Source organism: Callionymus lyra, chromosome 4, assembly GCF_982586985.1.
Source record: "Callionymus lyra chromosome 4, fCalLyr1.hap1.1, whole genome shotgun sequence".
NCBI lineage: Eukaryota > Metazoa > Chordata > Actinopteri > Syngnathiformes > Callionymidae > Callionymus > Callionymus lyra.
Genome location: NC_141821.1, coordinates 17,783,030 through 17,901,451, shown reverse-complemented (window position 1 = coordinate 17,901,451; position 118,422 = coordinate 17,783,030). Strand labels below are relative to the sequence as shown.

The following is a 118,422-nucleotide window of genomic DNA, read 5'->3' as shown; positions in this document are numbered from 1 at the left end:
AAAGTCTTCCTCTCCAAGATGCAGTAAATCCCTCATCATGACAATGTTTTGAACTTATTACTTTATAAAGTTCTCCCCCGTCTGAAATCTGGGTGAACGAGAGTCCATTATCACGTAATAATGGCTTCACTCCTCCTCCAGCAAGCTGTAATCACACCCCGCTTTGTTTATACCACGAGTCCCTTAAAGGTGGAGACTTCCGGGATTGATGACAGGAGGGGACAAACCTCAATGTTGGACAAATCACAGCAGAGTGGGTGTGGTTATGTTAACAAGATTTAATCTCCAGAAAAAGTGTTTTCAGTGGGCGGGGCTTAAGATCATTATCTAATGTAAATATTTAAATTAAAAGAGAGTTTTGTACAAACAAACACATACTGATGATAAAATAGAGTCCAAGATATATTTAAGACACACTTGAATCAACACAAAAGTTCCCCTTTAAATAGTTTAATCAATTTATGTTCTATATTGTGAAATTGTTTGTATAAAAATAAGTTAATCATTATGCAGATGAAATTAGTTTTCTCTCTAATCTATGCAATATAAATAATCAACATAATTATCACAGTTTTAGTTCATACATGTTTCAATATCATGGTTTGATGACACCTTTTTCAAGATGATTTAACAGTGCCTATAAAAATCTTCCACCCCTGCTTTAAAGAAAAGTGTCTGATGACAAGTAGTGGGATATTATCGTGCGGTATAAGGTGGTTTACAAACCCTAAATACTAGTATGTGTGGTACAGAAAAACAACGGATAATTACCAAGAGAATTTTCCGTAATTACATGCTGGATTTATGATGGACTTGCCTTCACACACTGCTTTTACACCATCAGGAAGTCTCATTGAATTCATCAACTCTTAGAGAAGTAGATTTCCAGCATGATATAGTCAGAGAATGACATGAGAAAGCCAGAGCTGATTACAGATGATTTAATTACAGGATGTTTCCATCCAGGCATACATCTCCATATTTGATGAAACTCATGCTTGAACCCCAAAATCAACCAAGTGTTTTTTTTTTTTCAAATCATGTTTGTTATCCCCCATTTAACCCTCTCAATTATCTTGGACTATGGAAGAAACTGGAGTTGAGAAGCAAATACACACCTATAGGTCCAAGATCAGGTAATTCAAAATGGGCTCCGTAGACCTCCAAGATGTATCCTCTGGTCTCTCCGAACACGTCCACGCTGAAGCGCATCCCTTGCTGCAGATACAATGAAAATAATTCATTTAAAATAAATGCTCAATTTTTCTTTTATATCATAATTTGACTGAACATATTCCTCAGACTGCATACTTTTCTACTTCCACAATGAATTATCCTGCAGCTTTATCCAGTTAAAACTGTTAAGATTCCAGCTACTACACAGAGGATCACAAAGTGTTTGTCTAAATCTGTAACTTTCAGACAGAACAGAGGAAGAAAAGCGTATATATATCGCACCTGAATGACACATATCTCATTTGGTTCCACTTTCATCTTCCCAAACTCCGTGGTAATCAAGAGCTCACCCTGCTGGGGAACTGAAGGGAAACACACACAAACAGATGGTGCGACTCAGAATTGAGCAATCACCCTTCTGATGGTAGATGACATTGAAAACATGGAAAGCCCTTTTCCTCACCAATCAGAAAGTCTCCATCTGAGTTGTTGAAGCACCTGAAACAAGGAGGAAATCACAGAGAGATGGAAAATGAAGGATGATGGCGTCTCATGATGTATGAACATCTATTTGTTACACGATTTGAACACAAATACATGCTCACTTGTCCACCATGGAGCTGTTGCACGTGTACATGTGAATTCCGATCCCGTTGCGTGACTTTGAATCGCCGGCACCACAGACGGTGTGAAGACCCTGAAGGTCAGGATCAGATGATGAAACCGCTTTGATCAGGGTTATGAAATGCCATGAGCTTATTGGACTTACAGCGACAAAATCGACTTTCTTGTCTTTGGGAATGGAGAAGGGATGCCATCGCAGCTGAAAGAGACGGATTTTGTATAAAGTAGATTCATTTAATTTTTCTAAAATCAATCAATGCAGGTTGTTCTTGGTGGCGAAGATAACTTGGGAACTGTGTGAGACAGTTGCTTCTACATATTCTAGCCATTATATTTAAAATATTTATTACATGTCACACTGTCACAACAAGATCTGTAGCTTATAATCCATGCGTGTGTGTCTTCTCATTTGGACTATTGTAGAAGTTGATTTCTGTGTCTAAACAAGAAGGATCTGTCTCGCCTGCAGTTGATATAAAACTCTACATCGAGAATTCTGACTCGCTCTAGTAGAAGAACTCACATTTCCACGATCCTTAAAACTCTTCACTGGCTGCCAGTTTCTTTCAGGATCCATTTTAAAATTCTGGTTCTTACTTTCAGATCTATTCATGGTCAGACCTTATATCATTGATCTGATCCAGCCTTACACCCCAGCTCGGGCTCTGAGGTCTGTGGATCAGAATCTGCTGATGGTTCCTGGACACGCTTCAGGACCAGAGGAGAGAAATCCTTCCGACTGTTGCTCCTAAGCTTTGGAACGATCTTCCTCTCCCTCTGTGTTTGATGGATCTACTGACTCCTTCAAGAAACATCTTAAGACATTTTTATTTGTGCAGGCTTTTCCTTAATTTTCTAGGACTCCTGTGTTTGTCTTTTGTTGTCCTGGCCTTTTAGGGTTTTCAAATTTGTAGGTATTTTTAACTGGGTATTGCTTTTGATTGTCCAAGCGCTCTGTGACCCTGGTCTAGAAAGGCGCTTTACAAATAACTTTAACTTACTTACTAACTTATTTCTCTCTGTTTTCAATTGGCAAAAGAAAAGGAACAGCTTCTACTCGCAGAAAAGTTAAAAATATATTTTATTATTTAATATAATTTGCATTTCATTAAATTGTAACAGGTATCAAAACCCTTTTTATTTCTCTCACCTGGTTAGGATCTGGCTCAACTTCGTTCCAGCTCTCTGTCAGATTCCCACAGGGAAGTGAGGAAAAAGGCTTGTGCTTGACAGACGGCAGAATACGGTACAGCCAGCTGGAGGCGAGAAAAGAAATCAAAATGTCCAACATCCGCAGAGTCAGACAGAATGAGAAAGTGATGGATACCTCCTTTTATTGGTGGATCGTGGACAGGTGAAGGCCGAGCCGGAGAGCTGCTCAGAATAGAGGCCGTAGGGACAGACCTGTGGGTTGTTCTGTGAAGGTAAAATGTATGTGTTAATAAGCCATTGTAGAAACATTACACACGTATGTGTATACGTTTGAAAACTGGAACAAAATGATCTCTAAGTGTTTCTGTTCATGAGCGTTTGTACCAGATTGGGCCCTGGGGGTGTGAGTTTGACATCTATGCGTTTAAGTAAATTGATTTCATTAGACAAAAGAACAACGTAAAGAACCAGGGGCCACTTAATATGACTAATTGGTCCATTTAGGGCCTCTTTTCCTTGAGTCTGACATCCTTGACGGATATGATTCAACGGGTATAATATCCATGTTGGTCTGATGTGATCCCAGGAACCACAAACTAGCTGAAAAATGTAATAGCCAAACAGATACCTGACCCTCCGGCAAGGACCCCGGACACCGAGGATCTTCAGATGAGAACTCGTTGCCAAAGCCACTCAAGTACTGGAGGGGAAAGAAATGCACAAGTGCAGTTAAAAAACAAACCCCTCTCAGGGTAAACACCATGCAGCTTCATTGTAATGCAAGATAAATGTGTTCACGCTGGTTATAATTAAATTTGAAGGCTTGTCATTAGGACTTGTCTTTTTCCTAATTGTTGTCATATTGATTCACATTAGACTTATGATAAAAACAAACCACAGTTATGCTAAATTTCCCCCTGACAGCTAAGCCATTATTTGGTGTTATTGTGGGACTAATTACAGCAGGACCCTCTGGAGAACGACTCGATCGATATTTAATTCATGAGATTTTCACCTTGAGCTGTCTATCAGACAAATACACATGGACCATCATTTCTGCTGAGTCATGGTTAGTCTGTGGAACATTCTTTTTCCTTATGTGAATGGTTTCCAGATGTGCGTTGTCACGCACCGAACAAGTCTTTGACAAGTAGATCTACATTTTTAATATTGTTTTAGTGTTTAAGGTGAGTTTTGTCACATTTACATATTTACATGTACAATTAATACAGATTAAACATTGAGATTATAGAAGTTATAATGTTAATATTTTCACACACAACCTGGGCAGGATGAATTGAACGATTGAAAGAAGAAAGAAAAAAACTATTAGATACAAAATTAGTTCACATCTGGGCAGCTGCTGAATGCAGCCTTCTCATTGGTCAGCGCACCAACCGCCCTTCTAAAAGCACTTTCTTATATAAACGTTGCCTGCTTTTGCATTCAAAATGTTTTCATGCTTGATGTTTTATCTGACAGTATCTGAGCTGATGTACACAAGCTGAACCAGAGTCACTTTAAAAGTCTGTACGTTGTCAAATGCAGGATCATCAAAGTTAAGAAATGTCGCTCACCTCAAGTCCTGCCATCCTGAGAAGTTGACTTTCCTCGGAGATTTTCCCAGAGATTAAAGACTAACTTCTAGTAACTAAACTTCTCCAGCTCCCTCTGACCAAAATCCACGGCGTGCCGGTGAAGAGGCTGCAGACAAGGGGGCTGGAGTTTGAAACCCTGCTCTTTCTCAACCTGGGTTTCATTAACCGTGACGCAACAACCGCTGGCAGCCGAACTGGGCAAATACAGATCGCAGCTTCAAAGACAAATCACAATGAAGCATATTCTAGAAACAGCCTGAAGGATGAATCAAGTATCATAACTAGACTTATTAGTAATGTTTAGTAGTAGTAGTATTTACGTTTTCCACTATAGCTATTCAAAAGCTCTGTTATTTACCATAAAAGTCAAAAGCAAGATGAGGTGCAGAAGAACATCTGTCCATTCCTTCTTTCTATTCTAGTAGACAATATAGTATTTGGAAAAAAAACAACAAGCAATAATTAGATTTGAAACTGGTACTCATTGTCAACTGATGTAATACATTTGCAATTAGTATGTTTAATATTTACTAGTTTGCATTCTCAACCTTTTTCTAATTAAATGCACTTTGATTATCTTGATCCTTTTTGTTTTGTTTTATGATTAAAGAGAAACATTTTGTGTTTGTGTTAATAAATCTTGCTTTAGGTTTCCATAGTATGTACATGAAAGAGTTAAACGTCTTGCTTAGAGATACAGTTACATGAACCAGAAGTTATTAATTGGACAAAATCATTATGTTTTACAAAAATAAGGTTTATATATACTGTATATATAACGTATTATACTCTATTTTTGTATTTATGTATGTAAACTTGTTTTTTGTTTATCTAAGACAAATTGATTATGTTATACTACTTTTTATTATATACCATTATTACATTTGGAAGCTGCACGTATTCCTAAATTATCATTTAACCGAAAGCATTCTACATTAAACATGATATATTCCTTGTTCCATATTTACTTGTCTAATTAAATTTTGTTTTTTTATGTCTTTTCCACTGGATGATATCGGGACCATTGGATGCTGACATCAACAACAACATCCAGGCCTCTGTGTAAGCTGCCTATATGTTTCTTCACGCCAAATTTATTCTGCTCATTTTAAAAATTGATGGTCAACCGAGGGAAAGCTCGGGCATGTAAGCTAGAAAAAAAAAATGGAATCAATTTCGCTTTTCTTGCCTCGCTTCCTTTCTTGTCTATTGCTTCTTCTTTTTTTTGCCATTCTGGAAGGGTAAATGATGGCAATTCTCATAGCGAAGCACAAATAAACTCGCCACAGCAGAAGTAACCATTCTCCGGCGAGGCGTGCGAACAGGCCTCGGCCCCCCGCTGGCTGCCAGTCAGGGTGCGCCGCCTAAGACGAGAAAACCCAATGGCAGGAAAATATCACGTCCCGGTCTCAGGAAATTGATCTACTCCTTGTATGGGGAAAGAAAATGAGACATTTTAATTTCATCCCAGAGTCTGATGATAGAATACTATTCGAGTATCGCGGTCCAATCAGAACGACGCCCGCGTGGAAGGAGTATTGAGACGCAGGAGAAAAACTGTTGTTGTCTACCGACGGTTATATGTATGCATGAGTGAGTGAGCCATAAATGCTTTGTTATCAGCTACCTGCTGGACTCAATGGATGGATGGTAAATAGTGCACTTATCCGACACTGTCTGTTCCAAATATGTATAAACAACCCAAATTGACCGAGCCTCGCCCCAACCAACACAGATACGATTGTATATAGCGCAGTCAAATGGTGTCACTTGGTGTCACACTTAATCCTCCTCAATTCCTTTCAGGTGTTCGACCAAAATTAACTTAAATTGATGAGGACAATATTATTTACTTATGCTGCAAAATACTTTCATTAATATGGTTTCTATTAGGGCCTTTAACAGTATCAGAATAGAACAGAAATTTAATTTGAGTGTGTTCAAAAGATGTTATTGTTGTTGTTTTTTTTTAGTTTCATATAGTTCTTACAATGCTGGAACAATGTGTATTGTTTTATTGTCAAGGGGTGTTTGTGTCCTTTACCCTTTGGTCAAGTTAAATTACAAAAAAATATACATATAAGTGACAGAACAATTGGCTTAAATTGTGTTGTTGTGCATGCAGATGTGATCAGATCAATCACATCCATGAACAAACAAGCGTCTTTGAATAATCTCTGTATGGCTTCTTATTTGAAATCTGAGAAGAGCAGGAAGGCAGAAGTAATAAATAAAACGCCACGTCTTAATTTTGCAGGAAAACAGAACAATACTTTGACACGTGCCCCCCTGGGTACTTACCACAAATACACACAAGTATGACAAAGTGTGTTGTTAAAAATAAAAAATAAAATAACCCCGCAACCTTTTAAAAACATCATAGTTTCTCGTACTGGAAAATATATTCAGTACACACGTCTCGGGAATTGATGGCTTTTTCATGTGCCTCACCGGTGGTTAGACGTGGACGTATCAGGAAATAGTCCGAATTCATTTATTTTGTAATTGCAGCCCTGTTACACTCGGCTGAAGATTAAATGTTAAATTACTCCTGACACGGGCATCTATTGCTACACACACACCAAGACCTAGTTGACAGCTCCATTTAACGCTGATTAGATTTGGAAGGACATGTGGTATACCCTCTCTCGGTCTCCTCTGATCAGTCGGAGTCTGTCGAGAATCCCCTGAATCCTATCTCTTGCACTAATGTTATGCAAATGGTTTAATATGAAGATAAAAGACTATTGCAGCGTGCTGCGCTCTCCTGGTTCAAAGACTCGTGTTTCCAGGACGATAGCTCTAACAAGAAGGGCACAATTTGGGAGTCATTAAATGATGGCCTTTCTGACATGCACCCGCTCACCAGCGCTACTATCCACCCTGCGTTAGCCATTAAAGTGACTCACACCCACACCAAGACACACACTGCAGATGCCTTTTAGTGCCGGCTCCCAGTTTCTTACACATCACAGTGTCACAGAATAGAAAATTACACTCTCCTCCCACAGAGAAAATTGCTTTGGAATTGCTTGGTTATAAAGATGTGCTTTAAAGAGAGGGGGTGCTTGCAATAAAAAAAGGACGCACACAAACACAATTACTTAAGCACTCTGAGGACAATTCTCACAAGTTAATCAGAGGATTTACCAATTATTGATGTCAAAGGGATTTCGTGTACCTGTGTTTGCTCTGTGCTTAAAAGATGCATCTGTTTGTCAGCATTGATCGTATGCATCTGTGCATATGCAGGAGATAATGACGGTAATCAGTCAATACGTCTCTGAACAAGATATCTGCCCGGGATAGCATGTGCTGGTAAACTGATCAACAAGAGAAGAAAATGGCCACAATCTGTGGTTGGAAAGCATTGGAAATCGTCATGGCGGAGGCAAGAGTGGAGAATTGAGAACAACAAGGTGAAAGGTGTCTCAACATCAAGAGACAAGAGAGGCATAAGAGTGATGAAAGGGAGACAACACAAAGTGGAAAATAGCAGAGAAGACAGAGGGGAAAGGGAGAAAAGATGGCCGTATAACAGTCAGAGTGGACAATGAAGAAGTGTTTGAGTGATACATGACGGAAGATGTTGGCTTTCTACAATTGAATCCCAGGCTTTGGTCAACACCTAAGTCCTCTCTCTTCGTACACATGCACTCCGTCCCCATATTCAATTGCATATAATCCAGCCTTTAAAATCGAGATAAAACATTATTTAATGAATAGCGGTTTCTTGGTATTGATCATCGGACGAAAAACAAGCAGTTCTAGCTGTCATTATTAAGGTCACTTTATCTTTGAATTCACCTCTGCGACATGCCCCCCCCTTTCAGTCTCTGTGAGCAGGTAATGATTCACGCTGCCTCACATCCATTCCAGCAACACATCAGATGCCCCATTGCAAATAGAATTATCTTCCTGGTGAGTGGAAAACTGCCCGGAGGTGAACATCCAGCTGGAGGAGTAATAACATTGGTGTGCTGCTGGTGCTTTGGTACAAGGCCAAATAGTTGGACCGGTCGATCTTGAGAGTTTAGTGGAGCTCGTCGTCAGGCAGGAAGAGAAACTGTATCTTAAAATCGAAGTGGCTGCTTATTGTGATTTCTAGTGAGGGGGACAAGGTTGCGTAGTGGTTGGCTCACATCAAGGAAGTTCCAGATTGTGAAAACCTGTGTTCTTTCTCTACAAAGCTTACAGTTTGTTTTTTTATCCAGGCACCCTTTTTTTCTTCTACAGTCCAAAAAAATAGGTTTGTTAGAAACTACAATGGTTGTGTGTCATTGTGTGTCCTACCGTACAGAAGCTGGGTTAGGCTCCAGCGACCCCCATAAGGGAATAAGCAGCAAAAAATGAATGAATGATTTGCTGCATTCAAAGACACCTCAAGAAAGGCAACATCATTACTTGTCAAACATGAGCATAATTCCACATTTCGAGGACATGTTTTTTGCTTTTTCCCCAAAACTCTTCCGCCATTTGTGACCAGAAGCAACAGACTGAATCTTCACTTCTGGAACCTCACATCTTCTCTCCCACTAGCCAAGGTTGGTGCTGATGCTAAAACCTGTAACACATCACCAACCACGGTGAGAGATCTGTAAGTGTAGAGTGAACTTTCCAAGCATCATTTGTTTGTCAACAAATAAGTGGCTTGTGGAATGTGTTTCTGGAGTTGTGGGAGTAACGTAATATCTCTCTAAGCAGGACTGGTTCTTCTGTGCAGCCCAGTTCAATCATTAGGTCATAGGCAGTCCTGGGTTGGGGGTGTATCTTGGCCTCCTCTGTAGTCCCCTCGAGCCAATTTAGTGGGAGAAAAGCTCTTCGATCCCGACCTGCAAGTCTGAGGATCCGCAGCGGGAGTCAGCCCAGCTCTGCAATCTTTATTGGATTTAGTCTTTTCCCATCTACAGGCCCCAAGCACCCCATCGAGAGGAAGTCTGGACTGCACTCTCAGGTCTCTAAGACAATATATTACAGTACACACATGAGTGCACGTAATCGTATAAACACACACGGGAACACAAACCTGGACTATCTTCGAGGCACACTCCCTCACAGCAAGGAAGTTATAACAGCACACTTTCTCGCACTGTTGGATTCCTGTTGGGGTCAAAGTGTGCTGAGATTTGGTCGAGACGGTGAGACAGAGAGGTGGCCAGCGAGAGGGGTAGGACCTTCTATGGAGAAGCCATATTTGATATTGTTCTGATATGTAAAGGACGTTGAGGAAAAATATTTTTTTTGATCACATCAAAGTGTGCGCAAGCATTTACATAAATCCCAGACAAGGTCAGGAAAAATACAAGCTTCTTAATTTAGTCTAATCAACTGTCATTTGCATCGCGCCATTTGCGTAAGGTATTGCCACTAACTAAATAAATGGACTTCTTCAGACTCGAGGGGGGGCACTCTGGTTTTGATAAGCTGGCAACATAACTGATTTGCATATATTACTTTGATTATCTCATTACAAGGATGATTCTCACAGAAAAAAAAATTGACACTCGCGCAATTGAATTAAAATGAAGGCATGCAATCAATAAAAGGGCAACAAAGGCTGTGAAAACACACATCAACCAGGGCTTGTGTGGTCAACCAGCGCTGATGACAACGATGTTATGAGTAATGGTGCTTTAGGTTGATGATGTGGCAGTAACTGATGATGGCCTTTTTGGCTCACCAGCTGCAGGACACTGTGGTGGACAATGAGAGTATTTGACATAGAGGTGTTCAGTTGAGAAGAGTCCTCACTTGTGGATGACCTGTGCACCTGCAAGGATGTAAAGATTACAGATTATTCGCTTCAACAATCAATAGGCGAGCGATTTCTTACAATTCAAACTATCATGGAAATTTTTTTTTAAAAACACTATCACCTTTATGCTGTGGCCACAATAACCCAGCGGGAGCAGCACAAAGGTTTTCCTTCAACGGAGATGTTAAAATGCGATTTTACTCTTTTTGTAGAATTTTATTCTGTAGCAACATTAACTTTCTTAGTTTCCTTTGACAAATGTGTACATGGAGAAGGTTTCATGAAATACATTTTAATAACTTTACATTTATAAATCTTTGAATGCAAAAATATTTTCACACCGCAAAAATAAGTCGCAATTATAATTTTCCTGGTGTCCTTTGTCATAGAGCAACATTCTTTTTACCGTAGAAAAAGTAATTGGCAAAAGATTTGAGCGTAAACAATGCGCAAACAAAACAAAAATTTCTTAACGTTTGTCATAAAAATGACCTGGTTGTATTATAAAAAAAAAGGTTCTTTATTCAGTTGGATTTTTTTGTATTATTCAGGTAGGTTAGTACAGTGTTAAACATTAGCTAGGCTAGCAAGTATACCATTCAATTGTTGTTGTTTTTTTTCATTTTATTTACAGAAAACCCATTAAAAGAAGCCGTAACTACCATGTCCAGGATGCGAAGGTCCATGATGTTCATTCATGGTATATAAATAATAAGGACTTGGAAACAGATTTTTATGTGACCTTCAATTGACGTCATCAAATTGCCCACCAATACTTTGTGGATGCATTAAGTCATTTATTACTTTTGTTGCATAAGGGCAAATTATTGAGTCTGATGAGCAAAATTAGAACCCTTTGTTTCTGATCAGATATTAACGCATTACAACAGGATATTTTGGATGATGGCTTTGTGTGCCTGCCATTGTTGTTCCGATCATCGCCTGTCGCTGCGAACTAACTAACAAAGTCATTAAATTGACTCCCTCTCGCTCTCATTACGAAGGCTGTTAATAACCGCTAATTAACTTTGCTTACGCGCCTTAAAAGCCTCCCCCTTGACTCACTGCCTCCCCCATCCTTCCCTCCTTTTCATGCAGAGCAAGTGTCCAATTATGTCAAAGATAGAGGACGACTGTTGCCAAGCTTGCTGTTAAATTGACCGGTGTGACAGATTTATAAATCTAATGGATCCCGGGTATTTGAATACACGACTCATTTTCACATTTCACTTTTGAAAAACGTTTTTGAAGCCTTTCAAGCATTTGAAAGAATAACCTTTAGTTATTATGCAATAAAGAAAAGTTCATTAAATGTATTATTTTCACTGAATAAACCAGGTTACTTCTCCTCAGGATTGTCAAGTCCCTTCAACTATGCAGCGACTCAATTATTTCAGCAGAGAAAAACTAGAGCAAAAATTTAGCATAGTGTGGATTTTACTACTATTCCAGTGAACTTTGTCATACATATAGAGGAGACTCCTCACACTCTTTTGGAAACATCTATCAGACTACAGAACACGTGCACACATATGATTGTGTACAATCATATACTTTTGTAGAGCTATGTACTGTTTTGTCTGTGTCCCTTCCAAAGCTTCAATTCTTGAGCTCTGAAACATGGATAAACAGAGGGCAAGTCATTTAAAAGAAGCCTGACTTTTTGTCAACACTCACAGCAAAATTTCCCATACAAACTACCAAGCAGCTCGCTGTAGAATAGACCACCCTTTCACCTCCAACAGTATGTTAAAAGACATTTTTAAGAAACAGAAACGCTATTTTTTTAAGATCATTTAGCACTTTATAATCTATCTTGTTGCCTCAAGTTTGGAAGTTGAACCCTTTTTTAACGAAATGGTAAATAGTTAGTGTTATTATATGAATGTATATTATAGATACTGCCACCTGTTGTTTAAGACGCGCCTCAGACCGTTTGCTTTTAAATAATTAATAGTGTCACCGGCAGATGGCGCCAACTGGATGACGTGCACAGGTAACTATTTACCTGTGTAGTAATGATGTCACAAATGCTTTTTATTTATATATATACAGTATAAATATATATATATATTGAGAGAGAGAAACGTATAGATAAATCCCTCCAACGACATATTTTCATGTTGTACACTTTGGTATATGAAAACAGGTGCAGGGAGGCTGAAGGTTTCCATGCAAGTCATTAGACGGGAAATTGGAAATGTGAAGATTGCTCTGCCCTCTTCCATTTACGAGTGCAATTAGTAGATTTAAACAAAGCACTGATGTCCTGCTGGCGAGAATAGCGGCTGACATCTCTTTTCCACAGGGTTAATAGCAGTGTGCGGATAAATGAATCATGTGGTCCACAAATTACAGAGCCGCCACCAGAACCGCCTGTTATTGTGGCCAGCGCTACGTTTTATATCACTATTGTTGTTGCGCTGATTTGCACGCAAATAAACACGCTTATGACGCGATAAAAGAGAAAGATCTCACTTGAAAATAAATCTAATTTTATTTAGCTAGAATATCGGCTAATTTATTTGTTGTTGACAAACACCATTTTTTTTTTTTTTAAGTATATCATTTTTTTTTCCCCCATAGAGACGCCGTGTGCGCTCGTGAGTGAGTGAAGTTAAGAAGCGAGGACGTGCACTTTAATCACATGTCTCTGAAGTTTTGGGATTGAATTCTGAAAATGATCCTTTTAACAGTGATGGGCTCCACGGCGATGATGGGGGTCAGGTCTTTCACAGCGGGTTAAAGAGTTTCATTTAAAATTACATTCTAGATCCATCTCTCCTGTCGCTCAGACCCCCCGCCCAGACACATCACCCAACCCCACCCACCTCACAGGCCCCTCATATGGGGCACCCATGGGTTTCCACTTTTTCCAGAGCAAGTCAATTAACGAAAACAACCCAACGAATGACTCATATTCTCGTCTGAGGTTCATTGCTCTAGATGTATTTCAGTGTTGTTGTTTTCTTAATCAAAATAATGTATCTCAAAGGATAGATGACGATTTATGCACCAGATATTTTACTCCTGAAAAAGTGGGCCCAAAACCTGTAAAAATACAATATACTACAATAATAATAAATACAAATACATCGAAGTTTTTAATGTCTTGTATATAACACTCTAAATCAAATGGACAAAAGATACCTCAACTTTAACAATGTGTGACCGATAAAATACTCAATATTGGAAATTCAAATCAATAATGATATATATCAATTTAAAAACATTTTGTAAAGTTAACACAATTACACGTTTCAAAATGTAATTTGCACGAGGAATATTAAATGTAAAAAGTTGCAAAATAAAAATGACCTGCAGTGTATTCGTGTTATATTATGTTTTATTATTGTTATTATTATTATTTTATCGTTTTGTTATTTTATTATTAACAAAACCTAAAAAAAAAGATGATTGAATGCGTTAAAAGGTTTAATTATTCTAAACATCAATGTCAAAATGCCAAAATGTTGGCCAGTCATTTACATTACAATGAAAAAGAAGAAAATCCTGAAAGCAAATATACTATTTTTTACATGCATTGTTAATTATTTATTTGTTAATAAAAATAAAACTTGAAATAATGAAAAAGATAGGCAAGATATATGTGAGTTATTTTAAGAATTAACTCAAAGTAATAATTTCAACATGCAATGCCTATACAGAACTGGATTTTTTTTGGAATTGTAATTTAAAAGTATTTAAAATAAAATAGGTATGCACCTGAAGTACACAGTGACCTAGAAACAAATAATGTAGTAAAGGAAAAAAAAAACATAATACGTTTCAATTTTAAAAAAACTGAAATAAAAGCTCATTTATGCCCAACCCTGTTGTAAAATGACATAAATAAAATAAATAAAACGCTTCGAAAATCAGATAAATAATCTTTATTTCTACTAAATGACACAGTTATAGTGGAATAATAAATACAGTTAATTCGGATAATAATTCGGGTTTAATCTTTGCACCAATGGAAAAATATCGAGCCAGTCACATCAGCGTCAAGAAACGGTAGAAAACGAAAGAACCCCAAAAAAAACACGCTCAAGTCAATGGAATTTTGAGCGAAAAACCAACTTATCCAAAGTTCATTCCTCGGATCCCTTCCTCCATGCCTGGTTTTTGTTTCCTCCTCGGAATACCTTTATTGAAAAATATATAAAGGCTCGCGACGTCTCTCTCCGCGCACACGCACCTGCGAGCCAATCAGCAGCAGCAGCAGTACGAGCGCGCGGAGCAGAAGGGGAGACACGAGCGAGGGCGCGAGACACACGCGCACGCACGAGTGGAAGGACCCAGAGCCACACTGACTGACAGGCGTCACCAACTCAACTTCGTGAAGCCGCAGAAGCGTCGACCATGAGCGGACACTTTGAGGAGGACCTTCACGAGAGGAAGAGCAGCAAGTCCCCCACGCTGCTCTCCTCCTACTGCATCGACAGCATTCTGGGCCGCAGGAGCCCCTGCAAGGTCCGCCTCATAGACGCGCAAAGTTTGGACAAGCAGGCCGTCGGTGAGTGCGCGTAAAAGCCGGTTAAAGTACTTTAGAAATAAACTTTACCGGGACGATATTTGACGAGTGTATTCTCTCTCTCTCTCCAGGCCTCGCCGCAGACATGCACCTGCCCCCGAAACTCCGCCGCCTCTACGGCCCGGGAGGAAAGTACCTCCACGAGCACCCGGAGAAGCTGGACAGGGACCGGCTTCTCCTGGAGCAAGTGGGCGACGGTCTGAAGATCAGCCAGGCGCCGCAGGTGAGCATCAGCCGCAGCAAGTCGTACCGGGAGAACGCCACGCTGACGCGGGGAGAGGGCGAGCAGAGACCCGGGGAGGAAGGCTCGGAGGACGGCGGTATGGGACTGGTGGTGGAGCTGGGCCCGCTCAAGTTCGCCGAGGACGCCGGGAAGGAGGAGGAAGCGGCGGCGGCGGCGGCGGCGGGGGACGCGGCCGCCCTGTCGCCCAAAGACGAGGAGAGGGAGGGCATGAACGCCGGGGAGGGTGACGTGCGGGACGGGGAGGACAGCGTGTGTCTGTCGGCGGGCAGCGACACGGAGGAAGGGATGATGAAGAGGAAGCAGAGAAGATACAGGACTACCTTCACCAGCTACCAGCTGGAGGAGCTGGAGAGGGCTTTCCAAAAGACGCACTACCCGGACGTCTTCACCAGGTCAGATTGTACTACATTTTTTTTTTAATTGAATGATCCGATTGCATATTTTAAAATTCCTTCATGACAAATACATGAATTAATTAAAATAAAGAATTCACAAATCGACGTGTGCGTTAATACGACCCTTAAAATATATCAAATGTTTCACCTTGAACGAATTTTTTTTTTTAACAAATACTAATAAAATAAATACAATAAAAAAAGTAGAACACGATTATAATAAGTAAAATAAATAACCCCATTTCGATAACGACAATTATGTTTAAAAAATATATATAATAATAGTGAACATTATTTTTAAATAATGTGTTTTACTTCAGTAAATATATTCACTACAGTATTCACGCTCTACGCGTTAAACAATTGCTTGATGATAATAACAATATTATTATTTAGCCGTATATACATTTTATTATTTTATTTTTCGCAATATAAACCATTAAATTAAAAAAATAAGTAATATTTGTAGAGCGCTTTTCTAGACCAGGTTCACAAAGCGCAATGACAATCAAAACAATAGCCAATTAAATATATACTTAAAAGGTCAAGACACCACCGAGGCCAACATAAAAACACAACAAATCTAGGATACATGCTGAGGGTGATAATTCATTTAAATCTTTTCAAATAAACACTCGTGACATTTTCAGAAAATAAGACACGGTAATTCCACGCGTGTGGAATCGACACCGTCACGAGACACTTGTTCAGGCTCACACCTCGTAAAACTCTCGCACCACAGTTGTGTCTCCTACAAATTGAATGAACAATAGTTTTGTTCGTGTGTATGACCTGTGGGGGGGTGTGGGGGGGAGTCACCTGATTCCACAATGGAGAAAGTTAAAAAAGGTGTCTCGAGTTCCGCGAGGAAACTAAATATGGAACCCGGAGGAAACAAACCCAACTTGAGGTTACAAGAAAAAATCGAATATTATTTTCTACTTAAAAAAAAAAAAGTCATTCGTTTGAAAATCGAAGAAACAATTGCCCTTTCAATTGTGATTATTTATATTTTCTAAATCGATTTAGTCTACAGCGTGTATGTCTAATTTGCAGCCATCTCGCAGCGTGGATTGCTTGTGTGGCAGTTTAGATGTTATTATGTCGTTACAGTGACAGGCCAGAGAATCCTGCAGCCTTATTCCCTGACAGGGAAAATTGAATACGGTGCTATAGTGTCTCTGCAAAGAAAAAAAAATAATCACTGTCTTTTGTTGACAGTGCACAACAAGCGCACACACAAAATTCTTTGCTTCCAGGCGTCGGCCTTTAACTTTAAAATCTTTTTCTTTTCTTTTTTTTCTGCAGAGAAGAGCTCGCTATGCGGCTGGATCTGACCGAGGCTCGAGTGCAGGTGAGAATCTGATCGCACACGTTTTCACAAAAAGAAAAAAACATCTCTTTTGTATCTCGAGGTGCGAAGCTGTCAAGCCTTTGCCCATCGCCCGCCCGATTGAAATACGCTTTTAAAATGGTGTTTTTCAATCTGGATTTTCTGCTTCTGTTTCCTTCTTAAATTGTTTACTTCGCAAACCCAGAATCCAACTGGAGAATTTCAGAAACATATAAAAACGTCAATTCGAAATTTGATTGAATATTATTCGGAAATACAGCCTTGTCCAAATCACTCATGAATCCATTTGTTTGAACTAAACCTCAAGATCTCAATTAAGAAAAGTAAATTTAACAATATGATTATTTATTTTATTTAAATAGACATATTAAGCAACATTAAAATAATAACATCGACCAAAGTAAATTAATATTTTAGCCAAGTCATGACCCCCCCCCCCCATAGTGTGTATTATGTTTAAGATTACTAAGAATATTATACATTTTGCTTTAAGGAATTGAGTCATGAGCGACACCTTCCATATTTTAAAAAAAAACAGCTGATGTTCAAGCAGCTACCTCTGGCATCATATTTAAACATTTAAAGCGATACTAATGGATTCAGAGAATTGTTCCTGAACGCAGCATCAGATCTGCTGGTGGGGAAAAAAACACATCTATCTGCCAAGTGCTTTGCAATAATAAACATCCTCTCTCTCTATATATATATATATATAAAAAACGTCTCTGTGGATAATAACAGTAACATGCGTCACAGACTGAGCGTCAGGACAATTTGCCTCGGTAATTGACGACGGTTAAAAGTGTAAACCGCGCACCGTCTTTCCTGTTATTGAACGTTATTATGCGGCGTTTTAGTGGCGATTAGAGAGACGCTGGCGATTGACGGTGATTCTCTTAGTGCCCGAGCAAACAGTGCGTGTACTCCCGGGAGGACACTGTTTGGTTTCCCATCAGGGAGGGGGTTGCTGTGGTGGTGAGGGGGGGGGGGGGGGTAATGCTATTTGATTTCCTATTATGCGATTGCAATAGACCTGCATTGATCCGACGCTTTGCACTTGGAGACCATTAAAGGTGTTTGCTCCGAGCCTCTCCTCCGTCGCTTTTTTTTTTTTTTTTCCACCCAAGCCCCTGCGTGTCCAAACGCCAGACTCATAACCAGAGAGACAGTTCAAACACGCGTGGAAACAACAGATGTCTCTTCAGGGGCCGTAGGTGAACAAATCACTTAACGGGCGCCATCAGGAGGTGATAAAAACTCATAAATTCCCGAGGGGCTGTGTAATGCTAAACAGTCCTCTGGGACCAGTGTGTGTGTGTGTGTGTGTGTGTGTGTGTGTACAGTCCCCTGTCGGTCAAGCTCTCTGGTTCAATCACTTTTTTCTCATGTTGACATTTTGCTCATTGTGAGCTCCTAGAGTAGAGCAAACTGTCCACCAGTGTCTTCGTGGGAAAGTTAAATACTCGGTCGCCGCAGAAGTCACTTGTTCCTCGACTCTTAAGAATTTCATTTAAAAGGCATTAATTGTTTTTGGAGCTGGTTCAGCGGTCACTTACTCGGCCCCCCTTTGTGTGTCCACGGCCCCTTAATTATCTCTCCCCTGCACCCCGAGAACTTAAGTCCAGTGTTTAGTCTGACAAGGGTGTCTATTGCGCATGTCTGCAGGGGTGACTTTCAGCATTGCTGAAATCAACTGAGACAAGTGAATTGGAATCCATCATCATCGATGCCACCTTGACAATAAAAATGAACACAAATAATGACCGATAATAAATGAGGCCCTGATGTTTTCCCGCAGGTTTGGTTCCAGAACCGCAGAGCTAAGTGGAGGAAGCGTGAGAAGGCGGGAGTGCAGGCCCACCCACCTGGCCTGCCTTTCCATGGCTCCCTGGCAGCAGGCCACCCTCTCAGCCACTACCTAGAAGGAGGACCCTTCCCTCCTCACCCTCACCCAGCTCTGGAGTCGGCCTGGACGGCTGCCGCGGCCGCCGCCGCCGCCTTCCCGGGTCTCGCCCCGCCGCCCCACAATGGCTCGGCACCACCACTCGCCACCCCGCTTGGCCTAGGCACTTTTCTGGGCACGGCCGCCATGTTTCGTCACCCCGCTTTCATCGGACCCACCTTTGGCAGGTGAAGATGTTTTCCCACATTCATTCCCCCTAATATAAGTGGAACTTTACGTACCTGGAATACAGAAATCCTTTTGAGTACTCGGGAAAGCTCTGTAATTATTGTCAGCTGTCTTAATAAAAGCAGCAAATGTGTGATGCTGTCAGACAAGCTGTGAAAGAGAGCGACACTCGATGATACAATTAGCCGTCTGTTTATTTTGATATCGTCGTGGAACACAGAGTTGGTGTTTATCTACAGTACAGTGGCCAGCATGAGCCGCCTGGTGAGATGCTATACTAGCATGCTAGCTAAACACACACACACACATTATTAACAATAACCTGATCCGCCCCGAAAATACATTTCATTAAATCAACTATATTCAACATTAGTACAGTCAACAGTATGTTGGATTAAATCACAGTATGTTCATGTTGACATCGTAACTTATAAAGGTGTTTAATATAAGATAAGGATATTATTGATGTCAACAAATAAACAGAGGAATTTGCTTGGTGAGTGTTTGACAAACACTCAGATTGTTAATGCTTGTGTGGTCTCTGGGTCGAGGTGACCCCCTGGGCCTTAAAAATAAAACCGTTACCTTGACCCTGAGGCAACACAAGGGATACCTCAAACACATTTGTTTTCGAGCCTTTTCGGGTCACCTTGACCCAGAGACAACACAAGATATATTGAGCTTTCATAAATAAAAAATAATATCACAATCAGGCTCATTGTTGCAGACAGCTTGGTAAAAATAAGCTACTTAGACGCTAAAGAATTTCGGCCCCTTATTGTGATTGAGTTTTGACACCCCCGATCTAATCCTCCAGGCTTTTCTCAAGTATCGGCCCTCTGACCAGCGCTTCCACGGCTGCAGCCCTCCTTCGTCAGCCTGCTCCCCCAGGAGACAGCCCCCACGCAGGCCCCGTCCTCCCGGACCCTTCCTCGCCCTCATCCTCGGCTGCAGCAGATCGCAGGGCCTCTAGTATTGCGGCGCTACGCCTAAAGGCCAAGGAACATTCAGCTCAGCTCACCCAGCTCAACATCCTGCCCACAGGCGCCGCAGGGAAGGAGGTGTGCTGAACACTCTGCAGCGGTAACACACCTCCTTGTCCCGTTCCATCTACCCCCAAACTACCCCCCAAAAACATACCGTCTTTCAAGAGGCTGACACTCCTGTAGCCCACTTCTTGACAACAAAACAGCAAGACCAAATTCAACAGAGCACTGAAAAGCATCCGCGTGTGTTTGGGTTGATCTCAGCTAGAGAATTACAGGTTTCTTCCAGCAGCAATCTTTCAAATAAGCGGAAAAGAGAAAGAGGAAAAGATATTTTGACAACGCTTAAGTTATGACGTGAATGCCTCAATGAGCCGGATGTTTTTTTTCTTCAAAAATGATGATTCAACCTCACCCTAACCCTCACCACAGAACCAAAGGAAACCGTCCAATGACCTTCCGTAACAACCCGACACGTCAACACTGCTTACCTGGACACAATCAGAAACACCTTACAATCTTTTTTTTTAACGACACAACAGTTGGCATACACATTTTAGAAAGTCTACCCAGTTATGTTACAGTTGAAAGTTTCATAGCGAATAATGATTGACTTATTTCCTGTGCTTAGAAAATAGAAAAATGATCTAAAGAAAAAAATAGCATAGCGATCACTGACCACTGCGATGGTCTCGACTACAGGCAAAATATCTCACCTTATTTCAACAAGCACTTCCCTACTGTATCATTCATGATTGATTGATTTTTAAGATTGTACATCATTATTATGAGTTAATCAATAGAAGTTAAATATAGGTCATCTTTTTTGTACCTGCACCTAAATTATTCTTATGTGGATAAGGTGAAGCAGCCCATGTCACAAAACAATATTATTATTAATTGCATATTTAAGCTTTTGTGCCGGCAAAAGTGTTTACCTTGACACCATCAGGTCCACTTTCATGGCTCAGATTCCGTGGTGTTTCTGGTTCAGTGACAGAGCAGTAGACGTGTCCACAAAGACCTGAAAGAAACTGTACATACTGTGTAAAATAATTAAAAAAAATACAACGAAAAATAACGATTTTCAAAACAAAGGTTGTATATTTCAGAAGGCCACGTTTTGATCATTTGCACTGGATGTAGTGTCTAACATGAATGTGGGTTACACCTGTGTTACTGGATTTTTATTATTAGCTTTATAGAGAATTATTTATGTCAATACATTTTCCCTTGATAAGACACTAAAGATTTTTTTTTTCTTTTTAAGTGATTGTAAAGATTCAGTTTTAATTATTTGAATAAAATGGGTAAATTGAGATTATTCTAAACTTCTTTTATGGCGAAATAAAAAAATGTGAAATAGGATAATAAAGACATATTAATAAAAAAAAAAGGTGTTATGAACAGATTGTGCACGCTGTTGTTGATTGATCAGGATGGAAATGTTTAACTTGAGAGCCATGTTCTCTATTGACAAAATAGGGTCCATATATTCATGAGTTTAATCCTCCACATGAGACATGCACGACAAAAGCGAGTGGGTTTTCAATTAGATCGCCCACTTTATCTGCGGGGGTTTCCACAAAAACTTCTCTTACAAAAAGACTTAAAGGCGCTAAATTGGTCTTAACATGTGTAATCCAGTGTCGGTGGAAGCGAATCCTCTTTGTCATTAATGAAGTAACAAACCACTTCATCAGTGGCCTTTCAACACACACACACACACACACACCTCGGATCAAGTTAATTCCCTCAAATCCCCCCTTCATGGACCCCCAGGACTGACTATTACAGCAATCAATGCGTATTCTCCTGCGTTTGACCCATCTATGGAGTCTGAGCAAACTGCGTGAAATTACACGGCGGATTAATTTACTTTCTTTTATTTATTGTCTCTGTTAGTGAAAGACCTTCCTCTTGTTCCAGCAGTGGTCTTCTCCCGAACTGGTCGAACACCTGTTAATAGCGCAATTTTTTACACGTTTCTTAGGAGATGCCACTTATAAACGGATAATCCACAACTTTTGAATACGTTCTTTGAATTAACTTGTGGTTATTTTAAAGTCTCTGATCCCATTTGGTCTGTCACTTGGATAAAAGTGGTTTCCTAGTAAATAAAATATAAGAAAAATTCCACATGAATTACATAATTTTCTTTAAATAATTATTATATTTAAAAATAAAAGAACAAATGGCATACTGAGCATTAGCTATGACAGTTAGCATGATAATGTTAGCTTGTTTCTAGCAAATAAAACCACAAATAAAATACTTTAAATAAAATTATTAAAATAGCATGCATCATCATTAGGTAGTGTAGAGATAACACACACACACACACACATATATACATATATATATATATATATATATATATGTATAAATATATGTGTGTGTGAACAAAAATGCTAGCACATGCTAACCCAATAGTGTTCAGACTCAATCCTATTTGCTACAGAAAGTTTTTGAACATTAACAGTTACAACAGTTGCGAGAACAATAAAACCACACGTACCTTCAAGCGTGTCCACCGGGCTCTTTGTTTTTGTGAAATGGTTCATCAAAAAAGAAGTTGTTATGGAAGAGCTGGTACGTCATCTTTCAAACGTAGCGCCCGAATGCTAACGCTAGCATGCACGAGATAGCATGTATATGTGGTGCAAAACAGAGAATTTATGATTATTGTTAATAACATTAAACTATTGACCAGGTCAACTTGACAGAGTTGATCATTTTCCATTTATTTAGATGTTATATTTATACCTTTTGTTCAAAAGCTAACAGCAGCCATTGTACATCATGCTCAAGCATAGCTAACAACAGGAAGGCACCATCAGCAGGAGACACAGATTAGAACCAGCAACTTTTCTTGTTTCTAACTAAGATATTAAGGGGGTAACTTCATGCTAAGATGAAGTATTTGGAAGATTACTTAGAAAAGGCATTTTGACTGAATGAAAATCTAATAAATATTTAACCGCTGACCAAGTTCATGATCTGCTTGAACTACATTTGAAATCTTAATAAAAAACAAAACATGGGTCAATAAGTGAAAACAAGAATTCAAAGTGTAAGTGCTCTGCATATTTCATATTTTGTTCTTATTTTTATTTTTATGAATTATCGTCTGTACTGCTGTGTATTGCTATTCGGAAAAACAATTTCCCCAAAGAGACCTCCTGAGGGATCAATAAAGTTCTATCCATCTATATATTTGGGATGGGTCGGACTAACAACGTTCATTGATCAGTAAAACCATCTGTAATCGAATCAGAGCGCGAGGAAAAACAAACACGACGGCGACGGCGTCTAAAGGTTCAGGCGTCTCGGCCTCCGACCACCTCCTTCCTCCTCCTCCTCAGCCCCGTCTCTGCTCCTCCTCGACGCTTTGACTTGATTTGGCCCGTGATTCGGTTTCTCAGGCCTCATTTCTCTCCCCACGACCCCGGCCTCAAAGAATAGACCCAATCACTCCAGAGCCGGATCAGTCCCTACGCGGTCCCTGGGAGAGGAGCTCTGAAAAAAAAAAAAAAAAAGCCGCTTTGATGAGCCCCCCACCCTCTCTACCTCCACCTCCTCCATCTGAAAGACCTGAATAGCAGGACCACGGCACTCTGCTCCCTCTCACATCTCCCCCTTAATTTGCCGTCTCTCTCTCGCTCTCATCCAATTAGCTCAGTGTATTAAGCGGTTTATCGTCTCATAGCCGCCCATTCAGCCCGGACAAGGGAGACACTTTGCAATGGGACCCGCTCTCCTTTTGACACCCTCGCCGCTGTTCTCCGCCATGAATAACCCGGGACCAAATGGAAAACTAATTCCCTCATCAAAGCCTACCTTGTCTGTGGATGGTCAAAACGACAAGCAATAAAGCTTAACATCACAATACAAAGAGACTTGTTCGACCTTATTAGCTTAGCGGGCTTGATTTAATGCGAGAGAGGGGGGACTCACTTTGGACCGGGCCTCACTTCAGGAGGACCGTCCTTGCGGAAATGTCTAATCCGGTAAATATGTAAAGTTATGACCAACAGTCCGAGACACCTTCTCGCTCTCACAGCACGCCGCATCCGGCGAATCACGGTGAAGTGTCGGAGCCACTCGAAGGTTGCCGTCGCCGGATCGCTCGTACGTGACCCGTGTGACGGACGTTTTTTTTTTTTTAAATCACTCTTGTAGAAAACACTTGATATGAATCGATAAAACTTAAAATAACTTTACTTATAACAAGCGAGGGAACCAGAAGTACTCAGGGTAAACATCTTGAGCGGTTCAGTGTATATCGCCTGTTACTCTTCAAACGTCCGAAGAATACTTCTTGTCGAGGCTTCGATACAAGATTGACTTTACAGACGAGCAGTATGGAGGTATTTGGATGTTTTAAGTGTCTTTTTGGGACGAAAATGAACTTTAAAATGCTCCTCCCCAGATGCAACACTAATAGACTCAGGGACTCATGCATTTCTCGTGCTATTAGGCTGTATAATTCTGAGTTTGGGGGCAGGATTGGATTGAAAAGACGATTGGATTCCTTGTTAATCTTTGTATCCTTTTTCTTTGATCTATGTTCTTTATTTATAGATTTACGTAGATTGTGTCATCTTGCACTTTGTTCTTGTTCTATGAATCTATCGTCTGTGTTGCTGTGAGCTGGCTGGAAAAACAATTTTCCAAAGGAGACCTCCAGAGGGATGAATAAAGTTTATCTAATCTAATGAACATACATTTTTGTCTACAACTCTAAAAAGGAACAAGTTCATCTGAAAATAATCCCAACACTAATTCAACTGTTGTTAAATCCATACAGTGCTGTTTAAAATAAATATTAAATATTGCAATGTTTAAGTGTAGCGATATTTTCTAACACCAAAAAAAAACAAGTTTCAGTGACGGGTAAATGAGGTTTCATGATACAGTTTCATACTGTTCAGAGCTCAGTAGGTGGCGCTCTCAGTTTAAAAATGACGGTTTCATTGAATTAGTTGTTCAGCATCAAAGATTGATAAAGCAGAAGGTGCCATCTAGTGGCCTTTGAAGAGAAGGCACTGTATAATGAAACTAAAAATGTATGAGGGGGCAGCCACAAATCTTGAGGGGGCATTGTGCTGTTACTTACTTACTTACATGTAAGTTTGAGGGGGCACAACATTTATTTGAGGGGGCCAGACCCCTTCTTTCCCCTGCCTAGACCCGGCCCTGTACAATGATATTATGAGGTCTGTGGATCAGAATCTACTTATGGTTCCACGCACACGGCTCAGGACCAGAGGAGAGAAATCTTTTCAGGCTGTTGCTCCTAAGCTTTGGAACGATCTTCTTCTCTCTTTGCACTTGATGGATCTACTGACTCCTTTAAGAAACATCTTAAGACGTTTCTATTTCTTTAGGCTTTTCCTTGAATTTCTCGAACTCCTGTGTTGTTCTCAGTATTATCTTGATCTTTAAAGTATGTACTTTTTTGAGTATTGTTTTGATTGTTTAAGCGCTTTGTGACCCTGGTCTCGAAAAGCGCTATATAAATAAATATTACTTACTTACTATTATAATTCCAATAATTTATTTTTTATTCATAGCCTTTTAAATTAAATATAAAAAGGTCAGCTTTTCACCAGACAATACTAAACGAGCCAATCACGGTGGCTCTTTCAAAACAACATTTTTAACCTTGGTGTTATCTCTGGGTCAATATAACAAACCTCCCTGGCTTTCGTGAATACATATGCATGGAGGTCGTTGACCTTGACCAAAAAAGGGATACCACAAACACATTTGTTTTCAGGCCTCTGGGTCACCTTGACCCTGAGAGAACACAAGGGTTAATATTGAATTTAAGGAGGAAAGTATAAGTACATCGATTCAAAAATGTTTTGGAGATCCAAAATATTACCTTCACATCACATATAGTAGTCGCAAATACTTTTCACGCTCAAGGAAAATATGTAAAATATATTTAAAATTGAAAATAAAAGGAGTTAATCTTGAATAACGCAGGATATATTCAGTGAAATACTGAGGGTTTCCATCATATGAGGGGCTTTTTGACTCTTAAACAAGGCACATAAAAGAACCCAAAACAAATTATTTTAACAAATTTAAAAGGTTTATTACACTTTTATTATGCTTCAGTATTAAAACAGTCGACAACTCGGTAGAAAGAAGGACACACTGGGGGGTAAAGAGGAGTTTAAAACGAGAGCGGAGGAGGAGGAGACGAGTGAATGAGACCACATCAGTTAAACAGAGACGCTGAGGGAGAAGACAGATTAGCTTGTTCGATACCGACACAAAAGATGGAGGGAGCGGTGTGTGTGTGTGTGTGTCGCCTGCCTCATCCTCCCCGTCACACACACACATAAGACACACAGGAATGAATGGAGGTAATCAGAGCAAGTGTCCGATCCACGCCGGCCATGATGGCTCGGGTCACCATCATTAGCAAATTAGCAACTTTTGCGCAGAATCACGGCTGCTCGATGGACGAGTCATTTTCACCCTCGCACAATCACCGCGCGCACACACACACACACACACACACACACACACACACACACACACACACCTGCAGACGCTTGGCTCGCACACAGACGCACAAGAGACATTTAGGTTGTGATTGCCGCCGCTCTTTGCCATGCAGCCAGAATGACCGTGGTCGAGTCGAGGGTGTGTGAAGACAGTGAAGGAGAGATGGTGTGATTGAGTTTCAAGTCTCATAACAAGAGCGTTTAGCTTCAGAGATGTGGAGGTCAAAGACTCCTAACCAGCCCTGAGGAGTTCAGAATCCAAAAGCAGGTGTGGATAAACAGGAAAATCACACGGTCTGGCTACATGGTTTCATCGGTGCGTCTCGGGGACTCGTTACTTGAGCGAGGACAAGGACTGGAAGAGCTTGGCCAGGTTGATCTCCGAGTAGCCGCTGGTGGAGAGAGCTTTGTCCAAAACTTCCCTCAGCTTCCGATAGACCTCCTTTTCCTTGTTCCAGCGCCCCACACGAGCTGAAGGGACAGATAGAATATAAACAACTATGAAAACTATGATGATATTAACACAGAAATGGTCATTTTGATCTCATTCTCCGCCGTGGCTGCGATCACAGCGCTGGGCTGATTGACGCCACGGCGAGCGGCGGCCGGACCGCGAGATCGATGGACGAGAGATGAGATCGGGTCTGTCATCACCTCAGGTGGTCGAGCAGAGAGACGGGAGAGACGGCAGATGCTACAATCTCAATCTAATGTTGAGAACATACGAGTATCACGGTTACACACTTTTAAAGACGGACGGCAGCACGAGTCATTATTCATTTTAGCATTACATCTTCTTTTTTTTTTGGTTTTCTTTTATATAAACTCGGATTCATGTCCCTAAAGTGAAACTCTCAGGGGCGAAACGGACTACAGGGACACAAATAGAATCTGACATTTAAAGAAAGATCACCTCCTTTGTAAAGTTACATTAAAACCCAGAAGAATGTCTTGAACCAACATGGCCACCTCGTCCATTCTCAAGATGGTCAAAGCATCTGGCCATCATAACTTTGTCTTGGTGATGAGTTGAGGAGGCCTCGTGATACAGCATAGTCGTGAAGACACTGTATCATGATACAGTCTTTTCATTTTGAATGGCCAATCATAGCAGACCTGGCATCATTTTCAAACTTAGACTAGTGGATCTAGTGACCTTTCAAAATCAAGACACTATCATGAAATGATTTCTTCACCACTGTGCTGCATCTTTAGGGCCTGATCAACTCATCACTAATATGTTTCCAAACTGTTTGCCGGATTGCTTGATTATCCAAAAGTCTGATCTTTTTCTTCCTGGTGATTCCAACAAACATTTGAGCATCTTTAACTCTGACACAAAAGACAAGTCGGCAAAGTGAATAGTGTCAGAGCTGTTTTTTTCCCTTCCAAAACTACACGCTACAGTTCCAATGGTTATACAAACATATACTGTAGATAGATATTTATTTTCAATATTCAAAAGCAGAGTGGAAGGTTGTCCAACAAACGACAAGTGTTTAGCTCAAAAAACACAATGTCTTCCCCAATAACATGAATGAATAAAACTAAACTTATCTTGATAAAGATACACAAATATCTCGAAAAATCATGACTGGTGCTGTGTCTCAAATCGCATACTAGCGTACTAAAAGTTAGTATTTTTAGTGCGTTAGTGCGTCTCAATTCTTAGTATGCGAAATTTAGTGCGCCATGCACACTAAATTGGCGTACTAAAACACCCACAAAACAGAGTATGGTTCGATGGACACTAACCACCCTAAACAGCGGCCATCTTAGTGACTTTTTAAACGGAAGTTACGTCATATATAAATGCATATATATGCATATACTTACAGTTGCATTTTCCGCAGCAGTAGGAGGATAAACACGTCTTCGCTGCTGATACCAGCTTAAATATCTCGCGATTATTTAGATTCTCATTTTTTTTTCTTTATTTCTTTTTCCAAAGTTGCAAAACGTGCTGCCAGCAGGTGTCGGCGCTAGCGTTCAAATATCTGGTTGAAACATCGTTAAATAAAAGTAGAAGAAGAAGCTGTCATGTGATTTCCGGTTAGTGTGTAGCAGCAGTGTTTGATTTGAGACATACTATATGTGGAGAATTTGCGTACTAGTTAGTATGTACACTAAACTGATGCATACTAACTTCTAGCATACTAAGAGTAGTATGTGATTTGAGACACAGTAAATGAGGTTGGAACAAAATCGACTTCACCAGTAGCGTCTCTTCTGTCAGAAGTTAGAACGGAAAACAAAACCTGCATGTCCAAAAAGAGACGTAATAAATGATCGAATCATCCAAGTGGTTAGAGGACATTAAAAGATGCGGGTGGAGATTTTTATTATAACAAATCACAACACTTGCCGGTGTCTTTTAAACGACGACGCAACTCTTTTTGAAGTTAATTTTGCGATAATATATACATTAGCTGCTTTGAATACATTTGATAAACTTCTTTATAAGCCCAAATTACCTCGGTTATCATAATATCTCCTAGTGGTTGTACCAGATAAGTGCCTGTATGGCCAACATTAACTGAAACAATCTAGTGGTTATTAATCACTAGTTAAGCACATGTTAATCACGTGACCAATACAAATAATAGAAGGTAACTTAAAACCTACATGTAAAAAATACATCTAATTTCATTGAGAGCTTACAGAGAGATCACTTTAACTCACACCACGTTGAATCATTATTTTACTTTTCACGACTCTGGTGATGGATTTGCTGGTTAACTTTAACACCAGCTCTTCCTTTGTAATCACGGAGGTGGCGCGGGAAGAACGAGTCAAACTTGTCTATTTACCCGGTAAAAGAAGAGGAGTGATGATGCATGATCAAGCGAAAGCAATCATGTCATCATCTCCAAAGGGTAGAAGAAAATCACCCCCCTTTCTCTGTTCTGATCTTCCATTCCTCAATCCTTTTCTCTTTTCAAAGTCTCAATCACGGCGGCGAACAGATAAAAGGCTGATTTAAGAGTCACATAGAAGGAGCGAAAGACCTCGCTGTAAGTCACAGAACAAAGGGACGAGTAGTTCAAATAAGTGGCCTCCCTTACACAATCAATGGCTGAGGACCAACGGCGGTTTGGAGCCTCAATAGAACACGAGTCAGCCCAAGATCTTTTCCCTTTGCCAAAAACTACTGCCTGGATTCATACTTTAAATAGCGAGACAAATGAAATAGAAAGAAGCCACATCCAAGCATTTAGAAAGGGAATTCATTTAAATGATCCAGAGACAATTATTGTCCAGATTATTAAAATGTGTAAAGTAGTGACGCTAACATTTGTACTTTACACCACTACTAAAATACATGTTGAGGCCTCATAAAACCAACCATTTCCCATTTCCATATTCTCTCGCTTGATACACTCTCAAAAACATCATTGTATTAGCATGTACGTATCCAACAGGTAAAATGGACCAACTTTAACATTACATTTGCTCACCCAACAGTGCATAGGAGCTGCCATCCTTCTCCACAACCCTTTGCAGTGACCAGAACTCTCGTAATGCTTTGCCGCCCAGCCAACCAATGACAGCCGTCAATCACTTTCGACACAGTAACATGGACGAAGCATGTAAAGACGGTGTAGGTACAATTTTGGTCCCCCCCACAATTTCGGTCCCCCCACTTACTACGTGATGACGTCACGCGCTGCAAATGCGAACATCTCTTTAAAATATTTTTTATGGTTTAAAGAAGCGTCAACAGAACGTTTACATGATACTTTTTACCACACATAAAACTATTATATTGACAAAAAGACTTTGTTAACCTAATCACTTTCCGTTCTTTCATTTCCCGTCCCAGTATGACTTTGACACCACAGGAAGTGCCCGCGCTACATGTGACGAAGCCGCTGATGGACTGAAACTGTTAATAACGCACAACTGTACAATGCAATACAAATATTCGAGTTCAGAAATAATTCGCTTTTCAAATAAAACAAATGTTAGAATATTCCTCTTTCTATAACTCATTCTACCTTGTCTGTAGATCGGATCATAAACACCTCAGTAATTATTTAGTTTTCATTTAAATCAATTACTAAATGTATATAAGCAAATTATTTTGGAACTCGAATGTTTGTATTTCATTGTGCAGCGTTATTATTAGAAAAACAGCTTCAGCCAATCAGCGGCGTCGTCACATGTAGCGCGAACACTTCAGTTGGTGTCAAAGTCACATGTATCGTCAGAGCAGGAAATGAAAGAACAGAAAGTGATTATGTTGACGTAGATCGGCTTTTTGTCAATATAAATGTTTTATGTGGTAAAAAGTATCATGTAAACGTTCTGTTGACGTTTCTTTAACCCATAAAAATATTTGAAAGAGACGTTCGCTTATGCGGCGTGTGACGTCATAACGTAAGAAGTGGGGGGACCGCAATTGTACCTACATCAGCATTGTAGCGATAAATCAGCCTTACCTAAATAGAGCAGTGTGTAGAAAGGCATCATGGGAGTTCACCGTTTGTTGGAACCATATGTAAGGCGGGTGCCTCCCAACAACTTATGTGGTTGTGTTGAAGTTTATTAGCTTTTCAAATAAAGCAATTGTTTGTAAGAGAGTGAACGAAGACAAAGTTATTTTTAAGAATATGGAGGACCCCATCTAAAAAAAACCCTGCCGGGATCGCAGGTGTAAAAAGGGAAAACCCGTTGTATATTATAAGCTTTTAAAAAAATGGTTTGATTATAAACGCACCAAAAAGTTTTGTCTAAACGATCACAAGCTGCTCACGCGGGAAAATCATTTGCAAACTTTGTTAGCGAACGCAACTATTAAACAAACATACACTAAGACAAGGAAAGATTGAAGCTCAGCACCTGCTGAACAAGTCAAATCTATGGAGAGAGAACGAGGAAAAGACAACAGACTTCAATCACAATGACAGACGGCTGACGGGCGAGTCCGACCGAGTATGTGCATTTATCCATGTTCCAGGTATTGTCACGCGCACTCCAGCGGTGGTGGTGGGCAGGAGTAGATCAGGGCTCTGCACGCTCTAACTAGGTGTAAATACAATAACAAGCCTGTAATTAAGTGAGCATGATGAAGTTAATGGAGATCGGCCATTCTGTCGGCCGCCTCCATGAATATTCTATTAGTCTGGTGGCGACGGGCAGCTGGAATAGCAGTTAATCTAATCACCACTCGGAGCACGGGAAACTTCTTTGTGTGAGTGTAATTGCACAGAATGAATAATTGATTTGACAATCGCACCCGCAGATTTCGCCACCCCGCTTTGTATCGCCGCGGAAAAGGAAGGTGAGAGAGAAAGAGAGAGAGAGGTAACTGAAGGTGGAGAGGGAAGAAGGAACGGAGGAGAAGAGAAGTGGGAGGAGAGAAGAGGAGCAGAGTGCCAGGAGGTGGAAGAGAAGCTGCCGGTAAATGGATCATTAGAAAAAAAGCGCAGCTCAAGGACAATTTATATTTTATCAATGCGGTAAAATTACATTATTGCTCATACACGCAATCATTCAGCCCACACTCCAGACTGAGACCCGGAGAGGAGGATGATGGAGGAGGGGTGCGGAGGGGGGGCTACAGATAGACAGAAGCAGTGAGGCGGGTGGTGGTGGATGGTTTAAGAAAAGAGAGCAGGGGAGATGAAGAGAAGCAAAATGATATGAAATGATTTGAAAGTAATTGATACGGGATGTTCCTAGCTAAGGGATGGACAGCATGTTTTCTCCGCGCCCGTGTATGTGTGTGTATAATCTATTAGAGAGGTCCAACTGTGGAGAAAATTACCTCCATGTTTTACTCAGTCGCAGCAATCGGACAGAGAAAAAAAAAGAAGCAATATACATGTTGATGGGGCTGATGCGCTCTTGTACACAGAAGCTCAGCGGCGTCCTGGAGCCACGATCAATCAGGTTGAATACTAAATGTTGTCTTAACGCGCTGGACACTCTATAATCGAGAAATTGTTACAGCCGAAAACATCACAAAACATCCCACAACTTAAGAAGCATCAAGTCATCTGCATGAACAGTGTATTTGCAGGGCAGAGAAGGATCCAAATATAAGAATACATTTAGAAATCTGAGATAAATGTTTCATCGTTTAATGAAATTTCAACCTGTCGGGCCCCGTTTTGCGTCACAAACGTGTTAACCTCACGTCACGTGACGCATTTCTAATTACTCGCTGTGAGGACGAAAATAAGTTTGACCATATTCAACTCTTGGGAAGGCGTTTCTGGTTTCGGTTTTCGTATAAATGGCTTAAGGAAGTTGCATCTTCTTCTGCAACCCGGGAAAGTTTAAGTAGTTTGGATCCGCACACAAACGCACACACACACACAGAGAGTCAAAAACGACAAAGAAGAGTACACACAATCGTTTGTCGCATCTCTGTAATCTAAGAAATGTTGCCCCTGGGTGTACAATGGAGTAATATGGGGTATTACTGGCCAGGGAAAGAGTGCTAACTCTGTCAACTGGCACTTTGAACAGCAGGACTACATATATACATGCGTTATGCCCCGTCGGAGAGCTGTCAGATACTTATCTTTCTGCAAATCACTGGTTTCAAAACCATTAAAGAAAAGACAAAGATAGTCACGTCATGCTGCTCAACATGCATCTGTGGATTTTGTCCAAAAAAAAAATCATACCAGAATTGTAGTTGCCATACTTTAGGTGGTTGTTTATGGTATACAATTGTTCTATGACTTTTAAAATCAGAAGGTAAATACAAAAAACATTAAACATATGTATTGGATTATTATTAACGATTCAAAAACTACTGGATTTTTTTCCTGTAGAGTTTCATGGATCTTATAGATGACAATGTCAAGACTAAATCCATTAACAAAAGGTCCCTCACTGGAAAAAAAATTATATATATATATATATATAAATAAATGGTTAAAATTTACAGATAAAAGAAGAATGGTGTGGATTACTTTTGAAACCTCACACCATCGCACATATAAGCACATCCAATATGATTTTCAGTTTATTCGGTTTATTTAGTGTGCTCGGTGCTTCAGATGAACGCAAAATATCCAGGAAAATGTGGTTTACAATCACGATTAACGCCTATGCAAGTCCATTACGATCTGAAATACAAGCGCTCATCAACTTGTAGCTATTACAGCAATTAACTGCAGCTTTTCCTCTCCATAGTTTTCAGTCAATAATTGATTTGGGTGAAAAGAACCAATGTTACACTCTCAATAATCTAGTCATATTAAGACCAATTTGGCAACCGTTTCCCCCGTGGTTAGAGTGCGTTGGACCAATCTTGTATGGATCTCTTTTGATAATAGAGCCCTACAGGAACTTTGATCATCAGAACATGTGTCTCAAGGTCAGGGGGGGGGGGCAAAAATAGTGGACAGAGATCATTAAAAACAATAGATCAAGTCTCCAAACTTCCCTGAAAAGTAAACTAACAGTATGTCCTACAGTAAAAGGAAATCAGAAATGTTCCGCCTTGATCTAAACTACTTGAAAGCAAAGGAATTATCCAAAAGTTTTTACCGTTTATATTTAAACCTTATTTTACGAAGTTCCAAACACAGGCTTAATAGTGTACAGTCGGTGTGTGTTTGAAATTCAACCAGCCGGAATCGACTTAAAGGGGGGGGGGGGGTGTAGAATTGATTGGCAATGATTTCTTGGACTCGGAGAAAAGACTGAAATGAAAGAGTGCTGGAAAGGAGGCTATAATCATGTTAGTACTTCCATCCTTACTCCACATCGGACCCGTCCCTCCGTCTGCCGAGTGGTCATCTGTTGATTGCACGTTATATTTACCTCTCGCACTTTGCCGCCGTTCCCCCGGGCCCCGGAGTTGTTACTCAAGGCACACGTATTTAATATACATAAATAAATATTAAATCAAATAAATAAATCACTCGGCCTCGCAACCTTTTCTAATCAAGTGACATCAATCAGGAAGATCTAGCGGTGAAGGGGGCCTGGAGGCTGATGCGTATGGAGCGCCACAGAAGCGTCTGTTTTAGTCCAAGGGGGAAATATACGCTCCATGTCCCATTATAGGAGAAGGGCTATCCTTTCGTCAGCGCGCCCATTACTTCCCCTATCATTTCCCCAAATCTAAAACCTGTTTTCAATCAACACAGCCAAACGAGTGCCTGTCCAAGAGAGAGCGAGCGAGCAGCAGAGGTGGACGGGCGAGGGCTGGTGTCGGGGAGACGATGGAGGGCTCTTTCCTTCTTTCTTCCAGTGATTGGAGCGTTTTGCATTTTGTATGTGTGTGATTGAATCTGGCTCCTAAATTAGGGTTGTCGACTCGAGGAGCTGAATATCTACAAGTCCCTCCCTTTATCCACGCTGCTTTTTTTTTATGTTGCGTTTATGTGTGTGTAGATATTTTAAGTGCTGCCTCGGTAACAGGTTTACATTGTGCCATTGATTGATACTGTTACGCTGCATATGCATTTGTAAGAAAGCTCTGAGAGAGATATGAAAAATCAAAACTTCCATTCCCGTTCTCAAACAACGATTTCAATTGTTGGGGCATTACCGCAGACAATAGCAACAGGGACTCCCGGCAGACATAACATTTTTAGAAGGGAAAATGTATTGGACAGAACCTTTTAAATCAATGCCAGATAGAAAAGGGGCTACGTGCCATAGAACCCAACCAATGGTAGATTAAACCTCATAATTGTGTTCATTCTAAGCTATATCGAATGAAAAAACAAGAGCATTTACAAGCAATCTTCACCCATTACAATGCAATTTTACAAATGAACTTGCTATAGAAATATATATATATAGCATCACCTAACCATGTGACTCCAACTGTGCCCCATCAGTAAAGCACTATGGTCAGAATCCTGGACACCGATTGGCTCACAATAAGGCGAAAAAAGGCTTATGTGTATCAAAATAAATAAGGTTACGTTCAACAACTGGTAATGGAGAGACTTCTACATTTGACTAACTGCAAAGCAACAAGAGCAAGGTCTTATCTTTACTTGTCTTGGTATCAATCTAAGCCAAGTTTATTAGTGCTCCAGTCATGCACAGGTACTTCCTAAGCAGGACTTTCTGTTTGGGCACATTTGTCCTCCACTTTGCTACACAGGTCAGCAAGTACCTAGTCTTTCTTTCTTCTGGTATTCTTTAACTACAAAATGTAACGATTTCACATTACGAGGAGACAATAAAAGCAGCGTACGTGTCCGACCGCAAGTCACACTATTAATAAACAAGTTTATAATAATACATAAGGTAAATTTTGTTATACTGCATGACTGATAGTTGCCGTGCGGCTTTATAGTATTTCCGGGAGCCCCCCGTGTACGAAGTTTTGAAGAGTAATACTAGAGAGCCGCAACATAAAATCGGTTATTGGTCAGTAGGTCTAACCAGAATGACTTCTTAATGCGCACCGGTATTGTAAGACACACCGTCGATTTTCCAGAAAACGTATAGTGGGCCCCATAGTCAGAAATATACGGTAATTGACAGGAAAAGCTTAAGTATAAAGATCGATAAGGTTTTAAATAATCTCTTGGTTTTCTATTGGAAAATGAGAAAAGTCCTGGTTTGCATCTTACTTCTCTCATCGGGTTGCAGAACTTTGGCGACGGCATGATCCCAGTCAAAGATGAATCTGTAGAAGCAGATCTGGTTGTAGAGCGCCTTCTCCGAATACTGTAAGGAAAACACACATTGGACACATTAACGGCACATACTTCATGAAGGAGACAGTAGTGCATTAACATTAAGCAAGCAGGGGTAATTGGAGTTTAACTGGACAATAAAAGCGGCGAATGAATTGGCTGAGGGAATAAAAGTGAGTAATAAACTGCAGCAAAGTGAATTCACATTAGAGCAATAATCCAAAAGGCTTAGTAACCATCAAGATAATGCTGGACACCCGACTCTAATTTTTAAGGAAGAATCTGCCAGTGCACTTAATGGACGTGAATAAATATTTGGTTGAACATACGACGTCTTGTCTATTCAATTTGAATTAATGTTTTTACAACATAAAGTGGCAATTAATGCATTGCTGCAGCTGCTGTTGTGCTCAGTCCAGTGACCAATGGATTTTACCAGAGTCAGGGTTTATTGAGCTTAACAAGTTTAGGCAACTTAGATGTGAGCTTGGATTTAAACATTTCATGACTTTTTTCAGGTGTCGTGCATTATGTCATCAGAGGTAACTGAAAGTAATGTTAAAGTAAGTTTAGTAAAGTAAAGTAGTGCTGTTCAAATTATTTAAACTTAATTATTAGGATAATAATTCAACTATATTTGACTTTAAAATATATTTTTCATGGTCTAACATGTGTAGCACAGTCTATAGGCAAGCCAATATTCTTGCACTATTTTTATATAGAAACTTTGTTCTTGTTCTTATTTATATTTTAATGAATCCATCGTCTGTGTTGCTGTGTGCCAATTGGAAAAACAATTCCATGAAGGAGATTATCTATCTATCTATAAACATGTATTCAAATGTTATTTTACATTATATGCCAATAGGCGTAACATTTCTATTTTCCATGACCAGTCAATAATTCCTAAACTAAAAGTAAAATTCAGCTTCATTGCAGTTCTGTTTTTATATGTCCGATGGACAAGATTCACTTTAACAGTTTCTTCTTTGATACAATTCCAATTTCAAGCAAATTTTAGATTCATTTCCGCAACAGTTTACAGTTCAGATTTAAAACCCTAGACATTACATTTATCAGATGGCAGAAACAACAGAGAGCATTTTTTCAATTTAGCCAATTACAGATCCATGTTGGTAGAGTTTTTACCGTGTTAGGAAGTTGACAAGTTCACTTGTTCTTATTAAACTTAAACTGTCATAGCAGAATCGGAAAAAAAAAAAAATTCTTGTGAAAAAAGGATTTAAGCATATTCTCATTAATAATTTTTATTTTAACTTTACAGAAGTAAGAATTTAAATAAACCAGATTTATATGTAATTGTCATTGAAAATACATTAAGTTCTGCAAACAATGAAAACAATTATGTTTTGCTCCATTCCATTGTTGACCTTATAAAAAAAAAGTAAAAATATTGCAAATGGCATCTTTTAGATGATGAGAAACGGAAAGGTGGAAACATGTTACTTATTGATCCCTTGGAACTTTTGGAAATAAGCAGAATACGCGAAGAACCGACCAACTGAAAGGCCCTTTAGAATTTGCGTGAGCGTCTGTCTATCAAATTCTTAAGGTTACGTAAACCTTTCTTCTTTTACTTTCTATATCAATACGCTACTAGCTGCACCTTTTATGTGAGTGTAATGATAGGTAATAACAATGGCAAGATGCTACAGCAATAACAAAAACAATTGTGTCATTTTTCAAAACACCAACTAAATGAGGTATTCAATCCTACACTAAATCCATTAAAAGTGATGAAAACGCATCAATTATTCAGCATAAAGACTCTTACACACATTAGCATTATGACTAATTGTAGTGTCAGGTACTCCAGGAAAGCGGTGACTGACAGTTCAGAAGAACCCAAAATGTGTTTTGAGGTAGAAAGTGCAAGGGAGTCGCTTCTTCATGAAACATTCCCCCCTCCTATGTGACAGCAAGAAAACAAATTTGCTTGCTTTGTTAATCTCTTCTGCAATTAACCAGAGCCTCCGAAACAGCGGTGGGAGCGACGAGAGAAACCGGGAGAGAAGAGGAAAAAAAAGAAAAGGACAAATGAAGAACGAGAAAAGGTTACAAACACAAGAGGAAGCGAGATGGAGAGAAAGACAAAATGGAAAAAAAAGGGGATCAAGCCTGAAATACCCTCCCTGATAATAGTTTGTTGTGATAAGCCATTGTGAGAGAGGCATGCGAACAGTCGAGGCTGTCAATTTGATTAGCCATTATACTGCATGTTTAATTGCAGTTATTGGCTCGTCATTTTCCTGCTACACTGCAGAGGGCACGCCAAGCCTCGACCCCACACTGCCATCAGGTGTGCGCTGAGTGCTTTATTATTACCACAGGAAGGATCTACCGTCAGTGTGTGTGTGTGTGTGTGTGTGTGTGTGTGTGTGTGTTTTTGTGTGTGTGTGTGCCCATTATACCTGCCAATCGTCGGCCCGTAATTGTAATTTCAGATTAAACTGCTGTGGCATAATCAAGTGGAAAGAGTGTCTAATGTAGCTAAATGCAAACTATTTGTTGTGCGTGCGTGTGCGTTCAGAGTTGTCGTCGTCGTCTACAGCAGCTCGCGGCAGGCACAGCTGTTGACCACTGATGCACTGCCTAGTCAACAACCAAGCCATGTAGAGCCCATAATGGAGCCCCGGTTACCGTTGCCAGGGTTGAACAAGCTCAGTTGGCACAAACATCGCTCGTCACTCTTAAAAAAAACAAAAAAAAACAAACAACGCACCCGGACCCGACATCACTCACGCGCCGACAATATAAAGCCGATTATGGGTGGGCCAGCCACAGCATTTTCATTGATTGACAGGTGTCGTAAAGGCGGGGCTTAAATGTTACAGGGTTGTTATTGAATTTGCAGGCCCTCAACCCCACCTCTCTTTTCTCACACACACACACACACACACCAAATGCCTACCTTGTCATTCAGCTGGGCGCTTTGTTCCTGCACTGACACCATTTCAATTTGCTCCTCAAATCTGCAGCATTTTCAGCCTGACTGCCTAAGGAGCAAACCAGCTGTGAAATTGCCTCTCTCCCGGGAGCACGGGACCCCCCTAACCCCAACCCCTTATCCCTCCGCTTCACCCCTAACTCCCTTTCCTCCCCTTCCCCTTTTCTGATTCAATTTTCACTCTAAACACACATATACATGCGTGACAAAAGATAAGCAAGTAAGATAAAAGACAATTTTCGTGGTCATTTTAAGATCCTGTATTGATCAAAGGAAACGGATGGAAAAATAAGAATGACCATGTGAAGATGCTGAAGCGCAAAATAATATTACACACCGTATTGAAATGACCCTTTAGAACACTTAATTTATCTCCAAAAAAGAAAGGTAACGCTAGAAAAAAAACCAGCAAATCAGCATACCAAGCCAGAGTTTATTTCTAATATATACAGTATTAATATATATATATATATATATATATATATATATATATTTAAAGAAAATGAATGAAGTAACAAGAACGAAATAGAAAATAAGGTCAATAAATCGAGCCATGGCATAAAGTTATTATTAGATTATTATTAGATTATCTAACATAATAATAATAATAATAATAATAATAATAACCCTTGTGTTGACCCAGAGGCCTGAAAACAAATATGCTTGAGGTATCCCTTCTGTGATCTCAGGGTCAAGGTGACCCAGAGGCCTGAAAACAAATGTGCTTGAGGTATCCCTTGTGTTGTCTCTGGGTCAAAGGTGAAAGACCTCCCTGGCCATCATTAATACATATGCAGTTGTGGAGGTTGTTCACCTTGACACAGAGGCAACAAAAGGGATACCACAAACACATTTGTTTTCGGGGCTCTGGGTCTCCCTGACCCTGAGATAACAGTAGGGTTTACATGATGGATAAGCTTAAATATTTTTTCAGGAAACCCAAAACAGCATGAATGCCTGAACCAAACAAAAATAAGGAATAATGAGTTAAAAGATGAGTTACAAATAAACGTCTTGGTTAGCCAACAGAAAAATGTCAACATAACCAGTCTTATAGTTTCACTCTGATGTCATAACAGTTGACGACACACTTATTCTCAGACTGATTTAGGGGCTAAAATGTTCCAAAAATGGGAACTATAGATGACAAAGTCTCCATTAGCAATCAGAGAAGACTTGATAATGACTGGTTGTCTTTTCAATATCTTGTAAGTTTAGAGATCTATAATAAGTAGAAGTATATGATTACGTACTTTGACGATGCTTCTCATCAGTCAGAAACAATCCCACCTTTACCTCGACCTCTGGCCGAACATGTGACAATGACCATGCTATAGAGTTTTCACAGTTTACAGGTTTAATGGAGGCAGTAAGTGTGGAGCCTGCAGTGTAAAGTTGCAGCTGCTGGACGGGCAGAGAGGGAGGAAGGGTGATTTCTCTCAGCTGTAGGACACTAAGTTGAGCGTTTAAGATGCAATAAGCCTTCTTGCCAGTTGTGGTAGTCACGCCTTAAAGCTTCACAAGACACCATAATGAGTCAATATATGTAAATCTTTACTAGGCAAACACGGCGGGAAACAAAGGCATTTAACTGGTGCTCTCGCCCGCAAGCCTCCAACGATTCAGCGCCGGTAATTTCTCCCCATTGAAAGGCATAATTGCCTGCTATTTGAAGATATTCATGCTCAATTTTTGAAATTAATTTCAATTGGGGGAAAATGTAGAAATGTCAGCTCCAGTGAAAGGGATTTGATTTCAATTATCCTCGCTCAAAGGACTGTGATTTCCAAATACACTTAAGCAAAATTATGACAAGAATTTTTGTTCGGCAAAATTCAGTGTTTAAAGAGCGATTAGGCGATAATGGGGCAGCTTTGAGCCGGCAGTGAATGCAGCCGTCTCCCTCTGAAAGGCACTCAATTATCTCTGATTGCTCCCGCTATAATGTATCAAATAGAGATACCTGCTATTGCCGTAATTTGTGTGAAAATTAACATGGTGCAATTTCCACTAGAGGGAAAAGGGAGCTCTAATGGGCGCCTGAGCGTACATCAATAAAGCGAGGGGAGAGAAAAAAAAAGAGAGACACAGGAAGAGCAAGTTAGGAGAGGAGAGAGAATGGGAGCTCGGCGAGGGAGGAAAAGAAGAAAGAACGGGGGGAAGGCATTGAATAAAATGGGAGTTATTTGTGACAGGGTAAGAATGACTCATGGTGGAGGAGAGAGAGAGAGAGGGAAGAGAGGAAGAGAAGAAATTAAATTTACTGAAAATATTACAAATTGCACCTGTGCATAACTCCCCCAAATTACCAACCAATCAAGCCAGAGTGCCTATTACTCCCCCATTACATGGAGATCAGATCATGCTCTCAATCCGTGTCCGGCTGGGGAATGGAGAGACGACCAATCGTGACGGAGGTCCAACAAACGCTTTGGAAAAAAACAACAAGTTCGCTGCAGTGAAATATTGTCGTTTTTTTAACATCTGACCCGTCGATGTTCGGTTATCTTTAATAAAGTATCAGGAATAGAAGGAAACGCGTCTAATCATTTGGCAGCTGCACTGAACAAGATTTCGCTGCTAAATTGAACCGTTATTGACTCCCTGGGGGAGACAAATAGATCGCACTATTTGCAACATCTGATTAATCATTCATTGCTTTTCCCCCTGTAGTTTTAGGAAGGAGTCGACGCCGTTACCCGCAACTCACATTTCACAATAAAAGCATTTCGAAACAATGACGCTGGAAAAGTAAAGACGGCTCACGAGACAGCAGAGCTAAATTGATCACGCGCTCAAACAGGTTGAAGCACGAAACCAACACTGGAGTCTCATTTCCGTCCCTCGTCGGAGCGAGGATCTGCAGATCAGGAGCTGAAACTGCCATGAATGGCCACTTGAGCTCTTGTCATAATTGGCAGCAATTTAACACAAAAGCTGCTGGGCCATTAATCTCCTGCCACCGCCACCATTCACAACGCTGTGTTACCCAATAATAAAAGTCGGTATTCACAGGAAAATGATTTTCATATTACTTAACATGTGGAGCATCTACTGAAGCTGCTGAAGAGGTTTTTTTTTTGCCAACGGTAAACGCTTTGTGAATGAATCAAGATCAAAGAAAAGAGAAAAAGCGTCAACAGGTAAAGGTTCGTCAATGAGCAGATTCTGAGTCTTACATTTTCAATTTTTGTTACTGTTGGGAAAAAAGTTTGCCTATTTCAATGTGTTGTTATCCGTCTAAATAAATAACCTTTAACATATAGGAGTATCAGAAAGAAGTGCTTGTTTATGACCTGGAAGTTAATTTTGTACAAAAAGTTTACTCACAGAATACAAAGGGAATGTTAAAAATAAAAATTTGACTGCAGTCAAATGGCAAAAGTAGACATTTTGAAGTAAAAAATAAGGCTTTAGAGTTGGTGAAGGTGCATTTACAGTAGTTGGTGAGTCAGCCTCACGTTAACAAAGGGATTTGATACATTATGTGACCAACCTGGTTACCGTGACCCCGAGTCTCTGCTCCCTCACATTTATTTTCGAGGCATTGTCCATTAGTGGGGGCGTGACATTATTTCATTTTCTGTGATTATTAGACACTGTAAAACTAATAATGCAAGATAAACTCCAGCGTGCAATCTAGTGAGCGGAGGTGGCTAAAATGGAGAGATGAAAAGTTTGGGGGCAGTGAAAAGGGTGGAGAAAAGGGGCACCGCAAGTTAAATATTTTATTCAGCCTGAAGTTTAAAGTGCTACAGCCTTCAGGCACAGCAGTGGCGTCCTAAATGGCTTCAGTGACAGCAGAGATTGGGCTTCTGGTTTACAAGCTGTCGCCACAGAACTGGGCACAGCAAAGCGTCTGAAGGTGGGGGTGAGATCAGCACAGCAAGGAAGACAGAAACAGATAATATAAGAATGTGGTCGACACAGATTGAGCAGTCACACCGAAACAGAGTTTCTTTGAGGCACAGAGGTCCAGCCAACAAAGATGTCCCCCATTCAGGAACAAGAGCAAACAGATGCTTTTAAAGGCAGAGTCCGGACTAGAGTGTGAGCTTTTTCTCTCAATGAATTTTACACAGCCGTGACCTCAGCTCCACAGCACCATCATCTGGACACAGCGCTAAATCAAACGTCATCGCTGCCGTCTATGGTTTTGCGACTACGTTCAGTCGAGTGTCCTACCTCGGGTCTCAGCGTGGCCCGGGTGCAGCTGGGGCAGATGGGTCCATGGCGGGAGAAGGCGATCGGCAAACGTCGGGTTCGGTTCTGACAGGCTTGGTCCTCACAAACCAGCCAACCCTAGGAAAAAAAAAAAGAAGAAAAATCACATTTAGATTAAAGAACAAAGTTCAAGAGTAGATTTGGTTTGAGGCAGTGAACAAAAAAAAAAAAAACAGTCATTCCACAGATTAAAATTACAGGAAATACAATGTTTTACTTCTCCAACTCTCAGCACACACGAAATGTATACCCCAAAATAAAACTGAAAATACTCTAGCGAAAAAAATAAACCCTTTCCTTTAACCATTAATGCTCATTATTATTAATTTAGAATACAAAATTGCAAGTGTTGTGGAAACCTAGCTCACAGTAGCATTAAGCCTGGATTAGCATTTAGCCGTTATACCACTCAACCTTTTTTTTTACGAAAAACAAAAGCAACAATTCAACTTTAACGGCATCAGGGCAAGTATTATCCAAGAATAAAATCTCAGATTTGTTTCAAACTTAATTTGATTTATATATATTTTTGTGTGCAAAACAGTGTCTTTTATGTTAGGAAATAATACGAATAAAACATTACCATAATTGTAAAAACAACACAGGATTTTTTTGTGCTTCAGATCTATTATAAGTTGTTCTGACTAAATCCATTGTGATGGAGAAAGACATCACTTCCTTCTGGTAAGACTCTGCCCGGGTTCTCAATCTTATCAATGTATCGCCGACAACATCGGTAAAATCTCTGTACACATCATCAACCAAATTACTAACAAAAAGTTATTTTGCGATATATAAAGTTATTTCTTTAAGGCTCATCCAGAAGTGAAACCCAACATTCAAAATGGATCATGTGATTCTAGACGTCTTTCAATTTGTGCTTCCGACACCAGACAGTTGATCAGAAAAAAAAAACGCGGCTCTGAAAGAAAAGACCAGCAAAAGACGGGCAATAATGGAATTAAGTGAGGGCGAGTCCCTCATTCATGCTCTAATGTTTCTTGTAGGTCTGGGCCCTCCTTTTAATACTGGCCCAACCATAACAGCAGTAGTCAAGACCCCCTGTGGAGAGCTAGTGACCTTGGGCAGGTGCAGTGGTCTCACCCAACTCTATTCTCTCAAACCTCTCCTCCCCCCCAGCTTCGTATGCCATGTCATTACTTGGGAGGGGGGATTCAGAGAGGAGGGGGCTAATACCCAACTAATGACGGAGCGCAAGCAGAATTGCCACCAATACATTAACTGCTTTCTTCCTCCTATCCATCGCTGCCAAAATGAATGCTTCTAAAACACTGCAGCTGCCCTTCTTCTCCATATTCAACAATCTGTGCACACACACCTGTTCCTGCTCTACGTTTTTTCAATCTATTTTATAGTTTTTGTATTTACTTACGATAATGGCGCTTGGGTCCCAAAAAGGTATCGATCAATTCAAAGTGGGTTGACGTTGAATAGATGTTATTGTTGTCAATTATTGAGTTAAGCCAACTCTTTAAAAATGGAGATGAAATATTTGAGTATAACCGGTTTTTTTTTAGGGTCTTTTTTCTCTCGCTGCATCATTTTTGAAAACGGTTAACAGCACAAGCCAGAACAATTGCTCAGAGCTGGCCAACAACGTTTCTCTTCAATATCAAAAGCCTACAGGTATTTCAACATTGAAATAAAAAAAATGGGAATAACTTTTTGAAACATACCCAAGACTGATCAACACAAAAAGTTACCAAGTTACATCAAATTGACATAAGAAACTTGGACTTTCACTTAATGTGAAGGTCTTTACATTAAATACATGATGAACACATTCGTAAGACGTTATAGTGCATTTATGAGGCTGCATAGAAGAAGTTATGATAGAAACTAATAAACACATTTATGAATCATTCTAAGTGGCGGACGATACGACCTTTAAGTCTGAACACTTGCATGGTAATTACAAATAAAACAGTAAATATGGTGCCATTTGCAATTACAATGTAATGTAAGGACATTGTTCCAACTAACTTAAAGCTCCCAACATCCACCACTTAATTTAGTTCAAAAAGCTTTTTAAAAGCTCCCAAGATGCAACACTAATAGAATCAGGGACTCATTCATTCCTCGTGCTATTAGACCGTTTAATTCTGAGTTTGGGGGCAGGAGTGGAGCGAAAAGGTGATTCTATTCTGTGTTAATCTTTGTATCCTTTTCTTTGTGTTATTTTTCTTTGATCCATGTTCTTTATACTTAGATACTTGTTATTTGACTTCTTATTGCACTTGGTTCTTGTTTTCATGAAGCTATCATCTGTGTTGCTGTGTGCTGGAAAACAATTTCCCAAAGGAGATCTCAGGAGGGATCCATCCATTCATCGTCATCCCAACGTCTTATACATGCACTATAATCACATTTCTCCGATCCTTAAAACTCTTCACTGGCTTCCAGTTTCTTTCAGGATCAACTTTAAAATTCTGGTTCTTACTTTCAGATCTATTCATTGTCAGGCTCCTCCTTACATCACTGATCTGATCTGATCCAGCCTTACACCCCAGCTCGGGCTCTGAGGTCTGTGGATCAGAATCTACTTATGGTTCCACGCACACAACTCAGGACCACAGGAGAGAAATCTTTTCAGGCTGTTGCTCCTAAGCTTTGGAACGATCTTCCTCTCTCTTTGCGCTTGATGGATCTACTGACTCCTTTAAGAAACATCTTAAGACGTTTCTATTTGTTCAGGCTTTTCCTTGATTTTCTGGAACTCCTGTTGTGTTATCAGTATTATCTTGATCTTTAAAGTATATACTTTTTTGAGTATTGTTTTGATTGTTTAAGCGCTTTGTGACCCTGGTCTAGAAAAGCGCTATATAAATAAATATTACTTACTTACTTACTATAATGTCTTGTGTATAATGCATAACTGAAGCTTTCATTAAACCCTCTTTAAAAGTGTTACCCAAACTTATTTTGGCAAGTTGTTTAGAATATATACAGTAAATATGAACATTCATTTTTAAATGCATTTGTTGCATGAACTGTACTCGCTCCCCAACACATGATGAATTAACATTTGATAGATGACGGACATGAGCTGAACGCTTTCATGTAATGGCAGAAATCATATCCGGGGAAAAGTACCATTGGAATCCTACCACTGCACACACCAGAAACACAAAGGCGCCCTCACGGGTTTATTGTGCAGCAGCAGTCAACATTTCCATCTTTAAAGTGAAAAGGCCCTAAAAATCGATCAACTTCACAACCACGCACGCACACTTAATCTCACACACATCATGAATAGAGCTCAAACGGGCCCACTTTGTACCTCCTCCGCTTAATCAAGGCTTTTCTATTCAGCAATTTGACCTTTTGTTCAAAACAGGATTATCACCTTCTCTGGTCTTCTTTCAGCCTTTCTCCTCTTTCCCATTTCTTCTCCTGCCCCTCAGCCTGTTTCCAGGGGCGACCCACATGACGAGGGTAATTGCAATAATTTGTTAAATGCCATGGCAACGGTGGTTAGATGGGAGGAGTCAAATAAAGGGATAAAGGGAAAAAAGTATGAATCAGGAAACATGCAAATGATTGGGAAGGACAAGGCGAAGAAAGAAGTGCGTGTGGCTGTTTGCTCATTCTCAGGGTATATTAATAACAGCAATGATGAGGGTGGCGAGAGGGCGGGAGGTAAATTCACTAATGATTAATGTCTCAGCTTCTGCTGCTGGATGGTAACACACCTAGTTGTGTACGTACACACAGACACACACAAAGCCTCCGCTCTATCTGGCCGAGTAAACAGGTCTATTTGAACTTTTCCCCGGCCTGAAAGGAATCTTAATTACACAATATTACCCCTCTTCATAGCCCCACTGTGTGTGCCGTGTCCACTGGTGTTCCAGCGGTGTGTGTCTGTGTGTAAGTATTCAGTGGCAGCAGCTGTTTCACACATCATGACAAAAGGGTTTGAGGGGAACTCTCACTCTCCACACATTTGCTGCACTAATTGATTTCTGTTCAACACTGTGGGAGAGCAGCAGCACACACACATGGGCAAACACACACATAGGCAAATACACACTTGCACGACGCAGTGTGTTCCTCATACTGAAGTGCATCAAAGAAAATAAGCTAAATAGCTGCTTTGTTGAACATTGGCACATCAACTTTCTATACTTTTACAAACCCCCATTTCCCTTTAACTAAATTCACTTTAACTTTAATCCAAAACTTAACAGGAATATCTTCAAGATTCAAAATATGAACCCAAAAAACACAAACAATCCTTCGTTAAAGTACATACACATTGGGGGGAGAAGTTGCTTAACTCACACAGCTGCTGCAATGAGTTCACAAAGAGGGGTTGAGACAAAGAACCGAGTTGGAGAAAGTTTTTTCACGACTTTTAAATGCAAGTCTCACTTTCGCGCCAAACTAGATGCAGCAAGTTATGGTGAGAAGACGCGTCACGACCAAGAATATGAGCAGATCGAAGAAATAAGAAAAAAAACGAAGCAGTTAACTTTGCTGTTCTGTAGAGTCGAGAGAAACTTTCAGTCGATGCATGAAAGTCAATGTTAATGTCGACTTCATCGTTGAATCCGCTTTGATCCAATGAATAGAGAGTTTGTGTTAAATACTGGTAAAAAAAAGGCTGATAGCGCAGAGTTTTGTGTGTGTGACGTAAGTGCTAAATTTGAATTCCACAAACTTCAGGACGATCGATGATGACACAAATATACATTTAACAAGTTTAGTTTAGTCATAACACAGTTGAATGTTTTACACTTACTTGCTTTTTGTCAAACATGTCAAATCAGATCAATTTTTCTTTTTTACAAAAAGTAATAAATATAATAACTTTGAATTGAATTAAAATGTTATTTAAATGGTTAAATATATATATACACTTTTTTTTTCTTTCTAATTTTTAGAGTTAAACAACTTAACACTGACAGATACTGGATATTGTTGCTCCAGGTTGTTTGAGATGATAATGTACTTGATTGTTTATCGTTAATGTAAGTTTACATTTTTGTTAATATTTTGAGAAGCACCTTCACATTTGATTAGAGAAAGTATTTACTCATTTCTTTGTTGTAAAAGCCAGTAAAAGTGTTTCTTTAATGTGCATTTTTAAAAGAAACAATATATCGTTGTTACTGCATTACCGCAATATATCACATCGTCGCCCATGTATTGCGATACGCATCGTATCGCCAGATTCTTGCCAAGACACAGCCCTATTAAATATGTAGAATATCAGTTCAAAGTTTAATTTATTATAATTACAAGCTTATCTATCTCTTCAAATAAAGAAAGTTGACTTTCCATGGCAACAATGTCTCATGAGGGATCATTTAAGGTAATACACTGTGTTCAGGAAAGGAAGAGACATTTAAGTACCTCTTCGGATCATGCTCTTGCAAATTTGTCTGCAGCCCTTTTCTTTTTGAAGGAATAATGTGCTCTTTGGATGGAAATGTCAACAGAGTGTCCTGCTGAGGTTCCCCTTTATTTTTCATTTGACATATTTTACGATGCCGCCACCGTGTTAAATACAGTCCAAATATGCTCTCTGATGCTGTTCAGAAGGTCAATTTCCTCAAGTTGTGACACTTTTAAAATCGTCTTGTTCAATTTTTTACTGACAGAAGTGTGTTTTGTCAGCTAATGCATCTGGTCTTTTATTTTAGGAAATCTGCTAACAGCTTGAGAAGGAAATTAAATCGCTCATTTATTTTCACCCACTTGGCTGTCACTGCTTTGCCGGAGCAACATGAGCCGCAGACTTCCTGTTCTCCATCTCATCAGCCAAATCCTCAGAGGAGATCCTGGGACATTTCTTAGCCCAAGAAAGAAGTCTCGTGATGAATGAGACGTGAAAAATGATTCTTTAGGACTTGGCTGTGAACAGAACTTGGCGTCTTCATCTCCCCACTCAGCCTGGTCAAGTAAAACCCTGTGACGTTGTGATATTCTTCCTTATGACCCATTTAATCACCTTCAACTCACTTTTGTTTGAATAGCTGATAAAGATGCGGAAAACACAAACAGCAAGTTCAACTCAATCACACCTTTGTTGACAAAAATGCAAAACAGAGGGAATAGAGCGAGTGAGCGGTGGATACGCGAGACTAACAACTTGCAGCTGAATGGAAACTAAATGAAATCCATTTGTAGCTCTGCAGGTGGTGAAGTAGGAAATGTATGAATGTTTGTGCGCTGGTGTTTTTTTGAGTGCCACGGAAAACAGAGTTGCATCAGAAGAATCTGTAGTATTATTCAAATGTAATCATATTAATCACATGTGTACTGGCAAACAAACACAAAAATACTTACAGAGTAGTATTTCCTGATGTGGCGACGGATGTCAAGCAGCAGTTTATTGCTGATGTTGACGCCGTAGTCGATGGGGCGGCTACCACAGGGGACGTGACAGCACTGCATCAAGCTGGGCTCCAGCTTCAAACCCTGGAAGAGAATATGCATCAGATCAAATTAAACCCACAAACCATGCCAAGCGTAAAGTCATTTCACAACTCACTGTTTGATTCAGGTTTTACTTGTGGATTGTCAATAAGATTAGTTCATAGTGTCAACTTTATAGAGCAGAACATTGTTGAACAGCTTTTTAATAGTCGGCCAGCGGCTCCTGTAGAACAACGACTTTGCATTTAAAAGTTTATAAACATGTAGTGGAAGCAAAACAAGGACCTAATGTTACATTAAAATCCAATTTGAAGACAGTATATGCTCACATACTTCCTCAAGACTAATTGGCCGAATGTCCGTTCTAAGCCAACAGTGCACGGATTCATTCAATTTCTTTTAAGAAAGAAAGAGAAATGAAAAGCTTGTCAAGCCTGAGGGTTGGAGTTTATTGTCTGCCAGATATTATGAAGCCGCTTTTATCACAACGGATGACAACAACTGTTGAATCCAGTAAACAAAACCTGGTACCGCTTACCCGAGTGTAAACTTTAAAGGTTAAAGGTTAAAAGTTTAACTAAATGGAGCCGTTTGCTGCCAAATAAGTGGGTAAAATAAAGTTTCAATCTAGTACATCAGCTAGTAAACAAACACAGTGTGGTTTTTACCGTCATATTTCTAGAGAAAACGTTTTATCTTTCTCCGACAGGATTTCACTGTTCTAGAGAATGATCCATTCAAGCAACTGCGGATTTAGAACCGAGCAAGTCAAAAGAGCACCTTGGCGTCCGTTTAAACCATGACCAGAAGCTATAAATTAGACACGACTACATGTAGTCCACTGATCCCGTCATTGAACATTCCAATTCCAGAAATAATTAGAATGTTTATAAACTGGAGATCAAACAGCTAAATGACAAAACTAGACTAAACAATTATATTCTGACTTCTTAATGTCAGGCTTTTGTCATAGTTTGGATTTTAAAAAAAAGTTTCTGACATAACAATAACTGTGATGATTCAGAAAATATGGCATATGTAATGCAATGCACAAAAGCGGTCAACACGGGCTCCTTCACTAGAACTTGTACCTATGACATCCAACTCAATAGCAAACACTGAGTGAGCTAAACTTCATTGCAAAGTTCAGGATTAATTCTCAGTCGACTCAAAGGGCGATGAGCTGCTGCAGCGGGCTTGTCCAGAAATCCTTTCATCTAAAGAAATCTAAATAAGAAAGAGACGACGGAGAATGTTTATCGAGCTAAAGCTAAATCAGTTGAATATCGTTCCATACTCTTGTTAGACGGGCCTCACCGTGTCGTCAGCTCGAATGATGGGAGTACGAAATTAAATTGGACTGGGAACAATAAGATTTAACACACGCTCAATGTTAAAATAAAGCACGTTGAAAGCCAAGTTAAGGTTTTTAACTTCACATCTCCCACGAAGCCCTTTTCTAGCTCACGTCAGTCCTTCTCAAAATCACTGCGAGCACGTCAGTCACTTAAGGCTCCTGAAATGAAGCTTAATTCATAAATGCTTCTCTGCTTTGTGCTTCCTTTTATTGCCTGCTTGGTTTCCTTTGTCCTCGTAAGAAAGTCTTAAACCTTTGCTCACAAAAGTACACTTCCTTATATACATTTTGATAAACAATGATTGAAGTTGCATGCGTGCCAGTTACTGAATGAGCGAGCAATTAAATCTATAAGTACAAGTCCTTTTTTTTTTTTTACTTCCCAAGAGTAAAAGAATTAAAGGATTGGGTTGGCAGGTGGTTTGTAGCAATTTCCCAAGAAACTAACTGTTTAACATTCATCCGTCCTCCGGATGCTTATTACATTATCATCCTATAGAATCAGCTCTGAAGAGCATCACTGAGATCCTGCGTCTCTCCTCTCATCACGTTTGAGGACACACAGCTTGAAGTATACCGACGACAACTCACTTAAAACTCCCTGCGAGCACCAAATTAGTATAGTCTGCTCTCCTTTCCAGCTCTGTGTCTGCTCCCTCATCCGTCGCACCCTCCCTTCCTTCCTTCCATCTTGTGAATGGAGGAGTCAAGGCCCGTCTGTCCTCCCCTCTCACTGAGCTGTTAGGCCATGTTCAACGCACTAATTAACTTACGCTCTTATCACTTCGCCTGTGTGTTCCTGCATACCAGGACACAACACGCTGGAGGGATAAAACCTGGGACCTTGTCACGTTTCAAGATATACTCACAACAAATGAGGGTTGAAAAACGCTGCTGAAAGACTGAGGGTGACTCTTTTGAATCATTTGTTGGACGAGTTGGATTTATAATAAACTTTTCTGACCAAAGTCATCGTGGAAGAATAGATTACCGGCTTAAGAAATGTTGATGCTTTGATATGAAGATGAACATCGTTTTGTCTCACTCTTCAATGATTCTCTTTGCTAGTTTGTTTGCTTTAATCCAAAATGTTGGTTGTGACTCCAGCCGTTGCCGCTTTCTACATTTGTATAACTTTTTAATTATTTAGAAAAAATTCTGTTTGTTTTGTTGCTTCCATCAATTTTCAAGGGAAAAGCAGTCATATCTTGGGGTTTATTAATGAAGTAAAAATAACTTTTTACAAAAATGTTTTTGCTTCCCCATTTGACTTGTAAAAAAGAAAGAACCTTTCCTTAATGGATAAAACTCACATGATTTAAAAGTAAGATTAACAGCTTTCTTTCGAGGGCCCTTTCAAGATTCCGAGCAGCGCTTGTAGCGCTCCAGCAAAAAGGGAGTAGTCTGGTTTATTACGGACTCCTAGACAAGAAAAATCTGTGCACAGTGCTCCTCGTTAGAAGATGACACACAGACACTCAGCCTTGGCCCTTACGAATGGAAGAAGATCTGTGAGTGTGTGTGTGTGTGTGTGTGTGTGTGTGTGTGTGTGTGTGTGTGTGTGTGTGTGTGTGTGTGTGTGTGTGTGTCAGAGAGCAGCAGGGGTTGAGAGAAAGCTTTCAACTTGTGGAGCCCAAACCATGCCAATGAAAACAGATTCCGTGTTGGAGCCAGGCAGCTGTCTAAAAATATAGACAGACACAATATACTAAACCGTGAACCCACTCCGCAGGAAGTCCGACTCGAAGGGCCTTGAAACGCCATTTTAAAACTATTTGATTTATGAATCGGACCAAACAGGAAGATTATTGAGTGAGCCGCTGTAGGTCTTTACGATCTATGACACTAAACACTTGCTTTTGGATGAAAATCTGAGAACATTCCATTAATTTGATGCACGGTTCTTGAAACAAATACTATGTTATAAGAGAAAGTTGGACCATCTTATACACTCAAGGACATCAACACTGTCGTCCGAATTCCTCATCCGTCCATTTCTACACCTATAGACACGGTTTTAAAGCATTTAGTCTACTTTTCACATTTCAATACAGTATTCAGCATTTATACAGTAAATATACAGTATTTATAGCATACATGGGTTATTACATTGTTCTAGAAAATATCATTTTAGTTTCATAGTTTGTAAAAATGTGAAAAAGTGTGAAAAATATGACATTTTTAATGCCGAATGTTGTGACAAGCATCGTGTATAATTTGACTAGCACACGATATTAGGCCTTGTGTTATCTCAGGGTCAAAGTGACCTGAGGCTTGAAAACAAATGTATTTGTAGTATCCCTTGTGTTGTCTTTAGGCCACGGTGAACGACCTCGCTGGCTTTCAGGAATACTAACCGGTGGTGGAGGGTGATACCACAAACATTTCTTTTTCAGGACTCCGGGTCACCTTGACCCAGAGATAACACGAGGGCCAAGCTTCAATTGTTAAACTAAATAAAAATGTATGAGCACAATCTATTGTTGGGGAGTTCTAGATGTCAGTATTTTTTTTACTCAAATTAAATCATGATTAAAAAACTTTTACTTGTAGGTTGTTAACAATTAAAAGCGCATCAATTGTTGCAGTACATTCTGGGACCTCTAGTTTTAAAGACATTAAACATTCACAATAGAAATTAATTGTGTTTCAGTACATATGCAATTCATTTGAGGCCCTGGTTTTGCCCACAAACCACATGTTTATCATATATTAAGTTGTGTTCAACCCTGATGTTTTAATCACACTTCTCTCAGCAAATGTTCAAGTGTCAGACTACTCACAGCTCCTTCGAAAACATTGTCGTAGACGTTGTCGGTGTTGCACTGCGGGCAGGTGAACGTGAACCTCTCGCAGTCTTTGTAGCGCTCCTCGTCGGTCAGCTGGACCGGGGCCCCGAGCAAACCGTCCGCCTCGTCCTCCCGCTGGTACTGCTGCTGGGAGCGGAACTGACTGGGATCAAGTCCTGCAATCATCCAAAGATTTCTCTAAATGACAGCCTTTTAGATAAATATGTGAACCCAACACGTATATATCTCAGCTCCTTACCGAGCCAGGTTGCGATCAGCACACTGTCGATACCCTCGATGGGGTCACAGATTCGGGACACCACCGGGTGGACCTGGTGAGCCAGGTAGTACTGGGTGTCCAACTCCAGACCTTCTTGCTTCTGGAGCTGCTCCATAGCATACGCTCGTTGACTGGCAGCCAGTGTGGAACCATCCTGGAAAAACAAGTTTGAGGAAATAGTTAATTCAGCTGATCGTATGTTGACCACTTGATTAAGTAACAAAGGTTCTAAAGATAATTAATCAATCAGGGACGTTTGTTTATTGATTTATCTTCTTCATAAGATCGACTGAAACGAGCTCCTTGGCGGAGGTTTGCACCGACTCAGTTATTTTCTGGTTTGCAGGTGACAAGACACAAACCTTGCAGATAATGTATGAGATGGTATCGCCCGCTTTCATCCGTCGCCCTCCTTGGGAGTTGATCCACAGAGCAACATGGACGTGAGGGAGACTTTTCTTGTCAGGATAGTCCTGAGGATCCTTAGTCAGCGCCTATTGTCGAGAAGTGGAGATCAGGCATCGGTGCGGGGCTTTAACAATGAGCTAAACATCTCACTGCTCTCTACCTTGTTTATCTCAAACTGGTTGAGAGGAATGCCCCCACTTGCCACCTTCTCGCCCGTCTCCAGCAGGTGCTTCTGGATGTTCTCCACGATGACGTCACGGCTCTGGTCCGACAGGATTTGACCGATCACGTAGCTAACGCGACAAACACGTTTTACAGATCAAGGCCAGTCAGCCCGAGATGCGGCAACACTTCTTCGACATACTTGCCACACTCTTTCGCCAGGTCGCACCAGTCTCTGCGGACAATGTCCAAACCTTTGAGCTCCTGCTTGAGGCTGAAGCGTCCGTCGCCGTGTTGCTCCACCACCAGGGCGGCGTACTTCTTCTTCTTCAGCAGCAACAGGGACTTAAACACGCCGTCGATGTCGATCTCCAGGAGTTTATACAACTTGTTCACTTCTGCTTTCACCTGAATCGCAACGAATCGTCATGTTAGGATATTTCTGGCTCAGTCTTTGATACTTTCAGCCAGAATGTATGAACCTTATTTCCCAACTTATAGACCTCCTCCAGAGACTTGCTGTTGGTGTTGATCATGATAGAGTCCGTGTCTCCGTAGATCACCTCTAGATTCATCTGGAATGAAGTAATGAAAAAATACTTTTACTGCAACAAACACATTTAAACTATAGAATATGCACAAAGAATTTATTAAATAAAATTTGAATTAAAACTTATTTTTTATAAAATAAATAGATAAATTATTATTTAAACATGTATAGTTTTATATATATATATATATATATATATATATATATATTCAGCTTTCCACCTGTTTTTTAAATTAACTTTATCATTTTTTTACCCCATTAAAGCCGTTTTTAATTTGTGCAATACATTTAAAAAACTCATTGATGAATGCAATGACTACAAATGTTTTCTTCCTCTCTTATTATTATTTATCTTTAAAAACTATTTAAACTTTAAAGCCCTTGTGTTATCTCGGCGTCAAAGTGACCCGAAAACAAATGTGTGTCTTGTATCCATTGTGTCGTCTCTGGGTCAAGTTGAACGACCTCCCAGGCCTTCGGGTCACCCTGACCCAGAGGCAACAGAAGGGAGGAAAGAAAAGTGTTTTTTTTTCTATCTAAAAGTGAGTAAAATATCATCTGGTCATAAACGTTTACCAATTGTTCGATCAAGTTATCATAAAAAGTTTGTTTTTTTTAAGTCACCAACCTGCTGAACCATGTCTTTGGTGTGCATCAGAATCTGAAAGAAACAGAAATAAATGAGAGAAAACTGATCCAACAGCTTTTACAGGCAAATGAACATGCAACGCAAAACAAACAAACACATTACTCATGAACAAACAATAATTAAATAGTCTGATATTTATTCAATTGTGTGTGTGCGTGTGTGGACTTGAATACAGTGCAGAATTCCCCATTTTTAATGGAGGATAATTGGCTAAGAGGGCAATTATGACCGTGTGCTGTGACAGTTGCCTTTTGAACCCCCACTGCCCCCCCCCCCCCCCCCAAACACACACACACACACACACATGTTCTTTAATGACTCATAATGGCCTTCGTCACATGCTGAGTGAGTGACAGACAAATAGCAGAATTCTGCAAAGGCAGTTTGTCCACTCGGTTGTGTATTTGCATGAGACCTGAGAAGGATACCAACAGGTGGGGGGCCACAGATGAGATAAGGTGGGGGGGGGCCGCTGTGTCGTTAATCTAGTGGGTCGTAGGAGTGGAACGCGGTGTGACCTGTCACCAGCAATACGCTCCTCCATCAACCACGGCGGCATATATACACTCCCGTCTCACACAGTGCTGCGTGTGGGGACAAGGACGCCGCTATTTCAGAGTGTGAAAGGGGCGACGAGCGCTGGAGGCTGGAGAAGAAGAGCCCCATCCACTCCCTGAAACCAGAGCGGGACTTAAGCATGCTTTATGGGCTGCTACATACCACTGTCCTGAGAGGGGAGTTTGGACTCTTTCACAGAAGAGCCTCCTCCATTAAGGGGTTCAGTCAAGGTCAAGGTCCGACCACAAAAACATACAATGACACATTCATCTGGCCGGACAACAAACGCACACCCCGAATAGTGGTGCCGGGACCGAAATGGTCGTACCGTCGGGCCACTTGGTCCCGAGGAAGACCGGAAATCAGGAGATTAAGTTCTCAGGTTGAGTTTGGTGGCAGGGGAACACTTAGAGCAAAACCACCTCAGCCGACAGAATTCGTTAAGAACGATAGGGCGCCCCGGAAAAACTCTCTTCGACGATGACCGGTCCATACATCTAGAACTCTGCTGTGTTATGGATTGAACATTATCAGAATAAACTATTTTTACATTTTTTAACACAGCTTAAAGAGATTCGTTTTGAACTCAATTTGACATAAGTCGACCAGTGTAGAAATCTTGTATGTAGATATCTGAGATATGAAACCAATATCTTCGCTTCTGGTTCTGAACAACTTGTTTCTAAAGAAATTAAAAAAGTTACACTTCACAAAGCACACATAACTTGTATTGTAAATTTTCCTCTCAAACTTTCTCAAAGCTGTTTTCTTTCAGAAAAATAAACAATTTCCAGTGCAAAAGAACACTTGAAAACAAGTGAAGAATCAATCAGAAACTTTCTGTTTGTCGCCACAAAAGAACTGAAGTTCGATACCAAACCCTACAATAATAAAAAGTATTACACCGAGTCAGTGGTTTCGAGGTGAAGCTAACAACCACCGAGCAATTTGTATCCTAGTATTTTTTAAAAGATCAAAATGCAATTATGCTAAACTCAAATAAAACAAAACATTAGAACACAAAATTGACAATGTTGGTCTATGTAGGAGTTGTGAAAATATTTGTTTCATGAATTTAAAAATAGCTTATCATAGAAGATTTTGAAATTTTGAGTTTGCAGAATACAAAGAAGAAACAACAACATTTGACAAGGATCTCTCTAGCAGGACTTAAAAACACATAACTTTATCATAATGTTGGTTTAAAAAAATAATTTACTTCATCAAGATCCCAGATAACTGCATATGCTTGTTGAAATGTCAAAGATCACTTGATTGGGTTCGTGTGATCGTGTTTGTTTAATTGACGTTCAACATTTAACACCGCTGTGGAAACAGGTTCTCCATCGTGGGAAGGGAAAAACAACAGATCTCTAAGGGTGGAGAGAAGACGGACAAGTGATGAATTGAGAGAAGTTGGAGCGACAGAGATTGAAGGAAAGCAGAGTAAAATAAGACGCGAGGCAAGCGAGGCGAGAATGCGTTGATGTTATTGATGTGGAGACTCATTTAGATATGTTTTCCATTTGCTGTCAGTTCAGAAGGACGGACTGATTTCAGAAGTGAACCATTTGAAAGACAAGTCGTTTGACCATGGCAGTGGAATGTGTGTGTGTGTGTGTGTGTGTGTGTGTGTGTGGGGGGGGGGGTCTGCACTCATCTTTAACTGCATACCAAAACATACATAGTCCTGGAACCTTTGCAAACACTGTGGCAAATCGATGACTGAACTGGTCACCAATTGAGATGCTATATTAAATGATAGATCTCAACAACAAAGCAACTGCATCCTGTTTTTGAATAAAATATAAAAATATATATATATATATAATATATTTCAAAGTATCACAAATTTCACAGAAAAACAGCAACAATGGAAGAGATGAAGTGAATATCCCTGAAGTGCAGTAGAATTACTAAGTTAGGTTAAAAAAAACTTGTTTGAAGAACTTCTTTTTCATAGTAGAACAGAATACTTGACGTGTTTATCAGAAATATATATATATTTTTTTAGATACAATCTACAGCTTTAGTTAAGTTTTTCTTCAATTGAATATTTCAATTCAGCTACATGTTTTATTAACAATTATAAGCATTTTTTGTTGTTATTTAATGACTATGAATAAACCACACTGAAAATTTCACGCACATAAACAAGATTTATAAAACAAACACTACTAAGTTACTTAAAGATGGCAGACAGAAATCTCTTGTATATTTAACAACATTCCGCAATGTGGAAAATTTTATTTGCAAAGGTATAAATTCAATCAATGTTATATACTTTAAGAATTATGATAATTCGCTTTATACAAATACATATTAGACTTGGGATTTGGGAGTATTTTTGAAGGATGCTGCACATCAATCTTTCTCCTCATCAATTACATTTATATATATATACAAGAATATCCAAGAAGAATTGATAAATAAATAAATGTTCTTCTACTCTATAGAATAATACTTTGCCTCAGTGCTACTCTATGCTGGAAGGATCAGTTGAATGTATTTATCATGTTTTTCACGTTTTAATTTGTAACCTTTATTGCATATTGTTTAACCCATCATTAAAGTCTCTCGTCCATCCATGACTCTTGAAGAAGCCGGTGAGACACACTCTTCAGACTGGTTTGTATCGCCGTCGAGTCCACCTGAGCACTCAGAGTAAACCTCAGTGCCGCTGAGAGACCCCGTGAAGAGTCAAAGGCACCAACGAACTCAATTGTTTTGAAAAGCACTCGGCAGATAAGCATTTTGGGATGACAGCTAGCCAGCCGAAATGCCGCCACTGAAGAAGTCACGCCTCTGACAGATTTCAGGGGACTCAGTAGCCTCGCGAGCGTCACTCCAGCAGCAAAAGTGTGTACGTTCTGTAGTGTTTTACACATTTGCCAGCTTTTATTAACAGAACCTCCAACCCCCAACCCACACCTGTCCTGGCAGCTTAAATGCCACAGGCGTGTCCTCATGTCTGCGGCTGAGCAGACCAAACGGTTGTAAAGCCCCGCTTGATTTAATACAACCGGCTGAGATCACAAACGTTGGCATTTGCCGTAAATAACTATTCAACGGCGGCAAGACTCCCCTGCCTACTCAATTAGAAATAATGTTATTTCAGCGTGACCGGACGCGACAAAGGCACGTGAAAGGGAGATTATTGGCCGTTATAAATATATAAATTTTCAAGTGATTAGATTTCCGGTTGCAGGGACAACTGTTCCAGCAATCCTCTTGTCATCTCCCCGTACGGACCAGGCTGAGAGCTTTGGAAAACCCCCCCCCCACAAGTCAGTGTGAAGTTAAATCCATCCACACGATCCCCTTGGACTCTGATGTGAGTGGACATGCAGGGGAACTGATTTCCTGCTAAATCAACATAAAGCGTCTTCTTATTGTTAACATGTGCAACAAAGCAAGATCATTTTTTTTTTAATTTAAGGATTTAATTTTTTTTGTCTAATACGACAGTCTCACATCTTCATCTGAACCCGAAAACATATCGACAAAATGAAAAAATATACATTTATTTTAGAGGTTTTTCTAAATGGTATGTTGCTTTTCTGGTTACATTAGTATCCTGGACTCGTCAAGAAAAACTACCAGTTTCAAATGAATACCAGCTGATAGTGCTCAAGTCGATCTATGTTTTTATTTTGTTTCACTTCAACACACATTTAAAAGAATAATTTAGAACCTAATACGCTTGTTTAGACAAATACTCAAACTAGAAAAAACTTTTTTTTTTTCTTTAACAATCTTAGTTATTGTATATTATTACATTGTATATAATAAATATGTGAAAAAAAATGATAAAAACAAACATGCATATACACATACATATATTGATCATTTTTTACTTTTTGTATTGCTATTCGAACAACACTGCATTATTTAAAAGACAAGTATTTATTCAGTTATATTGAATTCAAATAGTTTTGTTTTTTGTTTTGTTTTTTAATCAGTTTAATTCTCAGTTCAGTTTATATTTTAATGATGGCTGCGGTAATAACGTCCTCCGAAGCTAAAGGAACAATGAAATCTAACGAGATCCCGGTGGTGACTGAGTACAAGAGGATACCATCAAGCCGGTTCCAGCTGCTTTCAAAGCTGATGCTGGGACGTAGTTTGGTTTTCAGTTCCATTAATTCAACCGAAAGACAGTGGAATAATCACAAGACTAAAATTTAGTTTCTCCTTAAAATCAATGTGTAACAAAACATATCGTTTCGTGATATTAGCAAATCTCTACAGGTCTATTATATAAAAGATGTATTTTTTAATGCAATGCACAGGCTTTGTATCAACATACACATGTTTAACTAGGTTTATTCTTCTATAAACTAATGTTAGCAGAAGAGAGACATTGTGCACAAACTTCTATTTTTTTCATGTTCACTATGTTCATTTCAAGACGTACATAGATAAAAAAAAGATATATATACAGTACACTGTATGTACACTCAATAATAACCAATTATATCTCAGCAATAGTTGAGAACACTTTTCTACCCAATTAAACGTTTTTTTAGTTTTTTTTTTCTTAATGATACTTTTTTTTAAATGGGGGTCAATCAAAGACTCTGCATTCATTGTAATATATTGACCAACATTTCTATAACCATTTCCTAATTATCAAAATGTGCAGGTCTCTGTGAATCCACAGCAGTTGTCAGAACAATCAATTATCGATCATAATCCCGGCCATTAGTCCGGTCTCGGATGGCCTCATTAGCAGGTGTGACTGAGGCCGCAGTGAGATTCTGAAATCATGTCCCGTCTAGCATCGGAGCTCACAGACAAGCTAATGCGGCCAAAATAGCATCACAGCTCCCATGTGACTATTTGTTAAGTCCAGTTCTATCAGGAGTAAAGCCAGCTCTTTAAGGGGACAAGAGGAGGCTGGAAACATGCTGCCCCCCCACTTACACACACACCTGCACACACAGGCTTATGTATTCTTACGGCTAATTCGGGGAAAGGTAAAAGCAACTCCTGCACTTGTGAGAGCGCAATGAGGGCAACAACATTTGCACAGACATGATCAGAACGTTCGTGGCAGACTTGAAAGGACGGTTTAGTGTTCCTGTGTCAAATTCAGCAGGATGATTTGTGACGATTCAGACATGGGGAATGATACAAAAGCTAGACGAGCGACACGAGGGGCAACAATATTTACTTAGACTTCATTACATCAACACACACAGACATGCAGGGGATTAACCTAAACCAAACTTTGACCTCTCCACACCCTCGTCTGTTACCCAAGCTCACTACCATCCCTCACTCCGCATGCCATCCAATAATGTCAGCTCCAAACTCCTGTCAGGCTGTTTTTAAACACAAGGACAGAGACTCAATTACAGCCAGAATGGCTTTCACAAGTGGCCCTCCATCCTGAAACACACACCTGCTATCGGTTGTCAGATTTGCTGGCAAAACGGGCAAAGGTCAAACCAATCTGCGTTCCGGGACAATCAGCGGCTTCCACTGATGTTGTTAACATCACTCGATTAGGACAACACACAAACGCCTTCGGTTCTGATTCGCTAACATCATTTTACCTCGCTTGACATTACTAATAACTACAAAGAAAAGTCTGGTTTAAAGTGAAAAATATCTAAAACTCTGAAGGAAATAAACTTTAATCCATAATGGAGTGCTGCTGTTTTGACCTGGTCATACAGTGTAATTATCATTCAAACGAACATGAATATGTTGTATTGTTCATGGCATTAGTGGCTTAAAACAAATGATTGATTCAACCGACAATGTGGCAAGTGACAAAGATTGTGTTTCACGTTGCAACATGGCCAGCAAGTCAAGTACGCATGGCAGGCCTTTTATGTTTCAGGGCTAAATTCACACAGTAAAACAGCCAGAGAATTGCCTATTAATGAGCTCTAATCTACTGAAAAAAATAATTATTTTCAATGCTTAATTACACCATTATATGTATTGTGGTCATGTAGAAAATACAGGTTTTAAATGCATATTGTTTTTTCGTTACAAGCATTTTAAATCTTGTGAAAAAATGGTTGGTACAACTTTGCATTTACAACAACAGACACATATCTGCACTTCAAGCTTTAATATTTGGCAGCATGGGCAGAAGAATAATGTGACAAGGACATCAACAATTGGCACATATATTTTAAGGATTCGTGGTTAATCTTTAGTGACGTATCCTACGGTCTCTTCTGCTTGTGTATAAGCGTATGTGCTGTGAAGAAACGGCAGTGCATGTCGTCACAATGTGGCATCAGGTGACCCTTATATGATTAGAGATAGAGATCATTCATGAAAAAAAAACTATATCCAATAATTTGGATAAAATACTAATGGAAAATAATATAAATGTCGGGAAATAATTATCTACAACAATATGGTTGCAAATTAATCACTCAGTGGTGAACAAAGACTAAATATAGCTGTGAAATGTAAAATATGCTTAAGATCATGCAGGTCGACAAATACAAAAAGAGATATTATTTAACTTATTTAACATTTTTTTTGTAAAACACCAAACACATTATTGGCTTGCTTGTGTTTAATAAGGCAGGAATGGCTACGGTGCATTCAATAGCGTGAGAGATATACAAGTTGAAGAATTTTTTTTTTTTTCCTAAATTAAAATAAACAAAGAACAGAATACAGTGAGTCTTCTATTATTGACTGGGAATAAAACACGGTATCTTGAGTCTACAAGGTTATAATAATAATAATATAACTTTTCCTGGTACTGGCATATTTTTCTGTTTAAAGTTGTTATAATACTACTATAACGAAATAAAGAAGCTTTTTCAACAATGACGGCTGCAAATTCTCTTCGTGCCCACAACTTTATGTGGGATAAACTACATGTAAAATTGGTGCAGATCCATTTTTCTAAATCGGTTTTCGAAGCCATTAAGTTAAACATGTTGGGCTGAAAATACAACACATAGTAAGACCAGAAAACGGATTAAAATTGAAGAGCTGTGTCTGATCATATCATATCCCGCAACATGTGAGCAGGAAACAGTTATTCCATTTGATTAATACTCTTTATGTGGAGGAATTGTCAGATGAGACGAGGCCTTCAGCGGCCAACCAGCGTGTGGGGGACAATAAAAATCCTCCTGGTGCGACAAATGCATTTATCAGCCCGTTATAACCACATGTCGTCCTTGTTTCGTGTATCTGTTTCGCTGCTCTCAACTGTTCTCTGGCGATCACACAAAAGAACCCAAAATAACGACGAGGGGTTGAGCGGACATCAATCTGTGGTGGACGCTCGGCAGTGTAATCCTAAACCTTCACCTTCCTCTTAATACCCGTCACCCCCCCCTCCTCTTAATACCCCCTCGCATACCAGGACAGACTAGGGCCACAACAAATGTTGCCCCGACAAAGGGCAGAGTTCGTCCAGTAGGACTTTTGTGTAACGAGGCACGACCGTGTTCGACAAACAGATATGATTACACTGAAACACACACATGCTTCTGAGGGTTTGAGCACGAGATACCCCACTCACCATGATACCCAGGTACTTCCTGGTCACACTACCTTCACAAGGAAGTCGCCCTCTATCGGTGTCTTACTAAATAAAAGTAGACGTTTTTAATTATTTGATTTGTGGGTATGCTTTCAATGGAGAATGTAATCAAGACCTGTAACTAACTTGACAAGTCTGGTTTGGACTACACAGAGACAGCCGTTTAGTATCCCTTTCCAAGCCCATTCATTGACCCCTCAAAGGGTCTGAGCAACCCCATTGGCCTGTGTGTTGACCAGCTTCCCGGGGTGTGAGGAGCCTGAAGGGGGGGGGGGTATAGGCCTCAATTTAAAACAAGAGCGCGAGAAAGACGAGAGTTAAGCCAATCAATAAATACCCACAACACATGTACATTCATCCGGACGCCCGTCCAAACGGAAAGTGGAAGCGCAACCGAGGGGCTGGGGGATTTGCACCGCCAACAGAGGAGCGTCCAGTGAACACGTTACAATTACCAAAAAAAAAAAAAAAGGCTCCCTCTTAAATCACAATGAGAAAGTAGAGTGCAAATGTGATGATTAAAACGACGGCTGGAGGTGTAAAAGGCAGCATCCACAAATACACTTCACTAGAAACCCGGCTATAAATGCCAGCTGCTGCCCACCAAAGGCTATTTGGAACAACTTGGCTTACGGGCATTTAATCATAAAGCTCAGTTCCAATTCGGTTACATTTAACGTGACGAAATATTCCGGGAGGCTTATGTAACGGCTAACAGAGCTAATGCTTTGATCTGGTCTCATAAATGGACGAACATTTGTTATGTCTTAGGCAGGAAAGTTGAACTTGTAATTCAAGTGTGTGCTTTTCATCAGTCATTCTGCTAATGAGGGGACTCCCTGGTATCACCCAATACTCCACACAACCTACAGTATAAATAGGCACACATTAAGGATCATGGATACAAAGTAAACAGAACATTAAGAGGGTGCAAAGAAGGATCTCCTGCTACCTCAGCGAGTTTGGGGGTCGATGATCTCTACTCAACACTCTGACGGGTCCAATCTGACCTTTTGATGCGAGTCTCTCCACTCTGACACATCCCTCTCTGATGTGTGCCATGTACTAATGCAGTTAAGCCGTGATAAAACAAAATCCAGAATGCCTTCCATCCCTTCCGCTCACTGGGTAATTTGAGAGCCATCAGCACAAAATGGGAAACAAAGTTTGAAAGCCAATTTGGCAACGGCCGTAGCTTATGAACAATATTTTCCAACTAAACTTCTTTCATCTTTGTACACACCTCAACCAAAAACTCTACTGTTTAACGACAACTCATTGATTTAAGTGCGTCTTAAATAAATATTGGACTCTATTGTACTCTTATGTTTCCATTTGTATAAAACACTCTTTTTATTTAAATATTTACATTACAAAACGTTCTTATGCCCCGTAAACAGTATCCTGTTTACCATAACCATACCCACTCTACTATAATTGGTAAAGCATTGAGGTCCGTCACTGCGTGTCATCAATCCTAGAAGTCTCCACCTCCAAGGGACTCATTGTGTAAACAAAGTGGGGCGTGATTACAACTGACTGGAGGAGTGAAGCCATTGCTACGTCATAAGTAATTTAAACTACTTTTTTGAAAAAAAATATGCTTTAAGTCATCTTTTTTCAATTTAATAATTCATATTTCAATCACATTGCAACTATATTTATGACAGCATAATTACTAAATATTACAATATATTTATTAATTGACTTATTTAACCTCTTATTTGATTGAATTTGGATTTTACACTCTTGCCAATCAGATTCAATCCAACTATACATAAATCAATCCAAGTCAAATATGGTTTGCAAAAATAAACTGTGTATATAATAAAAAATGCAAGAAGATTGACATGCATTTGAGCAAATTGCAACAGAATCGCAATAATAACGATAAACACGATCATTTAAGACACAATAACCATGAAGTAGAGAATATCTGAATATGTAACACTAACACCGTGAAAAGAAGTACTAGTACTACCCACTGAGAACTTTTCCATGCAAGTATCAGTAAGACATCTGCACCTTCAGTGTATATACAGGTTTCCTAGACCATCATTGGGATTAAATCAGTTTACTAGCGATATTTACCTGTACTTTTATTAAATTCAAACACCTGGTTCCTGGGCTAAAGAAGGCATCTTGAGGGCCGTAATTGGCTTGTGGACCAAGTTTTGTTTATTTAATCTGCATTTTTAAATTCCCAATGACAGCGTGTACATGTTATTCGGAAAATACAAATCAGTGTAGTCATTTGTCCGACTGATCAACATCCAGAAATAATATCTATGCCACACCAAATAACCAACAATCCAATATTATTCATGATGAAACCGATACTGCCACTTTGAAGCTGAAGAAAGGAGACTTTCACATGTATTAAACTCTAAAGGAGTGGTTATTGATGTTTACACCGACGACAAAGCGCATGCTCACAAGCAGCACAGATGATTCCGAGTCACTCAGAACGCTGTAATTAACCTATCCATGTCAGGCTGTAAACAGAGAAACAAGATCTGGATCTGCAAAAAAAGGGGGGAGAAGACGGCAGCGCCACCACCACCAAATCAGAAACACACAATTTGTCTGGTGTCTGCAGAGCAACAAGCAGGACAGGAAACAAAAACAAGGCTGACAAAGTAACAAGCGAACGCACTGAGTCGCTGCCCTGCCCTCCATTAGTGAACACAAAGCATGTGTAAGGAGATCGTAATGAAGGAGTCCCCCGAGGCAGGGCCTGATGCCGCCGCTCATGTGAACTGTTAGAGCTCATTAAAAGAACATGATCACCGACACTGACATAGTGGGTGTTGGAGTGTGTGGGTGTGTGTGTGTCGTGTTCACTCAACACACCAGACTTGATGCACACAATGGAGACACAAACTCCCTTCTCACAAATAAACAATTTGGGTGAAAACAAGAGGGTGATAAGAGATAAATGACAAGTACATTTAACCAATGACGGGGAGTTGAAGGGAAAACACAGAACAGGTGTCTAGTAACTGTGATTTCAGTCTGAAGTGGCGGGTCTGAAAAAAGAAAGCCAACATAACAGTGCCCTCTTGTGGACATGCGTGAATTGTTCTTGTCATTTTTTGAGACAAAGTTTATATCCATTTTTTAATATTTCGAGCACGATCCATAGTCCTTTTTTTGTTTGTTATTGGACTCACCTCTCTGCCCTTGTGTGTGACCAGTGCAGCGAGCGGTTTGGCGTAGAAGCGGCTGAAGCTGAATCCCAGGCAGCCGTACATGCTGTTCGCCGTCAGCTTCAGAGCCTTCTGTCGAATGTCGTACTGAAGAGCAGAGAACAATATTAGAAAGCAAATTATTAAATATTTCAAGCAAACGCTAAAACTTTGCGGTCCGTTTTATCAAAACTGCTTAGATGTTCATCAACTATTCATGCAACAATGTTAGAACGCTGCAAGTTTGTATTCTTTTCCCAAGTAGGCATTGGTTCACTATGGTTCCCTCCAACAGTCTATAAAGGTTGATCAAATACTTGAAATTTTCCAAGCGTGTGCATCAATCGTTGTTAGTCATTGTGACTTGCTAGTAACCTATCAAGGTGTCCCATGTCTCTGGTCCTAAGCAGCCGAGATGGACTGCACTGATCAATATCATGACCGATATGAGCATTTCTGGCGCCATCGTCATTGACCGATTAAATGACAAAAAATACGCAGATTTTTAATTAACAAGATGCTTTTTTTATATTCATACACATGATAGTATAAAATTACTCCATGTTATAACTCCTTTGAATTGAGAAACACGACGTATTAATGACAAAACAAAACAGTTACGAGATAATCCAAACCTGCCCTGTTGCACCAACTGACAGTCAACCAGCCTTGATCTCTGTCTGATTATATCTCTAACCAAAAGGGTGACAACAAATTGGCCATTTGCAAAATTTAGGCGTAGGTAAAACGGCAAAAACATTTAAATAATGTTACATGCAACTCCTAATGGCTACCAAGAGGCTAGAAAAGCAGTTAAGAGAAGCTTTATTTCAGGTTATAAGTCAGAAATTCTTCATTTTTTAAAGACAAACATGGCGTTATTCAAGTGAAGGTTACATTGTTGGTTCCATAAGATTAGTTCAATGTTGATGTACTTGTTTTAGTTTTGTTTTAAGTTATTCGAGTTTTGTAATTTTACTTTAGTGGTTGTTTTGTTTTTATTGTGTTGTTCAGCTTTAATGTTGACATTTAATACGATTAATTATAAAAAAAAAATGTGTGGGTGTTGTTTAATAGGAAGAAAAGGATATAGCAGCAAAAATCTGTACCGGCCAAAAAAAAACAAAACAACGAATAGAAGTCAATAAATGACTAAGTTACATCCAAATGAAAGTTATAATTCAGAGATCAAGAATAAGTCAGTAAAGAGTGAGTGACATAAAGGACACCAAACTGCCGAGTAACAATAACAAGTCCACAAAAACAATCTGATAATTAAACTGCACAGGTGTGTGTGTGTGCGTGTGTAGAGTTTACCTGCAGGTAAAGGTCTGTGTTGACGTCCTGCTGTTTCATGAGCTGTTTAACCTGCCGGCGACGCTCAACAAGCTTCCGGATTTCTTTGGGAAGAATTCCCATTTCCAATCCAGAGTCTGGAATTTCAGGAATCTCATCACTCTGTTCCTCCTGTAACCATAACAACAAGGTAAACACATTGTTTATTTAGTGGCATATTTTGCACAACACATCCCCTCTGCGGGAAAAAGGATAAGCACTCACTCGATTTTTCTTCTGGGAGTTGTATGCTTCCCGCTCTACTGTGGTGAAGCAGATGTTGAACTCTTGAATGATGGAGGGATACAGACTGTTGAAGTCCAGGAGGAGAATGAACTTGTCGTAGAAGCCTTAATAGGTTGGGAGGAATGAAAAGCTTCAGATTAAAAAAATTAAAAAAAGATAAAGTGTCTTCAAATAGACAAAGAAAAGCTCTGGAAGCAACAACAAGACTCGAGGGTGACGCCAGGTCAATTTTCTAAACTTAACCAGACTAATAACACATGTGGATGAAGCTATTTGCGAGAAGAACACGTACCAACTTTAGGATCCAGCACCAAACCTCCAGCATAGGCAGCCTTCTTCTTACGTTTTCCTTTCCCAGTATCCACTTCCTCTTCCCCAACAAACTGCAAGGTTACAAGAAATTCAAAACGTAAAAAACAAAAGATGATACATTTGGAATTTTCACTTTCAGAATGTATTTTTTACCGTTTCTGACTGGATCTTTTTGAAGGAAGGTTTGTCGGGAACAATGTAGTTCTTGTCATGGAAGGCGTGAAGCAACAGGAACTCGTTCCTCTCAGAGCGGCCCCCCATTAGGGTTCGAGACTTGTAGGAGGAAGAAAAATAATTTAACGTGCTTAAAAGCATTATATAGAATCCATTTTATATCCATAATGTGTCTTTTAAATGTTTGAAACACCATCTTATTTGGACTTGGTTTGAAGTTACGATTTTTACCAATCAAATTGTTTCATTTTGAAGCTGAGCAATTTTTTCTACCTGCACCCTCCGTTGTCGTTTCCTTTTGTTATTCAGACTTCACTCTAAAAACTGGCTTTTGTCTGAAACAGTTTCAATCCTGATGACAATCTTAACAATGAAAGAGAATTTTTGAACTTTCAAAATCATTTTCTATCTCTGCGTGCTTTTGTCATCCTTTCTTCGACTGTAAACAGTTTCACATCGTGAAAAGAATCCAGCATGAAAAGAGATTAAACTGATATCGATGGAAGAAGAATGTATAAAAAGGACAAAAGATGTGAAATTACCATTACGTTCCCAGCGATATTTGTAATCTGCAGGGCCAGAGGGAGAACGTTGAGTTCACACATGATCTGCAGGATGATTTTTGCGTCGGTCCAGGTCAACTCCAGGAGATAAAGCAAGTGTGGAGAGTCACTGAGAAGAGAAACATTGGAATAAAAACAGGTACTTCACTTCTTATTGTGCTTTGCAACCAACTTCAATTCATTTTCACCTGTACAGATTCTTTATGTTTTCTTGTGCGATGGTGATGCGCTCCATCTTCAGCAGTTGTGCCGTCAGTTCAGTCAGATTATAACTTTTGCATCGAATCAGCTCCTTGGCCGAGATCTCCACATCACACACCAGGCGACCACAGGTGGCACTTTTTTCCGCAAAAGAACCACGGCCCTGGAAACAAAACAGACATTCATTAATCCGGATTAGTCGACTAGAAAAACCTTTGCTCCCCAAAAATATTTTTACCCCCAATTTAGGCATGGTGGCCCTCCGGAGTCGCCCAATCTTGGACCAATGGGGAATTTTGCACATATTAATCCGCTGCAGAAGAACTTCCAGGTCAAATCCAAAAATGTCGTGGCCCTTTTAGAAAGAGAAGAGTATGTTAAGTTAACTTTGATATACAAGTACAGCAGATTTCTTTGCACACGGTACTATATTTTTAAATTATATTTTAGCATGCAGCAATAAGGAATCTCAAAGCTACAAACAGGTCATTAGTGCAACAACGGGTCTAATCACATATGCCATGGGAAGAAGACTACAGTCAATTCCAACCAGAACCTCCCGTCTCAACAACAATTCCTTCCCTTTGGCGTGGAGGCTTTCAGATTCATGAACACGGAATTATTCTAACTGTCAACACTTTTCTATTGCAATATGTAATGAGTTAAAATACATTTTCATTTAATTTGAGATTTCACTTTTTAAGCTTCTAATGTTGCACAAATGTACCAAAGCACATTCCTACTTGTGGAACCTTCAATGACAATATGTACAATATACAATATAATTCTGATTCTGACTAATGGTGCGAATAAAATAAAAACTTCCACGAGTCGTTTTATCCACTTCTCTATTTTAGCTGAATGTCAAAATTGATCGACAGCTATTGGCTAGTTGGGCGGCACATTATCATAGGTTGAGAGGCACCACATGTGCAGACTTCAGTTAGGGTTAGCAAGTTCAAATAAAAGTAAAAAATGATTTTGTTTTCAGAACGTAAACCCAGCAATAAACCACTGACTTGCTACTGTACTCACCACGAGGACGTCAGGGTCTATCTTATGCATCTTAGCCAGGAAGAAAGCCAGCAGTGTCCGCTCTGAGGTTGCAATCTCCACTTTACCATTCTATCGAGGGAAACAGCATCAATAATACATTTATTTGTCTTCTTAAGGGGTTTCCTATCAAGATTAATGGAAGACTCATTATGGTAAGGATCAGAAAATGTTAAATGATTATTGTAACATTTCGGTTTACCTTTTTCTTCAAAGTATCGTTGAAGTCATATGGGTAGATACAGTCCACAGGTTTGCTGATCACTAGAGAAGAAAACTACTAGTCAATGTATGCATTAAGATGGTTGAGCACTACTTTTGTTCTTTTATTGTAAAAATTTAAAGGGGAAAAAAACTGCTTAAACACATTTTCGAAATGTTAAATATTTCTCATTACTTACCACAGAAATGGGTCTGGTAAGGCGGCTGAGGGGGAGCTTTGTCCATGTGGAACTGGTAGTGTATCAGAGCAGCCAAAGAGACAATCTGCAACAGATAAACTGGGTTTTTATTATTAAATTTCGGGACATCCGATGTTTGTCTTTAATTAAAATGTACCTGGCGTTCAAACTCATCCAAACAATCACCTAAATACACCACTACTAAGTCAGATGAACTTAATTGTTCTTATCTGACAGCATCAATTGAAGACATGAAAATATGTATATACAACATTAATGCTTTTTTTTTGTTTGTCACATACACTGTTCAACTTGAATGAAAACAACAGCCTTGTTATCTGACCTCGTTGTGATGCGTCTTGGGGTTCTGGACGGTCTTAAGGCTGATGGACATGACGGTGAGAGGTGGCGGAGCGATGTCTTTCACCACAGTGACCAGGTCACTTCTCAAGGCAAGTGCTTCCACCTTACACCAGCTAATGGGCTGGCCAACAAGTTCTAGCATAAGAGAAATTAACAATACATTTATAACATTTCATGCACATTGAGAAGTAATAAAAAAAACACACTGAATACTCACGTGGTGTCTTAATTTCCAACCAGCAAGGCCCTTTTATCTTCCTGTTCAGCAGAAAGTGCTCCAGGCTGGAGGTGTTGGTTCCAAAAATGTGAGAGAATGTCTCCCCCTTGAGGTCAGATGGCAAAGCTGGGAATTCGGCCTGAAAAACAAAATGTTTAAAAAGATGGAACATAAAGAATAATATATTTGAATTACTGCGATGGTAGATCTTACTTACAGAATATCTGACTTCAAGGTACTCGCATTGAGTTGGAATGTCAGCTATTTCAAAACTGTAATTCTTCTCCACTTTCTGTGTGAAAGAATAAACCAGATGTTCAACAATATATAATGCTTTTTTTGGCTTTCACAGAAGGAGTCAACATAAACGAGATTTAATATCATTAAATGGTTATTCTTTATCTATATGTTGGCATCATTCAACAGAAAGCTCCGAGTTGTATTTTTCAACAGGAACAGCTAAAGTACCTTGGACTTGAATTTCATGATTTTGAACTTTTCAGAGATCTGATTAAACTCCTGGTAGACGTCCGTCATTTCCACAGGCGTGTCCGAAACCACTCCGGTTTTAAGGTTCATTTTCTGTGGATTGAAAAAAACAGTTATACACGGTCAAATATCAGCAGAGTCACTTTCTGAATGAGAATCGATCACGTACTTGTTCTCGCGGCAGGATGTACATGGTTCTCTCAATGTTCTGGACGGAAACACAGCAGCTCACATGAGACTTGGCCGACTCGATCCACACCTTCCCAAACAGATACACCACACCTGCAACACAACTTTTTATACGTCCGTCTTTCCCACCCAGACATGTCCCCCGAGTGACTTTAGGGTTTACCTGGTTTGTTATATTGGTCCTCAAAAGCATCCAGCCAGTAAAATCTAAAAACATGCTCCCCCTCAGCTCCTTCCACCAAAGGAAGTTTACTGGAGTCCACTAGGATTTCTGCTGGAATTGCACCGACCACATCGTCTTCATCTTGGCCCCAAGAGCTGCCGGTGTTTCTGGATAATCACAATATTATGGTCATGGATGTGTTGTTTTAGTTTAGTCATTAGGCGTGTCAATGTCTACACGGGTAACACATTGGAACAGTTTAAAAAAATAAAAAAAATTTTTTTTATTAATCGTTCTTGTTTTTCTTCTCTGCTCCTTATTTTTATAAATTAAAATCAAATAATAAAATTAAATACATTTTTTAAATAAGTACATTTGGCATTCATGTCTCGCAAAATGATACTCTGCCTGCAACTGACACGGAGCTGCTGTTCTCCAATGAGGCATATTTGTTTGAGTCACATGAGGTAAGACGAGAGACTGCCATCAAATGCAGTTTTGAGGCTGTATTCACAGCCATTTTTAAAAGATGAGACAAATTTGTAAATTACAAAATATAAGGTGGCTTCATATTTTATAAACATTTTTTCGACAAAAAAAACAGTTTTTAGGTCAGTAAGTGCGAGTCACACTGTTAATTTGGAAGATAATGTATGGATTTTAAGTGCCTTATCTAGTGTTGAACTTAAGTATTTTCATCACTGCATGTGTGAGAAAGGAATTTAAGTTTTAGAGTAACCGGACTCTGAAGGCATAGTTATAAAAAGTAAGATAATGAGCGACTTTAGACAGACATTTAAACTCTTGTTTCTCACATGTATACAAGTTCAATGTGTGCCTTTAAACCAGATTTGATTTCTTCTTATTGTTTAAATAAGTACAAGCATCATGTCAGATTACTTACCTGACATGTTGGCTTTAATTTAGTAACCATTAGGCTCTATGAGAATACATAACATGCGTCTGATAACTACAAGAAGGGCTTTGCCTTTTACGGGATCAATAGATGTTTAAATGGAGACAGAACTCTACTCATGTTGTAGCGTAACTGCGAGTTACCAACACAATGGTTTAAATACACAATTGTCGTTTGTAGACTTCACTACAAGTATAGAAAATATAAAACCTTGACACTTGTAGTACCTTTATACAACTTCAGAAACACTTTTTATTTGATTAGATTCAAGTTAAAGTGAATACAAAAAACTTCTCTGCTTTTTCCGGATCTAACGATAATTCAGTTTTAGTACTCACATAAGGACGGGGTCCTGAGGCTGCACTTTGGGCTCAGCTTTCACTGTAGGGACCGCAGGAGTCTGGTCCAGCTCAGCCTCTTTAACCGCTGGCTTCTCCTCAGAAGGTTCGACCTCCATCGGCTCATCAAAGTCCATCCCATCAAATACATCGTCTTCTTCTGAAAACATTGAAACCTCTTAGTGATACCTCAAGAAATGTCAACTTGAGTAAGTTGAGAAATCTACCTTCATCTTTTCTCTGCTCTTCGACTTTGATCTTTTTCTCTATGCGAGGAGAAGGTGCGGAAGCTGCTGATGTTTTGACAGAAGCGCGATCAGAAGGTGGTGGTTTCACCACTTTGGCCTTCATCCCTGTAGCAGGTGTTGCCTGCTGTAGGACATGTATTTGTTTTAATAAACTTTATAAATCATTTGAAGAGTGTTCTCAAGCTAACAGAAGAAGCAACTAGTCACCTTAGGCGTCTGTGACTTCACTGAAAATGGGTTCATAGGAGACCCGAGAGACTTCTTTTTCTTCAGAGTGACAACAGGAGGAGGAGTCAGGACAGACGGTTTCTGGAGGAAGAGATGGGAAGAAATATTTTGACTTCAGTTAAATCTGTTCCATTTTGAGAAAACACAAAACACTCAGGCCATTTTTTTATATACATTAAACAACACTATATTGTTAATATACTTCAAAGGATGAATTTAAAAAGATGGTCATTCGTTTCAAATTCCATTTTCTTGGTCATTTATGGTAAAAAAGTACTACAAACCTCTGAGTGCAAGTCCTGCAAGATATCTCCCAGAAGATCATCCTTTGACAAATCGACATCTTTCTGCAAAAGAATGTTCAACTTTTAATTACCATGAACGAAAATAAACACAGGGATATAGTTAAGACAAAAGTGAGATCATTTCAAACATGAGAGGAATGACCAGATGGAAATGTATATATAAATATATACTTTTAAAACACACCTCTGCTGGTTTCTTGACGTTGCTGTTCATAAAGAGGCTTTTGATGCTGTTTGGATTCGAAACAACTGCCTTCTTCACATTTTTCTTCGACGCAGCTTCTTTGGAACCGGGTTTTCCTAGAAAAGAAAATGCACCTTATTGCGACCATAAATAAAATGCATATTAAGCAAAATATATAAAAATTTAACCTTTGGTTTTTTCCACAACGTCGTCATCCAAGTCATCGTCAAATATTTCTCGGCCGTCCTCCACATATCCTGTTCCATCTAGAAGATCAGGAGAAACATTTCTTAACTGGGAATTCAAGCAGTCAAGCAGTAGTCTTTGGATTTGCTCGTACCATCATCGATGATCCAGTCGTCATCTTGTCTATCCCTGACCATCTTGGAGTATTCCACCTCGTCTACCTCCTCATACACACTGCTGAACTCCTCCACCTAGAAAATGACAAGTTCAACAGTAAGTTTTCAAATCAATAATTCAATCGCAAACCTTATTTATATCAACCATACCTGGTATTTGATCTTCTCCCCCTTCTTCGCCTTCTTCAACTGTTCCAGAGCCGACTTTCTTCCTGTTTTCTCCCTCTTCTCACGTCTGGAGCGAGTCTTAGCCAGACTGCAGGCTTCTGTCCCGTCATCTACAAGAGAATAGTTTAGGTAGTTATTGTAACATTGTATCGATCGAGAAAGTAAGGATATTTCAAATCACTGATACAAGAATTAAGCACTGCATTCTATACACATGATAAATAACATCAAATCATTATTCAGTTCTTCTCTTTTCTGTTTTATTTAATATAGAACAACTAAATGAATACTGCAAGATCAAGCTCTACTCCTATTGTTTTGGCAAAAGAATAAAGGAGATTTAATGTGGAATATCAACTGGTTAACAATTCTAACTAAATGCTATATCATAGAAAACCTAGACTAATCCATACAGACTTTTTGTTAAAGTTGAGGAAACTTGTGGGACGAACGTTTGCTGTCAATTATATTTCAACAATTTCTACAGGAAATCAAAATGCCAGGACATAAATATTCTTATTTAACTATATTTTATTAGTACCATAGTAGTATTGCAAGTATTGTTTGACGTATGACAATTACTACAACATGGTCAACACCAAAAATACATTGTATCTTTAAATCCATATGCGATTCTTCCTATGCATCCGATTATAGAAGAACACATGAGAAGACATAAAAAGACAGAATTCATAAAAGTGTAACACATAATGGACGGCCTAGTGTGGCGTCAGTGTTTAATGCTAGCCGAAGCTAATTCTCACAGACGACAACATTTAAATGACTTGTATAAACAAACTCACCGCCGTCCGGGGCGTCCATGTCTTTGTCAGAGTTGGAGACAGGAGACATGACGACGTATTTCTATTTTTCGGTCCTAGTTCCCGCTGACAGCTCGCGGTGAACACAACACAACACAACACAACAGTCAATTCCGCGCCAAATCGGCTTCCCGGGGAAAGTCATATGAAAGGAAGTGACGTCACAGAGGTACCGGGTGTTGACGTGATGCACTTGCTCAAAGAATCCTCACGATGGCGGTGTTGTACCTCTTAGAAACGACATTTAAAGAGTTCTACAAATACATCTCATGGATGCGGAAAAACTGAATCTAATGCGAATATTTCTATAATATTCGCTTTAGAAACGTAAAAATAAAATAACAGAGATTTAAAAGTAAGCGCCTCATGCTTCCATTACCATAGCAACCCCTCATGAAAGCGCAGATTATTCCTGTCCCAGATGTCCTTCCTCAACTACACTTGTGGAACAATGATGGAACACAAAGGAGGTTTTGTTCTTCGGTGGAACTTGACAAGAGCGCGCACTTGTCATGGAACCTGTTGGACGTTGACGTGTCAACCGGATATGAAGAAGATGGTGCGTCGCTCCATTTCTCCATCATTTTAGGACATTGTTTTGATTTTTTATTGACGCCATGATCAGACAGAGAGGAGAGCGAAATAACGCCAGCCAGAGAAAAGAATCACACAGGGTAAATTATTTTTTTTATTTACATTTATCTAGTATTGTCTATTTAGTATCGCCTTGTTTTTTTGTAAAACTTGCGAAAACATGTAAAAAATATAACCACGTTTTTAAAATGTGGTTTTCACTACTATAGCTTGGTGGTGTCATTTTAAACTATTTTTTCGCTTATTGAAATCACTATATATTTTAACTTGAACTCACTTCATAGCTTTTCTGTTTACTGCAAATCAGTGAAAAGTGGTGCGACCTGACTGACCAATAACAACAGCTTTTACTGAAAGAATCTGCTCATTGATTGGTCTATTCGTTGATCTCGACCCTCATTGACAACGGCAGGACCAACAAGCAAAGATCGTTTATAAAGTGAAGAGGTCGATGGCAGCCTGGAAAACGACGAAATATTCGACTCCATAGAAAAACACAATGTGTCGAAAATATTTTCTATGCTGTGGTTAAATGACGTAAATTTACCTCATCTATACATTTTGTGCATATTTACACACATACACGACTTCATTTATTTATGTGATTTATTGACATGAAGCAGAAATCGTCAACTTTTTCTAATTAAATTACAATATATGTACATTTTGTTGTTGATAATCAATATATATATTTGAAAAATAAAAAGACTATTTATTATCAACGATATGTCATTAACATTGGTGGCTTTAATAAATAGAGTTGACGTAAAAGCGAATTAATGCTGAATATGAATTACGTTTAGTTTAATATGTTAAAAGAGCAACGTTGTGACCCCGTGAATATAAAACAAGTGAGAGAGACAAAAAGAAAATGTTCCGCCATGAGTTCGTAACAGAGTGAGAGCTCCTGGCAGCATCCTTGCTCTGCATCGAAGGATGCGAGCGGCTGATGGGGAGAAGGCACAGTGGGCTGTGAGGGAGGAGGGAGGGAGGGAGGAGAGAAAAGGCAGATTATTGAGGAGCGAGACATCGTTTCACTGATGCTGAGTCACACAACAGAGGGCAAACAGTTGAATCCCATGAGTCTTTGGGAATAATGGAGGAGCTGGAACACACCTGTCCTCATCCTCGGACGGTAGGTGACTTGTGGTTTTCTTCGGCCCTGCGGTGTTTGTGACATCAGGGGAGGACAAAGGATACTGATGTTATGAAACAGATCCCCTTCAGAGGCGTGTAGACAATGCTGCTGGTCTCTCTACCAGCCATGGACGTACAAGAGCATCCTGGTTATGATCCTCCCACTCATCCCTGGTCCAGACTCTCCTCTGCTGAAGCCATCAGTGTCTTCTTTGTTGTGTTTGTGCAGCTCTAATCCTTCGTGTCCAGATGTTCTATGTTTTAGCCAGTGTGGCTTGAGCCGATCTCCCGCCGCTGGTCCTGGCAGGCCCTCTGTGTTGCTGACCAGTTATGTTAGAGCCTCACCATCTGCTAGCTGTTTGTAAGCCACTCCTTAGGTTGTACCCAGACGCGTCGTGCAGGTGGTTGATGCCTCAACAGATCCACAATGAAGGAGACATTCCTGGTCAATGTAGAAGTAAATAAAGCCTCATATTGAAATCCAGATGCCCTGTCTCCGAGTGACCTGTCCGAGGGGCTTCTGGTGTGTCCTTTGACGGGCAAAGAATGGACAGATGTTTGGCAACCCCTTCAAACACAGATGTTTTTTTAAATGTTTCAAATGTTCGCATTATTTCCTGTAATGGTTGTGATGATCGTTATATTAATTATTTAAGTCTTATAGTTATTGTACAGAATGTATATTGTATTGTGCCTTAAAATGATTTTCATTTGGTGAAAATAGAATGAAGTACAATAAATACATAATACTTCATAATATATGTCCTTATATCATTCTTTCAAGCCTTTTGTCCCAGAAATAAACACCTTTTTGGTCATTTATACCTTAGCAATCCATCTCTACATATACTGTATATAAATAGATATAGTATATGAACATATAGATATATGAATATGTTGATATTTAAACATGCTGAGATATAATTATTATTAGAAGTATTATGAAGTAATATGCATTTATTTTATTTATTTGTATTTAAGAATTCAATTAAAGAATTGCGAGTTTATTAATTCGAATTTTTTTTAGCAAAAATATTACTGACTGATGAGATTTTAAAGTGACAAGATTTGATTATCGACAGAAGTTTTAATATATATTAAGAGAAGAGAAAAGAATAGAAGAACATAAACGATGTTATTATAATCGATCTTTGTCCTACTTTTTGTTAATCATTAATTCGAACAAAGTCTCTTAACTTCACAAAGAAACAAGGGAAAAATAAATATGTAATGAAAACAAGAAAACCACAACATGAATTAAAAACAACCATTAGGTTCATAAGGATACATAGAAAATGCATTTTGACACTGAACAACACATTCACAGTTCAAGAGTTTGAGTCTGACCTCACAAGGGCCAGATTAATACCAATTAAAGATCATGAATCATACTTTGACTAGCTTTGCTCAAGAATGTTGCAGGTTTTTTTTCAAAATCCAAAACCATCTCAGCATCTTCATGTGGACTCGGCCATTCCTAATCTTCTACTTAACGCCTTGATCTCTGCATCAGTGGCTGTAATAACGGATCAATCCGTTTCCCCAACATCAACAAACACTATGATGGATCAATAACTCTGAGTGCAGATCTGTCTATCCCCAGCTCTTTCCACGCACACACACGTCTGGCTTGGTGGACAGTAGCAATACTTGTGGAAAGGTTTCTCAGATGTGCCGGGTCAGTGTCAGGGCGCCGGTGCTCATTCAACTTTAATCCTCTCCTTCAGACTCTGACGAAACCGGCCATCTTCGCCAGAGAGACCAGCTGTGATTGTCGCGCCCCGCATGAGAAACTCACCATCGCTCAAGCTGCCCGAGGAACTCCAGGTACACACATGTAGCCACGGCAACATCACAGAAAGTCTTCACGAAAAAGAGAGGGTGATCCAACAGAGACTCAGATGAGCAACAGCTTTTCTCTACTGCAGTTTGAAGTCATTTGAGAACTTTTGAGGTTAACTTAGACACATCCTCACTCTGGCTTTGGAACATCTCTGGACCTCTTATTCATAGCAAGAAAACAGTATCAAGGCTCTGAGTTTGAAATGATAGAACCAATAAAAGCATCTGCTTTATCTCCCTGTGTTCAGTGGACCGGCCCGTCCGAGTCTACGCTGATGGAATCTTCGACCTTTTCCACTCCGGCCATGCCCGGGCGCTCATGCAGGCCAAGAACCTCTTTCCCAACACCTACCTCATCGTGGGAGGTCTGCCAGAAACACGCCTGCTGTGCAAATGAATATGTCTCAACGTGAATAATTGTTTGTTTGTTTTTTTTCACAGTGTGCAGCGACGAGCTCACCCACAAGTACAAGGGCTTCACCGTCATGACGGAAACGGAACGCTACGAAGCACTGAGACACTGCCGCTACGTGGACGAGATCCTGAGAGACGCCCCGTGGACGCTCACGCCTGAATTCCTTGAAAAACACAAGGTGCGTCCTTGTTTAATATACTATTTATTACCAAGTATCGGAGGATTTGAATCACTCCTGCGATGGAAGTAAGTAAGAAAGTAAGGGTTATTTGTAAAGCGCTTTTCTCAGACCAGGCAATCAAAAACAACATACAGCTAAAATACAAGCTTTAGAAGTCCAAGACATATAAGCCAAACACAGGAGTCCCAGAAAATAAGGGAAAAGCCTGCACAAATAAAAATGTCTAAAGATGTTTCTTGAAGGAGTCAGTAGATCCATCAAACACAGAGGGAGAGGAAGATCATTTCAAAGATTAGGAGCAACAGTGTGGAAGGATTTCTCCCCTCTGGTCCGGAAACATGTTCAGGAACCATCAGTAGATTCTGATCCACAGACCTCAGAGCCCGAGCTGGGGTGTAAGGCTGGATCAGATCTCTGATCGAAGGTCTGACCATGAATAGATCTGAAAGTAAGAACCAGAATTTTAAAGTCGATCCTGAAAGAAACTGGCAGCCAGTGAAGAGTTTTAAGGATCGGGGAAATGTGAGTTCTTCTACTAGAGCGAGTCAGAATTTTTGTTACTAACTGCAGTCGAGACAGCTCTTTCTTGTTTAGACACAAAAATAAACTGTTACTATAGAAACAAACACATGGATCATAAGCTCCAGATCGTGTTGTGACAACATTTTCCTAAGTTTAGAGATTTTTCTCAGTTTAAGGAAACAGTTTCAGGTCAGTTTTCTGCAGTGTTGAACTAGAGACATGTCTTTGACAAATACAACACCCAGGTTTCTCAGGCTCAGTTTGACAGACTGGCCTAAGTCACCAAAGTACTGACTCAACTCTGGAACCTTAAAATCATGCACAATAACCAGTTTCCAGAGTTTCAGTTTAGTCCACATTTAGATTTCTGAAAGTGTGAGTTCTGCCAATACATTCCCTTTGATTGTTTTTTTTTTTAGATCGATTTTGTGGCTCACGATGATATCCCATACTCCTCAGCAGGAAGTGAGGACGTGTACAAACATATTAAGGAGGCAGGTGAGTGAGGAGTCGGGGCTATAATAACGTAAGAAGTCCTTACGTTCTGTTTTTAGCTTAGACCTGTCGTTTCTGCTCTGCAGGGATGTTTGTACCAACACAACGGACGGAAGGAATCTCCACCTCAGACATAATCACCAGAATCGTTAGAGATTACGACGTCTACGCTCGGAGAAATCTCCAGCGAGGCTACACGGCCAAGGAGCTCAACGTCAGCTACATCAACGTAAGATCACCTGTTAGATTGTCTCCATGTAGTCAAGAGCACCGCGAAACTTAAAGCTACTAAGCTAACTAATTAAACTCCACCATCTTGAATTGTGAAGTTGAAACCAATGCTGTGTCTCAAATCGCATACTTCTCTTAGTATACTAGAAGTTAGTATGCATCAGGATAGTGTACGTACTAACTAGTACGCAAATTCTCAACAGATAGTATGTCTCAAATCAAACACTGTAAACTGCAAACAGGAAATGACGCGACGGCTTCTTCTTCTACTTCTATTTAACGATGTTTCAACCAGCTGTTTGAACGCTATCGCTGACACCTGCTGGCAGAACGTTTTGCCAGTTTGGAAAAAGAAATAAAGAAATAATATGAGGAACAAAATATTCGCGAGATATTTAAGCTGGTATCGAAGACGTGTCGTCCTTCTACTGCTGCTGAAAATGCATCTGTACGTATATGAATATATATGGATATATATATGACGTTACTTCCGTTTACAACGTCACTAAGATGGAGCCATTTAGGGTGGATAGTGTCCATCGAACCATACTCAGTTTTGTGGGCGTTTTGGTACGCCAATTTAGTGTGCATGGCGCACTAAATTTCGCATACTAGGAATTAAGACGTACTTACGCACTAAAAATACTAACTTTGAGTACGCAAGTATGCGATTTGAGACACAGCCGTGTATTCAATAATTGTTTTAAAACGGCCAAAATGGTCGTCATAAACCGGGATGTGTAGTGGCCAGAATCTGCCGATATACTGCGATACTGTGGGAACAAAAATATATTTGTAGTATTGTCCGAGTACTTGACTCTGCGTTGTTGTATTTAACTCGTGACTCTTTACAAAGTCGTAGCTGCTTTAATTTGTTTTTAAAACCAAGATATGTCCAAACATAAGCTTTAAAAGCTGCTGGAGTCAACTGTATCCTCTCGTCCAAGGTCAATGCTTGGATTTAAGAGGATTTAATTGTTTCTCTGAGGAGGGTGTTATAATATTTTCTCACTCCCCTTGTTATATAAGACACTAAAAGTATCACTTCTACATCATTCATCGTACTTTCCAGGAGAAGAAATATCGACTCCAGAACCAAGTGGACCGGATGAAGGAGAAGGTCCGAACGGTGGAGGAGAAAAGCAAACATTTTGTGTATCGAGTGGAGGAGAAAAGTCATGACCTCATTCAGAAATGGGAGGAGAAGTCCAGAGAGTTTATAGGAAACTTCCTGGAACTTTTTGGGCCAGATGGAACATGGGTCAGTCCGTATATGGAAAAAAACTGTATATGCTATATGGCGACATTTAGTTACATTAACGAGAAAGTGACATATATATGACAATATTAACCAATAAAAACAAAGACATCTTTAGATACCTATTCCATAGTGTGGCCGTATTTTATTAATATTAAACTAAAGCCAGAGAATTAGAATCCAACATCCACATATAAGGAGGTAAATCTAGTAAAAAGTACATGAAATAGTAACATTAGCGTAATAAAGACGTTGTTTTTCTTCAATATTAAATCCGTTCGGGAAGATAACAATTTCTGAGGGTGACGTGTTTATGCATGTATTTAAAAAGATGTACTGAATTATTTGATGAAATATTTTTTATTACTGTAACGTTTAATATTTTGCAAAATGATAATACATCTATATGTGTAAAAAATATCAAACATTTAAAAAAAGACAGTCCAGTAATAAAAAAAAAATAAAACGTGTAAATATGGGTTGATTTATTGAAATAACAAAATATAAATACCATTAAAAGAAAAGAAAGAGTTGGTGACATTAAGTTTTTTTTTTTTAATTTCTGGTTACACCAATTACCAGACACTAAATAGAGTCAATTATTCAAGCATCTATTTCATGGCAATTAAATAAATAACAAGTGCAGAATCTCAAAACGTCTCCATTAATGGATTAAGTTATTTTTTCAAATGTCTTAAATCACTTAAAAGTAACCAAACATACAGTTTTACTTTAGATTAAATTAGACTTAATTAACCCTAGTGTTGTCTCTGGGTGAATGTAACCCGGTGGCTGAGAACAAATGTGTTTGTGGTATCCCTTGTGTTGTCTCTGGGTCAAGATGATATAAACTACCTTCCTGACTTCCATTAATACATATGCAGTGGTGGGTGTCATTCACCTTGACCCTGAGACATCATAAGGGATACCACAAACACATTTGTTCTCGGCCACCAGGTCACCTTGACCCTGAGATAAGACAAGGACTAATGACGTAGGAAACTGAAAACTGAGTCTAGTTCAGCTCCTAAACAAGCTTCTCGTCTGTCCGTCTCTCCAGAAACAAGTGTTCCAGGAACGCAGTGGACGAATGTTGTCCTACGCTATGTCTCCCAGAGACTCCCCCTGCAACAGCCCACCTCGAGAACTGTCCCCGCTGCGCTCGCCCTCGCCGCCCTCCCCGCCCGCTCGCTGGCACAGCGCACGCCCATCGCCTCCAATGTCACCTAAAGGAGCATCAGCTTCGATAAGCAGCATGAGTGAAGGTGATGAGGACGAGAAGTAGTACATACACACACACACACACACACACACACACGCACACACGCACACACCAAGGAACAAGCTGAGGATTGTCTCACTCACACACTTAGCTTGTAAAAACACACACTGGACACTGAGGCAGACGGTGACTGCCGTTTCTTGTTCTGTGCTGCTGAGAGATGAAGCCATCATTGTCTCGGTTGCCCTGGCAACCAGACGGGGAAGCGAGGACGAGGAACTTAGGGTCATGAACCAAGAGGTGCACATCACCAGAGCCTCTGGAGATCAGTGGCGGGGGGGTGGGGGGGAGATTGTCGATCACCCAGACTGACCCGACGCCCCCCCCCGACTCTACATCATTGTTCCTCCGATTCTACATGATTTAACATTTGATCAGAATTATTTACACTTTATTGTTTGTAAAAAAAACACACAATTGCATCACGATGTCCACTTTAGTCACGTCTAGAACTTATATAATGAATAAATGGATTTATGAAGGCTGGGGTTTTTGAACTCGATTTCACATGTGGCCAAATTATTCTAAGTTACGGGCCAAACTAAATCGTTTGGATTCACCAAACAGGAAGTAGGATTATGATATTGCATTTTCATGATTAAAAATATCTTAAATATCTCCAGTTTTCAACCTAGCGGGCCACATAAAACGAGCTGGTGGACCGGATTTGACTCTTGAGCCTTGTTTGAGTCATTAGGGGGCCACTGAGATGATGCCTATCAGCTAAAACCTTGTCGTAGAACCAAAAAGATAATGTTGTTATCATTAGTGTTCTTTACAGTGTGACCGTCGTATATAAAGCACTTCACTCCAGGAGAGAACAAAGATTGTTTAAGTGATGCAGAGACGGACCTCGTAATCTGCATCTCAAGGTCAGAGTATTTGTGCCTGAAGAGTTCTGTCCCGCAAAGAGTCAATCTTAAATCAATCCTAATCAAAAAGCGTCAACTGTTGCAGTGCAATGTGGGATTGCCAAACTTGACATTACGAAATCGTACATTATATTGTGCGCAGTTGCATGTGAGCCAAATATATATGGAAGTATGTCTGTGCCATCAGAATAAAGAATGGTTGACTTTAAGATCGCAAATTCAAAATACATTTTCTAAATCCCCTTGTAGCCTTTAATATTCAATAGACAAATGTGGTTATTATTGTTCCAACATGTTTATATTCAATTTAAAATTCTACAAATTAAAAAATATTGAGTTTAGAATTTGTATTATCTGAATTTGTATACACGGAGCTAAAAGGAACACAGATAAAAATAAAAAAATCTTAAATTTAAAAGATCTCTGTAGAATTTCAAACACTATGCCTGAAATAAGTATAATGTATTATAATTTTGATATTATGAATTAATTTATTTAAAATGCTTAAGAAAAACAACAATGTTGAACTTAACTATGGATAAACTATGATGGCACTGATATATCCTCCATTTAAATGACTCATATGAAAACACCGACGAGTAAAATAGCAAGACATGCACAGAAATAAACGTTAAGTGCATAAGACATACATCTCCCAAAAATGCTGAATCAGCAGGAGCTCTGATTCGGTTTCTCTGCCACAATATACTATTCTCATATAGATGCTGTTTTGAACCATTTTCAGTCGTAATTCACCCTAAAAAAGCTTGTCAACAGTCACAATCTAATGTGAAGTGGAGAAAATCCACACCTTTCAGACAATACTAATAGATAGATAGATAGAAAGATAGATAAATAGATAGATAGATAGAAAGATAGATAAATAGATAGATATATAGATAGATAGATAGATGCGGCTCTATTTATAGTGGTACGGTGGCTACTGACCACTGCTGTGGTCTACATGGAACTATGAAACAGCAATAAATCTTAGACTCATATCTTTTGAGCATGTCAAACTTTAAGTCAAAGCAGTCAAACCCAACATTCAACCTAAAACCTCTCTCTGACAACCTTCAACTGCAGAGTCTGAAGGACGACTTGTCGGGAATCAAACTTAACACTAGTGACGAAGCTTCATGAAGCAGTGTCATGTTGGTCAGTAGGTGGCGCCATCAGTTGAAAAATGATGTGATGTTTCATAAGAACAGTTGTTAAAAAAAAAAGTAAAATAGTGCAGTGAGACCGCCATCTAGTGGACTCTGAAATGAATGACACTGCTTCATGAAGCTTCATCAGGCCATCACTAGTTAATACTAGTCAGAGATAATTCACCTGAAGAAGTTCAGCTTCTTAAATGCTGCAATTTTAGACTGCATGAATTGTAGGAACAATCATAACCTAAAAACTAAAAAAGAAAAAAAAAAACAATTTGAAAATTGGTTATAATCAATGAATTTCGTGCCTCAAAGTGATGTTCGTGGCTCAGACAGACTCAATGTGAATGTAGGCTACAGTGTGACACACACACCGAGGAGGAAAACGTTGACTCGACTCATACAGCATGTGGCAAGCAATCTGCACATCTCTGGGAAAGTATCTTCCGTTCAAGGCAATAACTTTTAGAGTTGCAAAAAAAGCTCGTCTTTAAATGAGTCGCATCAACTTCAGAAGCCTGTGTGGATGACGTGACTCTGGTTGTAATTTTTGGATCTCATCCTGAAAGTAATGAGTCTTCATTTGAACGCACATGTGGTTCGAGCGTGCAGATCCCTATCATCAAAGCCCACTTAGAAGTCCACGATCACAGTTCCTCACGGGCACCGGAGGAGGCGTTCAGGGTTCATTTTTGAACCCGGAGAGATGCCGGGGCTTCACCGATACTTGAACTCATCGCAGCGATCCAGGTGATCCGTCAGGTCCACGAAAGATGAAGTCTCAGGCTGGAGTTCCAATAATACGACACTGTAATGCAATGTAGAGACCTTTGACCTCCTGTACAAACATGTTACTCTGCACTACGTGTACAATCTCTGTGTTTTTAGATTTAAACAATAGAAAAGGTTGGATGTAAATACATGTTGATCATGAAAGAGATTTGAGCCTCAGCGTCTTTATTTCTGCTGGATTTAGCAAACATATCCAACAGATTTACTTTATTAACATAGTTTTCTAATCCATCCATACATTTATTCATTCATAAATCCATCCATCCATCCATTCATTCATTCATTCATTCATTCATTCATCCATCCACCCATCCATCCATCCATCCATTCATTCATTCATCCACCCATCCATCCATCCATCCGTCCGTCCTGATCCACCCATTCATTTATTCATCCATCCATCCATTCATTCATCCATCTTTCCATCCACCTATCATCCATCATCGATCTATTCATCCATCCATCCTTCCATCTACCTATAATCCATCATCGATCTATTCATCCATCCATCCACCCATCCATCCATCCATCTATCCATCCATCCATCCTCGATATATTCATCCATCCATCCATCCATCCATCCATCCATCCATCCACCCATTCATTTATTCATTCATTCATCCATCCATCCATTCCTCCATCCATCCATCCACCCATTCATTCATTCATTCATTCATTCATTCATTCATTCATTCATTCATCCATCCATCCATCCATCCATCCATCCATCCATCCATCCATCCATTCATTCATTCATTCATTCATTCATTCATTCATCCATCCATCCATCCATCAATCTATTTATCCATCTATCCATCCATCCATCCATCCATCCATCCATCCATCCATCCATCATCCATCCATCCATTTATCCATCTACCCATTCATCCATCCATCTGTCATCCATCCATCATCCATCCATCCACCTATCCTCCATCCATCTATCCATCCACCCATTAATCCATCCATCCATTCATCCACCCATTCATCCATCCATTTATCATCCATCCATCAATCTATTTATCCATCCATCCATCCATCCATCCATCCATCCATCCATCCATCCATTCATTCATCCATTCATCCATCATCCATCCATCCACCCATTCATTCATTCATCCATTCATCCATCATCCATCCATCAATCCATCCATCCATCCATCCATCATCCATCATCCATCCATCCATCTAAATAACTCTCACTTACCCATAATAATCATGGATGATGATCTGGAGTGAATCTAGTTTTATCTTCAGTTCGAGAAACCATTAATCATGTACGAACAAATCTTTGAACTAATAAAAATGCAAATAAATCCAACCTTGAATATTTTATTACTTGGAAAAGTGTTTAAATGGTATACGTTATGTAGCGTCAGGAATCCAAACAACTGAGAAGCTGTCATGAAAGTTGTTAATCCTAAATAAAGTGCATATATCTTGTGCTGGTTTCGGAAAACAACAATTAATTTAGCGATCACAGGTCAGACTGAAAAACTGTTGGAAGAATAACTGTCATACATCTGATGAGTCTTTACTACTAGGTAGTACTAGTTGTAGAAGGTCATATACAATTTGACGGAGGGACATGAATGGCCCCAGTGCCAGACTTTGAACGTGACTGAACAGAGTGAAACAAAAAGGCTGATGTTGAAATGGATCAGATGACAGGCAACCAACTGAGAAGAAGTAAAGAGTCTGAAACGAGAAAAGAAGAACCGAAAAGTTCACACTCGTGAGAAAAGCACATTAACTGTAGAGTCAGAAAACCACATATCGGGTAAAATCAAACTACAGAAGAGTTCGCAGATTAACTGGGAGAAGAACAATCACCATAGAGAGACAGGGAGAGGATTTCAATTTTGACTTTGCATTAGAAAAAAAAACATTTTCTGCAAAAGATTTGATCAGCTCAGACATAAAATCCCACTGTTACCAAAGTGGTCTTTTTAACAGTCTTAAATATGTGTCAGTGTGGATAATTTCTTCAGCATATACATTTATTGAATATACAATATTCAATTTGAACAGATCCTCATTATTATCCCACTATTATGTGTGACGGGCTGGATAGATAAATGATAAAAAACCTGATATGAACCAAAAAGTGAAAATCTAGTGGCAACTTAAACCTGCTTGAGACCCTGGATTTGAATGGCATTTTATACCTAGAACTTAGAACCATAAAAAGGGACATCATTTAAATAATCAACCGATGAAAGTTTAAACAAATTTAAACAAATAGAAATAAAATGTTGTTTTCTGACTTTCCAGACATGATTGAATTCACTTTAAATTCAAATTAAGCTACAATTCTTTTTTACATTTACATGTTTCCAGCAACCAAAAAATAAAAATACATCTTACCTTTTAATCAAAAATGACCTTTCGGTTGTGTTAACGGGGTCAAGTTTCTGCTCCACAGGAGATCCTCATGCTTCTTTTCTTGGTGAGAGACAGGAAGTGTATTTATTATCAAGTGGAACCTTTAACAAAATGAGAAGAAGTACTGAGAGAATCTTTATTTCTGTTTTTAACATCACTTTTAAACAGTATATCTGACCAAATCTTCGTCCATCTATATATTTTGCTTCTGCATCGTTGTTGAATATAGATTTATGTTCAGGCCGGACATCGACAACAGAATCTTCATACGATACACACTTTAAATAAACACTTCAACAGTGGTGAAACATCCTCTTAACAACAATCATATTCTCAATCATCCAGTTCCTCAGAAGCTTTAGACAGAAGCCCGCCTGGACTCGGACCGGCAGTGTTCATGAAGGCAGTATGGATCGGACTGTGAGCGGAAGAAGACAAAAGTTGTCCGCACTTGTTCGTCTACACTCATATCACACCGGGAGGAGCTGAAGAAAAGAAGGAGATTCGCTTCAGTGACGTCCCTCCACGTTCAACTCATTCCTGCTCATGGCGCTAATATTTGGTACTTATTTACAGTAGAGATTTGAAATAAATAAAAGTGACACAAACATTTCTTTTAAAGTGCACAGATTTACCAACATTTTATTTTATATTTTAAAACTAAACTGGGATTCACTAGGAAATCTATGGTAATCGTGGATGGATGATTTTTAGTCTGTAAAGCACTTTGAGCAACTGTTTTGTATGACTAGTTAATAATCTGAGATGGAATCTTGGTTAATACACACACATGCCTCCCGTGAACTCAGCCAGCAAAACACCATCAGCAACTTCAGCGTGAGAGACGAGCATGTTGTGACACAACTGTTTCACTGGAACCAACCACGACTTGACGGAGTTACATGAGTGCAGAAACAGAACGATTACCCTCGCATAAAATATTTTTTAAATGTGGTGTATTAACTTGTCTCGTGTCTTCGTCTTGGTTCTCCAGGGAAACGGGTTACGGCAGTCGAAAGGCACAAAAATATACAAACCCACCCACGGACGCTTTCGAGTTTTCAATTGATTGCTGGTCTAGAATAGTTACTGTCGTCCACTGCCTGGACTCACCGAGTTATTGGGTGACTAACATGGAGTGGACTGAAGTACCTGGAGTAAACCAGAGCAAGAGGCTGCACTAACAGTATCTTGAGTGATACATACTACACCCCTGAACATTACAAGTGACGGATATTTTCGTACATTTCAATTATTTTTCTGGTCCCGACGTGACCTCGGCTGACTGCACTTCCCACAGTGATCTCAGTCACAGATGTTGGTCCATTGAATTAAAGCTAATGGAGTGTTTGCACGGAGACACCGTCGGTCACATGAAGATACTTGAGACGCTTCAAATGGAGTTAATACACGACAAGCATTCCATGGACGGTCAGACAGAAAACGTCAAAGCTGCCTACTCGTATACCCGGGAGTAAAAAAAAAGCTCTACTGTGTATGTGACACGTTAAATCTTTCGCAAAAACTTAAAGAAGAACATCCTCTCCTCCTCTTTCCCATCATAATCGTCAGTGGTCATTGACGCTGTTCAGCTCAGGCTTAATGAAAATCATGCTTGTAAATATATTACCGCGTACGAACCGCTACGAATCTGGTAAGACTTCCTGTTGGAAAACTTTTATTAAGGTTTTATGAAGTTTTCAGCTACATTTTTAAAGATAGAACTGGTGACATTTAATGGATGTGAAGAAAGATAGTCCATCTTTAATCTGGTAAAGTTGATGAAATTGCACATTTTTTTCTACACTAAAATAATTTAGACATTGAAAAAAAAAACAACAGTGTTGGAAATTGATGGTACTAAAAATTAACAAGTCCAATTTTGTTGCTGAAAAAAAATTCTGATGGCATTGATATCCTGTTTTATACTATTCATTCTTTAATATTCTCGATAGGAAAACTCTTGGACCAATTGTCACAAGCTTCTTTGTTTTGGTCAAAACAACGTTAGCTAAAGCATAACCTAAAACCGACCCTTCTATAGTAGACGATGTCGAGACCTCGCTGCACATGGACCCCTTTCAGAACACGCACAGTTTGCACACGCCTCTAAATCATATTATTGAGGTGACAAATCTCCATCTTAAGCTTTCGTCATTTTTGTAGCCAGTAGAGTTTTTAAAATGTCATGAATTAATTTGGAAATCCAGAAAAAAACCAAAGCTTATGCGAATTCAATGAAAAAATGTAGTCGGTTTTTAAGAAGCCAAACGTATATAGATTAGATGGTTTATGCTTCAATTATCCCTGTCAAGTCTCTCCAGGCTTTTCGTATATATATATATATATATATTTTGAGCATTTAATTATTTCACGTCGACACCTTGTTCATAGAAAACCTTCACAGAGAGGATGCTTGAGCGACTATTTTTCGGCTCATCTCTTCCTTGACTCTCCGTTGGTCTATTCTTTTTCCACCCATGCTCGCTACACAATCTGCTTTAAACTTTGAAGTCGACTAATGCATAAAAGATAGTTCGAAATGATCCTGTTGGACTGCTCAGTGAACCGCGAGTTACAATTAGAACCATGAGCTGATGGAAAAAAATGAGGAGGAGAAGAGTTTTTGTCGGTGTCATGTGACCACAAGGGGAGCATTAGACATGATGAGTGAATGCTGGTTAGAAAGAACGACTGCCTAATGCGAATCCAGTTAAAGCAAGCGTGCTTTAAACGGCAGCCATTGGGCACAGACCCAGTCATGTCGGATTGGACTGGACACATGTTGGACCCTGGGGTCTGCTACCCAATGGTGACAGTAGGTTGTGAGTCCAGCAGCCCGAGCGCAGCCGAGCCGAGCGGAGTTATCTGTTTGCTTTGTAATTGGACTTGCTGGCATCGCGTGGCTCCTTGCTGGGGTTGCTCCAGTCGTCCGCCTCAGGGGGGGTCTTGTAATGCCGCCACGCCGACTTGTTGAAGACGGGGAGACGCTCGAACGACTCGCTGGACAAAGCCTGCACATGTTTGAGGAGAAACATCTTTTAGGCAGGAATATTCATCCAGAGCTTCAGAGTACATCAAACAAGTACTCGATTGGAGGATCAAAGTCAACATCCTCCATTTTCAGAGGTAAAAAAACATGTTAACCAGTGACTCTCTTAAATCATTTAAAATATCATTTTGTAAGTAGATCAGAATATTTAATAGTTCATTTTCAAATATTGAAACTTCCGCCTTTATTTATTGAAGTATATTTAATATTTATTTTTTATACTGAAAGGTCTTGTTGTGTTTTATTATCAAAAAGATTCTGGGCGTACAATAGTACAGTCGTAATCGTGATCACCTCACAGCAAGAAGGTTGCTGGTTCACATCCAGGCTAATGGTATGCTCGCTCTGGACACTCCAGTTTCCTCCCACGGTCCAAAAACAAACAAAGGTTGATTGGAAACTTGGGGAAATTGTCCATAGGTATGAGTGTGTGCGTGTCCCCTGCCTCTCGCCCCATGAAGCTGGGATAGGATCCAGCTTCTCCAATATTAGGCAGGCGTTAGTTTCAATGAAGACCGCATCTAAAGCCATATCACTTTTTAATTTAAGCCCTACCAAAAAACCTGGAGGTTCCATCATAAACTGGCATTAAAAACTGACAGTTAATTATTGTAAATATAGATAATTCAGAGTACAGTAAACATGAAAAAGATAGTTTTTACTTTTCCATTAAAAACTAGTCACCAAGGAAATAAAAAAACATTGAATTATATTATTAATAAAAGTAATCTAAAATGGCTCAATTGCAACAACTTTTCTACAGCCTGTAAAAAATGTTTGTCGTAAAAGAGTCATAAATATGTGAAGAGTTGTAACACAGCACAACAACAAGACACTTGAATCTACCTTCAGGTAAATGACTGCGTCCGTGCCGACACCTTCCATGGAGTAGAGTTTCAGGTCGCCCTGGAAGTACCGGGCGTAGAGTCGGGAAATGGGTAAACCGTAGCCAAAGCCAGCCTGGAGACAGGAATTCATGCTCAGTTTCCATGTTTAATTTAATGACTTATTGTTATTGAAAACTTTTTGGAGTGATTCTATGTACAGACCAGAGGAACCGCTCCGGGCTCCAGGCTCGGCGTGGGAGCAGTGGAGTACATGTAGTTGAACAGACGGTCGATCTTCCTCAGAGGAACTCCTCCTCCTCGGTCGCTGATCTGGAGCAAAGTGGGACAAAGTTCAAACCCACAGAAGGAACAAAAAAAAAAAAAGTTTGTTTACCTTGATGGAAAGATCCTCTTTACCCAGAGTGACTTTTGCTTTCACAGGCGGTAAACCGTCGTTGCTGTCCTCGTGCAGCTCCACGGTCGCTCTCATGGAGTTCTGAACAAAAACACACCGGTCACTGTCATGACAAGACTCTCTTCCTCACGACTGTCTCACCTTGAAGAGCTCGAACAACATGTGGAACAGATGAGACGGGACATAAACGGCCTGGATGGGCTTTTTGGGAGCCTTCACTGCGAGAAAAAGAGGCAAGCCGGGGTCATGTGTGGGGTCACACGCCGTTGAGGTTGAAGATTCTTTAAATCTTACTGTTGAATTCTTCAATCTTGAGCTCCGGCGCAGCCAAGTAGTACTTCTCACACAACATTTTGGCCGTGTCATAAGCATCTGATAGAAAAGAAAACGACAAAGTGAGTCACATCTGTACTGAAGAGTTCTTGTCAGCAACAGCTTTCACTTCTGGTTTGGCTCTGGGTCAAAGAGAAGTCGCCGTTAGATTCCTAGAAATATGAATCTGATCTGAACATTCATTCTTGATACAGTATCACCACATCATGAACTTACTGTTGTGACCCTTTTATTTTTCACTCCCTGTAGGTAACATTGACCTGAACAGCCCCAAGATGCTTTGCCTCCCAGTCAACCAATCACAGATGTCGATCACTTTCGACATAGCATCATAGAAGTAGGATTTAAAGTGCATTGAGTAAAGAAAGGCATCATGGAAGTTCACAATTTGGCACGATTGGTACGGTGGGTGCGATAATAAGTGGCCCTCACTAAGTTCTTTTGTTGTATTGTTATTTGCTTTTCAGATAAATTATTTAACTGTGTAAACAATGACGAGGAGATTTCTGCTCCCGACTGAATCTTGTTTCAATGTATTTAAATATGCGGTACATTTTCTGGACAAAAAGCGAAAAGAAAACCGGTTTATAAACTTCAAAAAGTAGTCGTGGGTAGAACATGAGTAAAATAATGTCAAAACCATCATTAGAAGTTAACTCATAAAAACATTTAATGAAACTAGAATTAAAAAATGGAAGTCGGATTTTCATTTTTGCATAAAAGTCTTGCTGGAACACATTAAACTCAAGGCATGTGTGCCACAACTGGCCCATGGAATGAAATGTTCCACGGTCCAGGTTGCTGGTTCGCTTCCGGGTCCGGACGGGGGCCAACTCGTGACCTTTCTGCGTGGAGTTCATAGGTTCTCTCTGTGTTGCGTTAAATTGGATTTGTAATTGGCTAATTCAATTACGGCAAATTTTCTTTGGCTCGTGACTTAGAAATTTTGGTTCTGGTCCCTCTGATTTTGAGTTCTACCGTTACAGAAAAAGAGAAAAGGGACGAGAAGTGCACTGACACAAGGCATACCCCCACCAAGAAGATGATTTCACCACTATAAAAACAGCATTCTTAGGCTGGATGTGTGAGCAGCTGGGATGAGGAGCCATACAAATTAATAATAAGATATTTGAATACGCCTGTTGCGGAACAATCAACATTTTGTGACAATATAGTTAAAAAAATTCTCACCATTTACGACTTCCGCTACACTGCAGGTGGGGTCGATGCTGCCGATGTGTTTGGGGTGAGCTGGATTGGTGTCGTTACCGAACAGAAGTGCTGAGGAAACATCATTGGTTGAGTTTTGAACGACACAAAACTACCTGAAAGCGAGAACGTTCCCCATGTTCTCACTCACTGTGCTGGTTGATGAGCATGCGGAAGGAGATGCGGTTGGTGTAGAAGCGGTCCAGGAAGTACTGGATGCTGCTGCTGATGAACGGGTCGAAGCCGAACTTCTCCTTGTACTCGATGACTCCCTGAGCCATGGTGGGCACCACGTCGTTGTGCCGGTTACGGATCTCTATCAGGAGCTCCAGGAAGCTGATGAAAAACAAGATCTTATTGTTCATATTATTATATCGTCCACCTTTCAATTTCATCTCCAAAAATCTTCCTAAAATATTCTCCAGTTTAGACAATAATCCATAATTACACTTTTATTACATTTTAACATAATTCAATTGGGAGAAGAAAACTTGCTAATAATAAAATAAATGAATCATCTGGATTTTTACCAGAGGGAATTCAAAACAGTGAGCACACACTCGACACAGTGGAAGAAACGTAACCAGTTTTTTTTAATTAATTTTATTAATGACATTCTCACAATTACTTCTCATCAGGATTCTTCCTGAGCAGAGGCTCAAGAGAGTCATAGACTGAGTCATACTTAATTACGCACGTAAAGCCTTTCTTTAAGCGTTTGAAATCATGACATTTCGTAAAACTGGTCTTTTTCATTTTGCCCAATTCACAAGTGTTTCCTGTTTGTCAACCAGTTGGGATAGTTTTCAGTGTTTACATTCTTAAGAATACATTGCAATTGGAGGAAAATAAAAATACAGATGTTTAACTTTATCCTACAGCAAAGGGGTTTTGAGAGAATCAAGGAAAGAGAGAATACTCTTAACTAGTGATGAAGCTTCATGAAGCAGTGTCATTATTTTCAGAGTCCACTAGATGGCGGTCTCTGCACTATTTGACTTTGTTTTGAACAACTGTTCTAATGAAACATCACATCATTTTGAAACTGATGGCGCCACCTACTGACCTCTAAACAACATGACACTTTTCATGAAACTTCATCAGGACAAAACTAATGTTTCTTTTTACAGAACTCTTTCAAGGATGACTTTTTTCACATCCTGATCTTATTTTTACCTTCACACTGCAGCAGAGAAATATGTTTATCAGAGCGCCCGTATAATTCACCACTGCATGAATGCTTATCTCTGTTGTTGCTGTATAAACACAGCGGGCGGCAGCACGATTAAGGGTAGCCTGGTGTACTTTTGGAGGAGAGCAAGAGGACTTCAGCATCAATAAAAAGAACATTCAGCAGTGTAAATATGAACATATAAAACAAGTGTGTTGTTGATCTGATCTTTTGCATTTGAATCAGCCACACGCCGATACGCGATAAATACGCGTTCCCTCAAAACCATCGGAGCGAACCATCCACATCTTGTGTCTCACTCACTCGTTCAGCACCTGAGGATCCTCCGGCTTTCTGTTCTCATAATCCAGCAGCTCCACGAAGCTCTGCATGTACCTAATCCCAGGAATGAAGGTCAAAGGTCAGCCATCGCAGCAATACAAACAAACGTTAAAAAAAAAAAAACACTCGCCATTTCTGCACCAGTCGCACCGACGGCTGAGTCAGCAGCTTCTCCGGGAGGAGGTTGACTTCTCGCATGGTGTTGGCCAGACGCACCGGCAGCTCCTTCCGCAGGAACATGTACGAGGTTTTCTCGCACGCATTGTCTCGGCCTGGAGGATGAAGACGTGAACAACACTGCTTTATTCTCCTTCTCTTTTTTTTCATCAGACATATATTTATATTGCAGCTGAACCAACTGGACTTTGAATATAAAGTTTTAAGATGACAAAGTCGACAAGGAGTGGCAGCCTGGTGTGAATCTACATTAGGTCAACAACGTTTATAGTCATGTAACTGAACAAGGAGATCATTTGAGTAGAATAATTCAAAGGTCAAATCCATTCAGTTTATACTCAAATGATCATGAGAGAAGATAACAGACAATAAGGACAAGGAATGAAGATAATTAGATACTTGTTTTATCGGCAATATACTATATTGAGCCAATTAACTGTGATCTTCACTGCGTGGACTTCAGAAGCCTAAAGGTCAAAGTGCAAATTAGTTTGTATGATGTGTTCACAGATGCCAAGTCAACGATCCCATCTGTGTTTTTTTTTTCCAGGACTAATTTGGAATAGTTTTAATGATGGTCATTTTTAAACAATTTGAATGTTTCAAATCTAAAACATACATTATGTTAACAACTTTTTCTCATATATACTTGTTACTTTAACTGGATGGATGGATGGATGGATGGATGGATGGATGGATGGATGGATGGATGGATGGATGGATGGATGGATGGATGGATGGATGGATGGATGGATGGATGGATGGATGGATGGATGGATGGATGGATGGATGGATGGATGGATGGATGGATGGATGGATGGATGGATGGATGGATGGATGGATGGATGGATGGATGGATGGATGGATGGATGGATGGATGGATGGATGGATGGATGGATGGATGGATGGATGGATGGATGGATGGATGGATGGATGGATGGATGGATGGATGGATGGATGGATGGATGGATGGATGGATGGATGGATGGATGGATGGATGGATGGATGGATGGATGGATGGATGGATGGATGGATGGATGGATGGATGGATGGATGGATGGATGGATGGATGGATGGATGGATGGATGGATGGATGGATGGATGGATGGATGGATGGATGGATGGATGGATGGATGGATGGATGGATGGATGGATGGATGGATGGATGGATGGATGGATGGATGGATGGATGGATGGATGGATGGATGGATGGATGGATGGATGGATGGATGGATGGATGGATGGATGGATGGATGGATGGATGGATGGATGGATGGATGGATGGATGGATGGATGGATGGATGGATGGATGGATGGATGGATGGATGGATGGATGGATGGATGGATGGATGGATGGATGGATGGATGGATGGATGGATGGATGGATGGATGGATGGATGGATGGATGGATGGATGGATGGATGGATGGATGGATGGATGGATGGATGGATGGATGGATGGATGGATGGATGGATGGATGGATGGATGGATGGATGGATGGATGGATGGATGGATGGATGGATGGATGGATGGATGGATGGATGGATGGATGGATGGATGGATGGATGGATGGATGGATGGATGGATGGATGGATGGATGGATGGATGGATGGATGGATGGATGGATGGATGGATGGATGGATGGATGGATGGATGGATGGATGGATGGATGGATGGATGGATGGATGGATGGATGGATGGATGGATGGATGGATGGATGGATGGATGGATGGATGGATGGATGGATGGATGGATGGATGGATGGATGGATGGATGGATGGATGGATGGATGGATGGATGGATGGATGGATGGATGGATGGATGGATGGATGGATGGATGGATGGATGGATGGATGGATGGATGGATGGATGGATGGATGGATGGAACAGAATAATGTATAACATACAGTAATAACTTGTCAAACGCTTCATCTAACACTAACATTTAAAGGTTTTTCTCTCACTGAAAAATTGATGTTTCTACCCCTTAATAGCTCAGGAATGTTTTAGGCTGATGAAGTATCGTGGAGGTTAAGAATTTGTCTCCACGGCGAAGGTCGGAAATAGATGTCTCTTTGATCATCATCAGAACTTGGTTTTAGACCCGAGCAGCCTTGGTTGAACTAAACAAGGAAATAATAACTCTGCCCAGTCCGGGAGTCACGGAGAGTTCACAGACATCGATGTTTTCGTTGCACACATGAAATGCGTCCACTTCAAACACTCTCCTGCGAGCTTGTGTGTTTGTGTGAGAACCCTTCCACGAGAAACAAACTCAACTTCAGTGTGATACTCAGTCTCCGTTGCACGGATGAAAGAATGACGTTACTATTTCACAACAGCCTGCACTGATGAGGCAGCAGGAAGAAGGAGTCTTCTGACGTTCACCAGTAAAATAGGGAACAAACTGTCTCATAAATACTCAGCCAATGGTGGGAACATCTGAAAGTCTGGTTTCTACTGTTTGCTTTGTCATGAACGTCCCCTCGAACGTTCACTCTGCAGCTGTGAGAACGCATTACATAAGAAAGAAATCTGTTTAATCAGAGATGGATTAAGAAAAGCCTCAAGTGACAACATGTCTGTGAACAGTGAATCCTTTTTTTTTGCTCAGAATGTCTGGCTCAGCAATTGAGCGACATGAAAGTGTGTGTTCATGCAAGTGTGTAGAAGACACAGTGGCCGTGTTTGGACGATAAATATAGTGGTTGATCCTTTAGTTCTGCAACTGATATCGTGAGTGCTGTTCTCAATGACTTGGAGTGTATACATGTTTTCTTTCATTTACTCATCAAATATCATGATCTTTATTGACTTGAGTCCACCATAGGGTGATCAGTAATGGTTTGCTGAGCAAAAGTCCTATTAATAATCTATTTACTTAACATTTATTATTTCGCCTCTGGTGAAACTGAACTCTTTACAAGAGCCAGTGGGTTTTTTTTCTAATATCTACCGTTTCTGTGTAATTATTGTATTAATTTTGTACTGTGATGATAAATAAGAATACAGTTATAATTATATGACTCTCAATCTTCAATACTTAGTTCTTGAAATAACATTTATTCATTTCCATTTAGCCTCTGTTGTGAAATGCTTTCAGCCGTGACCAGGAGTAAAAGGATTTTGTTATCTTATCCAAGAAGGAAGTGTCCTTATCAGTGATGTTCTCACCTCTATTGTTCTCACATCTTTCATTTATTTCATTTTGTTTTTCTTTCCTTTTTAATGGTGGTGACTTACCAGGACCAATCTCAACAACTTCAACACATCAACTGACCCTCCCTTTTCTCAGTGGTTACCATGGTGACAGAAACTAATCTGGAGGTTTTTTTAAATCTGAATTAAGATTCGTTCGTTTGTCGTCGTAAATCCTGCTGATGGATCAGAAAAGCAAGTTTTTTTTGTTGTAAACAAAGTGACATTGGAGATGAGGACAGCAGCGAGTGAGTAAACAACTTGAAATGTCAGTAATGTTGGCAGCTTCTCTCTTAGTATTAATAACAAGCCGCAGTTTCAACCTGACCTTTTCATTTCCTAAACCTTTAGTAGAAAAACTGACAGTTATTCACTCACCAAAATCCAGAAACTGCTTGATGGACAGAGGCGAAGGAGAGAACCGAGAGTAATACTCGATCTTGGGGTTGCTGTTCTTTAACAAATACGTAAAAATCCTCATTTTGACGAGAGAAGGCGGTTCAGGGGGAGATGAAGCATTTCATTCGTGTCGCTGTGGACGCTCCTGGTTCAGGGTCAGCGGCTGCAGCCGGGAGGAGAGAAGGATCTTCTGGTGGATGAATGACTGGCCATGAGTTCCTGACGCAGAGATGATCCACGACGATAACATGTCAAACTGCGCTTCCTGGATCTACATTGTTTATCTGCGCAGCCTCCGTCAAGTCCGTGAGTGTAATCCAAGCAACTTCCGGTTACAAGTTAAAAGCATTTCTCTCGTTTTTTTTATTTTTGTTGCGGTATTTATACATATACTCTTAAATATTTTGTAGCGATACCATTTTTTTTCATTTACATATTTTTGATAAACGTAAATCATTTAATGAGACGTGACTTTATATATATATATATATATATATTTTTTACATATATGGCGGCTGCAAATGTAACGACTTTTTAGAGTTTTTTTTTAAGTCAAACCAATCATTAACATTTTAATCGTAATCAAGTTTAGTGTGAATATTATTTGGTTAACTTTACCGATATTTTAAAATAGTAAGTATGAGGTAACCCATTTCCGGTGATGGTGTAGCGAAGCAGAAAACATCAAGTTCGATTGAAGTGGCAAAGTATCCACCGCTGATTGGTTAAAAAACAGGAAGTAGTACAAACGCAAAACAAATGATTGGACGACAGTTACCTCATTCAAAGCCTTTTGCAACTGTTTACCAATACATGTCTTAATACAATTTAATCTTCATGACACTAAATTATATCGTGAAAATATTATATTATAACAGGATCATAACAAATGAAGACAAGTTGTTATTTTTGTTCAAGCTTTTCTTTTTCTTTTTTTTTTGCCAAAGCCGTATACTATAAATGACGCGTTTCCATTTAGGAAAAAATATCAATGACATTTCCTTTAAATACGCATATAACAAATATTCCCTTAGAACAGTCAATACAAGCAGCTACACATGCGCTGAATACTGTGCTGGTGCGGTCAATAACAGTTGGTCGTTACCGCCCCCTTGTGATTGAACATGGAATGACAGATATTATCCTCTGTTGAAGACACAAATTTGAACATGGAAGAAAAAAAACTGAAGGGATTAGAGATTTTAAAAAAGAGACGCATAATCAAGCTTTCCAGTTAAAATAACTACTGCACAGTTTTTAAATTATGTTTTCAGCTAAGTGACCCTGATGTGTGTTGTTGTATTTTAATCTGAATAAAAAACATATTAGCTAGCATTTAAAAAGCTTTGAATTAAAAACAAAACAAAATGATCCATTCAATAGAAACAGAATTAAAGATATAAATATAAAATTACATTCGATAATCTTGCATTTCTCCAGTAATATAAAAAACATTTCATTATAGCAAATAAAAATCTGTTGGACGCACATTCAGGGGGCGACACGGCTGATTTAAAATAAAACGGCTCCGAATGCTCACGATGTTATTGTGTCATCGGGCGTGCGAAGAGTTCATGAGGGTTTAAAAACATCTGTGCACGAACACAGACGTCGCGCTGAAGTCTACGGCTGTTCGATCATCTTGGCCTCGTCCTCCTTCACTGAAGTCTCCTCCTCGGGTAGAGGATCGTAGAGTCGCCTGTACAGAAGTCGAGTGACCAGCGTGATGATGAACATTTCCAGGATCAGAAGCTGCTGACTCAGCACTATGGAAAGTAAACAGAGTTATAATAAAAAAAAGAAATATAAATACATGTATCATGCAGATGGATTGAAACCCACTGTATCCTCTGATTGGAGCGGAGAACGGCGGAGCGCAGGGGATTGTTCCATTCAACGCCAAAATATTAATGATGGCCGTCTGCAGCTGACTCAGGACCAGCACCAACTTGAAACGACAACAGAAATCTTCAACATTTAGTATCACAAGTGGGATGCTACTTTGATAGAGGGTGTCCGGAGGGCAGACACCCTCTCTATGTTTAAAAACAATCTTAAAACCTTACTTTTCGATAAAGCCTATAACTAACTTAACTGTTTATCTTAGCTGCTATAGGCTGAGAATGCTGGAGGAGTTTTAGACACGAGCTCTGTTTATCCTTCTTTTCTGCATAACATTCATCACCTGTGCAGTTTAAACCCACACCTTTTTTTATTTCTCTCCCGGAGCCCCAGGGCTACACCTCCAGAGCTGCTGCTGATCCAGGATCTTCACCACGTCATCAGATCCCGAGTTCTCTCCAGCACCTCCATGGACTCTCCCAAACTCTCCTCTTTTTTTCCCACTATATCCTCCCTCACTCCTCTCCTTATCCATCTGTCTACCCCCCCATCCTTCCTCCCTGACGGTCAAAGCAGGAGGCCGTCAACAATGAGTCTGGTTCCGCTCGAGGTTTCTGCCTTCTAAAAGGAAGTTTTTCCTCGCCATAGCTCACTGTACAGTGTTTCGCTTCTTGCTCTTTGTTGAATTGCTGGGATCTATTTTTCCTTAATCAACTATAGTCTTACTTCAACTGTATAGTGTCTTGAGATAACTTTGTTATGATAAGACACTTTAAATACAATTGAATTTAATTGAATTGTTACCTGATACATGGCATACTTGGGGATGATCTTCAGGGTCCTTAACGTGACCCTCAGGTGCATGAACATGATGGCGACGGGCCACAGGGCGATGATGGTCAACACGCCCACAAAGGGGTTTATCCATATGGCTGCACCAGTGATCTCTAGCTGAAGCAGGAATCAAAGAAGGGACAACGTTATTCCATATTCTGTTAGAGTGTGGAGTTCTCTCAGTGACCACTAGAGGACACATTCAACTGTTGATCTGAAAAACTTTGTGGTGAATCAATTATTTATGATACAAATGTCTGATTTAAAGACCAGTCCCAAAAAGCAACATATAATTTGAATAGTCCGGCTATTTAATACAAAAATATGTTTCTCTACTTCTCTGCATTGTTTGCACTTGTACTACTGTTTATTATAGTTGAAATATTTCTCATTAATTAATTTATTATTGTTTTAATACTATTTTATGATTTTTTTCTTCATTGTTAATTTATTAGCATTATTATATATTGTGATAATGTTGGAACCACAATATGTTGTTTCTTTAACACTTAGTCTGGCTTTTGCAACAAAAAAAATTAGCAAATACTTTCTAAAATCAAATGTGAAAGTGATTGTTGGAATTATTAAGAAAAAATGTAAACTTATCTTGACAATGCACAAGGAAGTGCATTAACAGTTTCAATCAACCTGCATCTGATAGTATCCGTCAGTGTTTTTTAAACTTTAAACTTTGTTTTAAAGCCAAAATGAGTCCAAGCATCAGCTTTAAAAGCTGCTGGAGCCTCGTGTATCCTTTTTTTTTCACTTATTGCTGCCATTTCGCTGTTTTTCCTTTTGTGGCACGGAGGAAATTGCGAATGTGGGGTTTAATTGCAGCACACAAATGAATAAACGCCTTCAATATTTGAGTGATAATTGTTAAATTAAACATCAAATGATAGTCTTTTATACACACACTATTGAAATATGAACCATACAATAACTTTGAATGAAAATAAAAAAAAAGGTTTAATTATTGTTTTGCTATTTTCTTCATTTATTAAAATTAAAAATATATATATTTGTGTACCATATGTCTGAATATAATGTTTTAGTATTTTTATTTTATTTGTTATATGCTATAACTACTTAAATTCCATCCAATTTCAGAAGAATTAAGGTACAGTATATCATTTCATTTCCGTGAGGCATAATAACATACATCAAGCATCTGGCTGAACAACACCAATATGAAAACTACTGATGAATTATGATTATTATTATTATAATTATTATAATTATCTCTACAGACACAGGGATGAAAACTTGTCTTAATTAGTTATGATCCTGTTACAATATAATATTGTTACAATAACATTTGTTTGTCATGAAGATTCAATTGTAACAAGACAAATAATCGTGTTAAACACAACCTTCCAGGCGCCAGGTAGTGACTCACATCAGAGAGGTCAAAGGTCCCGTTGGTCCACAGGACAATCGAGAGGATGGTGAAGACAATCTTTAGCACCGCAAACTGAAAGGAGCCAAGTTTGAGCAGGAAGAGGGAACGTCTGGAGAAGGGCCAGAGGAAACGTTAAATGAACACAGATGACAATAAAACCACAAAAACCGTTGGATTGAATCATAATGTCTGGGAAATGTTATCGATATCGGGAACACAAATCATGTAAAAGTAATGAATCACTAGAAGATTTTCGTCAGACTCGTAATAGTAACTAGTAAGTAAAGGTTTGTAAAGAGCCTTTTCTAGACCAGGGTCACAAAGCTTTAACAATCAAAAACAATACACAGTTAAAATAAATACTTTAAAATGTCAAGACACACAAGACAAACACAGTCCCAGAAAATCAAGGAAAAGCCTGCACAAATATAAATGTCTTAAGATGTTTCTTGAAGGAGTCAGTCGATCCATCAAACACAGAGGGAGAGGAAGATCCTTCCAAAGCTTAGGAGCAACAGCCTGGAAGGATTTCTCTCTTCTGGTCCAGAAGTTCAGGATAGATCAGTAGATTCTGATCCACAGACCTCAGAGCCTGAGCTGGGGTGTAAGTCTGGATCAGATCACTGATGTAAGGTCTGACCATGAATAGATCTGAAAGTAAGAACCAGAATTTTTAAATTGATCCTGAAAAGATAGTTTTAAGGATTGGGGAAATGTGAGTTCTTCTACTAGAGTGGGTCTGAATTCTCCCTGCAGAGTTTTGTATTAACTACAGGCGAGACAGCTCCTTCTTGAGTAGACACTAGTAGAAAATAAACTATTACAATAGTCCAAAGGAGAAGACACAAACGCATGGATTATAAAGTCGATTATAAGGACCCAGAACAGAACCTTGGGGAACTCCACACAACAAATCCGCCGAATCGAACCTCATTTGATTGGCAGATACACTGAAACTGCGGCCAGAAAGGTATGACGAGAACCACTGTAACACAGACCTGGTGACAGGATCTGGTGATCAACTGTGTCAAAGGCTGAGGACAGATCCAAGAGAACCAGAACAGTGCATTTACCCGAATCAGGCGACATCATGATGTCACTGGGAATACTTTTTGTTCATGGTAGGAAAAAAGAGAGCTGATAAACACGCGTCAAAAATTGATCAAGAAAATGTATAATCAATTTTTTTTCTAAAACATCTCTCAAATATCCAGTAAAACAGCCAGATTCTCTGTGGTCAACAGGTTGTGGAGGAAATACTAGATCAGGAACAGACTGGTTGAAGTTTAAGGGCATAAAGGTTGTTGAACCTGACGTTTGTGCTTCACATCTCTGGAGAAACATATTGATACAATGTCCAGGCGGTTGCGTAACACGCCGACATGTTGCAAAAAATAAACCTGCACGTCATCTTGATTAAAAAAAAGGGGGAGGATTTCCCTCAGTATTGGGAACAGTCATGTGGTTTTGTTTCAAGAACTCATCTGGGAATCGCAAAAAATATACTTTTATGATGTAATGAATCATCAGGAGTTCTCAGCACATTCCACACTTCCTTGAGCGCGAGTCTACCTTGTGATCGCGACCTGAGGCAGGCAGGGGCAGCAGCAGCAACAGGGGCCCGTGCTGATCCGCAGTTTGTGTTTGCCCCCCCGCCGCAGGAAGGCCTCGTCGCCCCCCACCTCCTCCAACATCAGGATCAGGAACTTGAACACCACCACGGCGAAGTAGCTGCAGAGAAAACTCAAGTTTGTTAATCCAGGAAAGCCGGATGTGGAGTAAAGTAGTGAGAAAACAATGAAAACAAAAACGTACTTAAAATTAAGAGGGATTAATTTTGCATTCAGACATTTAGAAGATTTTATTTAAATTTAATTTTTGATGTACTTACTGTAACTGTGTTACTGTAAAAGAAATCTATTTATAAAGTTATTCAATATATAAAAAAAAGTAGTGAAGATCATCTTTTAAAATGAAGAACCGTAAAACAAATATAAACAGTATGAAAAAATAAAATCAGGTAAAAATCTTTATTTTATTTAAAAAAAACATTGTTTTTTATGAACAACATGAAAGGGACTGTGAGAGAAGCTCGGGTTTCTCGTGGTGATGATTCACAGTAGGTCTCTCCGAGATGTGAAAACAAGGAGTAGAACAATAGACGCGAGGGAAGGACTCACCAGGCGGAGAACATGTCAGTAAACATGATGGCTCTGGGAACCCACATCCCCATACAGGACATGCTGGAAATGACCTTAAAAAAAAAGAAAGTGAAACTTCAACTCAATACTATTCATTCGACGCCATTTCAACTCCCAACATCCTGCGGCGTGTCGCCATCGTACCGGAGCAGCTCCGTTCACCCAGATGATGATGCTCTTCTTGTGTGAAGGAACCTTCCTGTAGATGTAAACACACTCCTCGATGTAGACCATCATGGACATCAAGGCCATGAAGCTGAGAACCGAGTACAGGATGATGCCAAAGAGGTCCAGGTCTGGAAGAGAACATTTGATTAGATACATGCCTGACACATTTGATCACTTTCTGTATTCGTCTGAATGTGTTAAACTCAAGGCCCCGATCTGCCCCGACCTTCATGCACCTTCATGTGGCCCAGCTGGAATGTCGGCTCCTAATCAAATTAGATGAATGTTAATGTTTATATGTTGACCTAAGATGCCAGAGTTTAAGATAAGGAACAGATTATACAGACTTCAAATAAGAGCAATACTGATTTTGGAGGAAATTGAAGGGGATTTTTGGTGGAAGTAGAACAGAAATAATTATAGTGAAATTAACTTACATGACATCACTCGCTGTCTCGCCTGCAGTTAATATAAAACTCTGCAGCGAGAATTCTGACCTGCTCTAGTAGAAGAACTCACATTTCCTGATCCTTAAAACTTTTCACTGGCTCCCAGTTTCTTTCAGGATCAACTTTAAAATGTTGATTCTTACTTTCAGATCTATTCATGGTCAGGCTCCTCCTTACATCAGTGATCTGATCCAGACTTACACCCCAGCTCGGGCTCTGAGGTCTGTGGATCAGAATCTACTGATGGTTCCTGAACACGCTTCTGGACCAGAGGAGAGAAATCCTTCCAGACTGTTGCTCCTAAGCTTTGAAACGATCTTCCTCTCTCTCTGTGTTTGATGATCTACTGACTCCTTCAAGAAACATCTTAAGACATTTATATTTGTGCTTTTCCCTGCTTCTCCTGTGTTTGTCTTAGGTGTCTTGACCTTTTAAAGTATAACTTTTTAACTGTGTATTGTTTTTCATTGTTAAAGCGCTTTGTGACCCTGGTCTAGAAAGGCGCTTTACAAATAACCTTTACTCGTACTTCCCGTTACAGACAGTTTGGTAAATAAAAAAATTGGTCTCTTGTGTAAACAAGTTTGACACCTCTGTTTTAGAATACATTTGAAATAACGTACAAAATACCGTCCCTTCTACATGGCTGCCTTGATGTTGGTTCTGTTTTCCATTTTATTTTGTCGTTACCTTATTTCATTTTTTTACTCTGTACTTACAGCACGAAAATCCTATGATGTGTTTACAACACTGGCCAAAACAGTTTCCATTTCTGATTCTAATGTAAGTACAGTTCGTAACACAAATACAATTAAAGAATATTTAGTTCATACTCATGGTTTTAGACGTATTTTTGACATAGTTAACCCCGCAAAGATTCATCACTACATTCATGTTTTAACCTAGCACCTCCACACACAGTTACAATTCTTTTTTACTTTTGAGCTTGCAATATTGCATATTCTATGTGTTACCATGGTTTCTTTTATAGTTTATAGTTCAATAAAGTGTTTGTAAAATAAAATGATTTTTTTCAACAATTAACTTGCAGATATTTTTGGCATTTGTTCATTTAGGCTTCACATTTAAACTTCTGGCTACTTGATGGCAGCAAATCATTAAAAAAAACATTAAAATCCCACGAGATCCCCGCAATGACTGGGGACAAGAGGATACAGTCGACTCAAGCTGCTTTTAAAGCTGATAGCGAATATATTTTGATCCTAACGAATAGTGGTTACGACTTTGTCAAGAGTCATGTTGTCTTTAAATTCTGCAACACAAGATTTAAGTAGTCGACAGTACTACAAATATATATATCAAGGGTCCAACATTATCTGAATATACGTATCATATTGTTGCTCCTGTATTGTGATATATATTGTTTCGCCAGAATCCTGCCAATACAAACCCGTAGCCGATACCAATACCAGTAAAGATATTTACTTTTACCTTTGAATATGATGATTACAAAAAGAACTCAGAACTTTAACGGTACACAAGGCTGGACTGTGGTACGAATACACAGATAAGTAAGTACACAGAGTAAGCTAATGCAACTATTTTACATTCACTGCTGATGAGCATTTTTAAAATTTATTTTCTTTTCACAAGTGTTTGCGACTCTTTTGCTTCTGGTCAGTGAGAAGGAAAAATAAAGTGTCAAACAAGATGAGCTTAACAACACTGGATCAATCTAGTTACTTAACATTACATAACCCTAACCAAAAACGTAATGTAAAGTATTCTAAATGTCTAAAGTGACGTGTCTAAGGCTCAAATAACAAAACATGTAGTTGTTTAAAGTTTAACGTAACATAAGTTAAAGCGAACTATAATTAACTCGCCTTGAACTATTAACAAGTCAAACATCCAAGTGTTGCCCATGAGAGATTTTAAAAAGTAACGTGACACAGTTTGCGGGTCATTTTTGACGGTTAATAATTACTCCTAATTCATCGCCTCGAATTTTAAGTATTTCCAACTCGACTACGAGTATGATTTATCAATAGAATACTTTTATGCACATGCGTATACTGTCCCTGTCGATTCTGCTGAGAACTTGTGTATTGGATACGACACGAAAACAAGCGGTTATGGTTTTAATTATTGGATTTTGGTACCATTTTAGTACACTTCTCTGAATTATTTTATTTTATCACAGTAAGCTGTGAACACAAAGCTCCTCGTCTTTTTTTCCACATGGTTACAAACAGAAAAACATCATAACCACAGTAGTTAGTGGGAGGCTTTTATTACCGCATCTCCTTACTTGACCAATCTGTGAACTCCCGTGGATACTTTCTACACGGCTCTGTTTAGTGACAGCGGATTGGTCGCAACAACACTCTGTTGGAATTCTACATCTATGTGAAGAGTGATCGACATCTGTGATTGGTTGTCTGGGCGGCGGCGTCATAATTTGATAGATAGATAAACATTATTGATCCCTCTTGAGGTCGCCATTTGGAAATAGTTTTCCAGCACACAGCAACACAGACGATAGAGTCATAATACAAGAACAAAGTTCAATAAAAGAACAAAAAGACAAATGACAGAAATGTAAGTATAAAGAACATAGATCAAAGAGAAATAAAACAAAGAAAAGGTTACAAAGATTAACATGAAATAGAATCATCTTTTCACTCCTGCCCCCAAACTCAGAATTATACAGTCTAATAGCACGGGGAATGAATGAGTCCCTGAGTCTATAAGTGTTGCATCTGGGGTGGATCATTCGTGCACTCTCTGATGACAGTGTTCAGAGGATGACTGTCATCATCCATGATGGACAGTTACTTCTCTAGTGATCTCTCTGCAACTGTCACCAGTGAGTCCAGCTTCAATCACAGAACCAGCCCTTCTGATCAATCTGTCCAACATGTTGACACTCCTCTTGGACGCATTCTCACCCCAACACACCACAGCATAAAACACTGGCCACCACAGACTGATAGAACATGCAGAGGAGTTTCCTGCAGATGTTAAATGATCGAAGCCTCCTCAGAAAATACAGTCTACTCTGAACTTTCTTATACACATGGACGGTGTTGCAGGACCAGTCCAGTTTACTGTCCAGCCACACACCGAGGTACTTATAGTTGTCAACTATCTCCACCTCGTCACCTTTGATGGACACTGACCATGAGTTTGTCCTGGACCTCCCAAAGTCGAAGACCAGCTCCTAGGTCTTTGAGTTATTCAGCCACAGGCCTCTCACTCCAGTCCACAAAGTATCAGACTCCTGTACTCGTCCTCGCTGTTGTCCCATATGCATCCAACAACGGCGGTGTCGTCAGCATAATTATGGACGAGACTGAGCTCAGAGTTTTATTAGAAGTCTGAAGTGTAGATGGTGAAGAGAAGAGGAGCCAGTTCCGTCCCCTGAGGTGCTCCTGTACTGCACACCACAGTGTCAGACGGGATGTTCAGGTCACTGTTACTAAGAGGGTTGTTGAGAGGGATGGCAACTCATATGCAATGTTGAGTTTGCAAGTTCAAATTATTTTAGTTTTTAATTAAGTAAGTATACTTTTCGAAATTAAATATAGTTTGGTAGGACTTTTGAGAATACATACTGTTAGGGAAAAGGTTATAAAGAGTTCAGGGAGGGATTAAAAGGCCTAGAGAATTTGTAAAATATGAATTAAACTGTTGCTTAAAAACAGTCCTCATATCATTTCTACAATACTAGAGGGTAATAAGGGTCATAAAGATCAGAGACTGTAGTTCACTGTGGTCCATAAGGAAAGGGTTTATTACTAGTCAGAATAAGGGATGTCAGCCAATCCTTCCTGAGCGCCTGATTGCGAAATCAAAAACAATAGCAGGAGTTTTTCACCTTTACCAACATCTCTCCGGCTCTATCGCCATTATTATGGATTTGCTTTCCCACTTTAAACTGGCAAGAGGCTGAATTGTTCTGCGAGGAGTTTTAGTCAGATTGGATTTCTTTTTTTCTCTTCAGCGTTAGATTGTGCAACATCTGTCATTCATCACCGATCCTTTGGATTAGAATGAAACAATTCTGTGGAAAACGCTCCAGGTAACATTTAATCGAACTCAAACAAATCATCACAGTGGCCACACCTCGCCGAGGATACGGTGAGCGTGTGGTAACCAGGTCGAGGGCTTGTGGAAGCTTGGTGTGAGTGTGTGTGTGTGTGTGTGTGTGTGTGTGTGTGTGTGTGTGTGTGTGTGTGTGTGTGTGTCACAGACAATTAGACAGAACGTCTTTATTGTGTAACGAGTCGAGAAAAAAGCCTTTAGAGAGAACCTTCGTGAGACTATTAAATTACAGTGAGTCTCAAGTTTAATAATCATATTGCTGGAAGAAATAAATTAAAAACGAAGCAAAAATAGTCTGAGGAAGAAACAGAACCATCTGCTCAGGATCACTACGTGATGACTGCCATATGTGGAAGATTTGTATCCGTCGACGCTCATACGTTTGTCATTAGACGAGTGATTATGTCTCTTGACCAAACCAATCTGACAGCAACTATTAGATCTGTGTTTGATTATAAGCTTCTTGTGTTTTCATTGTCATTCAAATCAATCTAGACATTAAACCATGGATCCATTATATTTAAGAGTCATCTTTTGGTGTTTAAATCACAGATATTCACGTTAATATTTCAGAAGACGAGAAAAGAGGCTTCAGAAAAATGAAATTTTAAATAAACGGATCGACTATTAAGGAGGCACTAAATAAAAATAAACTGTGATAACGCAAGGAAAAACAAAAGGTTAACGTTGTGTACAATTAAATGTGGCTTTAGAAATTGATGCATTAATGGAAAATGTATAACAAATTAAATCCTATATGATAAATGTAATACAGTAGAGTGGACCTTTATAACATCCTCGCGACTAACGTCAATAACTAAGAAAGTAAGTAAGTAAGTAATTTGTATTTATATAGTGCTTTTCCAGACCAGGGTCACAAAGCGCTTAAACAATCAAAACAATATTCAATAAAGTATATACTTTAAAGGTCAAGATAATACTGAGAACAACACAGGAGTTTTCCAGAATTTTAAAGTTGATCCTGAAAGAAACTCGAAGCCAGTGAAGAGTTTTAAGGATCGGAGAAATGTGAGTTCTTCTACTTGAGCGGGTCAGAATTCTCACTGCAGAGTTCTGAATCAATAGAAGGTTAATACTGAATAAATAAAAAAGCTGTGGTTAGTTTTAGACTTAAATACAATTAAATATAGTTTTCTTCTTCTTTTTTTTTTAAACATAGTGACCAATAAAATACATTAAAATAAGGTAAGGTAAGGTAAGGTAAAACTTTATTGATTTTATTGTTTTTTTCCAATAGCCAATACATATAGCAATTTTTTATATATAAAAAAAAAAAATCAAAATAAAATAAGAACAAGAGAAATAAAGAAAAAGAACACAATTACACAATCTAACTCTAAAGATAAAGACAAAGAACATAGATCAAAGAAAAATAACAAAGACAAAGGATACAAAGACTAACATATAACAGAACATACAGATACTTTCACTTCACTACTCATATATACAAATAAAAAAATAAATATACAGTATAATGTAAAATATATTGAGTTAATTATAGAGTCCCTCTTTTTGACCAAATGTAACATAATATAACTAGCTTTGGATGATCCAGTCTCACAGTTTCAAAATGTTACAGCATCAAACCCAACAAGAACATACTATGTTAATATAGGGACATACATACATATATTCAATATAGGGAAACAGGTTGACACTTTAGCTATGAAGATCCAAAGTATGTAAGTAAATTCAACTTAAAATAAACAATATTTCACAATAATTTATAGTCATCTTTAACACGTCAATACTTTTTTAGAACCTGAGTTAACCAAACTTCTGGGACACCGTAGCTCTGCTACATCACTTTTTATTTAACTAAAACACACTATGACAGTTATTTTTTGTCCGCTTTCCATAAAAGTTTTTCCATGTCATGCCCCTGCATTTGTCCATTTTTTGTTAATTCTTGTCGGTGTAATTGAATAAAAAAACACTTACTCAGGATGATGTTGATGGCGAGCGGGGGTGGCCCGGTGCATCCTGGGTGAACTGAAGTTATGTTGTCCATAATGATGAGTTTTCAAGTTTCTTTGATTTACGATGTTTGTTTCCACATCCACGGACGAGCTAACGGTTCAACTCCGCGTGTCTCCTCAACCAGATCTCTGGGTTTCCATCCAGGGACGAGTCTGCTCTGATCCTCCAACAAACACTTGTTCCAATCCCGGGGCCGCACCTTTTTGACTGACACATGAGCTCCGACCAATCAACGACTCCGTTTCTAATTGACGTACACTAGTGGGCGGGACTTGCTGGGATTTGTTAAGATCAGAGGGACTTTCCCTTTTTTTGGGGGGGTATAAATAGTATTTTATACAATTAAATACGAAAGTATCCATGCACGTTATTAAATAAAACCATTGAATCTACTTTACGTTGCTAATGTGTCTTCAAGGACGAGATAAGGATCATTGTACTTTGCTTTAATGGGTTTTATTTATGGATTAAATCGTCATAATAATTCAGTTAAAATGCTAATTTTAATTTAAAAGTAAACGTAATTAATACTAGTAGATATTACAAACGTTTTATAAAATAAAGATTGCCAGTAAAACAAGTTTTTTTTTTTACAATTAATATCAAAACCTCAAACATATACTATACATTTCGTTGTAAATGAGGGTAAAATTTCCATCATTGCATATCAATTATCGTATGCAATATAAAAGATTTTTTTTTGGCAGAACTTTTTACATTAACTTACTAACACAGATAATTGCTTTGGCTGATGGGCCGTGCACAAATAAATACAAGAGCCGTTCTGAAGCTTTGGGAATTTTGAGGAATTAGACTGTTGCTGATTCACTTCCTTAATTTTCCTTTAAAAAAACAAACAAACTACATGGACTTGGCAGAGGCTCATCCCACAGTGATGCTGGTTAAACAATGAGACTAACCAACTCAAATACAAATATAGTACAGATATTACAATGACATTAACAAAAGTTCTTGGTGTGTTGTGTAAGCTGACTTTAAATATATTTACTTTTACATTCACGATTCTTCAGAAAAAGAACAATGGAAAACTTTTCCTTTTCCTTTTATTTACTGGAAGACTCAACAGGGATACACATGGGAGTCATCAGGATGGTAACTTACTCGGAAAGGAGGTTTTTTTTTCTTTTTACGGGGCTTTGCTGAAAGAGGCTCCTACAAAAATATGTTGCTTGGATCACGTGGAAACCTGTTGCCATAGGGACAAGTGCAGAGGTAATGTCATGTGAGCGTCTTACCACAAATCCTTCTGGTTGTATTGAGGTCCACGACAACTGGGACCAGGTCCAAAATAAACGCAATTCAAATGTATGGGGATCCGTTCTAATGCTTTAGGTACATTGAACAACTTTTATAGAACAACTTGAACCCTGTAAAAGAAGTTCATTTATTTTTATAATCTTAATAAATATTCTGTTTTCGTTACGTAGACTAAATTTACTAAAAACATGTGAAAAAAATAAGGAACTATTTTGCAATAAATAAATAACATTTTACAATTTATTAAAGGTTTAGCTGATTGATTTGTAATTTGTTGTAAAGTAAAGAAATTCCCTCATTATTGACTCATATAATTAAATCTGGCATTTTGTCTAGAAATATTTCAGTTTTTGGGACATTTTCAGGTGTTTTTTGTCAACTATAATCTCAACTTGTAGGAAAGAAAAGTCTATTAAATATATTGACATTTTTAGATCCGTTTGAAGTTCATGTGTTTCATCTAAAATGACTATTCGAGCAGGATTTAAGCCAGAGGCTCGAGTCGAAAATGTTCTCTTTTCTTTCTTTTTCTTTTCTTCTCTCTCTTTAAAAAATAAATATACGTCGGGTACTTCTCAAAATCCTCGGATACATGCTTTAACAGCACAAATACAGTAATGCTTGTAGATAAATACAGCGACTTATATCAATAAAAAAATGTTTTGCAATGTTCCACTAGCCTTATCATTAGAAAAAATCATTGCATTTCCTTGACTAAACAAGTTTTCAATCATATCAACAAAAGTTGTGAATTCAACCGCGATTAGTAGATTAAAGCTGTCAACTGAACCGTCATGTCCTAAAAAAAACATCGATAAATCACAATTCTGGTTCTCATTCTTTCATAAAAATTCTCTGCATGTAGTCGTTTTTATATTTCATCGTGACAGACCAATGTAAACAACTGTGCGACTTATTCATTTGCAAGTAACATTTCTGTCTTTAGCCTTGAGTGTGTAGTTTATTTTCCAAGCACTCACTGTGTCCTTCCTGAACACACAAGAGCGTCGGGGCTCTTATCCCCCTGGTAACTCAGTCAACGTCATTCAAGAAATTCAAAATTGAATCAACATATGTTGCTTATTAAGCAACCGAAAGTCACAAGATGAAAAATGCAACTTTAAATTATTTATTTTATTTTATTAATTCAATCGGTTTCATTTCCAGCTCTAAAAAGACATTCCCAAAAGTGATTCTACCAGAGCATGTTCGTCAAGGCGAGCCTCTGCGTCGATTACACAACCAGCTCGACAGTCATTGACCTGAAGGTTGAGCAGATAGTCAGGGCCACATGTCATGAAACCACAAACACATGGAGGTTTCCTCACGATAAGCGTGTACCCAGTTTCGTTTATTTAAAAAGTACTTTCAACATGACGTGTTCAGATGTTCTTCCTTCCTTGTTAACCTTAAACTCGACAAGTTAGTTCTACATCTACAACAGATAACATGCGGGGGTTTAAAAAAAGAAAAAAGTATTTAGTAATATCTTTAAGACCAAAATGAAAGTGAACAAAACCAGAGAAATCCACTTCATCTTCTTCCTTGTTGAGTAAAGGATCATCTGGTCAGGGTAACAGAATGTGTTTCTCAAAGCCTCGTCCTCTGCCCACTCGCACTTCTCTGCCTGGACTTGTCTGCAGCTTTGGCGGCTCCAATGCGTGAAGCAAATGTTTTGTCCAAAAACTCCTTGGGCGAGGGCGTCAACCCTGGCATCTCGATAGCAATCCTAAGACTCGAAGTGAAGTCCTGCTGCACCCGTGCCCTGTTAGTGCATGTGACGGTCCGTCTGGATAAGGAACAAAGAAACGATCCAAGAGTAAGTCTAAAGTTATGAAGTCACATGGCTTGATTGATTCTTGGGTCAAACTCTGATGATTAAATAATAGTATTTACTCTTAGTTGACCAAATGCTACATGGAAAAGAATGAAATCCTGCGAGATACTAAAGGTGACTGAGGATGAGAGGATACGGTTGACTCCAGCAGTTTTTTCACGCTTGTTATCTCACGGTCAAGGTGACCCAAAGGCCTGAAAATCAAGGTGAACGACCTCCACCACTGCAAATGTATTTATGAAAGCCATGAACGTTGCTTACTTTGACGCAAAAGCAACACAAGGGATAAACAAATTAAATTGGTTTTAGGGCCTTCGGGTCACAATGACCCGCTGTTTCGTGATTTGTATTGTATCGCTAGATTCTTGCCAGTAAAGATCGGAGTATCAACACGATAACAAATTAACTGTGAACCTGGTGATGACTGAGGTTGGGAGGACACAGTGACTCGAGCGGCTTTTAGAATAGAATAGAAAACGTTTATTCATCCCCAGAGAGGAAACACACTTTTACAACAGCAGCAGCAGGACAATGGAAATAGGAAATAAAGTGCATGGAAAAAAAAGAAATAGTAAAAGAGATAATAAAATAAAATAAAATGAAACGATCTTAAAAACATACAAATTATTTACAGTATTACAAAATTAGCACTATTAACAGAATAAAATAAAGTAAAATAAAAAGTAAAATAAAATAAAAATAAAAATAAAATAAAATACAATTAAAATAAGATAAAAACATTAAAAAATAAAAAAAAACACACAAGAAGAAAAACACACTACGGATTAGCATCAGGATATTTAAAGTAGAGAGTTAAATATCCTGACACCAGTTGGGATGAAGGACCTTCTATAACGCTCCGTCCTACACTGGGGGTGTCTGAGCCTGCCACTGAAGGAGCTGGCCAGCTCCTCCACGGTGTTGTCCCTGATGGAGGATAGTCTGGAGAGTGTCCTCCTCTCTCCCACCTCCTCCACCGAGTCCAGCGAGTGGCCCAGGACAGAGCCGGCCCTCGTGACCAGCCTGTTGAGTCTCTTCCTGTCCCGGTCCGTGCTGCCTGCTCCCCAGCAGACCACAGCGTAGTGGATAGCAGAGGCTACCACGGAGTCATAGAAGGTCCTTAAAAGTGGTCTGCACACTCCTTCTTGTACACGGCGTTGATATGTGTGGACCAGTTCAGTTTATTGTTGAGGTGAACACCCAGGTATTTGAAGCTGTCCACCAGCTCAATGTCCGAGCCCTGGATGCTCACCGGTTGATGTGGTGGGGACTTTTTCCTGAAGTCAATCACCATCTCCCTTGTCTTACCGGTGTTTAAGCAAAGGTAGTTGCTCTCACACCAGTCGACAAAGTCCTTGATGACTGACCTATACTCCAGCTCGTCCCCCCCCAGACACGCAGCCCACAATGGCCGAGTCGTCAGAAAACTTCTGGAGGTGACAGCTGCTGGAGTCATAGGTAGAGGGGAAAAAAGGAAAGGTGACAGCACTGTCCCTTGAGGCACCCCGGTGCTGCAGATGGTCACCTCAGACCTGCAGTCCTGCAGCCTCACATACTGCGGCCTGTTGGTGAGGTAGTCCATCGTCCATGCTGCCAGCTGTGTCCC

At 39.5% G+C, this 118,422-nt stretch overlaps 6 protein-coding genes across 8 annotated transcripts in view; 2 read left to right on the top strand and 4 right to left on the bottom strand.

Annotated features, from left to right (window-relative positions):
• Positions 1–4,667, bottom strand: part of hgd (homogentisate 1,2-dioxygenase) — a 9,075-nt gene extending 4,408 nt beyond the window's left edge. Inside the window, exons 1-9 of the mRNA XM_087789017.1 lie at positions 4,530–4,667; positions 3,581–3,652; positions 3,128–3,216; positions 2,951–3,056; positions 1,946–1,999; positions 1,782–1,873; positions 1,640–1,674; positions 1,459–1,538; positions 1,119–1,218 (exon numbers count right to left, since the gene is read on the bottom strand). Coding sequence (XP_087645143.1) covers positions 1,119–1,218; positions 1,459–1,538; positions 1,640–1,674; positions 1,782–1,873; positions 1,946–1,999; positions 2,951–3,056; positions 3,128–3,216; positions 3,581–3,652; positions 4,530–4,544 — 643 coding nt within the window. The 5' untranslated portion in view covers positions 4,545–4,667. The remainder of the gene's footprint in view (positions 1–1,118; positions 1,219–1,458; positions 1,539–1,639; positions 1,675–1,781; positions 1,874–1,945; positions 2,000–2,950; positions 3,057–3,127; positions 3,217–3,580; positions 3,653–4,529) is intronic.
• Positions 4,668–14,589: 9,922 nt separating this feature from the next.
• Positions 14,590–21,359, top strand: arxa (aristaless related homeobox a). The gene is made up of 5 exons (XM_087789016.1): positions 14,590–14,824; positions 14,914–15,478; positions 16,790–16,835; positions 18,634–18,965; positions 19,784–21,359. Exons 1-5 carry the CDS (start codon positions 14,671–14,673, stop codon positions 20,034–20,036), a joined length of 1,350 nt encoding a protein of 449 aa, XP_087645142.1. The 5' UTR covers positions 14,590–14,670; the 3' UTR covers positions 20,037–21,359.
• A 4,677-nt stretch (positions 21,360–26,036) lies between these two features.
• On the bottom strand, positions 26,037–76,565 carry pola1 (polymerase (DNA directed), alpha 1). Of its 2 annotated transcripts, none has more exons than XM_087789014.1 (37): positions 76,433–76,565; positions 75,612–75,739; positions 75,440–75,536; positions 75,288–75,365; positions 75,100–75,215; positions 74,895–74,957; positions 74,590–74,691; positions 74,362–74,506; positions 74,135–74,294; positions 72,881–73,047; positions 72,698–72,810; positions 72,508–72,621; positions 72,257–72,331; positions 72,040–72,178; positions 71,803–71,957; positions 71,460–71,544; positions 71,261–71,322; positions 71,041–71,130; positions 70,244–70,360; positions 69,993–70,168; positions 69,784–69,913; positions 69,221–69,340; positions 69,048–69,138; positions 68,735–68,859; positions 68,492–68,641; positions 67,160–67,282; positions 55,874–55,906; positions 55,178–55,270; positions 54,898–55,103; positions 54,694–54,826; positions 54,488–54,619; positions 54,105–54,279; positions 53,840–54,021; positions 49,610–49,741; positions 43,256–43,372; positions 36,037–36,133; positions 26,037–26,947 (listed from the first exon to the last, which is right to left on the bottom strand). In XM_087789014.1, the coding sequence occupies exons 1-37, from the start codon at positions 76,479–76,481 to the stop codon at positions 26,811–26,813; spliced, it is 4,407 nt and encodes a 1,468-aa protein (XP_087645140.1). In that variant the 5' UTR covers positions 76,482–76,565; the 3' UTR covers positions 26,037–26,810. The 2 variants fall into 2 exon arrangements, with proteins under 2 accessions (XP_087645140.1, XP_087645141.1); XM_087789015.1 differs by having other exon boundaries at positions 74,362–74,503.
• A 1,486-nt stretch (positions 76,566–78,051) lies between these two features.
• pcyt1ba (phosphate cytidylyltransferase 1B, choline a) lies at positions 78,052–87,376 on the top strand. The gene is made up of 8 exons (XM_087789013.1): positions 78,052–78,179; positions 79,909–80,008; positions 80,272–80,388; positions 80,465–80,616; positions 81,561–81,639; positions 81,723–81,865; positions 82,940–83,128; positions 84,186–87,376. Exons 1-8 carry the CDS (start codon positions 78,141–78,143, stop codon positions 84,408–84,410), a joined length of 1,044 nt encoding a protein of 347 aa, XP_087645139.1. The 5' UTR covers positions 78,052–78,140; the 3' UTR covers positions 84,411–87,376.
• Positions 87,377–88,546: 1,170 nt separating this feature from the next.
• Positions 88,547–101,025, bottom strand: pdk3a (pyruvate dehydrogenase kinase, isozyme 3a). The gene is made up of 12 exons (XM_087789009.1): positions 100,716–101,025; positions 97,093–97,234; positions 96,945–97,016; positions 95,601–95,785; positions 95,432–95,521; positions 94,202–94,279; positions 94,049–94,125; positions 93,887–93,988; positions 93,715–93,822; positions 93,512–93,625; positions 89,596–92,627; positions 88,547–88,926 (listed from the first exon to the last, which is right to left on the bottom strand). The coding sequence occupies exons 1-11, from the start codon at positions 100,816–100,818 to the stop codon at positions 92,478–92,480; spliced, it is 1,221 nt and encodes a 406-aa protein (XP_087645135.1). The 5' UTR covers positions 100,819–101,025; the 3' UTR covers positions 88,547–88,926; positions 89,596–92,477.
• Positions 101,026–101,636: 611 nt separating this feature from the next.
• slc51a (solute carrier family 51 member A) lies at positions 101,637–113,857 on the bottom strand. 2 transcript variants are annotated; one of them, XM_087789012.1, is made up of 8 exons: positions 113,663–113,857; positions 107,160–107,311; positions 106,995–107,068; positions 106,387–106,545; positions 104,808–104,923; positions 103,383–103,525; positions 102,579–102,684; positions 101,637–102,502 (listed from the first exon to the last, which is right to left on the bottom strand). In XM_087789012.1, the coding sequence occupies exons 1-8, from the start codon at positions 113,730–113,732 to the stop codon at positions 102,360–102,362; spliced, it is 963 nt and encodes a 320-aa protein (XP_087645138.1). In that variant the 5' UTR covers positions 113,733–113,857; the 3' UTR covers positions 101,637–102,359. The 2 variants fall into 2 exon arrangements, with proteins under 2 accessions (XP_087645138.1, XP_087645136.1); XM_087789010.1 differs by having other exon boundaries at positions 103,383–103,529; positions 104,812–104,923.
• Positions 113,858–118,422: the final 4,565 nt, after the last annotated feature.

Excerpts from the sequence above, each read along its gene's own strand:
- pcyt1ba (XM_087789013.1), top strand. The coding sequence starts at position 78,141 with ATGGAGGAGCTGGAACACACCTGTCCTCATCCTCGGACG. Across the intron at positions 78,180-79,908 it reads CCTGTCCTCATCCTCGGACG|ACTCTGACGAAACCGGCCAT; the intron begins GTAGGTGACTTG and ends CCTCTCCTTCAG. Across the intron at positions 83,129-84,185 it reads TTGGGCCAGATGGAACATGG|AAACAAGTGTTCCAGGAACG; the intron begins GTCAGTCCGTAT and ends CCGTCTCTCCAG.
- arxa (XM_087789016.1), top strand. The coding sequence starts at position 14,671 with ATGAGCGGACACTTTGAGGAGGACCTTCACGAGAGGAAGAGCAGCAAG. Across the intron at positions 14,825-14,913 it reads TTTGGACAAGCAGGCCGTCG|GCCTCGCCGCAGACATGCAC; the intron begins GTGAGTGCGCGT and ends CTCTCTCTCCAG. Across the intron at positions 18,966-19,783 it reads ATCGGACCCACCTTTGGCAG|GCTTTTCTCAAGTATCGGCC; the intron begins GTGAAGATGTTT and ends CTAATCCTCCAG.
- slc51a (XM_087789012.1), bottom strand. The coding sequence starts at position 113,732 with ATGGACAACATAACTTCAGTTCACCCAGGATGCACCGGGCCACCCCCG. Across the intron at positions 104,924-106,386 it reads CCTCAGGTCGCGATCACAAG|ACGTTCCCTCTTCCTGCTCA; the intron begins GTAGACTCGCGC and ends GCCCTTCTCCAG. Across the intron at positions 102,685-103,382 it reads CCAAGTATGCCATGTATCAG|TTGGTGCTGGTCCTGAGTCA; the intron begins GTAACAATTCAA and ends TGTCGTTTCAAG.
- pdk3a (XM_087789009.1), bottom strand. The coding sequence starts at position 100,818 with ATGAGGATTTTTACGTATTTGTTAAAGAACAGCAACCCCAAGATCGAG. Across the intron at positions 97,235-100,715 it reads CAAGCAGTTTCTGGATTTTG|GCCGAGACAATGCGTGCGAG; the intron begins GTGAGTGAATAA and ends TTCATCCTCCAG. Across the intron at positions 95,522-95,600 it reads CATGCTCATCAACCAGCACA|CACTTCTGTTCGGTAACGAC; the intron begins GTGAGTGAGAAC and ends ATGTTTCCTCAG.
- pola1 (XM_087789014.1), bottom strand. The coding sequence starts at position 76,481 with ATGTCTCCTGTCTCCAACTCTGACAAAGACATGGACGCCCCGGACGGC. Across the intron at positions 71,131-71,260 it reads ACGATACTTTGAAGAAAAAG|AATGGTAAAGTGGAGATTGC; the intron begins GTAAACCGAAAT and ends TTCCCTCGATAG. Across the intron at positions 55,271-55,873 it reads CCAAAGACATGGTTCAGCAG|ATGAATCTAGAGGTGATCTA; the intron begins GTTGGTGACTTA and ends ACTTCATTCCAG.